Raw genomic sequence first — 122788 nt, 5'->3', positions numbered from 1 at the left:
GCAGCCCTAGTGGGGAGCAAAGGGCACGTTCTGGCTCTCCCTCCCCCATGGGCAGCACAGCTGAAGTGGACCCCGTCGGTGGAGGAGGTGCAGGCTTGGGGCTCCTTGCTCTTCCCCTAGGGCCTCCACACCCCAGTGGGCAGGACCCAGCACAGTAAGGTAGAATAGGGCCGGGCAGGGCAGTTTGGTATTGCCACAAGCCCTGCACTGCCATGGAGGGGCACCCCTTGCCTACCCAGCGGAGTTGTGCCCCCTGCTGCTGCTGGGTGGGCAGGAGGTGCCTCGCCTCAATCGCAGTGTCAGGCTCATGGCAGTGGCACCTTGCTTCCCTGTCTGGCCCTGCCACACCGGGTCCCACCCACTGAGCCACAGAGGCACTAGGGGGAGGGCAGCAGGGTGGGGAGCCCCAGAACACATCTCTGTGTCACCGGGGGATGCTCCTGGACATCCCTGACCAGTCTTGCCTGACCTAGAGTGTGGTTTCTTCATGCCATGCTGCTAACTGCAGCCCCCATATCCATTAACATAACAAAAGGCTTAGTCTGGCTGTCTGCGTGTCTGTCTGTATGTCTCTCCATAATGCTTCTAGCCAGCTGTGCATATGCCCCCGAGAGGGCAGGCGGCAATTGGCTGGGCAGCACATGCTGCGTGGGCCCAAGTTTGCACAACTGCTGGGGCATTTTGGCATTGGGGTATGTGCCTCAGCCATCCGAGCAGCCAGGAGGCCCCCTGTCTGAGGGCCAGTGGGGTATCATGGTGGCTGCCTGTCCTGAATGCTCCCCAGACAACCGACAGGGATGGGGTGACGGAGGGCAGGGAGGGAGGGGAAGGGAGGCAGGTAGACACAGGCCAGGTGGACCCAAAACAGCTGTGGGTGGAAGGAGGGGAGTGGGGCCAGACCTGAAGGGGTGGGGAGGGGTGGGAATGGGACCACACTGAAGTGGTGGGAGGGAGGAGGGGAGATGGGCTACTGTCTGGGGTGGCCCAACAAGGATTTCTAGCTATAATCCTAGCCCAAAATCCAGTTCCTTATTCAGGTCCACATATTTAGCACAGCGTCTCGGGTGCTGGTTGTTGTCAGCCTGGGCCGGCCAAACTCTGCTTTGGGCCAGGCAAGTCTCTGGTCAGAGATGTCCAGGACAGTCCCCCAGTGCCACAGAGGTGTGGTCTGGGGTAGCCCAAGAAGGATTTCTGGGTATAATCCCAGCCCAAATTCCAGTTCCTTATTCGGGCCCATACACTTAGCATAGTGGCTGGGGTGCTGTCTGTTGGCAGCCTGGCACGTCCAAACTGCACTTTGGGCTAGGAAAGTCTCTGGTCACAGATGTCCAGGACAGTCCCCTGGTGGCACAGCTGTATTCTGATGAGCGGCCCAAGCAGAATTTCTAGCCATAATCCCAGCCCAAAAGCTAGTTCCTTATTCAAACCATTATACTTAGTATAGTGGGCATGGGGGGGCAGCCTGGCACGGCCGAACTGTGCTTTGGGCTGGGCAGGACTGTGGTCAGGATTCTTTGGGACAGTCCCCCAGTGACATCGCCATGAAATTTGGGGTGGCCCAAGAAGTATTTTTCCCCATAATCCCATCCTAATCTGACCTCCATTTAGGACTCTACTTTATGTGGGATATTATTTTATATATTAATTAGTACATATGCATAGGTAATGAAATTCTCTCTTTAGGATGTGGAGGTCATTAATAACAAGTTTTTATTGGGTCTAGATTAGCTTTGAAAAAGGAACTGGGAATAAGGATCCAACTTTGGCCTCATGACAAGACAATGAGGCCCCAGTCCACTGGCTTGAGCTGCTCAGGGAACACTTAGCTGAGCAAGACTTTCATGTAAAGCTGCATGCAGGGACCTTGTCTCAAATGTTTCCAGTTGCACTGGGATAGAAGCCCCTGCCATCCCACTGCACTGGCACGTCTGCTGTGGTCAAGCAGACTTCATCTGGAGCACAGAGATAGGGCAACACAGGATGCCTGCCGTTCCACTGCACTATGCTGGCCTGGAGGGCTGAACAGGAGCTGGGCCAGGAGTTATATTTATTCCCATTATGTATGGAAAGCTCTGTGCTTCGGAGGGAGATACCTTGTTGCAGGCAAGGGAGCCACTTTGCTGCATGGCCTGTTTCACTTCGTAGACTAACCAAAGTTGAGAGAGACAGGGACACATCCGATGAAGTGGGCTAGGGCTCGACCTCAGGCTTCTCTCTCTCTCATTCATTTACACCAATGGTTCTCAATCTTTTTGGACTCGAGTCACCTCTCCAGAACTTTTGTGATTGAGTGGTATTCCAGTTCATCAACTAATGTGTATATTATGGTGCTGATCTGCTTGCAGAGGGGCCAAATGATGGGGATGGGGGATCTTTCAGGCAGGGACAAGCTAGAACCTCATCCAGACAGCCCCATCACTCTGGTTGAGAAGTGCTGGTCTATACAGTGCAAATCTACCCTTGCCTTCTACATGACTTCAGACTAACACAGCTGACTACATCTCTGCTCATGGTGGCGGGAGCCATACTCAGTATTGGGAGCGCTGGTGTTCAGCTCCAGGGCACAGGGAGAGTGACTGGGACATGCAGCTCTGCCAGTCTTGGCAAGACGCAGCCAGCTGTGCATAGCAGCATTTGTTTGGAATGGCTGGGAGAGGAGAGCTTTGCATCTACTAAGGGGGCAGCAGGGCACAAGGCAGCTGTCCCTGCTGGTATCTAGCCAGCATAGTGGTTTCTGTGCTGGTGGTGCTCAAACTTCCAGGTCTGCCAAGCAGATCCAGTGCAGGTTCAGTCTGCCAGATCTGGCCATACACCCACTCTGCCCAGGTGCTGGCCCAATCCATCCTGTGCTAAATGCAGCAAGATCTGGATAGGTTGCAGGAGTGGGCTAACATAAAGAGGATGCGTTTCAATACTGACAAGTGCAGGGTGCTGCACTTAGGCAGTAGAAACCAGCAGCACACTTATAGAATGGGAAACTCCCTTGAGAGCACAGAGGCAGAAAGGGATCTTGGAGTCATGACTGACTCCAAGATGAGCATGGGCCGACAGTGCAAGGTCATGGTTGGCAGGGCTAACCGGACCTTGTCATGAGTCCACAGGTGCATCTCAAGTAGAGCCAGGGAGGTGATCCTCCCCCTCTATGCGACGCTGGTCAGGCCACAGCTGGAGTACTGTGTCCAGTTCTGTGCGCCCCATTTCAGGAGGGATGTGGACAACATTGAAAGGGTCCAGAGGAGGGCCACCCGCATGATCCGGGGACTACAGGACAGACCCTACAATGAAAGACTGTGGGACCTAAACCTGTTCAGCCTTCACAAGAAAAGGGGGGACCTGGTGACTGTCTATAAACTCAATAGGGGGGACCAGAAGGGTTTGGGGGAGACACCATTTCCCCTAGTGCCCCCTGGCAGGACAAGGAATAATGGACACAAATTATTAGAGAGTAGGTTTAGATTAGACATCCACAAGAACTACTTCACAGTCAGGGCAGCTAGGAGCTGGAACCAACTTCCTAGGGAAGTGGTGCTGGCTCCTACCCTGGGGATCTTTAAGAGGAGGCTTGATGCCTACCTGGCTGGACTCATTTGAGTCCAGTTTTTCTCCCGCCCAGGCTGGGGGTCGGACTTGGAAGATCTACAAGGTCCCTTCCGACCCGACTTCTATGATTCTATGAAATCTGGCTCTGCACTGCACAGACCCTGTGCATAGGGTCATGTCATCTGACCTGTAGGGCTTCCCTCGGCTCTGAAAATTAGGCACCAGGAGAATGGCAATTATTGCTGCCACAGCTCTCCAAATGTTAAGACCTGTGGGGAGCCCCTTGGCCTGGATGACACAGCTTCATGGGCTGGATCTGGCCCGGTGGGGGCAAAGTTTAAACACTGCTGCTTTGTACCTTCCTGCCAAGGGAGGCTTGCCAAGCTCAGAGTGTCATGTCTCAGCCCCGGTGCACCCTGTTCTCTATTTCCTCCTCACACTGGATCCATGGGTGATTCTAGCTTTACTGGGCACCAAGGGACTTGTGACACCCAGCTGACCAAGGCTGAGGGAGTGCAGGCTGTTGGGGTTGTCAAGCCACCACCCTGGGCACATCTGTCCAAACAAAGGCACTTAAGCCTGGAGCCCCAAACCCCATGTTGCTTCTGGACACCTGTGACACACATGTCCAAGGTAGTGCATGGCCCAGCATGATCGCTCCAGGCAGACAAGGCTAAGCCCCTTGGAAGGGGTTCAAATGCATCAGGGCTGCAACCCTCATGCCTTCCCAGCTCCCTTCTCAGCCCCGCCACCATTTCATGCACTCCTGGCCTCCTCTCTGAAGAGCACTCACAGTGTGTTGTCCCCTCCCCTGTCCTTCCTGGCAGGGCTCAGCCTAGTCCATATCCCACACAAAGCATAGGCGTTGGGCCCTTGGTACTTAACTGGGCAAGTTGCGGGGAGGGGACCACGCTGGGTTCTTCCTATCCCAATTCCTGCCGGAAGCTGCTGTGTCCCTCTGATAACACAATTTGGGGGTGGGGGCTGCAACGGGCTGCCTGATAAGTGCCAGGAGCCACGTCACTCTGAGTGTTAGCACTGCCTGTCTGCCCCAGTGCCATGCTGCAGGGAACACCCAGGGCACTGGTTCCTTGGTGAGGAGGACGGCAGAGAGGATGATGGCTTTAAACTGTGCATCTGGGCTACAGCTGCCTCCCATCTGGCTGAGCTGCTGCATCCAGCTGCTCCTGATTCCCCAGGGACCATGGCTGGTGCAAGCCTTCAATCTGTGCTCCAGCCAGCCCACTGTGTACACGGGGCCTGACCGCAGCTACTTTGGCTTCTCTATGGATTTCCTCCAGGCCAGCGATGGCAGGTGGGTGATGGGGCAGGGCTGAGCCCATCTCTACCCTGTCCCTGTACCCCTAGGACACAATTGAGGCCTGGGGCACTCTGAGGGTGAGTAGGGGTGGGCGAGGGCAATTCTTGTAGCTTTGGAAGCCCAGGAGAGGAGTGGTGAGGCTGGCAGGTGGCATCTGCTGTGCACAGCCCCAGGTTAGCTCACCCAAGGATGTGCCATGGATCTGGGTGTGTCTAGGGCATCCAGGTGCCCTGTCATTGGGGTCCACTGTCCCCCACAGGACTGCTTGGTATGCAGAGGGCCCTGCTGCCTGTGCAGCCTGCGGGTTGCTAGTTACATCATCACCCCTGTGCCAGGAGTGTGCCCAGCACCAGTGCCCGCAGCCTAGATTAACCCTTTCTACGAGAGTGCTAGGGCTCAGGCTATGTGCTGCCCATAGTGGGGTCTGAGCAGCCCACTCCCTTTGGAGTTGCTAGGAGTAGCTTTCTGGGCTGCTTCTGCCTCTGTGACACCTGCAATCCTGAGAGGGGACCTGCCGTGCCAACACTTGTTGGGCTGCTCCCACACAGCCCTTGCTGTAGTGGAGATCCCGGTCCTCTAAGGAAGTGGTGCTCAACCTCTTTTCTACCAGGACCTATTTGTAAACATAGATGGCCAGTCCCAATCCAGTGCCCCTCACTCCCAACCTGCAGCCCCACAGGCTCCAGCCCCACAGTATTTGGGGCAGGGGGTGGGTGTGTGGGGTAGAAGGGGGGGTGTATGGGACATGGGGGTGGGGGGTGCCAAGCAGCCCCTCACAAGCTGGAACTCTGCCAGCCTGCAAGGGAAAAGCTATGGTTTCCCACCTTTTTCTGCTTTAAAGGACGATCGATTTTTAAAGTTTGCTCATGACCCTTTCATATATTCTTGCAACCCACTTTTGGGTTGCAACCCTTGGGTTGAGAAACACTGCTCTAGGGCAACCATGAGTTCTTGTTAGGGACCCAGGGCATTCTAGGGCTGCCCTCTTCCGCCAGTCCCAAAATGCCAGGCAGTGCTGCAATAGGCAGCTGCTGGGTCCCACGGCTGCATTGCAGCATGGGGCGAAGAGGCTCTGAGTCGTTCCAATACCAGGCACTTCCTCACAGTCTGGGAATGAAGGAGCAGAGGCCTGGGCAGGGAGTGGAAGGCAATGGGCAGCAAAAAGCAGCTAGGACAGCTGGGCGGGCAGGATTCTCTGGACCAGGAGCCCTCCAGAGTCCCCAGACCCTAGATCAGGGTCTGTTCCACCGCCCCTGGAGGCTCTGCCCAACCCCCGTTCAGCCGCCTGCATGTGATGCTGTGGGGGCCCAGTGGCAGGGGTGTATGCCTGGCCCTGACATGGGTGACTCTCTGTGCCCACAGCATGAATATAGTGGTGGGAGCCCCAATGGCCAACACCTCACAACCTGGTGTGATCGAGCCTGGAGCCGTGTTCTTGTGCCCCTGGGCACCCCGTGGGAAGCTGTGTCGCGAAATACCATTTGATAGCGAAGGTGAGCACCTGCTGGGCTGCGGAGAGAGCTGAACTTCCTGCCTCCAGCCTGCCCCAGGGCAGTTGGTGATAAACTGGGGGGGATAGGGGTGGGTGTAGGGAGGGGCAGAGACATCCCTCCCAGTGTGGAGCAGAATTGGTGCTGGCATGTGTGTTGGGAGGGGCAAGATTGCCAGATTTCCCACAAAGCAGGTGCCAGCTTTTGGCCAGGCTGTGGGGACAGGGTGCATCCCCAGTTAGGTTTGGCTGAGGTGGGTCAGGGGTCCCTAGTGCCACCCTGGCAGCTTCAGCCCGGCCCTCTAATTGAGCTTCTGCTCTCCCCAGGGGATCAGATGGTGCCCAGGCATTACCTCAAGCTGGAGACCTATAAATCACACCAGTGGTTCGGGGCATCTGTGAGCACCTGGAAGAGCAACGTGGTGGTGGGTCCCATGGACAATACAGATCCTTGGGCAGCACAGTCCCTCTGGAAGGAGCCAGCAGAGTTGGCCTGGACTGGGAGACTAAAGGGCCCCCATGGTGGGAGATGGAGGAAGGGGAGACCCTATGTCCAGGTGCTGGCTGCTTGCGGCCACTAGGGAGCCAGCCCATGGCGTTGTGATGGGAGAGGAGGGGGCGGCTGGCTCACTCGGTTACAGCCCTTCTCCCCTTGGCTGTCAGCAGGGAACAGAGTCCCACCAGGCACCCTGGCCTGCAGTCACTCTGTGGCTGCTCACCAAATAAATAGCACGTTGGTGCTGAGGGTTGGATAGCCCCTGGCAGGGAGATGCAAGGGAAGCGTGGATGTCGGTGCCTTGTTCCAAAGGGAGCTGGGGAAGTCTGGGGCAGAGACGGACCAGCAGCCAGCAGTTCCAGCATCACCTGCTGATGGGCCTGGCCAGCATGGCACCGTGCTCTCAGCAAGGTGTCGGACAGCAGTGGCTCCCAGCAGTCGATGGGGGGTGGGGGCGAGGAGGTCCCTGAGCGTTAGCTGGAGCTTCTCCACACCCTGCAGGCCTGCGCCCCCCTGCAGCACTGGAACGTCTTTGAACACTCGGCACAGGCCACCAAGACACCTGTTGGCACCTGCTTCATCGCCTTCAGCAACCTGAGCCACTTTGTTGAGTATTCGCCCTGCCGGTCTTACCAGATGGATGCAGTGTATGCTCAGACTGGCAACTGTGAGTGAGGGATTCCCCAGAGCCAGTTGCTGAGACCACCCCTCACCCTGGGGCCCTTTTCCATGAAGAGAAGGGGTGTGACACAGGGACTCTGAGTGTGCACAGGCTATATCCTCAGGTACCTGAGGAGCAATGGATGTCCCTGCATTGCCCTCAGCTGTGTGCTGCTGCAGGCTCCTGCTTTCACCACTGTCTGGCTGGGAGTAGCTTATCTGCCCCCATCACTACCAACACTCATGCCCAGGCCCTCAGAACCCCCGGGGAAGTGGCATCACCCTGGGGAAAATGAAGCACAAAGAAGCCGGGCCCAGCCTCCACTGCTCAGTGCCCAGCATGCCCGTCTCCCTCCACTGCAGTTGCCAAACTCTCCCAGGGAGAGGAGGCTGAGCCAGGCAACAACCAAGCCCCAGCCTGGTGCCAGGTGCAGCTCAGTCTGGGCGCTCTCTATAGTTGCCATTACAGGGGGCTGGATCTTGGGGGCTGGGAAACCCAGGGATCCTCCTCTACCTGTTTTACACCTCACTTCCTAATAACTTTGGGTGTCTATACACATGCTTTGGGGCTGGGGGCAGGGGGGCAGACAGGTGCTTTAATTAGAGCATCTCCTAGAGCCACTCTAATTAAAAGTGCCTGCAGCCTCACATGTATTCAGCATGTCATGCTTCAAAATGGTGGCAGGCTCATATGACAAGCTTTAGTTAAAGCGCCCCGCCACCATTATGAATCATGTGGACACTGAATAGATGTGACATGAAGGCTGCTGGAGCATGCACCCACAGATTCAGTTAACCTAATGCTAATTGGCACACATCTGAGCAGACATCCAGCACGTGTATAGGTGTCCTTTGTGCCTGTGAGGAGCTGAGTACCTAGTGTATCCTGCTGTGCCAGGACTTCAGGGACTGTTGACCTGGTGCTTAGCGGGAGCTGGGCCTTTCCTCCTCAGCCCATGTGGACGTGGTCAAACCAGAATTGTGGCCAGACAGGTGGGGCTGGTGCCCAGCCTGCAAGCATGCAGGTTGGGGCATAGACCCATGTTACGCTTAGCTCCCCAGAGGTCTGGGTGCAGCCAGATGGACATGAGAGGCACCAGGTCAGAGTAGATGCTGTCCTGCACTTGCTTTGTCAGACCTGATCACAGTCCACATGCTGGGGCCCGGCCTAGCATCTCCTACTGCCCCACAGAAGACCAGAGGGCTGGCTAGTTAGGATGCAGCTCAGCCCTGTGCTGCAGGAGCTTGTCCCCAAGGCCTTGCAGGGACATACAGAAGGACTGTCCACCCCTTCCTGGGTCAGCTGGGGCCTCCCCAGCCTGGAAATAACAGCTTGGATTCTGCTGTCAGGTCACAGCTGAGGTCTGGCTTGGAATGTGGAACCCAAAACCCACCGCTCTTCAGCCCCCACAGCATCCCCTAGCTCCTACCCTGCCTAGCTCCAACGTTTCCTCATGCCCCTCTCCACAGACAATGACAAGCGGTACTGTGAGGTTGGCTTCAGCTTCGCCATCACCAGTGTGAGTGGGGCCATGGTGGGAGCCATTGCAATGTGGGACTGTGTGTGCTTGTGGGTGCCTGGGTCTATGGGGAGGCAGTGGTGTGTACACCTTTGAGTGGGTGGGGGTGCACACACTCCTAGAGGTGTGTGTATGTTTGCTCTGGAGGTACGCATGCAGGCCATGGGTATGTGTGTCCATGAGGGGGGTTATGCTCAGAGGCTGGTGCTTGGGGGAGGCAGTGTTCATGTATGTGCCCAGGGATGCATGTGTGTGGACATGCATGTGCATGCCTATAATAGGGATGTGTACCCAGGCGTGTGCATGTTCCCAGAGGGCTATATGTTCCCTTGCAGACTGGCACACTGGTGCTGGGGGCCCCAGGAGGATACTACTTTGATGGTGAGTGTCCTCTGCTCCTCCCCAGGCCAGGCCTGGGCTCTGTTGCTCTGGGAGGGGCCGAGCCACGTGAGTTCCTGGGGCTCCTGGCAGGGCAGGACCCAGTGTCCTCCTGGCATGATTCATCTCCCTGCAGTGCCACCCAGAGAGGGGTGACACGTGCACCAGCCATCCTGCCCACCTCTCCCCTCCTTGTGTCCTGCCCCTACCTACTATGCAGCTGGAGGCACTGCTGCTGCCCAGGCCAGGGGATACTTGGGAGCAGGCTCTGACAAGGAGCCCCAGCCAGTGTTGATCCAACTTCCATGACATCCAGGCCCCCAGCTCAGTGGGGCAGGACCTCCCAGAGCCTTGGTCATGGCCCTGGGAGCAAGGAGGTGCCCGCGGCTCATGCCTCCCTGCAGCTGGGAAATGCTAGTGGAACCAGCCAGTAGAACCAGAGATCCCATGCCCTCACCAGGCATGGGCCCAGCAGGGCCTGAGTGACCCTGAGTCCACTGTGCATGGGGTGGGGGAAAGGAAGGGGACATTAACCCTTTAACTTTGTCTTGCCACCTCCCCCTCCCAATCACTTTCTCACTTGAGGATACTGGATGTGCTCTCAGGAATGATCTTCACAGTCAGTTTGTCTGCACTCAAGTCCTACCCCGCAGCCAAGGAGGAGCAGGTGACAGAGGAGGTGCTCCATATCTATGAAGACTCATACAGGGGTGAGTGGGCACTGGACAGCACTTCTGCCCACTCTACCCCCAGCTGGTCTTTAACTTCATGCCTTCCTCACCACTGAGGAACTGGGGCACAGAGCAGAGCAGTGTTTGCACAAGGGCACCCACAAGTCACTGGCAGAGTCCAAGCTCCCAGCCCCTTTGCTCTAACCCATCAGGCCCCACATAACTTCCAGAGCCAGGAAGAGACCCCAGGAGTCCTGGCGCTCTCCTGCCCTAACTGCTAGTTCTTCCCTGTCCCTACCCCTTGTCATCTCTCCTCCATGGGCTGACAGCTCTGCCCATTTCATGCAGTAGATGGGGGTTTGTGGGGGTGAGCTAGTTAACCCAAAGTCCCTCTCTCCCTTTCAGGGTACTCAGTAGCTGTGGGGGAGTTTGACGAGGATCCCAGGACAGCAGGTATGGTAATTTGCCGTGCGCGCTAGGGTGCCTCATTTTCTTCTCCCTAGGAGCTCTGGTGTTCAACAGATTGCCCCATGCTGCACTGGGCTCCCTTCCCCTGGGGCTGCCAGCTGGGGTCCTCAAACCATGATACTGTGGGGATGTCTCACTCCCTGCCAACAGCTGGCAGGCATTTCCCCACTGTCCTGCCCCCTACTAGTCTCTGTGCACCACAGCTCTCAGTGAAGCTGGTCACAGAGGCTCCCTCTAAGTGAGCTGGCAATTCACGGGCAAATGGGACCTGTGGCCCCAGTGCTGCTCTCCTGTCTCGCACCTGACTCACCGGAGAGCCTGGGCTTAGCCATCCCCCAGGAGTTTCTCCCACTGTGCCTCTGTCTCTGACCTGGGGGTTGGCTCTGCAGGACCTGCCTGACCTGGGCACCACACCCATGAGATTACCAGCTGCCCAGTTTGGTGTGTAGGCCAAAGGTGCCCAAATCTCCCTAGATCCAGGGCATGGGCAGTGCCCCCTTTGAGGACCATTGCAGAGCTGGCCATTGCAGAGCCAGCCAAGGCCAGGCAGTGCCCCTTTCTCATGCCCCTCTGGTCCCTCTAGGAACCCCCCAGTTCTTGCAGGGGGTCCCATAATGAGCCTAGTTAGTGGTGACAGGGAGCAAGTGCAGTTGGGGTCCTAGGCTTGGGGCAGGGTCCTGGGCCATTCACACAGGGCTTGTGTGTTTCCTTTGCAGAGTATGTGGTGGGCGTCCCCAACAAATACATCACCAAAGGTGGAGTGAGTATTGTCCCAACCTCCATGTCACTGACCAGGCCGGCGGCCTGGTTTTCTTGCCCAGTCCAGGGTCCTGAAGCTGTTCTGGGACAGGCCTAGGCACTGGGGGCTGCTCTCATTCTGCCTGGTCCTGCTGTAATTCCCTCTCTACCCTGCAGAGGCACTGTGGGGCTCAAGTGGGGTAGCAGCTTCTCCCTAAGGTGCCAAGGCCTGAAGACCCAGTGCCCTCAGGCAGGAGGATGGTGTGGGGCCCTGGGCCCTGCTCTTCCGTAGGGGAATCTATGTAGAGGGCAGGTCCCTTCTACCCTGGGGTAGGAACTGCCTTCTGTCCCCCCTAGCTGTTTTGTTTCTCCCCATGACAGGTTGAGATCTTGAGCACCCGCAAGAAGCTGCAGCTGCTGCAGAATATCCAGAGCGAGCAGGTACCAGCCCTCAGCACCGTCCCACTCCCTGCTCCCCGCCAGAAGGGCTCCTGCTTCCTCAGTACAACCCTCTGGCACCAGCCCCTGCTTCCCCGCCCTGCACTGTAACAACCTGCCACATCACCCACTCTGTCCCCAAGTAGGACCCCAGCCTTGATCCCTGCTGGATGATCCCCACTGCACTGCCCCACACACTTGCCTCTTGCCCCTAAGTTATCAGTCTCTGAGAAACATAGCAGAGGTTATGGGGTCAGGTTGAGAGGCACTGGCAGGGCTCTGAGGAGAACCCAGGGCTGGGGAAGCAGAGGATCTGGGTCAGGATTTTAGGAGCCCTGCATGCAATGTCCTCCTTCAAGACAAGCACTCCTAGGACTGGGGATCCGGGGTGTGGCCCAGCCCAGTGCTCACTCTCACCTTGTGTCTTCCAGATTGCTTCTTACTTTGGGCACACAGTGGCTGTTGCGGATGTCAATGGAGATGGGTGAGGGCATTTCCCCCTTCCAGGGCCAGCTGAGGTCTTGGCAACAGTGTTGGGGCAGGTTGGTGGGGAGGTGCCTTCCCCGAGTCTTGCAGGCTGACCTGAGGGTGTCCAGAGTGACCTGCATTGCACTGCCAGAGGTGGATGCAGGAACTTTTGGGGTGACAGGTTTCTGTCTGTTCTGGTGAGCGAGCACCTTGAGGAGCCCTGCGCCCAGCACTGCTTGTCTGTGGTGCCCCCAACAAGGCCCAGCTCAGCCCCTGGAGCCTCTGCTTCATGCCCTTCAGCCTCATTCAGAGCTGTGCACACAGGGAGGGAGCCCTGCCAGATCCCCCATCTCCCGGCCCCACAAGCCGCACAAATCCCAGTGCACAGTCTAGACACCTTGCAGCTGGTGATGGATCCATGGCACAACCTGGCCTGCCCCACGATGGGTGGAGGCACTGGGCAGCGCTGCTTACCCTCCTGCCCCGAAGATACTCTGATGCTCCCAGCTCTCCTGTTGCTTTTGGGCTTGGCAGGCTCCTTTTGATTCCTCGTGTTGGGTTTGTGCTGCCACCTGGTGCCTACTGCAGCTGGTACAGCCTGGCATGAGGCAGGCTGTGGGCTCTGGCTCCAGCAGGGGCAAAGGGCAGTGAGAGGCAGGAGAGGGACAGAGCTGTATGCTGCAGGGGCACCACCACCCACCCCATTGATGGTGGTCCAATGACCACTGATTGCTCCCCCAGTTGCCCCAGGGGAAGGAGCAAACTGAGGAGGGGCCTGGCCTCCCTCTCAGGGCAAAGGGCTGCAGGCTGCCCTCATGCTACCTGGGCCAAGGGGATGGGGTGGAGGTCATTCAGGAGAGCTGTGCGTGGCAGCTGCTGCTCTTTATGAAGCACAGGTAGGTGAGCTCCCTCCCCACCTGTCCGTAGCTGGGGACAAGCAGACAGGAGACAGCTCTGCGTGGCTCCCAGAGCACTCAGCCCAGAGGAGCCAGAAGAACCCCAGGTTGTGACAGTGTCCTGCAGCCTCAGTGCGGACAGCAGCAGAGGCAGGGAGCCAGGGCACCCTCTGCTTGGCCCAGGGGAGCAGTGAACATGGGCACTTCAGAGACTTGCACCCCTGGCCCCATTGTCCCTATCTCTGCCCCCCGTCTGGGGTCGCTGTAACCCTGCCTAGGCCCTGTGGGCCAGCCCTGCTGTTTTGACCCCACTATCAAGCAGGCCATGACTCTGGGGCTGGGGCTTTGCCCTTGTGTGAGCTGTCCCTGTCTCGCAGGAAAGACGATATCCTGGTGGGGGCCCCACTGTACATGGAGCGCCGCTCTGACCGGAAGCTGTATGAGGTGGGACGTGTCTACCTGTACCTGCAGCTGGGACGTCCCTACAGCAACCCCTGGCAGAAGCTGACGGGCACCGATGTGTACGGTCGCTTTGGCACTGCCATTGCACCACTTGGGGACCTGGACCAGGATGGCTACATGGGTAATGCCAGCCATGCCTCACCCAGTTGGCACACAGGGCCTGGGCACACATTCTCTTCCCAGGGTCTCAGCCCATCCCTGCTCCATGGCTGAGGCCTGTGTAGCTAGCACAAGGGAGGGGCTGAGGTAGGGGTGTTGTGTGTGCACTGTGGCAGGGGATGGGCACTGTGGGTTGACATGGAAACCTGCCCATGGGACATGAGGCTGGTGGGGCTGGAGGTTGGGCAGAGCAGAAGGGACAGATGAGCATGACAGCAGTCCCTGGCTGGGTTGGGATGAGTCCAGCCCTGGAGTAAGCGAGCTTATGTGTGCCTTGGCAGGGGCACATGGGCCTGCCCTGGGCTGGAGCTGCTGCTTCTGCTGCCACCTTCACCCTTCCCTTGGCCTGGGCACAGCACAGTCCCAGTCACTGCACCCATGTGTGTGAGATCCTTACACAGGTGAGCAGAGGCACAGGTGGCCCAGTCTGTGCCCTGCCCCCAATGCTGGGCTCACAGGTCCCTCTGCTTTGTTCACTCAGATGTGGCAGTGGGAGCCCCATTTGCTGGCAAGGGTGGAAGTGGCCGTGTGTTCATCTACAGTGGGCACAGTGAGGGGCTTCAGACACCTGCCTCCCAGGTCCTGGACAGCCCCTTCTCTGGGCGTGCCAGTTTTGGCTTTTCTGTGCGTGGAGCCACTGACATTGATGCCAATGGGTACCCAGGTATGGAGATCACGACAGTCCAGAGGGACTGACTCTTACAGCCCACACCCCCTACATCAGGACACCGCAAACTGAGAGCAGGGGGAAGCCTGGCTGTGACCACAACCAGGTGGGACGGTGGGAGGGTGACAAGGGCTCAGCCCCAGCAGTATTGCAGGTCATCAAGGCCCCTGTGCTTGGCACTGCCCCTTGCCCTGTCTAGCACTGGCCCTGTTTGTTGCACAGACAGGCTTCTAGGGCACAGTTGACCACATTGTCCTTGCTAGACAGCACCTGCCTCTGCCCATGGCTGCTGCTGCCAGTACACCCTAGATCTCATGCCTGGAGTCTGTATTGACCCCATTATGACCCTTGGCTTGTGTCCACAGACATGCTGGTTGGGGCGTTTGGTGCTGGCAAGGTGGCTGTGTACAGGTGAGTACTCAGGGTGACCATGTGCCAGACCAGGATGTCACTCCAGGGCACTGTGTGCCCTTTAGAGATGTATCCTGGAGTCTGCCTTCCCACAGGAGGATCAAGCCTTTAAAGCTCCCACTGTGGGGCTGGCAGGGCAGGTGGCACAATTCACAGGGCAGGCAGCACAGTGCACAGGACAGGCTCTCTCCAGGCACCAGCTGCTCCCTCACTGCATTCTTAGCCCCAGGTTCTCCAGTCCCATGGGGAGGGACTGGCACAGGCTACAGGCCTCCAGTCCCCTCTCACCACTTCCTCCCTGTGGCATCAGGATCCTGCCATGCTTACCTGTCTCCCCAGCCCAGCAGCCCCTTTGTGTCAGTGTCATGAGGATAACAGCCTACTACTGCTGGAAGCCCTTGGGGCTTCTCCTTGCTGCAGAGCACAGGGCCTGCAGGGTTTGAGCCCAGGTGTGGCTCCTCCCCATCCCTGACTGGATTGGGTTGAGTCCAGCCCTGGAGTAAGTGAGCTCAGATGCATCTTGGCAGAGGCACATGGGCCTGCCCTGGGGTGGAGCTGCTACCTCCTCCCTATCAGCACTGCATTTGAAGGCCTGGATCCTTGACTTCCCTCCAGCCTTTGCCTGGGTCTGATTGTTCCTGATGGTGTCCACAGGGCTCAGCCTGTGGTGATGGCCGAGACCCAGCTCTCCATGCCAGATATGTTGAACCCTGAGGAGAAGACCTGCACCATGCCCGACTCCAAGACTCCTGCCAGCTGGTGAGCAAACTGGGGTGCAGTATGCTTTTGGGTGGCATAGTGCTCTTGTGGATGGGCAACCATGGGGTGTGGTGCCTGTAGGGGGAAAGGCGTTGTGGGTTGGGGATGGAGATGCTGCAGAGGCCATGATGAGGGCCTGGGGCAGGGGCAGGGGCCTGAGCCAGGGCTGACATGGCTTGACTGAGAGCCCAGAAGCATGCAAGTGCCTGGGTCTACCTAGCAAGCTGCTGTCCCCACCCCTCAGTGGCCTGGCAGACCCCTAACCCTTCTTGGGGGGGTTGTTATTTCTGCCATTGCAGCTTCTCCATTGAGATATGCGTGAGCATGTTGGGGAAAAGCATCCCAGAGGAGATCAGTGAGTGCAGGCGACCGCGTGCATGAGCCCCTGGGGAGCTGGCTTCCTAGGGCAGGCAGCAATGACCAGCTGCAGCCTGGGGCAGGGCCAAGGTTATCTGTAAAGTGCTGGTTCCAGTGGGCAAGTGGACATGAAGCTGTATTGTACCTCTGCTATCTCTGAGGCTGGAGTCTAGGTCTGTATATCTGCTAGCTGCACTTTTTGGAGCTGCTCCAGGATGTAGTCATGCCTCTGATGGGAGATAGGCCTTGAAGGGGCTGGCAGACCTGGGTACTTCACCAGTCCTCTCTGGGTCACTGGTTTAAATCCTGCTGTGCTCAGCAGTGGCTGCCCGGTGGCTCTGTAGCTGCTTTTCAGAGGCTTGTGTTGGCCTGGTGGGCTGATCCCCAAGCCATGACACCTGGCTCTCATGGTCTCCCTTCCCACCAGACCTAAGGGCTGAGCAGGCCATGGAGATGATTTCATAGATTTCATAGACATTAGGGCTGGAAGGGACCTCGGAAGATCATAGAGTCCAGCCCCCCGCCCAAAGGGCAGGAAGTCAGCTGGGGTCATAGGATCCCAGCAAGATAAGCAGCCAATTTCAGTCACTTCCAGTGGACCCCTCGCAGCCAGTGCTGGAATAAGGGAGGCTCCCCTGTTTGTGGCCTAGTCTCTCATCTCCTAGGCCATGGGAGTGATTGGAGGGTGAAGGCAATACTCAGTGCACTTGCTTTCTTGACCTAACCCAGCCAGGTCAAGCTACTCTCAGTTTGATGTTCAGCATGACAGGAGATGGGCTGGGAGAAGAAACAGGTCCCACGGCTAAAGTGTGCCAGCTCCGTGCAGCCATTGAGCACTGGGAACTGTGACTACCCTATGCTTCCACTTGCCCCAGAACTGAATGCCAACCTGCAGCTGGATCGGATGAAGCAGAAATCTGGGAAACGGATCTTCTTGCTCAAGCCACAAGAGTCCACATTGACCCTGAAGCTGTCAAAGGAGGGACCTCCCTTCTGCCATAGCTTCTCAGCCTATCTGCGGGTATGGAGGGGTTAGAGGCAGGGTGCACCACAGCTGTGGTCTGTAGGAAAGCTATTGGGACACTGGAGAAGAGCGGGGTGAAGCCCATGGCCCTGGCAGCCTCTGGTTGTGTGCAGATAGGGTGGCCTCAAATCCATGTGGGAAATCAATGAAGCCCTTGGCTGGAGTGGTGCTTCAGAGGGCTTTGTCCCTAGGGAGAAGGAGCTCCCTTGATGCCTTCACGTGATTGAGATCTCTCAGAAGAGAATGAAGCTGAGGTGGTCTCTTAGGCACAGATCTGGGGTTGGCAATGTCTGGGCAGCAGAGTGAGGCAGGGAGACTCTCTTCAGCATTTTTCATCTCTCCTCCTCCACCCCCTAAGGATGAGGCTGATTTCAAGGACAAGCTAAGCCCCATAGTTGTGAGCATCAATCTGACCCTGGCCATCCCATTGGACACCGAGGACTTGGGACTTGTGCTTTACGGAGACACCCTGGTTCAGAAACAGGTAGGCTGGCTTCCTGCCTCTCCTATCTGCCTGGGGAGCTGCAAAACTGTCCAAGCAGTGGGGCTGAGGCACTGCATGAACACTGCACCCAGCCTGTGGAGGAGACCAGGCCAAGCTGCCAAGAGAGCAGCCCCAGCCCATTTCACAGAGTTGGGATTTGCCTCTGGAATCTGGTTTTCACTGTAGGAGAGGCCTGTGGCTGCCATCTCGGCTCCAGAACAATTGTCTTCAATGCAGCCGGTGCCCTTTCACCCAGACCCACAGACCTCCTGCCCTCCCAGTATTGAGCTCCCTTCTTGTGCTAGTGCCCTCCATCTTAACCTGTAGCCTGTTGCTATCCAAACCAGGTTCCCTCCTGACCACTGTACTGATTTTTCTGACTCCCAACCTACTTCCAACCTTTCCTGGCTATGCCTGGGGTTGGTCTGGAGCAGAGAAAGGCCAGTCCTGTTGCAACACACCATTTACTAAAATTCATCTTTGCCTTGTGTCTTTCCCTGACTGCAGACGCGCATCGTGTTGGACTGTGGTGAAGACAACGTATGCATCCCTGACTTGAGGCTCTCAGCCTACACGTAAGCACCACAGCAGAGCTGTGTGGGACTTGTGGCTCAGACCCTTCTGACTGGGGATGAGGTTAGGATGAACCCACTGTCCTTCATGGGTCAGGAAGACTTCCTTTCAGGGCATGTTGCTAAAGTCAGTTCTTTGAAGGTGGTTTATTTATGCCTTGTCTGAAGCCCCCAACATTAGCTTTTGTCAGCAGCAGAATACAGGACTAGCTGGGGAGCTCTAGGAATCAAGACAGCTTGGTTCCGATTGACCATTACCCATTGTCACATGATTTTTATTGGCTAACACACATTGTAGACACTTCTGTTGGCCATTTCCTGCTGTTGTACAGTTCCAATTGGATAGCCCCAAATATAGGTGATTCCTGTGGCCAAAACGCATCGTTATATGGTTTCTATTGGCTAGCACACACTGTAGAAGATTTTTGTTGGCCAGTTCCAAGATTTCGTCTTCCTAAGGATGGGGCCTTGGCTCTATCTGCTGTTATAATTGTGCCTCTCTTTCAGGCATCTGGATTACCTGCTCATTGGTGCCGAGAACATGGTTCACATTAAGGTTGATGCTGCCAATGAAGGGGAAGGTGCTTTTGAGGCAGAGCTGCAGGTGCAACTCCCACCCAGTGCCCACTATCAGAGAGCTATCAGCAACATCCAGGTACAGAGGGGCCTGCCAGGGCCCTCCACTCTCTGGGGGCTCGAGGGCATTGGCCATGCCAGAATCTTCCCATGTGCAAGAAAGGCTTTCCCATAGGATCCAGGAGACACCCTCCCTGACCTGACCCTACAGCGGGAAGAAAGGGGCTCCTTCAGAGCTCCCTCCACTGACACTTCTCTGCAGCAGGATTTGCAGTCCTTCCCCATGCCTCAGTCACCTGCCCCAGATAGGCTTTGCCATTGAACTGTCTCCTCTGTGTCATCATCATCAGAATTTGAACCCTAATCTTCAGCTGTTGCTTGGGCTGTAGGGGATTTCTCTACACCCTGGTAGGCTGCTAGGCTCCTATTGGCCCCCCCCACACACACACATTGCACAGCCTGAACAGGGTTGGAGGACCTAGGGGAATGGTTCCCATATCTGTGGATCCAGGCACCTCTCACACTGTGACACCATCTATCCAGAGGGAAGCATCACTCTCCCTGTTCCAGCCTGCCCCCACAGCTCCTCCTTGTGATAACTTCCTGTCTCCAAACCCATCCCACTGCAGGGCATGGAGAAGCTGATCTGTAACCCCAAGAAGAAGAATGAGACCCATGTGGTGATCTGCGAGCTGGGGAATCCCATGAAGACTGGCACCAAGGTATGGGGCATCTCTGCTGCATGCCAGACAGTGCCTATCTCTTTCTCCTGCTGCCTTTGCCTGAGGCAGGCTGCTAAAGCCCTCAAGTGGCATGTCCCTTGGCCAGGACAGGACTGGATGATAATCCACTGTCCCTCTGATAATCTCCAGGAGCCTTGGGCTGCTGACTGGTCACTGCAGTTCTCAGTGATGGTGCCCTGGGCTTCTGCACATGTGCTGGCCACTTTCCCAGCTCATCCCAGCACTCACACCACTGAGACTGTTCCTGCTTTGGGGCAGAACTTGTCCATGGGAGTTCAGCAGTGTCTGTGGGTGCACCCTGTCTCTTCTTATGGTGTCTGTGGTATCTGTGCTCTTGGCTATAGTCACAGGGGCAGGGTCCTTGTGTACTTGCTTTCTGGATCAGAAGTGCTACATGGCAACACTGAGACCTGTGGCCTCTGCAGTCTGGGGCATGGTGCATGGTACATACATGCTCTCCCCTCTCTCTACAGGTCACTGTGGACATAGCACTCAGTGTTGCCAACCTGGAGAATGCAGGTGACACTATCACGTTCCCATTGCAGTTGAGGAGGTAAGGCAGCAAACACCCTTCTCCTCTCCCTGCCAGTGTGCGCAGAGGCCTGGTGATGACTCTGACCATGTCCCCCTGTGGTGGGCATCCATCACTGGGCTGCACAGTGTCAGCCTGGACAGAGCCTGTGAGCCCTTCAGGCTTCTTGGGAGTTTTGGAATGAATTGCTCTTCTCCCCCTGCCCTTTGGGGAGCAGGCCCCAGGTGTCCCAGCACTGAGGGGCTGGTTTGCTATCACCCCTTGGGCACTTACTTGAAGTCACCTGCAGAAGCACCTGACGAAGATCCTTGCCACAGTCCTGATCCAATCCCAGCGCTGGGCCTCAGGCAAATAGGAACAAATTAACCCTTGCAGGCCCCTGGGAGATGGCTAGTTACTATGCTGCTGACAAAGTGACTGTGACACCCAGGAGATCAGTGGTGGAGACAGGAATGGAACCCAGGAGTGCTGCACCCCACTCTCACCACCCATACCCATTGTCCCCACCCTGCTTCCTGCCGGTGATACTCATGCCCACTCACCCTGAGCCAATGCTCCATGTGAGACTCACCCAGCATTTTCCCCTCCCTCTTGTGCTGCAGCAAAAACAGCCAGAATCCCAACAGCAATGTGGCGGTGGTGCAGGTCCCCATCAAAGTGGCTGCCCAGATGGAGCTGAGAGGGTGAGGGGCTCCTGGGGGAACTAAGGGGAGATGGGTAGAGTGGATCCTGGGGGAGACAGGTACTTCTTGTGAAGGGTGAGGTGGAGTTGCTCAGTGGCCTAGACTGAAGCTGGGGCTGGCCTAGAACCTGGTGCCAGCCCAACAGTATTGGCCATGTAATGCTGCAGTGCTACTCTGGGCCTAGTGGCACTGGGTTCATAGCCATGCAGCATCCCTTCAAAGGATGCATGTGGATGGCAGTGTCAGGTCATGAGGCAGTGGCAAACCCTGCAGGGCCTGATACCAGCTTGCCCTACTTCTAGGGGCCAGCGAAGGGACAGCTCCACCATGGGGAGGGCACTGGGAGTGGAGGTGGGGGCAGTCCAATGCTGGTAAGACAGGCATGAGCCTTTCTGCCCTTGGGTCCCCTAGAAATTCCCTCCCTGCAACCATGGTGGTGCCACTGGAGGGCTGGATGCAACCAGAGAAGAGCCACCGGCTGGAGGACTATGGCCCCAAGGTGGAGCATGTCTACCAGGTAGGGACCTGGCAGTGTGGAGGGGTGGGTGTGTGCGGCAAGGGACACAGTGGAGCCAAAGACCTTTAGACCAGTGGTCCTCGACCTTTTTAGTACCGGGACCCATTTGTGAACATTGATGGCCAGTCCTGACCCAGAACCCCTCACTCCCAACCTGTTGTCCCCCAGCCCCCTGATGGACGCTGCCAGTCTGCAAGGGAAAAGCCACGGTTTCCCACATTTTTTCTCCTTTAAAGGAGAATTCATTTTTAAACTTTGTTGATCCATTTTTAAAGTTTGTTCATGACCCTTTCATATATTCTTGCAATCCACTTTTGGGTCACAACCCACAGGTTGAGAAACACTGCTCTAGACTGGTCTCCAGTACCATCCACTTTTCAGGAACGCTGTCACTTCCATCTGGCACCAAGCTATAACCCCAGCCAGGGCCTGGCCAGAATGGGGAGTACAAGGGCCTGGGAGATGTGCTGGGTCCCCTCCCCAGAGGGTACAGGGTATGCTCAGCCCCAAGCCCCAGGGGCCTCTGCATGCAGCTAAACTACAGACCAACATGGGGATTGAGCTGGGTGAGCAGGGCAGCCTGGTGAGCAGCAGGTGGAGCCAGGGGCTGCACTGGCCTCCCAGGGTCCCATATGGCTGACTTGAGGGCTGCATGGGCTGCAGGGATGTGTAAGTATTAGGGAGCTGCCAGCAAGCCGTTTCTGCCCTGCAAGCTCAGAGTCTGGGCTGTGTGGCACCCAAGGTAGCCAGGCACCAGGTGGGCAGAGCCACGCCATGTGGTGTCATGGTCCCTCACACCTGTCTGCTGGGGGGACTCTTCTGCACCCATGCCCACTTCTCCATGCTGTGCTCCAGCACTGTGGGGTAAGGACTTTGGTGTTCCTTTGCAGATGTGGCACTGGCACTGACCTCTGATCCACTTGGATGCAAAGCAGTAAAACCCCTGTCTACTCTGCTGCCTCCCTCAAAGGGTATCAGGAGAAGGCCCATCCCATGAGAGTTATACGGCCAGACTGGCTAGGAGGGTCATGACTCAGATGCTTGCCCACAGCACCAAGTGCCAGGCCCCCAGTCCGCAGTATAGCACACAGCAGGCTGCCAACTCCATCCCTTGCCCTCCCTACATGACTGGCCTGCTGCCCCCTGCTTTACACCTTTTCCTTTCCTCCCCCAAGCTACATAACAAGGGCCCCGGGACAGTGAGCGGGGTGGCCCTTCAGGTGGACTTCCTCAGCCAGTTCCAAAGTGACTTTTTTCTGTACCTCGCGGGCCACAGTACTGAGGGGAAGATCAACTGCTCTGACTCCAGAGACATCAACCCTCTTGGGGTAAGAGTGGAGATGTGCGTGAGGAGGCCACTGCTTCTGGGGCAGGGGAAGGGAGGGGAGACCACAGTTCCCTGAGGGTGTGGAAAGGGTGCCTGCAGCCCTCTGGTCACAGGGCCCCAGCTCTGGCTCTTCCAGGGCCCTCCACCTCTCTGTAGATCTGGGCTTCAACTGCACAAGTGCTGAGCTCTGTGACTGACACTTGGTTCCACACTGACTGGAGGACATGGGCAGCCCCAGAGTGAGGGGATGGTGGGAGCAGCAAAGGAAACCCCCCTCTCAGCCTTTGGAACAGCATTGGCTGTCTCAGACTGTTTGTGCTAGCAAGTACTCACAGGCACAGCGAGTCTCACTCCCTCTCCCCTGAACATGGCACAACCCAAGTCATTGCCTGAGCCACCAGCTTGGGGCTCTACTGAGCTCTTGTCCTACAAGACAGCCAGGACAGAGCCCACTGTCATGCTCCTGGGTCTATCCCAGGCCTGCAGAGGTGCTGCAAAGGGTGCAGGCTGGAACAGGACAACCCAAGGGACCAGATTCTGGCCATAATCAGTGCTGTAAATCCAGAGGGGGAATCCTGGACCACACTGGAGTCACCCCAGAGAGTGAGACCAAGATCTGTCATTGTCCATCCACTCATGTCAAAGCTCTGTCCCAGGGTCCCTTGTCAAACAGGGCAGGGGGTACAAAGTCTTGGAGTAATGATTTCCCCCACCCCACCCATACACACACAACTGATGGGTGCAGGGATAAGAAGCCTATGTTGCATCCCTCTTATTCCAGCTGGAGATCCAAAGACCCACGGTCTCCCCCAGCCACAATGAGAGTCGCCGGCCAGCCCACATGCGAGAGAGACGGGAAGCAGATGAGGAAGGCCCACCTGCTCTCCGGGAGCCCCTCCTGCTGGTAAGTGAGGGCTGCTCTGAGCACGCTGTACTGAGAAAACTGGTCCTACTGATACCAGCTGTGCTGTGGGGCTACCCTGAGACAGCCAGGGAGAATGGGAGGAACAGGAAGCTGCTGCTGGCAGGGGGATCCCGACCTAGGCAGGTCAGGGGGATATACGGGAGCTGTGGGCATGGGGCAGTCAGAGAAGCAGAAAGGTCCTGAATGCAAGGTGGGGGAGGGAGCTGTGCAGACCACGTGGGTGGAATGGACGGTACATCCAGGTAAGGTTCTGTGTTTGTGCACCTCCAGGGCCTCCTAGCCTCCCTGAGCCTCAGCTCCAGCCCCTGGGGCAGGGCTACCCATTACACTCTCCTTCTACCCATTCCAGAGCTGAGCATCCAGAGGGGATGAACTCACCCCCCCTTCCCCCACTCCAGCCTACTGCCCCCAGGTTCTGGGTCCAGCCATGCTGCTGGCAGGAGATGGGGAGCATCTGGGATGTACTGGACTGGACTAGAGCGAAGTGGTGACTAACTCTATCTCTGCAGAACTGTAGCAGCCAGCCCTGTGTGACTATCACTTGCTATGTGGAGAGCTTGGAGAAGGACCAGAGAGCCATGGTGACTGTGCATGCCATCCTGTGGATGGAGAGTTTCATGAAGGTAGATTGGTCCCAGCACAGAGCCCTCATGGAAGCAGGGTCCTATGCCCTCCTCTTGTCCCTCCTAGGGGCAGCGGGGCCCCTTGCAGCCTGCTTTTGTCCTACAGCCCTCCTTGCATGATTGAGGTTCCTCCTGCCCCTCTTCTTCCCCAGGAGAGAGCAGGGCCCCAAGGAACCAGATTCCATCCATGGTCATGGTGCTGTAAATCTAGAGGGATCTCCTGGATCACACTGGAGTTGCCCCAAAGTGAGGGATGTGGGAACAGGACCTGCTGTCATCCATGAGCTGGGACACCAGTGGCTCTGTCTCAGGGCTCCAATACCTTGTGTTGGGAAGGGCCCTGCCTACCCACCTAGGAACAGCACAGGGCCGCATCCTCAGTGTGTGCTGCCATGATGGACACGTACATTCATGGCACTGACTTGACAGTCTCCTAGGGGCACAGGCTGACCTCTGGGGTAATGGAGGCTCAAGGAATGGCCCACTTTTCAGAGATGCTGAGCATCCATTTCAAATCAGTCACAGGCCTGGGAACCCAGGTTGTGGTCCCCCCAGCAAGGCAGGCCATTTGGGACTGCTGTGCCAAGGGAGTAAGTCTCCTTATATCAGGAGACCTCCTGTCCAGCCAAGTGTGTGCACGAAACAGCAGGACTTGTTCTTCACAGCCAGGGGCCACAGCCTGCTGCCTCAGAGCCTTTGCCCCAACACCAGAGCAGAGGCAATTTCTGGGGGGTGGGCTACAGGACCTGGTGCTGCTGGGACTTCCCAGGACCAGCAGTGAGAATGGGGGACAGTCACTACCTCACATACACAGCTGAGGCAGCACAGGATGTGGTGCATCTTTGGCACTATGCTCCTGCCAGTGTCCGACTGGCCTCTCAGGCTGCCCTCACAGGCTTCTCTCAACACAGCGTCCCCATGACCAGTTCATCATCCAGTCCCGGGCTTGGTACAATGTCTCTGCGATGCCATACCGGATCCAACCTGAAGTCTTGCCAAGTGGAAGTGCCACAGTACGTCCCTGGATCTTTAAAGGAGGAGGGGGCCAAGTAGAACCCTTCCAAGTTAGTGGTCTGGGCTGGTGTTAGGGTTAGGATCGGGCATGGGTTAGAGGAGGGTTAAGTCAGTTGGGATGAAGGCTAGGGGTTTAGGCTAGGTTTGAAATTAGGGTCATGGGCTAAGGCTAGCATTTGTGTGGGGAAAGGGCTAGACTTGGGGTGGGAGCTGAACTGTGTTTCAGGTAAAGACTGCATTGGGCTTAGCATTTGGGTTAGGGTGGGGTAGGTTGGGGCTTTGCTGCAGTCTGAGGGTGGGAAGAAAGAGCTGCACATGGCCCCATGATCTGTGCTGGGGGGTGGCCTGGTGGAGCACCAGCGGAGTGGTCCTGCTCAGGGGAGTCTGGCTGCCTTGGCTTGGTTCTGTTAGACCAGATTCCAGGGCTGGTGCTGACCCTGAAACCACGAGCTGTGGTGCTTCTTGCTTAGGACTTGTCCCTGACACTCACAAGACCAAGACCAGCAGTGGAGGCCATTTCCCATTGGTCCCCATTGGTCACATACAAGAGCTTGTTCCAAAGCTTAGGGAGAGGGAGCTCCTGCACCTACATTGGGGGCTGGCAGTGACATTGGGCGGTGTGGGTGGAAGCATGGTTTGGGAGGGCACCAGGAGCTGGCAGAAATTTGGTGCCTCCTGGCTAGGGCACCAGGGGCTGGCAGGGACTGAAGCCAGCCTCTGTGCTGGACCTACAGTCCTGCTCTGGTGGCCTGTCTTGCACTGGCCAGTGCTCCCTGGGCCCCTGGGGGAGGCTGTGACACAAAGTGAGGGGTACTGCAGGGTCACAGGGTTAGTGCTAAGCTGATGTGGGTAATGCACTTGGGATGGAGACTTTGAGCCCCTTGTGGGCCTGGCTGGTGTGGGGGATCCCAGCCCATCATGCCATTGGGGTCATTTGGGATCAGCTCTGGGTTCAGCAGGCCCCATAGTGCCCACCTTAGACCCTGCTGTTGGCCCAGGCACTAATCTGTCTTCCCTCTCCAGGCTGACACACAGTTGCTGCGGGTGAGTCCCGATGGCAAGAAGGAGATCCCCACCTGGTGGATAGTGCTGGCTGTGTTGGCGGGGCTGCTGCTCTTAGCTATTTTTATCTTTGTCATGTGGAAGGTGAGGCCTCAGCCACCAGCATGTCACCTACACTCAAGGGCCCTGCTGGGACAGGATGATTATGGGGAGAGCAGTCTAGCCCAGGTCTGGCAGTGGGGGCACAGTTGCTGGGGAGACAAGTCTGGTGTGTGGCATGATCTCCTGTGGAACTGACCCCAACTAGCTCAGTGAGGGCCCAGAGTAGGGATGACTCCTGGCCCAGGCCACCCTGGGGGTGTGCAGTCTGGGGATGTCAGAGACCTGTTAATAACCATTCTGTGCTCTACTGCAGATGGGCTTTTTCAAGAGGAAGCGGCCACTCCTGAATGAAGAGGACCTAACGAGTGACAAGGACGGGGCATCCCAGGCAGAGTAGGGCCAGTAGAGAACACCTGGACTGACATGTCTCCCAGTGGAGCCCAGTCCCCTCTCCTGTGCTCCTGTCCCTGCTTGGTCTCTCCCCAGCCCTTGCCCAGGGCTCCACCCTGAGCAGACAGGAGCAGAGCTGCTGCCTCCTCCAGACAGACTGGTCCTGTCCTACCTGTGCCCCACATCCCCCCTTTGGCACACAGAGTCCCACCTCTCCCCCGCAAGAGGTATCTCCTTTCCCAGACTAAGTTAATGTCCTCACAGGGTCCTGCCACACAGAGATCTTCTCTTCCAGTGGCCCTGCTCTGCTTGGATTGGTCTTCCAATCAGGGGCCAGGATCAGGGGCCCAGGTCCCTTCCTGTGTCTCAGTGGCCCACTTGGTGTGCAGTATCCCAGTACCAAACTAGTACAGCTGGAGCAGACAGAGACACAACATTGCAGAGCCCATGTCTTAGCCCCAGGAAACACTGTCCACTGTTGGATAAAGGGGCAGAGGAGCCGAAATGGATGCTGCCCAAACCCACTCTGTAGTTGGGGCTGGGGGCTGGTGTGTCCCTGTTGATTTTCACCCCAAGAAGAGGCTGATCAGTCCTCCAGGCAAGTGCCAATGGCTACTGAGGCACCAGGCATGGAGGGCACAGCCTTGCACCCAGCTGTACCCTCTGGGAGATGGGGAGATGCTTCTCCCACTCTGAGCACAGTGCACCCACTCCAAACCCTGAGCTCCTCCTGCTTCCTGCTCTGCAATAAACCTCTTTCCAGCATCCTCTTGTGGGCAGTGTCCTCCTTTCCTACCTTGGGTGGGAGAGAGCCAGGTATTGTGACCCTCACTTGGCAGGGAAGGTTCCCAGTATCCAGCTGGAGACACTGCCACTGGCTTCTCCTCAGCCCTTCAGTGTGATGGGACTAAGATTCCCAGCTCATGCTCAGGCCTATAAAAGGGTTGGACCATTCTCCAGCTCTGACATTGGCCCTTTTCTGAGGTGTGATTGCTGATCTGTGCTGTAGGGCAGTGACCCTGCTGTTCCTTTGCCCTAAGCATGCTGGTGAGTCTGGACCCTTACTCTGGGCTGCTCCCTCAGGACTCCAGGATGGAAACTCTGGCAGAGGCTGCTCTCCATGCTGTTGGCATTCAGGGCTGCAGCGGGCCAGGGAGCCTTTTTGGGGCTGTGAGGCTGCTCAGCTGGATCTACTCAATAGTGAATGGGGGTGACAGCCCCTGAAGGCCCAGGAAGTTTAAAGGAAAAGGCTAAGCCCAAGACATGGCCATGGTTTGCCATGGGTCTAGACTCCCATCTGTTTCCAGAGACTGCACCTGAGTGCAGGCCCTTAGCTCAAGCAGACACGAGTCCTGGGGTGCAGTTCCCTGTGAGCATGCTCACCTCTGTGCTCAGGAGTCCAAATTTCCAACACGTGGCTGAGCATCCGCACCTGCTACTATCTAATATCCGTCCTGGGGCTCAAAGGTGCCATGGGAAATCAGGCCCCAGGGGACAACATTATGCACCCAACTGAGGCATCCTGAATTAGAGGATGGTAAAAATGGGCCTCTCACTTTTGTCACATGCAACATCTTATCAGGTAACGTGGCAGGGAGCTGGGAAGGGAATAACAGTGGGTTTTAAATGCTGGGATTGAGGGGCATTGGCAGAGCTGTGTGGGTGAAGAGAAAAGGGCTAGAAGGCTGGGAATGGTACGGGTCAGGACTGGTGCTATTAGTGCTGCATTGACATCTGGCCCCAAATGTTTCCTCCATATCCAGACATCAGGGGCAATTTGCAAAATGGATCAGGCTGAAAGTCAAGGGAGATCTCCCCTTGTGCCATTAGTGACCTCAAAGTTGTGGTCATAGTGAAAGAGCGCATTGCTGGCTCTGTGCCATCCCTACTTCCATCACCTTGGATTATAGGACAGAGGTCAGGGACTGGCAAGGAGGCAACTGCTGGGAGATGACAACAGAGGCAGGTTATTTTTCTTCAAACATCTCCACATGGAAGGGGGCTGTTAACTTGGCCTTAACTTTCCCTTCTTGCCAGAGTGCAGTGGCTCAGATTGATCTGTGCTGAGTGATACAGCCAGGGCAGGGTACCAGCTCACAGCCCCCTTAGCTGTGTACAAGTGGGTCTGCAGTGTACAGTGCAAAGTGGGTCTCCCGGGTGCCCTGAGTGGAGATGCCAGCCATCATTGTATTTGAAGTGTGGACAGAGCCTCCGCAGTTGTCACATAGAAGCTGGCAGAAGCTTGGGGCTGATACGTGGCTTTCCATTGGAATTACACAACAGGGAACCCCTACAGCAAAAATATCCCCACGATGTCCCAGGGGTGCCTCCCTTCTGCAGCCCCTAGCACGTGGATCCCTACTGTAGGGCTGGGTCAGCGGAAGGTGACCCAAGTAGCTGTGAATCTGTAGCATCCCCAGGTTCTCTCCCAGACCCTGCCGAATTAGCAAGGGGGGGTAGTCTGCCCTCAGCACTTGTCAGTCAGGGCACGTCACAGGCAGCGCAGGTCCTAGGCAGCAGCACCAGGAAACTTCACAGGGTCCTGTTAATATTCACCAGGCAGCTTCTATAAAAGTTAGCGCATGGTTTAACCAGGTCACTTCAAAGCGTAGGGCACAGCACTGGGCTGGGGCTGACAAGCAGTAAACAGGGTGTCTCCCTTTCAGCAAGAGGACATGTGTAGAGATGTAGACCTGTGTCCACATATTCATCAGTGGGAGCACGTTAATGTTTGTGTATTACATGCACACGCATTGGTAGAGGTGTGTTATTTGTGTGCACGTGGATTATTGGGAGGCAGTCCAATAGAGTGCGCGTGCGTGCATGTGCATCTGTGTGCACATGCATTACTGGATGATGTGGTTTTAGAGTGCCTGTGGGCTCATGCATTAATGGGCACTTGGGTATTAAGGTATATAATGTGTGTCCGCAGATTAGAGGGAGGTGTGGTTCAGCATGGGTATAGATATACCAGTATTAGTGGAGAGCGTAGCATTAATGTGTGCCCCTAGGAATGCCTTAGCTGCAGTGTGGGATTTGTGTGTGTTGGACTGTGTGTGCATGTTAGCATCAAGTTGTGGCATTGTGTATGAGCACACCTGTGTATTGATATATGGTCTGTTATTAGCATCTATGTATATGTGAGCATGTGTGCATACACTGGTGGCAATTATGGCATTAGTGTGTGCATGTAGTGGTGGGAGGGGTGGCACTAGTGCGTGTGTGTGTGCATGCGTACGTGGGAGCTGCAGTGTTTGTGTATGCCAGGGTGTACATGCAGCAGGCATGGGGCTGTGTGTGGTCTTGCTTGGAGTTAACTCTCCCTTCCCCCACCTCTCCGTCAGGCAACTGTCTTTGAGGGAGCTGCTGGCCCTGGCAGGTGCAAACGCAGATGATTTCCTTGGCAGGGAAAAGGCCCCCGTGCTGCTCTGACCCGCAGTCCCTCAGCCAGACAATGGGGTGGAGGGAGCAGCAGATGGCTGGTGGGCGCCTCCAAGAAGACATCCCACTGTCAGCTAACCACCGCTCAGCTCTGCTGGGAGCTGTACCGGGAGCCCTAGTAGAGCCAAGGTGCCTGCAGCCCTGTGCCATGTCAACACCACCGGGCTTCTAGATGAGGCGAGGAAGGTGGCATTGGTCAGCGCCCGTCTGTTTAGAGCCCCAGGCGGCTGTGGCCAGCACCACGCCACCGCCACCCTGGTGGCGACCAGGCCTAACCCCCGCAGGCCTCACCCGGCTCGGGCCAGCCGGGGAGCCTGCCCTGGGCTCGGGCTTGTCCCTTCTCAGGCTCCACGTGGGGGTAGGGCCTGTCCGGGGCAGAGGGCCCTGGCGGGAAGCGGCCGCTTGCCGCCGCGCACTGGGGGGCTGTCCCTCAGCACTGAGGGAGGGGGCAGCTGCGGTGACAAAGAGCGGGGTGCAGCCCGAAGGCCAGTCCCCGCCGCCGCCTCGGGGCAGGGACTGAGGCCCAGGCGGCCTGCGAGGGGGGGCTGCGGGGGCGGCCATGCCGGGGAGCTCCTGCAGATGGAGCCCGGCCCCCGGCTCTGCCTCCCGCAGGGGAGGGGGCTCGTGCGGCGGGGAACAATCGCCGCGTAACCGGATCCCACAGCCGCGGCGCGGGGAGGCGGCGGCGCGGGAGGGAGCGGGGCGGGCATGGCCGGGTAGGGCGGGGCCGGGCCGGGCCGGGGGCAGCGGGCAGCGGCCGCCAGCACCATGGCAGCCCGGCGGTGCTGCTGCAGCCGCCTTCTCCTGCTCCTGCTGCTCTTCCCTGGCGGCTTCGGGCCGGCGCTGGGCAAGTCTCCGGGGGACCCTCCCAGCCCGCAGGGTGAGCCAGCGGGGCGCGGGCCTTTGTCTGCGGCGGGGGCGCGGCCCCGCGTGTGTGTGTGTGTGCATGTGTGTGTGTGTGCGTGCGTGCGTGTCTGGGGGTGCGGATCCCCCCGTCCCCGCCTTGTTTCTCTCCGGGGCTGCGGCACCATTGTCTGCTGCTGGCCGAGGCGCCCAGGGGCCGAATCGGGTCCCCCACCACCACCCCGGGGGGGACGTGATCCCGGTGGCTCCGCCCGGCATCTGTCCGTCTGCCCCTTCCCCCGGGCGCCCGCCTTGTCTGAGCGTCTGTCTGCCCCCTCTCCTCCCCCACACCCCGAGGCCATCCCCACCCCTCCGTCTGTCCACCCTCCCTTGCCCCGGAGTGTCTGTCCGCCTGCAGGCACACCCCTCCGGCTCCGTCCCCCCACCCCCGCTGCAGGCAGCGTGTGACCCAGCTCTGGATCCCAGCCATTTTCCTTGTGGGTTGAAGCGTGGGGTGGCAGGTGGTGCCCTGCCCGGTGTCCAGCCCTGGCTGAGCCCTGGCAGAGCGGGGTGGGACCCCCCAGGTTCAGGGGATCCAGTGCAGGAGCCCCGCGGCTGGCTGTCCTGCCCCGGTGTGGGTTCTGGAGGCTGGAACAAAGGTGGTTGTGGTCACAGGACATGGGGAGTCACCTCCCAGCTGCGTACAGGCCCCTCTGGCTGTTCCCCGCCAGGCCTGGTCCAAGTGACTGCCAGGCTGGCTCCCCTCAGCTCGGTGCTTTGCGTGGAAGACATGCCACAGGGTGGCGAGGAAGGGCTTGGGGCATGCAGTGCATGGTGTGCCCGGGACCTGTGCTTAGGCAACGGGCAGGTGGGCTTGGCTTGAGAGTGCCGCTTGGACCCTGGTGGAGCCTGGCCACCTGCTAAGCCCTGTAGGGGCAGAGAGCCAGAGCTCCATGGCGCCAAGGGTATGACCAGCTTGTCTTGGCTCTGCTCAGTCAGGGATGGAGGGTCCCTGCATTTCGGGTGTGCTGAGCAAGGTGGGCAAGGGAGTTGGTTCATGGCCTGTCCCCTCACATGTCAAGGTTGGAGGCCTGTGACACGGGCTGGGGTTTGTCAGGCCCCATCACAGCACGTCTGCTGCCTCCTATGAGCCACGTGCCCCTGAACTGGGCAGAGGTCTCTGTGGGGAGGGGGCAAAGGTAGCTCTGACTTGAGCCATGTCCCCATGTTCCCCCTGGGCTGTCTGCTCCTATGATCCAGGCACCCAAGACAGGCCAGTGGTGGGCCAGGAGAAGGCAGAGGTTTTGCCATGGTGTTGCTGGGTTTTGGATCAAGCCCACAGCCCAGATCTACAGGGCTTGGATCACCCCATCCCCAGTCGCCATGGCAGTAGGTGACACAGCTCCTTCCTGCACGCAGCACCAGTGGAACAGAGGCTCTGGGGGTGCCTGGTGTTTCTGCAAGAAGGGTGCTGAGTCTCCGGTGTAGAGCTGGCTGGTCCTGGGAGGAGTCCTGGGAACAAGAGAGAGTGCCAGGACGTGGCGAGCCCAGTGGGGACAGTACTGTGCCATCCTAGGCTCTGTGGTTATGGAGGGCTCTGCTAATGTGGAGGGCCTTCCCCAGCTGTATTTTTGCTTCTGTTTATCCATTCAGCATCTCCCCACTGACCTGAGGATGCCCCCTGTCTCATGTGATCTGTGTTTAGGCTGAGAAGAAGATAGCAGCCAGGCTTCCCTTGCCCTCACCCACCCTTTATGATCAGCCCAGGAGGCTGGTTATGTCTGGGGAGTGGGAGGCACAGGGTTGGTTATGGGATTCTCGTGTGTGGTGGGCTATAATGCTAGTTTGGCCACTGCAGCCAGCTTAGGGCCTGGCTCTGAGCAGTCACAGCCTGCTGCTGGTTCTGTGCTCCAAGCGTGGTAATACTAGGGGCTTCCCTTCCTGAGTGGAAAGGCAGGATGCAAGCTCCCTGGCCCTGACAGCAAGCCCTGCTGTCTCTTTCAACCCCTCACAGTGCAGGGGGCTCTTCTGCACTTTGCCCATCACTCCGTTGGGGCCTCTCATTCATCCTTTGATTGATGGGGGCCTGGCCTCACCCACAAAACCTGCTTGTTTCCCCGACGTGTAATCCAGTGACTGTCTCCTCCCATCTGCCCCGCTTCGCTTCCCTGGCAGAGAGTGCTGCAGTGTGCTCGCTGCACAGGCTGAGTGGGGGCTGCAGGGAGGGAATGAAATGGCCTGGTGCAGGCTCCTCTGGGCATGGAGGCAGGGCTTACTGACATCCTGGTCTAGTAGTTAGTGCAGGGGCCTGGCTGTGGGGTGGATGGGATCAGGAGAACCCAGCTCTGTCCCTGGCTCTTTGCAGCCCATGGCGCACTGTTCTCTGCACCTCGGTATTCCCATCTGTGAAACATCCTGCCTGCAGGATTAGCGTGAAGCTCTGTGGTTGCAAGGCACTTTGAGCTACATGGACTGGTCAATGCTGGTTAAAGCCACAGTATTCATGGGACTGGAAATGTCAGTCATGTTGTGTTTTGGAGCTTGCTCCTGCTATGGGGGTGTAACCTCTGCCAGCCTGCTGTGCTGAGGCAGCTGGGTCCAGGCAGTTCCCCTGTAGGCTGACTTGGTGTGGGGACATGGATGTGCCCAGAAGTGTGTGTGAGAACTCAGTCCCTGGATTCATGGTGGGGGTTGGATCTAGGAAACCACTCCAGGGTGGTGAGGCATGACTCCCTGGGGCCTGATGGGGCTGGGGGGCAGGGTGATGATAGCTATTAGCGCCCTTCTGCTACTAGTTTAGGGCTTTTGATTTATATTGGTAGCATTTAAGATGCTGCTGAGAGGGTAAGGCCCAGCGTGGGGCAGCAAAAAGGTAAGGCAGGGTCACTGGGGTTCTTCAGAGGACCCTGCCCAGGGCTAAGGCAGCAGGGGGTTGGGCATCTCTCTCCATGTCTCCTCACTTACTCCCCATGTTAGATGCCTCCTGGAAAATGCCCGTGCATCTCCACCTGGCATCTGTGAGCAAAGTGGAGCCTGTTGATGGGAGGCCTGGATTTATTGGCACAGATTATGTCCAGCAGAGGGGTTGCCATCTGCAGCCTCCTGGTGAGAGGGCTGGGGGGGAAGCTTGATTTCTTTGTAGAGAGATGGCTCTGCTGAGCTTGGGCCACCCGCTCCTTCGGGGAGGAGTCGGGAAAACCAGGCTCTACCGGGAATTCTCCCTCGGTTGCCATGGTGCCTGACACCGGCTTCCTAGAATAATTCTTCTCCCCGCCCCCAGCTCTGAGTCCCAGCGCGAGGCCATGGCGGGTGTAAAGTCAGGGCATTGAGCAGAAGCAACAGAGGTTATTTCTAGTACCTCTGACTCTGATCGGTGTGGGGGGGGGGAGGGACATCCAGTCTCTACAGAGACCCCCAATGCATTTCCCCCCTCTACCCCCAAGATGTCTGAGAAGGCTCAAAGATCGCTAACGGGCTGTGGAGCCTTTGTCCCTGAAGTCTCAGGTCCAAATGAAACCCAGATCAGCAGTGGGGATGGGCTGTTCCCATGCAGGGACTGCATGTGGTGAATTTGCTGCGTCTCGGCACACTTCCCATTAGACCTGCATTCTCAGCGCCCAACTTCATTGTTGGGGTTGGTACAAATTCTTCCAGTCATGGCAGAGCAGCTTAGGACAGGGAGGCCCTGGTCGTCTTGTGCCGGTAGAGGGGTCCCCTTGGATCCCTGGTGGTGACTCCTCCTTTTTCTCAGGTGTTTGGGGCCAGTAACCATTTACTAGTAACCTGTTGCTGCTGAGGAGGCCAAGATGCTTGCCCCCAGCATGGGGTAGCTGTAGAGCAGCTCTGCCCTTGGCACTGCCCTATGCCAGTCCATAGACTCTGAAGCCTGAGGGGACCATTAGACTGTCCAGTGTGTTCTCCTGAGTAGCACCAGCCACTGTATTTCATCCAGTTACCCCTGTACTAAGCCTAGTAACTTGTGTGTGGCTGTAGTGTCTTCCTGAGGGACAGTCAGTCTGGGTCTGAGGACATTGAGATGGAGGCTCCCCCCACTCTCTGGGGGTTGGTCCCAGCGTTAATCCTCCTTCCTGTTAAAGACGTGTGCTCCATTTCCAGTTTGAATTTGTCTGGCTTCTGCTTTCAGCCCTTGGTTCTTGTTCTGCCTTTCTCACTAGGATAAAGAGCCCTTTAGTGCCGGGTATGTCATCCCCATGGAGGTACTTACACACTGTAATTAAGTCATGGCTCAATCTTCCTTTCGATAAACTAAACAGATTGAGCTCTTGAAGCCTCTCACTGCAAGGCACGTTCTCCAGCTTGTGGATCATTTTGGCGGCTCTTTGCTGCACCGTTTCCTCCTTGACACCATCCTTTTTAAAATGTGGTGTTAGAGCAAAGGGCTGTAGTCCAGTATCAGTCTCACCAGTGCCTCCCCTCCCTGCTCAACTTACTCCTCTCCTGCTTATACAGCCAACGGCATGTTAGCCCTTCTTGCCACAGCATTGCTCCGAGTGCTCCTGTTGACTTGTTTGTCCTCTTCCACCCCAGCATTTTGCTCAGTTGTGGGTCTCCCTTGGATCCAGAGCAGCAGAACATGCCCCCAGCTGTAAGTGCTTGAAAGAGTTTGATTCACTCCTGGAGATAGTATCGGGGTGGTTGAAGCTGTGACTGTCTTCTCGTTCTGATCTGAGTACAGTGGGGATTCCCAGCCCCCAGCAAGGGCAGTACAACCTGGCTACAGTCAGAAAGGCAGTCATCTCAGTCTGTCCTGGTCTCTGGCTCCAATACCCAGAGAATGCGCTCAAACTGGGTATTGGCTGAGTATAGCTACACATGCTTCCCTACAGTCCTGCTTGTACACCTCCACCCTGACCCCACAGCCCCTCTACTATCCTAGCCCTGGCTTCTCCCACATAGTTCTGTATATGGCTTTTGTTCCCTGCATTGCTCCAGCCTTGGGCTCTCCCTTAGAGCTCTACCACACACCTCTCTCCTGTTCTGCTGTGACGTGCTTCTTCTAGCTGGGCTGTGCAGAGGTGTGGGTTGAAGTCAGTGCTCTCAATTGCTTCTTGCCTAGCCCTGCAGGGCAGCAGTATCTCACCTTGCCCCTCCATGTTACAGAAGGTGCTGGATGGTGCTCATGGCCCCAGGCACAGATACCCATTGTAGCGTAGGGCCATTCTGGTGGGGGTCTTTTGGCTTGTGTCCACCATCTCCAGCTGTGTGTGTGTGAGAGGGGATAGGGACCTCCTTCCCCAGCCTTACAGGCACCAACACATGTGGTGCCCCTGAATTAGCAGCTCTTTGCCAAGCAGGTCTCTTGGCAGGGGTGTGCTCCTAGGAGCACAGAAGAGCCACGGGCCCAGCAATTGGTTTGTCTGGACACTCTGCCTTCCCCATGGCCCCCAGGTGCGGGCTCCATTTTGGGGCCCAGGGGGTGTTCCAAGCCCTGCTCAGTTCTCAGGGCAGAAAGCATTGGCCATCCTTTGGGGTGACTCTGGGACCCCTCTGGAACAGGAGGCCAGGCTCTGCTTTCCCTTGTGCCACATTTCCTTTTCAATTGTGTGACAGGGGCAATGCCCAGGCCTGCTGGGTTGTGGGGCCAGGTGGGTGGGTGCTCCGGAGGGAGTACTGGTATGGAAAGGTCTGTTAGGTCTCCAGACCAGGGCTGCCTGGAACCCCACACCAAGGTGCAGAGCCTGACACAAACAGACGAGTTGTTCAAGCCTTAAGAAGGGAGACTGGGGATTCAGGGAGCTTCATTGTATTGAACCAGATCCTTGACTGAATTTGAACTCCCACCTGCCATTCTGGTGAAGCCAGAGATGTATGCCATGATTCCTCCCTTCATGCTGGGTGTTAGCAGCCGTGCCCTGCCCCAGAAGTAACTGCATTATTGAATGTGGGGCTGGGAGTCAGGATCTGGGTTCTATTCCTGGCCCTGCCACTGACTTCCCATGTGACCCTGGATGAGTCACTTCCCTTCTTTGTTTCTTGGTTTCCCTCCTTGTATACTGAGGAGGTTTCTTCACCACAGTACAGTGCTCTGGGATCTGGGGCTGGAGAGTTCAGTGCCTGGGGCTGGCTTCCAGAAGAATAAGGCACCCTGGGGGCACTTGGAGGAAAATTGTGCCCTGAGGCGTTGCCAGGCCCTGGTTCCCATCTGTGCTAGCGCTGCTCCTTGTAGGACTGCCCTTCTCCCACCTTTTGTCTGTCTTAGCTCATTGCACTGTAGGCGCTGTGGGGCAGGGGCTACTTCCCTGTACCTGATGGGACATACTGGAGTGACTATACAAGTGACTGAGGAACAGGCTTAGCTAAGGGGCTGACCTGGAGTCTCTCAAAACACCCCCACATTTCACTTTTAGGGGTTAAAGGGAAGAGGTGCTGCCTGGGGATGGGAAACTGGGATTCGGAGCATCTGAAGAAACAGAAGCACAGTGTGAGTGTGCAGTGAGGGAGTCCTGACCCCAGACCTCTGCTCTCATCACAAAGCCCCAACAGGACTGGGGCTTATTTGCAGCTGGGAATCACTTCCTGGCTTACTCTTGCACTCCTCCTATGCTGTATGGATGTGGGAGGGATGTCTGTTTTTGGGTCCTGGCTCCTTGCATATCTCTGATCCCATGTGGGCCCTGTGATGATCCTGGGAATCTGTGCTTTGTCCTTAGGCTGCAGGGGGGTGCTCTGTCCTTTCAGAGGATCCGCTTAGCCTCTGAGTGGGCGTCGGGTACAAAACGGAGGAAGAGTCTACCCCTGCCCCACACAGTCAGATTGGTTGATGTTTTAGGCCTAAGATGCTCTTAAGGACTATGTGCCCCTGGTGGGGAGGGTGCTGCAAGGGATACTGGCATTCCCACAGCTGGGATGTGCAGCCTCTTCCTGTGCTCGGACATCTTCCTCTGCAAATGGACCTGGTCCTTGGCTCCTGGCAGACATAGTCCTGGTGCTGCAGGGCTTGGGGCCAGCTGGCTCCTAAGGGTTCTACTTGGCCATGTGAAATGGATTTATGGGGCCCTGGTCTTTCAGGAAGGGGAACAGGGCCTACTGCTAACAGTGGGGGCTTCTGGGAATCAGGACTCCCAGTCCCTCTTTCTGCTGTGGTTCTGGTGGAGTATGGAAATGGGAGGCACTGTTCCAGGGATATGTACTTACCTTCCCTGAATTTTCTTTTGTGCTACCTGGTCCATAGGCTACTGAGACCAGTTGTGAAGCAAAGGGTGGTGAGTTAGGGACATTAGAGCTCAGGCTGTGCCCTGGGATTTGCAGGCTGGAGCTGCATGCATGTCAGGGGGGTTGTACTGTGCCCACGGGGTAAGGTCTCTGAGCTTCTACGGTTTTACCTTTTAGGAGGGGTGGGGCATCAGTGTGTGAGTAGAGCATCCAGGAGGTGATAGAAACAGCTGGTAGTGACCAGTCCCCTGCCCCATCCCTTTCCCAGCAGCAATGGGTTTTTCCTAGCAGGAGCAAGCTGGGCTGAGCAGCCAGGAAGAGCCTTTGTCCTTAAAGAGAGCAGAAGCAGGATGAGGAAACTCCCAGCTTGAGTTACTGGCGGATGTGGGGAGCATGGGCAGGACTTCCTTCTGCAGAGTGGTGGCTCCTTGTCATGGTCAAATCAGTGGGCAGTTTGAGGGGGGCCCGGGCCGGGTCATGGGCTATGATCCAGGTCTGTAACCAACATGCTGGCCTCATGCCTAATTAATGATTAACTTGCTAGGAAGTTGCCCCTGATACAGGTACAGGAACGGGGGTTGACTCTTGGGATTGGTGCCTGCAAAAGGGAAAGTGGGGATCCATGGTTCTGGGGTGTGGGAACTGCGATCTGGTGACCCAGTGCTCAGGAGATGTCCCTGCTTCCTCCTGAGAGCTGACAGCAAGATCAACTTCTGACACCGCTGGTGGAGCCCAGTCCATGGGAGTTGACAGACTGTGCCAGCTGCTGGCAGCCCCCAGACAGCTGCTGCAGTGCCTGAGCATGGTATGTAGCTGCAGGACATTCCTCCAAGTGGGGACATTCCAGCTCTGCTCGTGGTCTGGGAGAGGGTCTCCTGCCTTGTCTACGTGATGTGTCCTGGCTACTCCTGGTATGCATGGGGGCAGGGGAGCTTCTGGCACCCCCTCGGGTGTGGCTGTCCCCAGGGCCTGGCCAACTGTGGCATGCCCCTGTTGCAGGCTGCCTAAAATTCCTGTCATTGTTGAACCAACCATCCCATCTGGGTAACATCTGGACCCAGACTCCACAGGGAAGCCCAGGCTTCTAGGGGGAGGAGGGGACAGATTCTGAGCTCACTGCCTTTGCTGTCCTTTTGCTGCTACGTGTCAGAGCTGGGACAGTAGGAGGAGGCACTGACTCATGGCACCCCTGTGTTCCCAGGCTTTGCTGACTAGAGGCAGCATCCAGAATCCAGGCCAGGTGAGCACAGAGCCCTGTCACTGCTCTTCCCAGCACGTCTTGTCTCTGCTGAAAAGTCTTTGAATTGCCACCTGGCTGTGCAGACCCCCTGCCTGGCTCATGGTCTGTACCCTGCAAAGGCCCTGTACCAGCTTTAATCTGAGGTGCTGGCTGAGGAATCTAGGGGTTTCTTGGACCTGTGCAGGGACCTGTCTGCAGCGTCAAGCTTAGGCAGCTTCTGAGAGTGATTCTGAGCCTTTTTCCTTCACGTGCACCAAACTGGCAGGGAACCATAAAGGCAGGCTGAGCTGATCTCAGCACCAAGCACCAGACACAAACCCAACTTTGCAAACTGGCTGCTGAGCAGAGGCCTGGCAACGTGCTTTGCTCTGGGAGCTGGGAACTCTCTGAGGTGTCTTTGTGAGCTGGGCTCATTGCTGTGTTCACAAGCAATTGCTTACTTTCAGTTAAAGATGCCTCTGCAGTTTGTGCACCTGCTCACAATAGCATCGCACTGCTGTTAGCCCACCCTGCTCTGGCCACTGGGCTCCTCTCCCTTCCTAGATCCAAGAATAGAAGCAGGAGTCCTGACTTTTGCTTCCATTCCTTCCCTGCTGTAACTCTCTAGACCTTGTCCTCCTCCCAGGTGACCTGTCCAGTCAACCACAGCATTGCTTCCCTCCACTGGAACCAGGACCCACAAAAGACAGCATGAGGGAATGACTGTGAAACTGGAACTGACCCGCCTAATACTTTTCTACAGCTTCATGCTCTTATCCTTGCCAAGGCCACATGCACGCTCCTCACCACATCCCTCAGGGGCATGCAGGCCATTGGACACACCCACTTCTAGCATCTTAGTGTCCTAGTCTTGCCGATGGTCTGCCGAAGGTCAGCAATGGTAGGTGGTCAGTCTTGCGACACTTTTGTCCTGACACTGGTCAGAATGGACTGTACAGGCCCTAGAGGAAAAGTGAGGGACTAAATGGTGGGGTGGAAGCCCTCCCATCTCAACAGCTTGCTAGTACTAGGAGTGGCCTCTCCCTAACTTCAGCTGCTTCTACAGTGAATTCAAAGCCAGACTCAGCCTTGCACTACCTAGGATCTAAACCCATGCCCAGCCTGGGGTGTCTACTAGCTCAGGGGATGTACTAGTGGAAAGGTAGTCACGCCTATCTCAGGAAGGCTTGCTGCCTGTCTCCAGTTCTCCTAGGTGATCTTGCATCCCTTGGAGTATCTTCTCTTCCCCCAAAAGCACTCTGAGACCAGGCTGTCGATTAGTGTCTTTCCAGTGGGAGTGCCATGACTCGAGGTTGTTGCCGTGTTGAGATTACACTGGGCAGATTTCGGGTGTGTCTGCATTGCTGAGTTTTGTCTGCATGTCACCAGGCTGCTGCATGACTGTGATGCATTGCTGCCTGCTTGCTGGTCTCAGCACAGCAGGCTCATGCAGCATTCTATCACAGAGATGCACTGGAGTGTCAGGATGCAGCAGCCTGTCATGGGTTGATCCTTGCAGTCCTAGCTGGTGATAACCCTGGAGCATTGTCTTCATGCATCACCCATCACAGCTTGAACTGCATCCCTTCAGACAGAGTCCCTTGGGGCTGAGCCAGGCACAAGAGAGGTACTCATGGGGTCGGGAAGAGCATTGTCTCATCAGTGGTGATGTTTCTTCACAGCCTCAGTGGGGTGGATTGTAGCGCAAGTTGGCATTAAGATGTCTGTGGGTGGCTGTTGCCTATGTGCTTTAGCCCTGTGTACTCACAGAACAGCTTTGGGAATTGAATGGCTCCTGTCCCCTTGGTGGCCAAGAAGATTTTGAGCTGAGGCAGATGGGGCACTGGGAGTGCTGTGCTGGGATGTTGGTGCTCTGCTGGTCCATGCCTCCAGAGCCTATAATCCAGCATTCCCTTGCCCCTCCTCTCCCCGAGACTGGGAGCTGGGGGAGGCGGGTGTCAATTGATGCTGTGCTTGGGGGTGTGATGGAAGGCTCCTGGTTTGTCAGTTGCTGGCTGGGATAGATGCCAAGGTGCCAGGCTCAGATCCAGAATCAGGGACTTGTTAACCTCCCTGGTGCTGTGAAAGCAGGTGCCAAGGGGAGCAGAGAGCCCCTCCTTTTTGGGGATCTTGCCACCCACAGCATTCCGGGAATTCCCTTGTGGCTGGCTTGCCGAGACTTGCTGAGGGACGCCCACTGGTCCTTTCCAGTGTCTCTTGCTTGAGTTCTCTTGGTGCATCTTGGTGGGGGGAATGCAGTCATGAAAATAACCAGCCTGGGGCTAGCCAGGCTCTCCAAAGCACTTTGCAAATAGCAGTTAATTCAGCCTAAACCTCTCCCTGTGTGGGCCAGTATGATCCTGCGTTTGAAGATGGGGAAACTGAGGCAGTGTCAGAGCAGTGACTTGCTCAAGCTTGCCAAGTAAATCAGCAGCAGCTTAGCCTTCACTCCTTACCTACTGATGTGAGCCCAGCATGCAGAAAAGAGTGCTCTGGTGGTTAGAAGCCTGGAGTCCTGCCCCCACCTCCCTCCACCTTGCTCCCTCCAGCACCCACTAGCCAACCCTCCTGCCTTTGGGGTCAAAAGAGGAATGGAGTTTGGGAGAGGGGTTACTGGGGGGTTCTGTGTTGCATCCTGTCTCAGACTGTTCAGCCCAGAGTCAGTATTGGATTTACCACCCCAGAGCAGTGACAGGGGTGGGCAGCAGCTCTGTGCTGCAGGAGTTGCTCCTAGGCCTCCTTCCAGGTAGGACTGGCTGGGTTTGTACAGGCTGGGCCCTGGGGGGAGGCAGCAGGAGTCTGCATGGGAGACAAGTGACTGTCAGCAGCAGACAGGTTTGGCTTCAGTATCTTCAGTAAATACAACATCTGGGTGGCTGGCACGGATTTAAGCCTTCCAGAAATAACCCTGCATCTCAGCTGAGGAGTGGCCAGAGCCAGGGCTACAGCCAGGGCACAGGGATGTTCCCCACAGGGACCCTGCTTCCCTTGTGCGTCCCTGGGATGTGCCCAGAGTGGGCGTGAGGCCTGTCCGCAGTGCGGGGTGGAGCTGAATCCCAGGGGGTGGGAGCTGCACAGCGAGGAGCACTTGGGGGTGGGAGCTCCCAAAGCCCCAGTTCCACAGACCTGCCTGGGCCTGGCAGCCCCTGAACCAGGAGGCATTAAGTGGGCACCAAGGCTGAACCCAGGTTCCTGGCTGAGCCCTGGCAAAGACTGAGCAAACCCAGCCAAGCCCCACTGGGCTGGGGGTGTCTCCGGGGAGCGATGGGGGAGGGCTTGTAGCTGTGCTGGGGCCTGGCCTGCACTTGGCCGGTCCGCGCTTGGCTTCCCCCATGTGGGAACCTGTTGCTCCCCCACAGCTGCCATGGTAACCCCCTAGCAACAGTGCCTGGCCCCGGAAACTGCTTTCTGCTTAATCCAAGCGGATGTAAAGCAGGGGGGAGGCATGTACCAGGCCCAGGCCTGAGCTGAGCACTGCTTTCCACCACTGTTGAGGGAAAGCCATGCTTCTCTTGTGGGGGGGAGGATGAATGAGGTCGTTGCCAGGGCGACAGGAACTCTCCTCTCCAAAACGGAGAGCCCAGGCCAGCCGCCTGAGGCAAGGGGCTCCCGCACAGCTTGTCTCTGGGGAGAGTGAGTACGCGTGTGCATGTGTGTGTGTGTGTGTGTGTGTGTGTGTGTGTACATGCTCACTCCTGTGTGGGGTGGGGCAGAGGAGTGTTGGCTTTTGTGCTGGGAGGCTGGCTGTGCCCACCCCTGGAGACGGTAACCCACAGACAGCTCTGTACAGGCTCCCAGGGGAGCAGAGCTGGAGCTACTGGGGCTGCATTTGAATGTGCAGCGCCTGTGTTGCTAGCCAGCCCCCTTTGCAGTGTGCTAGTCCAGCCAGCCTTCCCCAGCTCAGTTCACCTGCCTTGGCCCAACCTGCGGCTCCTTGGCCTTTGCAGTCCCAACATTTTCCCCTGCCCATGCCCACAGCTCTGCTTACACCTCTCTGTCCCAACCCTTATGCTGTTCCCATTCAGTGGCCTTCCCCATAGGTCTGCTGAACTTCCTTGGTCCTGACCTACAGTACTGGGATTACTTCCCCCCACCCCCCATTTCTCCCAGCTCTGCTCGTGCCCCCCAGTTGTGGCCCAGAGAAAACCAGCAGCTGTACTACAGTTTTTGATCAGTTTGGTGCTAATATAGGCTAGTGGTGGGGTTGAGAACCACCGAAGTTGCCTCATATGTGACCAGATCAGCTCTAAACCCAGGCTGTGGCAGTAAGGGAACCTTTGGTTTGAAAAAGGGATCCAGGCCCTGTTCACTCTGGCTCCATTTGCTCTGGCTAGCACTACAGCCAGAGGGGAGGCATGCAGCACCACAGGGAAGGTTGCTTCACGCTCCTGAAGTGTGTCTGTAGTGCTTTTGCTGATTGGTGCAGTGTCTAGAGAAACCCTTAGGGTCTGGATGAACCCTGCAGGCCTAGAATAGCCAAGCCCAATCCCGCTCTGGCTGTGTCTGGGGTAGCCCCAGTGGAAAATAGGCAAGCCGTGCTGTCTTTAAATATGCGGCAATCCCCTCCTATGGGATCCTGCCACCTGGCTTTGCAGCTGTTGCTCAGAGGGCCACGTTCCCAAGTACGTTTGTAAAAGCTTTGGCTCCAGTGACTTGCTTGGCTTTTCTGAAGGCCCTTGCAATGGCCCTCACTAGTGGTAGTTGGGAGCTAGTCGGCAGTGATCAGCACCCCAGCTCTGTTAGGAGAAGGACACCCGCACTCCTGGAGTCATCCCTAGAGATCCATTGACATCACGTGGGTCTGGGTTTGCTGCATGTGTCTGATACAGGGCATCAGTGCCTCTGGGGTGTAGGGTGATGGTCAGCCCAGGAATGTGGAGAATAGGGCTGATTTGGCCCCAAATCTTGCTTCTCTGGAGAGCAGACAGGATCTGGGTTTTTCAAGTTTTATCTTGCAGCCATACCCTGCCTCTCTGGCCCTGCACCCCTTACTTGTGAAGGAGGTACTAAGTGAGTCCTGCTGTGGTCAAGTAGTTTCAGGGAAGCCCTGGACAGTTTTCATAGGATGGTCTCCACAGTAAAATACCCTTGCAGTTGACACCAAGAGCCTCTTACTAGAGAAAAAAAACCTATAGACATTATGCTGTCCCCTCATCTGCAGAAGCAGGGGCTGCAAGAGGTGTGCAGTTGCTTCAGTGGTGGGCCTGGCATCTCTTGCTAGTGCTGAGTTTATGTAGGTCCCCAAGCCATCCCCACCCCAAACCATCTGTTCACTGCCCTTGCCTCCAATGGGGGTGGGATGCTGCAAGAAGACAGTGCTGACCCTGGGGCAAGCAATGAAAGGGGCCACTGGCCAGATCAAGGCTGAGGTTCTGACATTAGCAGATCCTCCTTGTCTGTATGTTGTGCTGAGCCCAACTTCCTTGCATGTGGGAGTAGCTTATGTCCAGTTCTTAGCAGCCCAGCCTGACCGAGTCATCTTTTGGGGCCCTGGTACTCCTATCCAGGCTATGCAGGTCCACTGTGGGGGGCTGCTGGGGGAGAAGGGAGTCCCCCCTCAGGAGACATAGGAGTGGCTGTCATTCCAATTGCAAAGACCCTGGAGTGATATGGGTGGAGGACGGCAGCTTATGGTAGTGCAATGGAACGAGGCAGCTGCAGTGGCTCTGATCCAGCTGCACACGCCATCACTCGGAGGCCCCTTCCTCTCCCTTCAAGGGAGCTGAGATCCAGAGCCAGTTCCTCCTTCCAGAGACTCTTTTGCTTCTGTTGGAGAGGAGACAGTTGGAAATACCAGTGCTTCAGGATCCTCCCATTAGTAGGAGGTGGAGAGGAGGGAAATTTTTGCTCTTAAAAATACTGTGGCAGGTCCCAGATCTGTAGCTGCCAGGGAGTACTGGGAGCTTGCACTGACCTTTGACCAGACCCCTCTGACCTGTCTGCTCTTCAAAGAGGAGAGGATCTCCAACCTCTTTGACACATGTTTGTTGGCTCGTGACTTGATGGTCCTGGAACAGTTACTTCTGGCCTCAGTGCCCTCAGGCCTTTCCCCAAGTAATGTTGACAACTCATGATATTTGGTGGTGTTTATTTTAAATCCCCTAGATCCTGGAGACATAGGATTAGGTGGAGAGCTAAGCTCTCATTTTCATTTTTATGAAAAGTTTCTCACCTTCCTGTTTGCAGTAGAGGTGCACCGATACATCAGTCCCATATTGGATCAGCACTAATTTGAAGAAAATTGAGAGTATCGACAGTCAGCTTTTTTTGTTGGACATGGCCAGTAATGTGGCTGATAAATGCTGCATGCATGCACACAACCACAGTGCAACATGCAGATGGCCAGGAGCACAGCCCAGCAGTGTGGAAAACAGCTGGGTCTGGCTGGTAAATCTGGGCGAGGGGGACAGATCAAGACCCCTGCAGTGAAGGCGGGAGTGGGGCAGGCACTGGTGCAGGGGTAGGAGCAGGTGCTGCCCAGCTGGGGCAAAGCAGGGCATGGACTGAGCCATGGCTTGCCCAGGGGGGTGCAGGGAGGGAGGGGGCGGCTCCTGCCGCTGCATGCACCCCAGGAGGGCAGGGGGGCATGTGCCCCCAGACCTGTGGGGCAAGGGCAGGCTGCCACTGCAGGTTGGGGCCAGGACTATGCCAGGCTTTTCCCAGCGGGGGTGCTGAGCCAGGCTGTGCTCAGGGTAGATAGTGCTGATGCTGGAAGTGGGGGTTGTGTGGGCAGCAGCCACCCGAAAATTGGCTGTAGCCCTGCTCCCAACACTGCCCACCCCAAGCTCAGACCGGCTCAGCCCCCATGGGGAAGAGCCCAATGCTGCCCTAGCCCCAACCCGCAGTGGCAGCCCACCCTTGCCCCATGTCGAGGGGGCACATTACTGCATGCCATCCTGGGGTACGTGCAGTGGTGGGAGCTGCCCCCCCTCCTTCCTGTGCCCCCTTCCTGTGCCCCCGGACAAGCCACAGCTCTGTCCCATGCCCTGCCCTGCCCCAGCTGGGCAGCACCTGCTCCAGCACTAGCCCTACTCCCTCCCTCACTGCGGGGGCCGATGATCTGCTCCCCGCATACCCCTTCCCTCACAACACATTTACCAGCTGGACACCACTCTCCATGCTGCGTGGCTGCATATCAGAATTGGGTCAGTATCCACCAATATGTCTCATTTAAAATTTGCTATCAGTATTGGCCCAAAAAACCTCTATCAGTACACCCTTAGTTTGCAGGGAAAAGCTGGAAGATGTAAGCCCTGATGGCTCAAAAAGCCAGTAAAAGGACCCCAGATTCCTGGTTTTTTTCAAATATGGTGATTTTTAAGGTCTGATTCATGATTTTTTGGGTTGGCAATATTGACACTTGGATGAAATGCATGGCTATTAGCACCAAGGCTGCATGTACAAAACTCACTGCTTTTTATACCCAGCCCTTCCCCTGGGCACTGAGTCTTCCCTGAGCCTGGCCATGGTACAGCACTGATCTCTACCCATGCAGAGGTCTTTGGGATAGAAATGCCAGCTAGGCACAGTGGAAGAGAGAGTCTCAGCTCTGAGCAGTGTTTAATAACAGCAGCAAGTCAGTTGGGGAGATGGGACTGGAAGCCAAGTTTCCTGACTTCCCATCCCCTGGATGTGCTGCCTTTCCTCAGGCCAAGGTGGGTGTTTGCACATGGACGTCTCCCAGGGTCTGTGTTGCCTCACCAGGGGAACTGCCTCTGCACAGAAGCAGAAGCTGGGCCTGAAGATGGCTGAAGCTAGGACTTTACTGTATACTGGGCCCAGATCCTGGGTGCCAAGGACAACTCTAGGCTCACTGCAGTGAGGTCTGTGGAGGTTCCTTATGTGGGGCTGGCCTTGCAGGCTGTCGAGGGCAAGGGGTCTCCTGGCCTGTTCCATGGTGCTCCCCTGCCTTCTCCCAGTTGGTACTGGTCTGTGGACTGGGGCTGGGGGAGGTCAGGACAGCCCTTGAAATGGAGGCAATAGGGCTCAGTGGGCTGCCCATGGGAGTGGGGTGCAGTAGCACTGAGACACTGGCCCAGCTCCCCTCTCAACCTTCTTTCCCTTCCCCCCACAGAGGTGCTGATCAAAGTGCAGGTGTATGAGAGTGGTGACCTCTCCCCCCTGGCCCAGGCGGCCGTGGAGATTTATGGGAACCGGACCTCGCTGGCCTCAGGCTCCACAGACCATGAGGGCATCGGTGTGCTGCCCATCAGCTACCGCTTGGGGACCTGGATCCTAGTCACTGCCGCCAAGCGGAGCTACGTCACCAACTCTGTGCCCTGGCGTGTCGACAAGCTGCCATGTGAGTGACTGCCCAATGCCACTTTCTTTACATATTCTCTGGAGTGGGGATGGGCCCTGTCCAGGGTGGAGGTTTGGAGACATTTCTTTACAAGGCTGCAGGGATTAAGGAGCTTGAGGATGCTCCCTTACTTGGCTGGAGGGATCTGGAGAGTTTACAGGTATTCCATCTTTGAGTGATGATCCTCTTTGAACTTGGGCTAAGGGTTGAGTTTGGAGGTGGTTGGCTGGAGTAGACTGGGAGATACCCTCTTTCTTGGTCAGTGGTCCTATGGAGTTTGGGGATGCTCCCCTACTTGGCTATGCAGGGTCTGGTGTACTGTGGAGTTAGGGGGCATTTCCCTGTTGGGATGGGTTTGAGGATGCTGCCTTTTCGGGCTGGCTCTTGGCTGATGAGCCATAGTTCTCTGTCTCTTGGGGTAGGTGGCTAGGAGCAGCCCATTTCACCAAAGCCACTAGATGTACACCTTGCTGGGGTCGTTTGACCCCAGTACTCTTTCCTGCCATGGCAGGGGGTCGGACTAGATGATCTACTCCGGTCCCTTTCGACCCTGGAAACTATGAAGCTATGAAACTATGAGAGAGAAAGGGAGCTGGAGTCCCAGCCCAGCTTTCCACTGCTGGGAGTGTTGGACCAGGCCAGTAGCATAACTAGGGTGGGCACTAGTGGTATGGCAACAGCTGGAAGTCGCTGCTGTCCCTGTGTGTGACAGCTTCCCTGGGTGCCTGGCTGCGTTGTTCTGCGCCAGATGGCTAGAGCAGTGAGTGCTGGGCCTTAGGTTAGTGAGGGGGCTAGAAGGAGGCTTTGAAGACGAAGTGTTATGAGGGGCAGAATCAATCCCCCCTGCTGGGGCACAGAGGGGCAGAGAGAATCCTTCCCAGTGTGAGACTGGAGGATCTGGGGAAGGGAGAGGGACAGAGGTAGTCTGTAGGGATCTCAGGGGAAGCGACAGACAGCCCCTGTTGGCATAGGGCATAAGGGTGCTGTGTGGCCAGGGGAGGGTCTGTGGGGGGGTGTTGTAATTTCCTTTCCTGATCCCTGCTGCCATTCCCAGTGGGTTCTCTGTCCTCTCCTGTCCTGCTCATCTGACACAGGGCCATGCAGTTCTGCCATCTGATGACCAAATGTCAGGGATGCCCAGCCCCTCCTATCTACATCTCCCTCATGGGGATTCATTTCCCCAGTCCCCTTCCTAGTGTGTGGGACGGCTTGGCAGGTTGGCATTTACCTGGGCCTTGTGCCAAGCAGCAGCTGCCTGCAGGCCCCTTGCATCAACCAAGCTAAAGTACAGGGTGGCTTCATGGAGCGCAGATGGAAGGGTCGATACCGGTGACCTTCCTGCAGGCAATGGACCCATGAGAGTATCAGTGGCCTCTAGGGAGCTGGGCCTCCACCTTCCTCTCTGTGTAGGCTGCAGGTCTGGGATAGGCTGGCAAGGAAGAGGCAGGGGCAGAGCCAGTGCATATTGGGGGCAGGGGGGTGACTCGTATCCCTGACATGAGTGTGAGGGGAGCTGTGGGGGTGTGTGTATTTGATGCAAGGCTGATGTGTTTGTATTGAATGTGTTTAAGGGGGTGTGTGCAGGAGGCAGGAGGGGCATGTGGGGAAGGAAAGGGATGCAGTTGGGGTCTGAGTGGCTTAGGAGGAGCGTGAGGCAGGCATGGCGGGGGAATTGATTGGCCTTGTGGCAGTGTATGTGAGCTCTGGGGGAGGACCGCTCCCGGTCCTGAAAGCAGTGGCGGTGCCTAGGCAGGTTGTCCCAATTTGAAGGAGCTGCATGTCAGCCCTGCAGGTGCGGGGGAAGGCAGGAGTGCTGGTGCCTCAGCCTGGGTCTGCATTGCTGTGATATGTTGATTTAACAGGGAGCTCAATGACTGTGTGTGAGGCCTGTGTTAAAACGAAGCCTCAACAGTACCCAACAGCCCCATGCATTTGACTTCTTTTCAGGCTGCCTTGGCAGAGCTGAGGTGTCTGGCAGTCAGGGGTTGCCATGTGTGAGCACAGAGGGGGACATGTGTGGCAGGATGGGAAAGGGCTTTCTCTGTCTCTCAAGCACTGCCTCCATGCTCCAGCATGCCGCCCCTCCCCCATTCCCAACTGGCACCCCCATCTCACTTCAGAGAGTTACTCTGTCCAGGGCAGAGGGGCTGTGTTTGTCCCATAAACTGGGAGTAGGCAGGGCTGGGTGCTGGGGGTGAGTGCAGTGTCTAGGCATGCAGTTGCTCCCTGGAGACGTGGGGGCCTCTGGCCCTGCTGCTTGCAGCCAGCACCATCTGTTCAACACCCTCCCTACACCCCACAGTGTGCTCCCAGTTGCTGTGCTATTTATATGGCCTCTGCAGATACCATCTCCCCACAAAGCTGCTGCGCATGGGGGCTATTTTGAGGAGAGGCTGCAGGAACAGCTGGAGAAGTCTGATGGCAGGGAGATGGGAGGGGAGGAGAGGCCACTCCAAGAGAGCATCCCTTGCCTGCTACTCCCAGCCCCTGCCCAGACCTCAGGGATTGCTCTCCCCTGGGTGCTTCCCCCTCCAGGAAGGCCCCATGGGTCTCGCTTCCCACCCTGTGCAGGGGTAACTTGCCTTCTTTAACCCTTGTATCTTACCTGTGTAGGCATTTCAGTCCCTTAGGTAGGGAGCACTCCTTGCTTCAGGGCAGTAGAGTCTGAGAGCAGGCTGGGTGTGGCTGGCCAGGTCTTTTCCTTGAAAAATGGTAGCAACTCCTTGGAAGCCTGACTGAGCAAGGATGTGGTGCATGTAAATCAGGACACAAAGGCACAGACTGTGCTCCTTTGACAGGAGGGGGTCTTGCCCTCCTGCCCATGGGAGCCCTTTGGGGCTGCCATGTGTGCCTGAGTGTCAGATCAGAGATGCTGGGGTTGGCTCTTCCCCTACAGGGCCAGTGGGAAGGTGGCAGGGAGGATCCTGTGTGGAGAACACTGTCACAAACAAACCCCAAATGGGGCTTCCCTATATTGGGGCTGGCTGAGGAGTCAAGCCAAGGTGGGCATGGCTGTGCATGTGTGTGTTCAAGGTGTGTATATATCTGTATGTGTCTCTGTGCATGTGCTCTTGGGGGGTGGGTGGCAAGGGAGTGCTGCACATTTCTGGTGCCAAGCTACAAGAAGCAGTGACTTGCTACAGCTATCACCTCATCTTCACCTTCTGCCATGCCCCTGTGCCAGGCTCCCACCCATGACTGTTTTTAGGTGGTCAGAGGCTCAGACTGCATTTGCCTTGGTTTAATGGTGGCACTCAGCTGCCCTGTTCTGCATCTTGGCTTCTGGAAGGCTGCTTCCCTCTCTTCGTCTCTGCTCGCTGCCTGCCCAAGCCTTTGTTCAGCTGCTGCTCTCACTGAGCATGCTCTGTTCCCCTGGGATACAGAGTAGTGCTGACACCCAAGGGCCCTCAAGGGCCAGGGTGGGGTTTTCAGCCCAGCAGAGCAGGCGGGTTGGGTGCAGCCAGGCATGGGCGGATCTAGGATTCTCAAAAGTGGGGTGCAGGTAGAGTGGTACGTGATCCTGCAACACAACACAGATTTTTCTCCAAATAAAAGGAAACTTGAAGCTGCACTAATGTGTCCGGGGCCGTATAATTCAGTTTGTGATCCCAGCAAAAAGAAATCTGCCTGAGTCTGTGGGGGGGTTGACTGCCAGCTCCAGGGTTGGGCAGACATCTGGTGCAAGGGGTGTACAGCTGTTACCCCCCAGCCTGGCCATGGACAGAATTGCTCCCTGTACTCCCCTACAAGTCCCTCAGACACTCCACCACGGCCCCAAAGTGCCCCTCACTGCCCTCTGTGCTTTGCCCCTGCTATCTCAAATGCTCCCTGGCTCCACTCTGTCCCCCATTATCCTATGTATCCCCCATTCTCAACCCCAACACTTTGTGCTCCAAACCCACCATCCCCCTGCATCTCATTGCCCCCATGAATCCACTGCATCATGCCTCAGCCCCCTGACTCCTCACCAGACCTATCACACCCTGCTGAGTCTCCATAGACCCCACCACCTCCCTGATTCCCAGACACATTTGCCCCTCATACCTCCCCCCCTTTAACACCTCAGCCCCTTCTCACCCTCTACCACATAGACTTACCTCCCCACAAAAGCCCATAGGTGCCTGTGGCCCCCACTCCAGCCCCTTATGCCCCCTGGGAGCCCCTTTAACTCAAAACCCCTCCCAAACAGTTCCCCCCACCCCTCATGGCTCCCAACTATGAGGCATGTGGGGGCAGAGCTGTAACTGCCCCCTCCCTGCTCCCCGCTCCTACAGTATGCCTATAGCTGGCTTCTACTGCCCTCCACCCTCAGCATAGAGCAACAAACAGTTGGGGCTGGAAAAGGACTCCCTTCAGCTGTTGGTAGTGCCTCTACCCCACAGAGACCGACCCCTTTCATCCACCCACACCCAGGTTTAGGCCACTCTGATTGCACCATTTATTCAGTCTCTGTCATCTGCTGGAATAAATAATATCCCAGGACAGGGTCACTTCAGTAATTTATGTCTTCACCTCATTGTTTCAACTCCCTCCTCCTCTCTGCCTGCTGCACTACTGAACAGCTCAGCTTACTTTTAGCCATACATCTCCCCTCCCTGGTTCTGATTTGTTGTAGGTTTGATTCCTGTAGGAAGAAAGCCACCCAGTCCAGGTTCCTAGGTAGGTAGCCCCACACCTTTATTGGATTTGTTGGGAGATGCACAGAGAAATGTGACCAGGTACAGATAAGAGACGGGGTCATTGATAATTGTAGAAGAAAGGCTAGCTTCATTAGAGGAAAATCACGGGTTATTAACATCTATGGAGTGAAGAGATTAGCAGAAATCAGGTAGGTAATATTTAGTCAATTGACTCCCTTCGCTCCCCCTAAATATAAATGTAGTTGTTCCTGCCCAGCAGTTTGTTTTAAAGTTTAAGTGGAACAGGAATCAAAGGTGGGTGCAGCAGGAATCAAAGTGGGATCCAACCCCCACCTGTGGATATGCCCCTGTAACCATGTCATGTTTGCACCCAGTATGACTGGAAGAGGCTGGGGCTGGGAGCCCACAGCCAGTACTCCTGCACTGCTCCCTACGGTACCCCTGCAGAGGCGGGGGAAGGGGAGGAGGGCTGGAGTAACCAGGTCTCCTCCTAGCTGGTACTCAGTCCCCCCACCCTGCAGTGCCCCCTCTTAGAGGAGGCAGGGAATGGAGCAGCTAGCAGGACTTTGCTATTTGACTGTTCCTTGCTCCTGCCTCTGACTGTTCAGCTGGTCTGCATTCTCAGTGTCAGGTGCTGGGATTTTTAGCACGATCCTACCATGTGTCTCTTTGAGTGAGTACCCTGGCTTTCTCCATGCTGCACACATCCCAGCCCAACAGTATAGCTCTGCTACCATAGCTGGAGGCCTGACTTCTCTGTGCTGCAGCTGCTCTGCCTCAGCACCCTCTGCCTGCCACTCATGGGCTCTTGACATCTCTCCTCCTCTGCAGTGTATGCCTCTGTGAGCCTGTATCTGCTCCCGGAGCGACCCGCCACCCTCATCCTCTATGAGGACTTGGTGCAGATCTTGCTGGGATCACCAGGTAAGAGGTTTGAGTCAGGAGGCAGCCTGGGTTAGTGTTTAGAGCAAGTACCTGGGAGTCAGGACTCCTGGGTTCTATTTTTGGGTCTGGCCTCAATCTTCTGTATTACCCAGGGCAAAGTCCCTTTCCCAGTGGAGATAATGCTGCCTGTTTCCCCAATGGTTCATTGAGGAAAGGTGCTGCCCAGCCCCAGGTATTGTCTGACCCCTTTACCTCAGGGGTTGGGCTGTGCCTGCATGTGCCCAGGCATAGTGGAAATAGATGTGCTGGGGTATGGGGCTTTGGGGCTTGGGATGGGTCATTTTAAGCACCCAGAAGTCTGTCAAGTGTGCATGAGAGCAGCGGCGAGTGTCACAGGCTGGGCATAGGGCTGGGTGTGTGGCCCTGGTCATGTGCTATGGGGATGGGGGCAGGGAGAAGTGACTGTGGGACTCTGGCTGTGGGCACTGGGGTGGTAGTGGGTGCACAGCCTTGCCTAAGTGCTGGAGCAGGTGCTGTGACAATTTGGAGGAGAGCGGCAGCAGAGCAGCCTGGTACACTGGGTACTGGATTCCCCTGCTCTGTCGATCTGGGAATACAGCTGGGCAGCCTGACACTAATTCTAGCCACAAAGCTGGTGAGATGCCCCAAGCACATTAGTGGCCCATATGCTGCCTCTTCAAAGGCTGGCTCTGTGCCAGCTGCCAGCACTGCCTTTAACCTGGCCCAGGCAGCAGCACTAGGGGGCTGGAGGGAGGAGGGCTCAATGGTTTGGCCTCACACATACCACAGGCTGCAAGGACCTGTGTCTCAGAGAATGCCAGACCCCTTTTCCTACTTCAGCCTCTGCAGTTGCTCAGTGTCAGCGATGGATGCTTGTTGTGTCTGCACAAAAATCACCCCCTTAGATTGCTGCAGAGAACCTGCTTGTGCTGGGGTGTGCCCGATCCAGAGCTGTAAGGAGAGGCCAGGACAGATTGATAGTAGGATTCCTTCAGGGACAGTGGGGGAGTTTGTGTTCCCTTCCTGTTTTACCCTCTGCCCACTGAGGTGAGGGCATCCACAGAGGAAGGGCTTGTCCTCTTGGCATGGCAGGCTCCTGCCCTCTGATCTGCTCTGCTTATGGGGACATGGGTGCTGAGGGAGCTGACAGGGCTGGGATCAAGCCCTTGGCCCTTCAGGCCAGTCTTGGCCATTGCCCTGGAAACAAGCTGTCTTTAGTTATTTGTGTTTCTAACCCCTCAGCCCTTGGGGGTCCCACAGCAGAGCCTAGCAGAGCCAGTGTTGGGTGGGGGGGTCATCTATGGGACACTACAGTGCCAGGCAGTGGCCACCCTTTGGTGGAGGCCAGTGGGTAACATCTGTTGTTGTTGTCAGGGGTCAAGAGCCAACCATGGGTGCAGTTCCAGCGCAAGGCAGCTCGCCTGCCCCGCAGCTCCACATACAGCCAGCTTTCTGCATCACTGACCACGGCTAGTGGGGAGCATGACATGAAAGGCTTCCCATCCTTCATCGGGGCTGAGAACAACGGCAACGGTATGGATGGCCTGGTGGGATGGGATGCAGTGAGGAGCCTTGGGGAGAATGGGGTGGGTGGAGGGGAAACTTGGGGAGAATGAAAAAAGAAGTCATGGAGTTCTGGGGCAGTGCAGAGCAGAATTCTCCCCTTGCTGACGGGATGCCTCCCCTCCCAGCCAACAGCACCTGGCTGGAGCTGGCCCCCATCGCCGCCATCAGCGTCCACCTCTTCACGGGCAATGGCACCGAAGTCCAGCTGTCTGGCCCCGTTCACCTATCCATCCCACTGCCTTCTGACACCAGTGCCATGACAGCCACCAGTGTGCCAGCTTGGAGGTTTGACACCAAGAGTGGTAAGGGCCTCAAGAATTCCTGGATGAGCAGGATCTCCTCTTCAAGGGGATGGGTGGTGGTGGAGGTCAGTGCCTGGCTGGATGCTCTGAGGGTCAGCTTGAGGGGAGGTAGGCCTGGCTACCAATGGCATCCTGTGAATCCCACCTCCCCAGGCCCTGTGGGTTGAAGACGTGTTGGGGGATCTTCCTGCTCCTATTTGACTTTGTTGCCAGCATGGGAGCACTGGGGTGGGAAGCTGTGATCAAAGACCTGTGTCTGGAGGAAGTTGCAATGCCAGCTGTGGGGATAGAGAAGGCAGTTTTAAAAGGATGGTGCAGGATTTTATCTTCCAGAGGGAGACAGGCAACAGTGTTCTCTGGGATGTGAGGTTAAAGCAGAAGGATTACGTGGCCACATCTGGTGCCTGCAGAGAAGCAACTCATGGGGTTAAAGGGATGAGAGGCTGGGAATGTCTCACACCATCTCCCCTCCCTCCCCATGCCAGGTGCTGCAGCTCTCAGCTCTGTGCTTGAGATGGAGCTCACTGCTGCAGAAATTGGTCCCTTTCTGCCTCCCCACTTTCCCTGGGCTACAGGGCACCTTGCCTGGCAGTGCTATAAAACTGCCTAAGTGGTAATAAAACACCATTAGCAGGGCCCCGGTGGCTTTAGACATGTAGGATAATGGCAGCCCTTGGGGAATGGTTGTGATTTTGCTGTGGAGGGGAGTGGGGAAGACCTGTTCCTTTCTCTTCTGCGATGCAGCCAGCACACACCAGCCCCTGTGCTGGCTCTCGTTTGCCAGAACATGGGGAGCCTGGGCCCTAGCCCACCTCCTGCCCTGCAAACAGGGGGATTGAAGGGGAAAAGCTTTCCCTACCAGGCTGGGGGGATCCAGCCAGGTGTTGGCAGGTGTGTTTGGCTGTAGAAGAGATCTGCAGAGGATGACTGTGCTGGATCACGGGGCATTGGCAGAGCCATAGGTGACTGGAAGGGGGTGCACGGGGGTGCGTGTGCCCCCCTCTGTGGAGCTGGTGCCCCCCCGACAGCCAACACTCATGCTGTTGGTAGGGCTGGTGCCCCCCCATGACAGGGTCAATGGCTTCTGCGGATGCCCTGCCAGATTCAGGAGGCACCACTCATGGGCAGAGCTGAGGGGGCATCCAGAACTGGCACAGTGTGGAGGGCTCTGGGGTCTCAACTGAGCTTGGAGGAGTCAAGGCTGGAGTAGCAGGGGGCTGCAGGATGGGACTGAGGAGCCCTGGCAGAGTTGGTATGCGGGAAGGGCATGGCAGCATGTTGCTGGGACATCAACAGGGCTGGCAAAGCAGGGGAGACTGCTGATGACATTGCATGCAGAAAGACAAGAGAAGCTGCATTTCTAAGGCAGGGGATTTATTTTTTCCATTGCCTGCCAAGCACACAGAGATACCTCACTCCTGTCCTTCCCCACAAGGAGGAGTCTCCTACCCCCTTTGCTCAAAGCTTGCAAAAGAGGAGTGGGCAAGGGGAAGGCTTTTGAGACCTGTGGTGAGTGTAGGTCTGAGAAGCCCCAAAGGAAAGGAGCAAGCACCCCTGGAAATACCCATGGCAGGAAATCCTCTGCTTCACTAGCTCAGTTATGATTGCAATGCACTTCTGTGGGGAACCAGTGTCACAGCAGCAAGGGGTTTGATCCTGGCACCCCAGGGCAGGAGCCAGGCAGAAAAGACTACTTCCCTGCCCCTCCAATTTAGTACTGTTTTTTAGTGGGTAGGACAGGGACCATTCTGAGAAGCAAGACACTGTGCGAGAAGGACTGCAGACAGGAGATGGGATTTGGGGGTGCAGGGAGACTGGAAAGGGATAGTAAGGGATCTGAACCAATGAGATGGTGCCCTGGTGATGCTGGACCAGAGGGGTGGGTGGGCTGCTAGTACAGTCTGCATCTCGAGGACAGGGGTGAGATGCTGACTCTCTGCCCTGTCTATTCCTCCTAGGCCTGTGGATCCGTAATGGGACGGGGCTGATCAGGAAGGAAGGCCGTCAGCTGTACTGGACATTTGTCTCTCCTCAGTTGGGTTACTGGGCAGCAGCACTGCCCTCCCCAACCACAGGTGAGGCAGTCCTTTCCTACTCCCTTTCCTCATACTGCTGTCCCCAGTGCCTTCCCTGCAGAGGAAGGTTAGAAAGGAGCTGGCTTGCCATCGACAATGCAGGTCTTGGCACATGGGGTATGAGCAAAGCTAGCCAGGGAGATGGAGCCAGGTTAGGAGGGAGCACATACTTCCAGCTGCAGCTGCCCAAATCTACTCCAGCTGACAAGCAAAATCCAGCCTGGGTTTTTTACACTGGTGAGCTGTCAGGCTGGGCTAGTCCTCAGAGCACCCAAGGGCTTCCCACATCTTCTGGTGGATTCCCCCCCACACCCTAGAATGGAGCTTGATGGAGCCTTCTTGTCAATCTCCACTGCCTCTGTGCAAACATCATTGCAGGAGAGACCCCTCTACAGCTGCCCTGCACTAGGGAAGGGGCTTCTCTTAAGGTCTGCACTTGGGGCTCTTTGGGGCAGGCAGGCCCAGTGGCTTCAAGCATTTAGCAAGAGCTCTGTGCCAGCTGCCGAGCCTGCCTGGTTTCTGTCTGCCAGAAGCCTGGCCTATTCAGCCCATGAGGAGGAGGCTGCAAGGAGGTGACATGGAGGGAGGGAGGGAGGGGGGACAGATGGCTGGGGTGGGGGACAGGAAGGAGAGTTCAGTGAGGGGGTGACAGGAAAGCACTGGATAAAGCAAAGCCAGAGGAAGTGTCTGTTCTGTTGCTGCATGTCCGGTGCCATTAGCTGTTCAGCTAGCAGTGAGGCTGTCCAGTTCGCTCCAGCTCCAGGCACTGCTCTGTGCCCCAGGCAGGGGTGGGCATGGAGGAGGGAAGTCACCAGCTGGGCACGCTGGTGGGAGAGAGAGCCATCTGGCAGCTCCTCCCTACAGCTGGGTAGGTTGTGCTAGGGCAATTCACATGCCAGCACCCCCCAAACTGTTTTTGGTTTCACCCCCACTTCTGTCAAGCCTGTGCTTCCACCTGAACATGCTGCTGCCCACTAGTGTTGTGTTCTTGTCTTAAAAACCACCCCTCTGTCCTGTTGATGGGGGTAGGCGCATGCCAGTGTGGGAGGGCAGCAGGCAGGACTTCTGGGATTCCTTTCTGGAGAGGGGCTGCTGTTTCTTCCTTCACCTGTTAAGTAGGAGAACAGTGCTTTGCTGCCCCCCTCACTGGTCTCAGTGGGGAGGTGGTCTGAGGCCCCCATCAAGCAGACAGATGAAAAATTCTCTCCTTACATCCCAAGCACAGCAGGACAAGCTCCTCTGAGGTGTTTGTGTTGCTTCTGCCAAGAGGGCCTGGCTGAGGTTAGGGCCCTGTCATGCCCAGTGGTGCCACAGAAGGAGAGGCAGCTTGCTGGGTGCCAACTTGTCCCTGTTGGTAGCTTCTGTCTCGGGCTGGCCAGGGGCTGGGCTGCATGAGCCACATATATGCAAGAAGGGCCAGGAGTCAAGGGTCCCGTGCCTGTGTCTGAGTGCTGGTGCCTCCCTTCCCAGGGCTGGTGGCAATGTCTGCAGGGATGAAGGATATTACCACGTACCACACCATCTTCTTGCTCACTATCCTGGGTGCGCTGGCTCTGCTGGTCTTGATTCTGCTCTGTCTGCTCATCTACTATTGCAGGTGAGGCTTCTCCCCATCCCTCCCTGCTTCCTGTGTGAGCTAGGCTTCGGTGTGTGCTGCTATTTAACAGTGCAGGGGTAAAAGGCCCTTGCACTGGTGCTGACAGACTATGGGCCACAGGGTGGTGGTATAGGAAGGAGGTACAGGGGGGTGGGACAGAGAGATGAGTCTGGTTGGTGGGTCAGTTTTACTTGTCAATGCAGAGCCAGGGTTCACCATGGAGCCTGCACCAGAGGCTGGTGAGAGGCATGGTAGCAACCTTGGGGTATTATGTGGCTGGCACTCCAACAGAGGATAGTACCAGTCTCCAGACCCCTCACATGGCTGGGCACTGCTAGGAGGCTGTGGCTGTCTAGATTTTGTGAGCCAGAGCCCAAGTGTTCAGTGGAAACTAGCTGGTCCCCAACTACCAGGTCTCTTTGAGGGCCTGAGCGTGGGGCTTAGCTCCCAACCTGTCATCCCTTATGACATGTGTTTCTCCAGAATCAGCATCTCTGCTTGTTCTGGATGTATTTCCTAGCTCCCTCCTTTGTGCTATGAACTCCCAGAGGGGTGTGGAGCCTGGACAGGGACACCCCAAGGGCCTGCAGCCATCTGCTGTAGTGATGACCTCGTGGCATCTTGCTGGTTGTTCCTTAATACAGGTAGCTCATTCTGCTTTGGTAGAGGAGCCCCCTTGGGGTGGTGCCAGGCCATGAGCTAGTGTCCAAATGGGGCAGGGACTGTGATGGTATTCCTGTGTGTGCATCCCCAGGAGGAGGTGCTTGAAGCCCCGGCAACAGCACCGGAAACTGCAGTTATCTGGGACCCTGGATGCCTCCAAGAAAGACCAGGCCACCTCAATGTCTCAGATCAACCTGATCTGCACTGGCCACATGGAGACAACATCATCCAATGGGGACACAGACATGCACACACCCATCCTCAAATCTGCCTTCTCCACCTCCCGTGAGTTCGAGAGCTCCCGCGAGGAGTTCTTCAAGCAGGTGTCCAGCCAGAAGCTGCGGCATGTCAACAAGGCCTCCACGGACACCCTTAGCCACCGAGGCGCCCCCAAAGAGGACTACCAGAGGCCTGGGGAGGGCTTCTCATTGAAGGCAGCCCGCTCTATGGATGTGCCAGGTGCCCTGGAGCCCCCGCCACTAGATGAGTACAAACGCAGCTTCTCTCACCAGCGCATGGAGGACAAGAGCACAGAGACACAGAGGAAGCACTCACGAAATGAAAGCAAGCCCTATCTGCAGGAGCCGCCCTCGCCCCCACCCCTGCCGCCCCCCTTCGACCACTATGTTGGGCACAAGGGAGAGCCCAAACCCCCCGAGTTCATGATGTCGCAGTCTGTTGATCACCTAGCCAGACCCACCTCCCTGACCCAGCCGGGGCAGCTCATCTTCTGTGGCTCCATTGACCACATGAAGGACAACATGTATAGGAATGTCATGCCCACTTTGGTCATCCCAGCCCATTACATGCGCCTGGCATCAGATTATCCAGGGCCGGACCAGGCTGGGTCCGGCCCAGCGGAGAACCAGGCTGAAATGGAAGGGCTGCCAGTGCAGGCAGGGATGGCCATGCCCCACCAGTTTGGACCCCAAGACCAGCAGCGGCAGCTCCTTCAGCAGCAGCTGCAGCTGCAGCACCAGCAGTACCAGCAGATGCAGCAGGCGGGGCAGCTGGGGGAGGACTCAGAGGGCAAGGGCTGGGGGACTCACTCATCCTCTGTCAGTGGCTCTGTCACCATCCCGGTCCTGTTCAATGAGTCTACCATGGCCCAGCTGAATGGGGAGCTGCAGGCGCTGACAGAGAAGAAGCTGCTGGAGCTGGGCGTGAAGCCACACCCACGTGCCTGGTTCGTGTCACTGGACGGGCGTTCCTCCCAGGTGCGGCACTCCTACATCGACCTGCAGACCAGCGAGAAGAGCCGCAGCAATGATGCCAGCCTGGACTCGGGTGTGGATGTCAATGAGGCCAAGCCCCACAAGCGGCCCAAGGAGGAGCGGGAGCGCCCCACAGCCCCTGCCCCAGCCCTCGCCCCAGCCCCAGCCCAAGCCCCAGCCCCTGCCAGTGTGGCCTACTCCAAGCTGGTCTTCACTGATGACACGGAGCAGAGCAGTAGTGAGAGTCGCACAGCCATCTGCTCCCCCGAGGACAACTCGCTAACACCACTGCTGGACGAGAACGCCGACCACCGGGCTGCCACCATCCCCCGCCGGGGCTGCAGCCGGGGCAACAGCTCCCGCAGCAGCAACAGCGAGCTGCGCCGGGACTCCATGACCAGCCCTGAGGACGACATGAATGACCCGTCGGAGGCGGGGGATGAGCAGGGGGACAAGAAGAGCCCCTGGCAGAAGCGCGAGGAACGGCCACTGATGGTCTTCAATGTGAAGTAAGCAGCAGGGGGGCTCGGCGCCCCACCCTCTCTGCCCCCCCTGCTCCCCAGCAGTGCCTGCCTCAGCTCAGCCAGTTTGGCAGGTGGGTAGGTGAGCTCCCTGCTCTGGGTACAGGAGGTGGCAGGGCCAGATGCACACTCCTGTGGGGAAGCCCCAGGAGACTGGAGGACTCCACTCCCCCAAGGGGATCACTGGAACCCTGTGATCAGGAGGTGACAAGACACCTGGACCCCATGGACCGCACAGACCTGCCCCACCCCACCAGATTTCATCTCCTCCTGGGTTGAGCTGCATCTGGGACCCAGGGGAAGGAAGGGACCTGCCCTGGAAGGCAGACAGCGGAGAGTCACAGACCCCGGCCCATCCTGCGTCTGCTCCATCCTGGGACCTGCTGTCTGAGGCAGAGGAGGGGCAAGGCAGCCGCCTGGCCAGGAGCTCCAAGAAAGGGGGGACTACAAGGACCAGATAGCACCTGTTTAATCCACTGCCTTTAATGCCAGGCCTGGTCTCAGCTGCTGCCCCCCTCTCCCCTTCCAGGCAAGGAGATTGGGCTGGGGTGGGGGGACTGAGCGAGGCCATGTTCCTCCTGCCAGCCTGAGCCAATGCTGGAGTGAAGGTTCTTGCCAGGCGGGGTGGGGGCAGAGCTTGCAGTGCCCCTGAAGCAGAGAAGGACAGCTGGGTGCCTGGAACTGGCTCTCCTGAAGCACACTGTAGGGTGGTTGGTGCCACCACATGCTGCCTGCCTGCCCATTCGCCACTACCACCACAGGAGGTGCCGTGCGCTGTCTGCCAACCCTGCCTGCAGGACAGGCCTGCGTGTAGCTACTCCTTCACTGAGCCAGAGCAAGAAACTGGGGCCAGGGTGCTCCCCCCTCATGCCCCCCCTGCATGGATAGGACAGTGCCTGCTTGTGTTCGTGGGGTGGGGGGAATCCGTCATCACCTTCCTCCCTGAGATGGGGCTGTATGGTGGCAGTCCCAGCCTTTTCCTGGACACTCTCTCACTCCACTCACCTGGCCCTGCCAGATGGGTTTCGAGGCCTGGGCCCCTAATGAGTGCCTGGCCAGTACCTGTAGATAGGGGAGGTGTTCTGAGGGGAGCCAGAGTCTTTCCAGGCTGTCGGGTGTCTCTAATCATACTGCCAAACCTCTGTAGCATGAGGACCAGGAATCTCCTCCAGTCCTTCCTCTGCCCTTGGAGTGCCCCCCCCCCCCCCCAACCAAAAAAAAAAAAAATGGTGCCTGTGCTGTTCTGGTCCTATCCCTCTCCAAGTGCCTTCCTGCCCCTTGCTCCCCCCCCCCCATGGGGGGATGTCACAGCTGGGAAGTGTGTGCAGGAACAGGCTGCAGGCTAAATCCGCCTTCCTGCCTAAGCTGCTTTCCCTCGGCCAGGCAGCTCCCTCCAGCCAGGCTGGCACAGCTTGGCAATGTTTCCCCCCAATCCTCCCCTGCACCCACCCCTGCCAAAGCCAAGCAGGTTCTAGCATGGAGCCAGGGCAGGTGGGGGCCACTGCTGGAAAAGGACTGAGGGTGGACCATGCGCTGGCTGGGGGGTCGGGGGCAGTGTGCAGGGAGCTGCTGGATCTGTGCCACAAGGGCTTAACATCTAATAGGGAGTAAACCAGACTGTGTATGTGTTGCGTGTGTGAGTGTGTGTGTGTGTGCGCATGCGTGTGTGTGTGTGGTGCATCCCACAGTGCTCTGCAGCAGAGAGGCTTCCCCAACCACAGCCTAGGAGTTGGGGGGTGGGGAGGCTGTTTCCCTGCTGCCTGGTGTTGGGGGAACCTGGGCAACATTGTTTGGGAAGATTTGGGTGGGGGGCACTGCAGGCAATGTCTCTCCATAAGAAGGCCACCAGGAACAAGTGGAGTGGGGCAGGTGGGGGGCGCTGTTGCTAGGGGTGACATGTCATGGAGAGAGAAATGGGTTCCTAAAAGAATAATCCACATACCCATGGCTTTACCTTTAACTTTAGTGTCTTTCTGCCCTAAGTAGGCTGTCCCAGGGGGCCTCTTCCAGCCCTCATGACTCTTTGCCCCTGCTAGCAGCATGGCAGGGCCTGATCAGCTCCCACACCTCCTCTGTGCCTGCTCAAGCAGTGGGGACCAAGGGAGGCCCACATGCTGGTCCTTCAGTGGTGGAGGAAAGGTAGGCAGCTGAACACCCTCCATGTGAAACATCGAGGACCAGGGGCTCTTCCTGCATTATTGGGAAGATCTTGCCTTAAATGCTGTATTGACCAGGGTGAGCGGCACCTCTGCTTTGCCCGAGGTGGGGGTGAGGGGCACTAGGTATGTCAAGGGGGCCATTCCCCTGCAGGGCTAGGCCAAACCAGGAAAGGCTCTGCTCTGGGAATAGTCCTAGAGCAGCCCAGTGAGGGACCCACGTGTCAGTCTGGGAGGCAGGCGTGCCCTGCAGTTCCCATCCAAGCTGCTCCAGGCCAGCTATGCTCAGGCTTTGCTGGGCCCCCTCCTTTTTCCAACAGCACACGCTGATGTAGCCACATGTGAAAATACACCCTATGCAGCATGAGGCCCTTGCCACATGCCAGGCCTGCAGGGCTACATCCCCCACACCACTGGGCCAGATGCTCCCCCCCTCCCCCAGCCTTCGTCTTAGAAACAGCAGCAGCCAGCAGGACTGGTGGGGTTGGGGATGCTGAAGCTCCTTTGGTGCTATTTGGTTCCAGCACCATGAGGTTCTTGCGAGCACCAAGGCCCCTCTCCAGCCCCTCCTCTCCCCCCCCCTCCCTGTTTGCTTGGATTTTACTCCTGTTTCTAATGTTTTATACGTGGCAAGAAAAAAGAACTGAATGCCAGGTCTGTGCATGTACTAGGGTAACCCTCCTTGGGGTGGGAGCGGTGGGACAGGGGGACTAGAGGGGAACTAGCTTGACCCCTGCTGGCTCTGCTAGCCACCACCTGAGTGCAAAAACCATCCTCCCTGTGCCCCTTGGGAAGGATGAGGGATCCAGCGAGAGCTCTGGTCTACACTGGCCTGATTGCTCCTTCTTGTTCTTTAGAATGGTATTAATATATAAACCCCCCTTCAAAGCAACACCCGTGTCTGGCCTCTATTTTACTCCAGTTCAGGAGATGACGCCCTTCCTTCTCATCTGCTACCCCATGGTTGTGCTAATGCAAGCCCCTCACCACACCAGGGCCTGCTCTTAGCCCAATCCCTGGGCAGTGCCTGACACACTGAGTGGGGCAGGGAGTTGAGAGCAATGCTGACAGGGGCAGGCTCCAACTGGTAGTGGGCTTGTAACAGCATAGTCAAGACCCAACTCTTCCAGCAGCTCCCAATACAACACTGCTAAGGTCACATGACTGCACATAGCAGGGACCCGTGGTGTGCTTGCAAGTAGGGGTAGAGGCATATTGCACTGCTTCCAGGCTAATCATCCCTGTCCCCCTGGTACTAGTAGGGTGAAAGCTGCTCCCCTGAGGCAGGTAGGTGCCAAAAACAGGGCTGGCAGACAAGGGAGGGCTAATGCCCTGCTTGTAATCCAATTCAAACAAAGCAAAGCTAGGCTAAAAGTAATACCTGGAGTCTTAGCTGGAGGAAGCACAGGGCAGTTGCAGCCTGGCAGAGTGGATGGCACTGCTAACAACTGGATTAGAGGGAGGAGCCACTGAGGTTCAGGACCCCCTGCTGTGCCCAAACTTTCTGTAGCAAGCACCTCTCCTTACCCACCATGCCTCCCCCAGAATACACCCAAAAACGCATACAACCAGTGCCCCACTGCACTAGCTGCCCTCAGCTCCAGAGCAGAGCAAAAGCTCCAGGGCTTTTTTCTTTTTAAAGTGGGGAGGGGAATGGTCGAGGCCCATTCCCACAGCTGCTTCAGCTCTTCCTCAGAACAGGATGGAGAGAGGAACTGGGAAGCAGCAAGTAGCACAGCTCCTAGAGCCCTATGGGCTCTGCCAGAGGGGGTGATAGTGCATGGCCCTGCAAGAGGAGAGCAGGGACAAAAGCCCTCCACACATAAGCTTCCTACAAATCCTTTATTGGCTCTCCCACACACACGCACACACACACAGGCATCCACCCCAATGCAGCTCCAGCAAAAAGAAACCCATCCTCTTGCCAGCTGGGCACAGACTTGGCCTCACCTCATGGAATGGGAAGAGTCAAGCAGCAGAAGTGGAGAGCTACTGAGAGCAAGGGCACTGGCCAACTTGCTGCTCTCCACCCTCATGGTAAGTGCTACAGCGCAGCAGCAGGAACCCCCTGCTGAAATGCCTCTGCAGCAGCAGGAACCCAGGTACTGGGAGGGGAGGCCCTGCCCCAACCCCTACAGCAGTAGCTGCCTCTGCCTTTTGATGGAAGGCATCTTAGGTCAGCCTGCCTCAGCCTCTCCTGGCTTGCCCCAACGCGAGGGTGGGTGTCTGGTGGTCCACACCTTACACAAAATACTGACTCAGGTGACTCATATACTCTTCCTTAGCACGGCAGGAGGTTGCTTTCAAGGTCCCCTTCCAAAGGAGAATCTAAGACTGCCCCTGCCCCCGTTTTCCTTGTGCCAAGCTCATGGTACAGATGCTCAGTTTGTTCTGAGGATAGAGAGCAAGTCTGAAAAGGCAGGAAGGAGCCAAGGTGGTGGGGACTGAAGATACCTATGGAGTTGTATTGAAGCTGTTGATGGAAAATCCCTGTTGCAGCGCAGGCCGTACTCAAGACCTCTCAGAGAGAGTCAACAGCTGGTCACTCCAAGGCTGTAGGGTAGCTAGGCTTCCTAGCACAGCAGAGTGCACTGCAGGAAGCCAGCTGTACATGGGCAGGAAGAATACTTCCACCTCCTGGCCTCCAGCTGGCACACAGCAGGGGAAGAAAGTGTTTAGAAGGGCCCCTCCTGGGGGGAGGTGGGTGGGCAGCAGCAGTAGAGGGCAGCAGGACAGAACTGCGAGGCTTGCACCAACAGTGCAAGACTCTTGCTGTCAGTGCTGAACACACAAAACTTGGGCTCCAGGGTGGGGAAAGGACCGCAGCTAAGGGATGGTGGTGATAAGGCAGCTCAGGCCAGTAAGCAAAAGGCCCTTCATTCTGGGCAGTGCCTGCTGTTTCAGGTAGGGCAGACAGGCAGAAGTGGGAGGGTGGCATAAGCCATGCCTGTTACACCCTCTCTTTCTCCCTCCCCTGCAAGGAATGAGCAAGAGCCATGGGGGGGAAGGTCACAGCACTCCCCATGCTCAACAGGGAGGAAACAGAGGAACCAGGAGACACCCATGAGCAAGACAGAGACAGAGACAGTAGAGGCAGAGTAACAAGCCTCATGGGATGAGGAAAGCCCCCCTCAAAGCATCAACTCTGAAAAGCAGAGCCCACAAGTGTGTGTGGTGGTGGGGGGGGGGTCCCCAGGGAGCCCCAAGAGGCACTTCACAGCAATTTCTGCTTCTTTGGGCTGCCAGCAGAGAAGATGCTGCCATCCCAGCGGTGGGGCCCAAACCACCTGCAGCTAAGGCCCTTTCCGGTGCAGTGGTACCCATGGGGGCAGCAGTGGCGCTTGTCATCACAGCAGATACCCTATGGAGAGACAGGATAGATCAGTATGTGATCAGTCATCCCCCACCACACCCTCTGCCTCCACCCCACAATAAAGCAGCAGTTCCCACTGTGCTTTAATGGTGGTGCCTCCCACCCCATAATGCCCAGCAGGCATGGAGGGGTGAAGGGGAGAGAAGGAAACAGTCCAGGGCACAGCTCACAGAGCAGGGGCCAGGCACCTAAAACCATATGTTGTGAACAGCTCTTTTCTATGTGGGCACCAAGCCAACCCCCACCTCCCCCTGTCCAGAGCAGCCACCCCAAAAGGCAGCAGGGCTCCTTTGCCCTGTCTGCTACCAACCTTCTTGTAGGGGCAGCAAGCCCAGGCACCCGTGGATGCCCTGCAGCAGGTCTGGTTGTCATGGCAGAAGTGCGTGCTATCACAGGCCACATCGTTGCTGGGCTTGGGGCTGGCTGGCAGCAGCACAGCTGAGGGGCCCAGGCCCTCAGGCAGTGCTGCCTGCTGCTTCTCACAAGTCTGCGCCAGCAAGTTGCAGGTGTAGCCCGCGGGACAGCAGTGCTGCTCATCCTTGCAGCACACGGCCTGGGTGATGGAGGAGGGGCGCAGTTGGTGCCTTCATGAGGCACCAGAGAGAGCAGCCTAACGAACATGCTCACCACAAGACATCCAAGAAGAGGACCCCCCCCACCCAAAGTCCTGGCTCCTGCCTCACTCCATTCCAAGCCACTAAACCTCTCCCCGATCTGGGAACAGCATCCAGGAATCCCAGGGTCCCAGCTCCCGCTTTAGGCTACTGGAATCCCCTTCCTTTCCCAAAATGGGGTTGGAGGCAGTGGGTGCCAGGACTCCTGTGTTCTGGTTCCAGAGACAAGACTCCCAGCACACACGGATGGAGGGGGAATATCAAGGTACCTTCTCACTACTAATCCCAATCCTCAGTCCCAGCCACTGACTGCCCCCACCTGTCCACTCATCCCTGTTCCGTGCACTGACAGAGGCAAGGGAAGAGGCTACTTGGAAGGGGGTGCCTGGCAGACTACCTAAAGGGCCCTTGAATGCCCAGAAGGGAGCTGCCAGAACAGCGCCCCCACCCTGTACTCACATTCGGCAGCTGGCAGCAGGCCCAGGCACCTGACAGTTTCTTGCAGCAGGTCTGCCCATCTTCACAGCTGAACGTTGCATTGCACTGCACATTCTGGACCTGGGGGGCACTGGTCACATGCACCCTCACTGCAGACATCCTCAATGGTTTGCTCAGGCACTTGCCATGTTCCAGGTCACAGATGTGGCCTGCAGAACAGCAGTGCAAGCCATCCGAGCAGCACACAGCCTGGGCAGGGAGAGGAAGGGGGAAGGCTCGCTGTGTGGCACCAACCAGGTCCCACACCTCCTCCTCTAGCTGGACCCTAACCTGCAACTGTACTGTATTGTCGCCTGGCTGGGCACTTCAGGGAAAGGACAGCAACCTGCCATCTGCCAGCAGGTCTGATCCAGGCCACAGCTGATGCATTGCCACAGACCCACAGCGTGGAGCTCCCAACCTCACACACCTGAGGCAGGGGACAGCAAGCCCACTGTCCCTCTGGTCCTGGCACCCTGCAGCAGGTATCTCCATCTGGACAGGAGTGTTGGTTGTCACATTTCACATTTTGGTCTGCAGAGGTCACACTCAGCAGGGCTGGGGTCTTCTCCAGCCAGGGAATGCTGGTGCTGCCTTGCAGGCAGCTACTTCCCGTTGAGTCACACTTGGAGCCCTTGGGGCAGCAGTGGATGAGATCTGGGCAGCACGTGGCCTGGGCAGGAAAGAAGCACAGGCCCCCAGTATGAGGCTCCTCAGCCTTTGTTCTCCAAGAACATCCCTGTCACCATCATCTGCCACCCCCGCTTCCCGGTCCTCTGCTTGTGCCCCTCCTTCTTAACCTGCAGCCTTGCAGTCATAGTCCCAAGCTTACCCCACAGCTTGGCTCCCAACTTGACCTACAGCCCCTGTGACCAGCCCCAGAGGGGAAATGGAAGGGGAAATGGCAGAGTCATGATGAGCCCTTGCACTCTTCCTAGTGACATGGACACGCCTCTTCCCCCAAAGTGGACAACGGGAACAAAGACTGCATGCTGGCTCCAGGGCCCACCACAGCCAAGCCCCACTTGACAGCCACTTCGCAGCTTCCTGGAGAGCCCTGGAGCAAGCAGACTCACCCCAGCTGCACTCCTCACCTCTGGAACAGGGCAGCAGCCCCAGGCCCCTGCCACCACCCTGCAGCAGGTGTTTTCATTTGGACAGGACATTTCATCATCACATTTCACATTTTGGCTTGCAGAGGTCACTCTCACCAGAGCCAGGGTCTTCTCCAGCCAGGGGATGCTGATACCACCCTGCTCACAGCTGCCTCCCTCTGGGCTGCACTTGTAGCCTTTAGGGCAGCAGTGCACGTGGTCCTGGCAGCACGTGGCCTGAGCAGGGAGAGGGGAAGATGTCCAGCACAAGGCTCCTCACAGCCCTGCCCAGGGAGTTTTCACCACACCACACCAGCACTGCACCATGCAGAGTCACTGGGTCCCCCAAAGCCCCCTCAAGGTTACCCAGTTCTTCCAGTAAGATATCCTGGCCTTCCTCCATGCTAACAATGCCCCCCAAACTTCTGCTATTAGGAATGTCACTGGTACACTACTCCTATTTGTATCAAAGTCCATCAACAACCAGTCTCTCAAGACTGGCCCCTGAGAAGTGCCACTGGGAGCCTTGCTCCAGCCCAACAGTATCCCTCCTTTCCCCCTTTCCCCTTCAGCCAGCCCACTCTCTGCCTCCCCAGCCTCACACTAATTCCCATCTTCACCAATCATTTCCCATATGACAGTGTGTCTTGCCCTGGCAGGATAGATCCCCTGGCATTTCCTTTTTCTAAAAACCTGGCTACCAGGACAGTCACATCAGTTAACATGCAGTACACACACTTTGTTTTCCATTACCTTACTCTCCCATTCAAAACAGGTTCTAGGGCCTTGCATGCAACTTCAGACCATTAGGCCTGTGGCTGCCCAGATCACTTTCCCTCCTGCTTCCTCTCAAATAAAAAGGACATGTGCTGATCTCGAGTCATAGGGCGCCAACCCTGACTTGAGCGATTTAGTAAGACTCCTTGCTCCTGGACATGAACTCTCATGTCAGAGCTCCAAGATGGAGTGGATGTGTTCTCCCTAACTGGGGCAAGTTAAGCTCAGTGTACTTTGCTTTCACTTGACCTGTGGAATATCTATGTCCCCACAGTCCTCCCCATTAGCCATCCAGCTTTTGCTCCCTTGCTCAGAAGCAAAGGGCTGATCTGGGTACAGGTTCCTACCTCATCCTCACCCCACTTCCTCCACTCCAAGCCATTTTTTGGTTTTCCTGGCCATAGTCAGGCTTCCTCCTGTGTGACACATGCTCACCACACACCTGTGGCAGAGGGCAGCAGCCCCAGGCCCCTGTCAACAGCCTGCAGCAGGTATTTCCATCTGGACAGGACATCTGGTCATCGCATTTCACCTCTTGGCTTGTGGAAGTCACTCTCACTTGTGCTGGGGTCTTCTTCAACCATGAGATGGTGGCACCACCCTTCCGGCAGCTGCCCTGCCCTGGGTCACACATGTACCCCTTGGGGCAACAGTGGATGTGGTCTGAGCAGCACACAGCCTGGGAAAAGTGGGGGTGGGGGATTCTGGTCATACACGGAGGCCATGAGTAGCCATGGGGGCAGGAGAGCTCTAGACAGGACTCAGGCCTGCAGAAGGCAACACAATGCCTCAGGGACCCACACGACTAGCCTGTCAGGTACCTCTGCGAAGGGACAGCAGCCCCAGGCCCCTGTCAACAGCCTGCAGCAGGTATTTCCATCTGGACAGGACGTCTGGTCATCGCATTTCACCTCTTGGCTTGTGGAAGTCACTCTCACTTGTGCTGGGGTCTTCTTCAACCACGAGATGGTGGCACCACCATCCTGGCAGATGCCCTGCCCTGGGTCACACGTGAACCCCTTGGGGCAACAGTGGATGTGGTCTGAGCAGCACACAGCCTGGGAAAAGTGGGGGTGGGGGATTCTGGTCATACACGGAGGCCATGAGTAGCCATGGGGGCAGGAGAGCTCTAGACAGGACTCAGGCCTGCAGAAGGCAGCACAATGCCTCAGGGACCCACACGACTAGCCTGTCAGGTACCTCTGTGAAGGGACAGCAGCCCCAGGCCCCTGTCAACAGCCTGCAGCAGGTATTTCCATCTGGACAGGACGTCTGGTCATTGCATTTCACCTCTTGGCTTGTGGAAGTCACTCTCACTTGTGCTGGGGTCTTCTTCAACCATGAGATGGTGGCACCACCCTTCTGGCAGCTGCCCTGCCCTGGGTCACACATGGACCCCTTGGGGCAACAGTGGACATGGTCTGGGCAGCACACAGCCTGGGAAAAGTGGGGGTGAAGGATTCCAGTTAGCAGGTATACATGGGGGACAATGAGGGCAGGAAAGCTCCAGACAGGAGTTAGGCCTGCACAAAGCAGCGCAGTGCCACAGGGACCCATATGACCAACCCATCAGGTACCTCCGAATAGGCACAGCAGCCCCAGGCCCCAGTGCTCAGTTGGCAACAGGAGTTCCCATCTGGGCAACTTGTAAAGTCATCACATTTCACATTCTGAGCTGGAAAGCAAGACAAATAGCTGGAGCCAGGTATGGGAGCCCCACCTTCCTCAACACACATATAGCCACACAGTTCCATAGGGGACTACAGAGGTGTACTTTGCCTTGGACAGCTTTGTGAAGTGTGTCACACTGAGGGAAGGGTCCTGTTATGGAGACACCCACCAAGCTAACTGAGGAATACTGTGCCTGCGGACTAGTGCCATCCCAAGGCCATGTTGGCAATAGCAAGGGAAGGCAAAGTAGGAACACCAGTACAGCAGAGGGGAGGGTTCCCCCTACCCTGATGCCTTGAAGCAGTCCCAGGAGATGCAAGGTGAAAACAAAGCCAGCCCCCCCTTCCTGCATTACCTGAGCTGGAGACTGCTGGAAGCCTCGTGAGTGGCTGCATCTGGCCCAGTGCAGAAGTGCATTTAGAGCGCTGCAGGTCACAGGTCGTGCCCTGAGGGCAGCAGTGCAGGTGGTCACTGCAGCAAACAGCCTGCACCCCAGGAGAGAACCCACAGGCCATAAGACTCCTCACACGCCAAGGGCTCCCAAAACCAGAGCCACAGACTCCATTCCCCAGCAGCCACATGCATGGGGTGAGGTTTGGGACCAGCCATGAGCTCAGCTTCCAGCATCAGAAGAGCAAGACCCAGCCCCAGGGTTCACCCTCTAGCCTACCTGACAGGCCCAAAACCCAGTAAGTAGCAGCCACTTCCACTTTCTGGGCTGGAACAGCTGAGGGAAGGCAGCCAACTCAGAGCCTCATATTTTGGAGGACAGTGATGTCTGCACAAAGGGACCTCGGCAAATCCACAGGCTGTGAGGGACCTTCAGTATCCCCAGATTTTGGATGGGGCACAAGTGTCACAGCATTCCCCCCCACAGCATGCATCCCATCATGGGGATTCTGGCTGGCATCTGAAGTCTCCACATCACAAAATTTGGTGCCTGTGGCTTAGTTTAAAAGAGCTGTCCCTTCCTGGAGGGCCTGAAGCAGCCCAGGGCAGATATAGTACAGAGAGGAAGCAGCAGCAGCCAGGAACATAGTGCTGCCATTCACCCAAAACACAGGTCTCGTTTGGTGTAGTTGTGGCCTCTGGGCAGTGCCCATGCCTGCTCCATGGCACCACACAAGGTAACCCCATAAGATTCCCAGACCCATCCTTTCCATAGGAAGATACCACCCTGCCCCAGGTGGTGGCTGTGCAGTGCATGGCACCACTGCTAGGCGGCATCAGTGCACTATAGGCCCTGGCTTCAACCTGCCCACCTCTCTCCAGGGACAGAGCGTGCCAAGACCAGGTATTGCCTGGCAGTGCTTAGGCACCGCCATGCCATGCAGGTGGAGGATGGGGAAGAAATGGATCTTCTTAAAGGAGCAATGCATGATCTCAGTGGGTCCACTGGACAAACACAGAGCTCAAGTCTCAGGAGATGCCTGGCTGCCACACTGAGGGTAGGGGGGGAAATAGGCAGATCAGAGTACTTCAGGGCAGAAGAGAGGTGTCATGTCATACCCTCCCCCAGGTCTCTTGCAAGGGCCTCACTCACATTCTGCAGAGGACAGCAGCCATACTGGTTAGTTGGCAGCTGGCAACATGTGGCACCATCTGGGCACATCGACTTCTGGTCTGGGCAGGTGATCTTGTCAGCCAACACTGGGAGAGGAGGAGATGTGAAGTGAGGGGAGCTGAGAACACAGACCATCAACCCCTGGCTGTCCCAGCTGCAGCCCTGCTGCCTCATATAGCACCTCCAGCTCCCAAGACCAGGTGTGAGCAGGGTTGGAGCAGCCTTGGGGTGCCACACTGTTGAGAGGAACTCCCAGACTAGCCCTGTGCTACAGCAAACACCTCCCAGGAGCCAACAGCCCTCCCCAAGCTTCACTTGCTGCTTCTCCACCTCAAAAGGGGTTGAATAAGGCCAGAGGCCTCCACAGACATGGGGAGGTGGGGAAGTGTGGTTGCTGCTTAGCTCCACCCAGGCAGGAACAATTACCACATCTGCCTGCAGCTGGGGGCCAGGGAGGCTGGAAGGTCCCAGCTGGAATTTGGTCAAGGTCCCATTTCACTATTGCCCAAGCAACCCCCTAAATGATTCTTTTCCATAATGATGGGCGAGAACAGCCCTGGGGTCTCTGCAGGGGCACAGCATGTAGCACAGAGGCCACAGAATCCTCTTGGGATAAGGCAGATTGGACCCTCCTACAGGCCAGACACCAGATCCCATGCCAAGTACAGGGGGGCCCAGACTCCCCGCCTGGCCCTTGAAAGCCCACCCAAAGGGCAGCAGCAACCCAAGGGGACATCTCCTCCATACCTACTGCCCCTGGCCCTGGCATCCGTTTCCTGGCTGGGAATTTCATGCGCATGGGGTGGTCCCCATCAGCTGACAGGCACCGGGAGTGAGCCAGGTCACAAGTAGTGGCATGAGGACAGCAGTGCACCTTGTCCACACAGCAGGAGGCCTGTTAGAGAAGGGGTTATTAGCACCAGAGCAAAGGGGAGCCAGGTCCCTTCCTCTGCAGCTCCATCCTTGGGGAATCCAGAGACCTGCTCCCAGACAACCACAGGAGCTCAGCCAGGTGCCCTGAGACAGCTTCACCCCCTTTGCTCAAGTGGGACCTCCCCCCAGCCTGGCTGTACTTCCAGTGCTTCTGTGGGCTCCTGAGGTCAATCCTGCTCTACAGCCCCTTGCTATCCCTGCCCTGGGCACCCCACGTCAGTTTTGCCAGTGCTCCTCAAGCCCATCCCACAATACCCTACATTTCTACCCCGGGCTTCCCCCTCCCCAGAGGTGCTGGTGCCTCTCAATCTTCTGCTGCTGCCCCACCCAAATTCTCCTCTTGGTGCTCCCTACCTCTGGCATAGGGCAGCACCCCCAGGTGCCATTAACAGTTGCACAGCATGTGGAATCATCAGGACACTGTGATTCACCGTCAGGACACTGGACAGCAGCCAGGTCACGAGGATCTGAGAAGAGCAAGGTCAGAGTCTGGCACAAGAGCACCACTGTGCCAGGGGGAGGGAGGAGGGAGGGGAAGGGTTGGAAATCTGTTTCAGCATGGCTCTAGCCCTGACTGCTTGCTGCCTCACGCAGGCCATGTGGAAGGGGCAACAAGGGCAAAATGGCAGCCTGAACCACAGATCAGCGTGCTCCAGTTGGCAGCCAGGTGCATGGTTCTCCTCCAGAGGGAGATGTGGAACATATTCCCACCCCTGCCAGTCCCACAGCTGGAGAAACCTCCACTTCCAGTGCCCACAAGAGGCTAGGTACATGGAAGGACTAGGCTAAATACGGGCACATGACAGATGAGTGCAACAGCCACTGTACAGGTGATGTGAAGAAACACACTTGGTGGAGACCCTGGTATCAAGCAGCCCAGTGATATTTGGTTACATTCAGGATACAGGGTTAGAGGCAGAGGCCAGCAATGCCAATGGCAACCCAGTTGGCCACATAGCTTCCTGGCTAACTGGGGAGCCAGAAGAGCCATGGGCCCTCACCAGCTCAATACCTGGAAGCGTGAAGCAAGATTTGCTGTCAGCACTGCAGTGGGAGCCTTGGGGGCAGCAGTGATGCCCATCAGCACAGGAGACGGCCTGCAGGAAGAGAAGGGTGGAGAGGGCATTGCCATCAGGTCTGGATATGGCAGAGAGAAAAGTCAACATCTTGCAGGAGTAGCCAAATGCCAGCCCCTCCCTTCCATGACCGGGATGAGATGGGGCTGGGGACTCTAGCCCACACAGCTCTCCAGGTGCATCTGCATCATCTTCCACCTTAACAGGTAGGAAACAGCCACAGTGAGTGGGTCTGCATCCAGGGCAGAGGAGGGAGAATAGGACTCAGGAGTCCTAGCTCTCAGATGGAGCACACTGCATCCCTCACACAAAAGCAGATGCTTCTCTCTCTTGCTGGAGAAAGATGAGGTACACTGGCAGAACCTATCCTTTAGGACTGCCTCTTCATGCCCATGCTCAGCCCACCTAAGGGCAGGGCTGGCACCGAACAGCCCAATCCAGCCCAGCCATCTCCCCCATGGGGTGATGGATACAACTACTTGTGCCCCAAGAACAAAGCAGGCAGGAAACCTATGTGATCCTCCCCTGCCCCAAGGCATTCACCTCTGACAAAGGGCAGCAGGAAAAGGAGCCAGCCGAGGTGCGCAGGCAGGTGTACTCTGCAGGGCACTGGGTACCATCAGGACATGTTGTTCTGGAGGGCTCAGTCACAATCCCCGTCTGGATCATAGGCAGGGACTTCAGGAAGACCTAGTGAAGAAGGGGGAAGGTGGCTGAGGATTGGCTGCTGGGAGCCCTAAAGCTGCAGACAGGGCCTCCCACCTACCCACACTGGCTCTAGGTCACAGTACAAAGCAAGGAGCCGAAAGGCTGCCTTGGGCTGACCCTCCAAGAAGTTCACCAGACCCCATCTCCTCCTGCGGGGGCACAAGAAACAGATTCTCACCCCATAGGGAGAGGCACTGTACAGGAAGAGCTCCCAGCCCAGGAGGGAGGGCGGGAGGAGATTGCTCACATGCAGAATCTTCCCCTAAGACACAGTCTGCTGCTTGCATGGCAAGCACAGCAGAGGGCCTTGGTTGCAGAACTGGTTCCTTTTGGCCACTGTGCAGGGCCCCAGTGAAACTGGACTCCCTTCAGAGGTCACTAGAGAACAGGCCTGGGGGCTGAGGCCGGTCCAGGAAGTGAGATCTCCTCCCTGCATGGGGAAGCAGCTGCCAGCATGTGATGGGGAAGGCTAACCGCAGCTTCCCAGCTGGTCACTGAATCACAGTCAGGCCCTGGTAGCAGGGGTTGGGCTGGAAAGGAGTGCTGGCTGTGGCAATGCCCAGCCTTGGCCCCTGAGCCACCCCCAGGCAGACCTGCCTGCCCCTCACCTACAGGCTCTGCCGTCTCCAGGACTGGTCCCCTCCAGACTTCCCCAGCCTTCCAGGCACAAAGCTGGCTGCCTCCCGAGTGCCCACCCCAAAGCACTCAGCCTCGAGGGCAGCTCAGGCCCCATGGGTCCCCACTCAATACACAGGGACTGGGCAGAGCTCTGTTGATCTCGATCTTGTTTCATACAAGCCTCCAGTGTAAGGGGCATTCAGCTCCTGGTCAGACCACAACCTCTCTGGAGTGGACTCTATGCTCAGCCCTTGCTTAGCACCCCCTTGTTCCCCCACCCTGCAGCACCCACACCAACTGCCCTCCTATACCACAGCCTTGTGGGGAGCTCAGCCCTCAGCGCAGCCCATCCCCTACAGAGGGTTTCTCTGATGCCCCTTCAACTGTGCTGACACCATGAGAGGAAACAGGCACTCACCAGAGACAGCGGGCAGCAGGCATAGCCATCCCCACCTGGCTCCTGGCAGCAGGCTGAGAATCCTTCACAGACCCGTCCATCAGGGCACCGCAGCGAGGCCACAGCGCCAGCCAGCACCAGCCACAGTGGCACAAGGGTCCACATCCTTGGGTAGGGCATCTGCAAGAGACCAGCCAGCAGCCATTCAGTGCTCACCTGCAGGCAGCAGCCTCGCCCCTGCAGTCGCGCAGGGGACCTGCCTTTCACGCTGGGCAACCAGTCAGATGCAGGGCTAAACAGGAGCCCAGTGGGCCTGCACTTGCAGCACGGGGCAGGGCCTCACCTGCCCTCCCAACCCCTGCCCTTGGAGGGGCTCTATCCTAGTGGCTTGGCCCAACAGGGATGGGGGGGTGGAGATGGGAAGGGAGAGGGTCAGGATCTTTGCTATGCATGGATGCTTTACTTGGTTCCCTTACTTACAGGGAGGGGAAACCCTCATGTTGCTTTCTATTTGCCTTCCTCAGCCCTCCACAGCTAGTAGCTATCTGCCCCTCCCACTCTAGGGCTGTCCCCATGCTGAGTGTTGCCGGCACCAGCTCCTGCTGCCAGGCAGAGGGGCAACAGCTGTCATGCAGTGATGTGGTGAACATCTGGATGTGCCAGCAGAGGCCAGCAAGTGGCAGGGGAGCTGCAACTCAGCTCTGGTATTGGCCTCAGCTCCTCCCTCCCAGCTCTCCACTGCCATAGCTAGGAGCCTGCAGCACTACAGCTGCCCCAGTTCAGATGCTCCCCCAGATCCAGCCCACAATGTACTGCCAGGTGCCAAGACACCCCAAAGGCCCAGGGCATCCACCGCCTGTGACCTGCTGTTGAGAGACGCAGAGGCAAAGCAGAGTGCTATGGGAGGGCAAGTGGAGGATCTAGGCCCTCCAGACAGCCACAGCTCACACCTCTCCCTCCCCTCCTCACCAAGGCAGCCAAGCTACCCAAGCAGCAAAGTCCAACCTGATAAGGCCTCCTCCCTCCCCCTTCCCACAATAAAAAAAACTCAGGTCCAGTAGGGCCTGGACACAGCCTAGCAACAGGAACAGGAACAAAAGTCATTTATTAGGACACAGTAGCATGGGGAAACAGCCAGACTTGACATAGGGTCCGCCCTGCCCCCTTACTCCATGGCTTCCCAGCCAGATCCACAAGTGGGAGGAGCACAGCCTCTGGGTTAGGACACAGAGCTGGGCACCAGGACCCTGGATCCCATATGTGGTGCCATCAGCTTTTTCCCTCCCCGCAGGGACCAGAAACCCCACACCTGAAACACAGGCAGACAGAAAGGGACAGGGCATCCTGGGTGGGCTCCTGAGCTTGGTGTGATAACTTCAGAGGCACCATCTGCCATCTCCTTCCTGTGAACAGGGCCCATTGCTGTTCACTCCCCCCCCCCCCAACACATGCTCTCTCCAGCTGAGCCACCTTCTGCAGGCAACCAAGGCAGGGGGGCAGCTCATGGCCTCCAGGGCAGGCAGCTCTTTCACACAGGCATGTGGCTTCTGCCATGTGCTGAAGGAGGAGCAGACAGGCACCCCTGCTGCACCCCCAGGTGAGCTTTCTCGACAGCTCTGCCTGCTCTGGGCCACAAACACCCAAAACACCTACAGCATCAGCCCCTGCTGCACAGCTCAGGGAGCACCAAGAAGCTGCAGAGAGGAGTGTGCATGATGGGTGTACATCAGCCTTGTGCGCAGGGCAAGCCTTGAGAGCTGAGCTTGTGGGATGGCTCCAGGCTCCCCACAGCCCTGCAGCAGTCCAAGAAGCTGGGCAGTCAGGCTCCGTGTCACAGGGAGATCCCTAGCACCTGCGCCTCGATGGCAGGCAGGGGGCTACCCCAGCTTCCTCTGCCCTCCAAGAGGAGGAGCACTGGGACTCTGGGATTCTCCCCTCCATCAGCCTCACCTCCTCTCCTTGGGAGAAGGACAGGAGCTGTTGAGACAAGGGCTGCCAAGCTCCTTCTTCTCTCAGTGGCTCCAGAAACCCAATTCCCACTGAAGTGAACGGGACCACAGCATCCTTCCTGTCCAGGCAGGTTTTCAAATATCAGCGCAGTCCATTCTCAATGCCACAGGCCTCGCTGGGGGACTGAAGACGAGTCACTGCCCTGTCCATAAGGTGGAGACCACAGCACTGAGCCACTGCCCTAGGAGGGGCATGGAGCTGGTTTCCCAGTGTCCATACAGACTATGGACAGACCAGAAGCTGCACTGTTCCCAAGCCTGGCACAGTCCTCTGGCCTCCTCCTTCCTACAAGGGCTAGAGTGACCACTACCCACTGTACCAACAAGATGCTGCCTGGCCTGAAAAACCACACCCTGGTGCTCCAGAGCCCCTAGAGGGAAAGCCACAGGAGATGTCCAGCTCACACAGACAGGGCAAAAGGACCTGCAGAGCCCCTCTGCCCTGCTGGGAAGGGAGAGAAGGTAGGGAGATGGACAAGCTATCTCTGAGCCTCAGAAATGACAGCAGGCCAGCTCCACAGGAAAAAGAGCAGCTCCCACAGCTCCCCAGGCAAGCCAGCCCCAGCACAAACAGCACAGCAAGGCATCTGCACACACAGCACTCCTCCTAAAGCAGCTGAGCACTGAGAAGAGGAAGGAGCGGCGTGCAGTCAAAATGCTGAACTGGTATCAGGAGACCTGGGTTCCAGGCCCCTCTCTGCCACAGACTCCCAGCACGACCATGGGGCTGTCGCTTCATCCTGCCGAGATTTAAGACCTCCATACCTGACCTCCAGGGGACAAATAAAGCAAGTATCTTAACTCTGGCAAAGCATATTAATGCTGGCAAAGCATACTTGATACCACTCTCCCTGGGGCTGGGAAGTGCTGAGGGTTAGCTGCACCAGGGATCTGATTTTCCCATCAGATGAAGCACCAGTGTTCTTGAGCTGGATATAGAAAGAGAAGGGAGCGCTCCCAAGCCTTCAGGTCTGCAAGCACACAGCATGTCCAGAAAGTCAGCTGCATGGAAGACTCCGTAACCGGGACTGCTGCATCTGGCAACAGAGTCCTGTGAATGTGGCCCTGTGCAGGCCATCCAGGGAGCCTGACCCTGGGCCTGGCCAAGTCTGGGAGACAGCAGAGCCAAAGGAGAGCAGGCAAGATGTACCTCTTCCCCCTGCTACCCTCCTAATCTCTCTCTTTGGTATCTTGCAAGCTCGAGCCACCAGACACAACATCTACAACCACAGCTTGCCAGATAACATCGTTTTGTGGTGCAAGAACCCAGCATAGGGTGTTTATCTTGCCCACTGCATCTCAGCTGACAAGGCCAGACTCTACCAAAAGGGAGGTTACTGTCATCCAAAAGCCCACAGCGTGTGGGACAGGGAGGGGTAAGGGGGGTGGGCTGTGGCCTTACTAGCCAAAGGCAGCCCTGTGGCCCCTCTGCCCCCACCAGCATATGCAAGGAGCAGTCTCTTACCCAGGGCCAGACATCTCAGGCACCAGCCTTTTCTAGCACTCACCCAAGGAAACTAAGCTAACAAGAGGGGCTTGGTCCCTCACTGGGGAAGCACAGGGAGGTATCTCCCATAGATGCCAGGGACCTGTAGGCAAGGAACTGCTCCCGCTTCCCCAACCAACCAACCTTCCTTTCATAACCCCTTGCAAGTCACAGCGCCCCCGAGGCCTGCTTCCTCCCGGCTAAGGGACTTGTCCAGGATCCTGCACTACCAGAGCCACTCTGGGCTGACAGACAGGAGAGATGGGTCAGAAAAGAAATCTAAGGAGCTGGGAGATGCATCAGGTTACATCATGAAGTTACTTCTCCCCCAGCTCACCACTGAGGCCATCTCCAGGCCTCAGAAATGAGGTCTTATTACAGCCATCACCAGAAACCAGCCTCAGACCTGCATCCCTGCACCCTCCAGCCGCAGGAGGGACCCCTATTTTATACAAGAAGCAGTCAAGGCCCAATAAGTGGCTGCAAGTCAGCAACAGACCCAGGAAGAGAGGTTCAGACTAGTGGATGGCACTGGCTCATGCCAAACTGCAGAGTCGATCCTGGCTGTCTGTAACAACCTCCTGCCCCGTAAGTGCTCTGAACCACAGGATCCTCCTTGGAAAACCAGTTCCACCAACTGTAACCAGGAAGGAGCCATCGCTGTACCTGGCTGGGACCACAGCTCCTGGAGTCCATGTCTGCTCCATTTCTACCCCCACCAGTTAATCCAGGCCAGACTCCTTCCCACCCCTCACCTCAGCTCAGCTCCCCACCTGACAAAGGGATAATGCCTCCATCCGGGGCTACACCCACCTCTCTGCATAAGCACTGCCAGAAATGCCTTCAAAAGACAGTTCAGTTCATGCCTAGGCACAGTGGACAGTGGTCATCTTATTATTCCTTGCATCTTTCTAGTCCATAGAAACATGTGGGCTCCAGAGCAGCTCCCCCAGCACCCATTTCACCCCCTCACAAACACTGCAAAGCCCTGTGAGAACCCCTCTCACCCCAACCAGCCTCTCACTATTGAGAAGTGACTTGTCATCACTCTCACAAGCCACAAGCTAGAGTGGCATGCAACTTTGGACAAGTGTCAAGTCACCAGCTTTTATGGCAAACAACATGCGTGAGACCCAGAATCATGGCTGTACCCCACGTGCACAAGAACAATGTGCATGTGGGTGGGTGCAACGGTGCGTGCAGTGGGGCGGGGAAAGAGGACTGGCAAACCCCAGCACTTCTCACTTGATTCATGTGGCCAGTTTCTAATAATCATTTCTGAAAGCCAAGTGGGAAATGAAACTCAACCTAACTGGGAAAATAAAACTGAACAGACTAAGGTCAGAGACCAAGGGCTTATCTATCCAAGGAAACAGCCCAGAGGGCAATAATGCACAAATTCCACCTGTGGATGTTCTTATGCAGCGATAAGGAACTAGTGCTCTTTACACCCCCTATTTACTCTGCAACAGGTATTGCAGACTAGTTTCCCCCAAGGACAAGTCCAATATAAAGAAGCATGCCCAAGCCAGGCAGGGCCCATTAAGGGTGGAAAAGCCTCCTTCTCATAAGATGCTGACCCCTGCTGTGGCTGACAGCATTTCATCTTCTAGTATAGGGCTGAGGAGCTGGTTAGACCATTGTTACAATCCTACATAGCTCACAATCATGAGGTTGTATTTCAGCTGGGTTGGGTCCAGCAACCCTGTTGCAACAGTATCTCCACAATATTTGTTTCCAGTGTAGACAAGAATCAAGAAGCAAAGTGGGGTGGGAAACAAAGCCAGCCCTGTTTTGCTGCACCTTCAAGCTCTTAATTTCCTTCTCATCCAACACGTTGTTATGCCAAGCAGCAAGGGGAGGCTCTCAGACAGCAGTGCCCAAGAGATGCATACAATAAAGGCTCTGGGGAGACCGGCTCCAGGCAAAGAATTCCATAAATTTGTAGAGTCTGGTCAGAACAAACATATGCTGGTTGGCTGATCCCACAAACCCAGCGCGAGCACCCAGTTAGCTGAAGCAGGACTGTTTACTATTCCAGCCATAAATGCAGAGGCAGCTGCTGTTTTCATAGCCAGGTCAAAGCAAAATTACAGAAGCTCCAGACTCAGATACTCGCTACCGAGGGGAATTCGCTCTCAGAAATTAGTAACCCACACAACCTGCCAGGCTCGTTCCAGCACTAGGTTAAAACCATCCTTCCTTGCCTCTCTAAGACTGAGGTACCAACCCCAGCACCAGTGAGGAGAGAGGGCTTATTTGCTTCTGCCTTCGCTACTAATAAGAGGTGCATTCTCAGCAAGATGATCAGCATCAGATCTTAGGGCAGGCAAAACTCTTTGAGTAGCTTTGAGTGCGGCAAACCAAGGAAACGCCACATCCAGGAACACACGGGACAGGAAATACAGCATGGGCCTCACCTGCCTACACTGCAGTAAAAGAAAAACTGCCTATGCCCAGTTTCCACGAGAACTGAATGAGCTTAGGTACACTGACATCTTGCTAAAAAGTCACCTGCTTTGGCATTGAAAACAGCCTCAAACACTGAAGGGACGCAGTTCCCCACAGAAGGGTCTAGCACAAGGATATCTCCCTCTGAAGAGTGTTACTTGGTCACAGACACCCCAGGATTCTGCTTCTGGGAAGGGCCCGATTTAGCGTGCTTGGCTACAGCAGCCAACATCTGCCTAAGGAAAAAATGTCAGGCTAACTCATTCATCCAAGCAGCACCACTAAAGTTTAATCACATGAACCTGGCTCTTTGTTCTTTCACACACATCATGGGATACTTCACAGACATGGGAATGAATTACTTCCTTGGTAATGGGCAGGGAAGAGCCAAGTCCTCAACCCATGCAGCACTTGCATGCACTTTATGCAGGGAAGGAAGGAAGGAAGGAAGGAAGAACAGGGGCAGCCATGTTCTCCCTGTTGTGCACGCAGTCCCATGTGTTCATGACAAGACCAGTTTCTACCTCACGTATTAACTCAAGCAGAAGCAGAGTGAAGCACGGGCCTAGCCGGGCATATGGCAACAGACCCATCACTGTCAGCACAGAACAATGTCAGACACCTGAAATCAACACTTTGCATACCCGTCTCTCATCTCTGGTGCCAGCTGCACTCAACTCCATCCACTCACAGCAACAAGGGGAACTCAGGCTGCTGCTGGGTGCCTGCCCTGCCCAGCACGGGACAGGCTGAGCAGTCAGCCGGGTTGCTGGGGCAAAGCAGCCAGAGAAGCAAGGAGGCGAGATGCAGAGCACAAGGGAGGCCCCTTGAGAAGGGAGAACTCCTAGTGAGGTGGCAGGCCTGGGAAGCAAAGGAGAAAGGAGGGTCCTTCCAGGGGCCCAACCCCACAAACCTGGGGGAGGAGGGCAGAGTGTGAGCCCCCCTGCCCTGCCCTGCCCACCCGCTATCACAGCAACTTCACCCAGAGCTGTGCCCCTCTCCCAGCTGGCAGCGGGGGAGCTGCACCCCTCAGGACAGTCCTCTCTGCCCTCGGCCTGTGCAACTTGAGAAGGTGGGCAAGGATGGGGTGGGGGGACAGAAAGGGCACCCCCAGCCCTGACACTCAACAGATTGATTTTTTTTAGTTTTTAAAGGAAATTTGTTTGTGTCCTAACGCGAATCAGCCAAACCCATTCCAAATCTGCCAGTCATTCAAGAGCCGCATTCAAGTCTCCTCCACCCCTGCCCGGGGCTTCCCATGTTTCCAAATCCTTTGGCGGACATCCTACGCGCAGGCCCGAGCCTGAAAGCCTGGGGTTCGGATGCCCCCGAGCCTGGCCTGCCCTCGGCCAGACGGCCACGGGAGCAAGCCAGGGGGACTCTCCCCGTGCCCTGAAGTCGGGGTGGAGCCAGGGTCTCGCCGCTGGAAATGGCAGCGGGAGGCTAAGTAAGCATGACCTCGGCCAGGGTGGGTGCCACCCCCTGCCACATTCGTGGCCCCCAGCCAGGAGGAAACCCAGCTTGGCGGTCAGGGTATTTCCCCTGCCAGGCGGAGCCCCGCTCAGCGCAGCGCAGCGCAGCGCAGCGCAGGAGGCCCGGAGAAAGCACCGACACCCCGCACCAGCCTGGCACCACCCCGTGCGGCGCGGCGCGGCCTGGCCTGGCCTGGCCTGGCCTGGCAGCACCCGCCCCGCCCGCGCGGTACCTGCGGCGGCGGCCCAGACCCGGCTCTCCGCCCGGCAGCAGCACAAGAGCCGAAGACACTGCCAGACGCCAGCCCCAGCCGCTCCCCCGGATTGGCCCACGGGCCCTGCCTACCTCTCCCCCATTGGTCGCTGCTCCAAGTGGGGCGGAGACACCCTGCCTTGCCTTTCCCGGGAATCCCCGGTCAGGTGATGACGGAGTCACATGACACATGGTTCCCCTCCCTAGCACCGCCGCCCGGCCGGGAGCTTGCAACACGTGCGATGAGATTCTCTGTGCTCAGGGGCGGAGCGGGCAGCCTTCCTCGGGGGCCGGGCTGGGGGGGACCCGCGAGGGGATCCAGTCCAGCCCCTGCTCTGGCTGGGTCATCCTTAGCCCAGCCCCCAGCAGAGATCCGGCTCGCAGGGGCCCGCAGACACGGCAAGTGTCCCCCAAGCCACCCGCCCCTGTGCTCAGCTGTTATATGCGACATTGGCCCTGAGTCCCTGCATGAAGAGGCATCTGGTTGCCTTGGGGGTTGATGCCCTTCTTAAGGGTGGATGGCTCATGTGCTTATCAATTAGGAGCTGCTAAGAAAAGATAGCCCTTCTGCACCACAAAGGGCTTGGAGTGGGTGTATTCTCTCTTCTGTGGCTGTCCTACTTCTCTTGCTGACTGCGTTAGCCCGGCACTGTTTCCCAACAGAGTAGGATGGATGGATGGAAGGGAGGCTACAGCATCTGCAGGCTGAGCTGTCAACTGCATAGAGGCACCTACGCAGCATATGGGTGACATTAGGCTCCAGTGTCGCTGGCTCTTGTGAATTCACTGCATGTAACATGTTTTTGGCCCGTTGTGGCAGGAGCCAAAAACTCCCAGTTTCATCTGATCTAAGGGTAACAAAATGAGCCTTCCTCACTCCCCCTGGTCTGTGCCTCACCACACTAAGCCTTGACTCCAGAGGTCACAAGCCCTACTCCAGATGTTTCCCTGCTCCTATTCCTATGTTCTACCCAGCTTTTAGTATTCACATGGTCTCCTCCTGCCTTCTTGTGGGGGTTGCTATCATTCACCCATTTTACAGCTAAAGGTAAGAGCTCAGAGTCTCTTGCAGAGACAGAGCCCAGGAGACTTACCTAATAGAGCCAAGCCAAATGACCTGGTGCAGAGTTACCCACCAATGGTCCATGCAGTGCCCTGTCTTAACAGTTGGTACCTCCCCTGCCTCATTTTAAAGGCCCATATTTTCCAAAGTGTTGAACATGTTGGGTGTTGAGCTCTTGGGCTGGATCCAGAGGTGCAGGCACATGTGGTTTGTGGTGCTGCAAACCACTTTGCAGTGCCACAAATTACATGACTTGCACATTAATCAGCTCTCTGTGCTGCTAGTTTGCAACACAGGGCAAAATTTGTTCCCAGGATTTCCCAGTAGCAAACCTCCACTCTAAAAAAAAGCAGTGCAAACCGTGCCAAAGTGGCATGGGGGACTGGGGGTGAAGGGGGAGACTGGGGGTGCAGGGGGGGCGGCAGGCTGCAGGGGCGCCCACTGAAGGCAGCTGTGTGCACTGTGGAGAGCCGGTGCTGAGGCACCAGCAAGCCACTCCCTAGTTGCCTGGGGTGTAGAGTGCACTAGGACTGGCTCTCCTCCTGCAGCACGTGAAGCAACAAGACACATGGGCCAGGGCATGTACTGGGGCACAAAGTAGAGATGTTGAGGAGTTCGTGAACCCTTGTGGAGCTATTCCCAAAGACACAGAGTCACTGTCAATCTCAAAATTTATTCAGCATGCTGGGCACTCTGAGTGAACTCAGAGGCCCCGAATAAAACTGTTAGAGGCGATTTATAGTTTACAGACAAGATGCGCGCGCAGGTGGGAATTTTCCACTGTGAAGGAAAACAAGATGTTTGGTCAGTGTGGGAAAACTCTTAATTGTTTCAAAACTGGTTTTTGGCTGCGTGTTAACTAATGGGGGGGCGGGGGGCTGTATCTCTGCTTCAGACTTCAAGGTGACGAGGCCTGTGTCTTAGCCTGTCCTTGAAGCACTGAGCCTGCTACACTATTATTTATGATTTTGTTAGTAAATTTCTACAATTCCCCCCTTTGATCCTGGCCTTTAAAGGCCGGGATCACTTTCTACTACATTTGGCACATATTGTCTATTGATTGTTGGACTTCTGCAGCCGAAGGGTAGGTACACGGTGAGGTTTTGTTGGGGTAAATACTGCAGGTTTCACGTGTGTGTGATGGATCCACGAATTCCTTTCGGCGATTTTGATTGCGGAGTGGGTGGTTAGTAGGACTTGGTATGGTCCTTCCCACATTGGCTTTAGGCAATTTTTCCGTCGTGGAACACGGACCCATACATAGTCACCGGGATTAAAGGGGTGTATCTCGCAATCAAAGGGTACAGGTTGCTGAACGGCAGCACGGCGCTGTAAAGAAGTAAGCTGCTTCTGCAAAGAAATCACATAATGGGTTAAATTCTCATCCCCCGCTAGCAATCCTGTATTTGGAGGAAGGAAACCATGGGTAATGTGGGGGGTGGATGACTAAATAAAAGCTCATAGGGAGATATCTTAACATCAGCTCTAGGCACGTTTGGCATAGCAAACAGTGCAAGGGGCAATGCCTCGGGCCACTTAAGCTGAGTTTCCGAACACACTTTGCCTAGAAGGGTTTTTAGAGTCCGATTTGCCCTTTCCACCTCTCCAGATGACTAAGGGTGATAAGGGGTGTGAAGCTGCCTAATGATTCCCAACACTGTGTAAATTGTTTGTAAGACCTGGGACGTGAAGTGATCTTCTTGATCTGAGTCAATGACTTGAGGTATGTTAAACTGCGGAATAATGTCCTTTAGAAGTGTATGAGCGACTTGCTGATGAGAGGTATGGGAGGCAGGAAACGCCTCCACCCAATGGGTGAGCTGATCCCGCACTACTAAGGCATATCTGTATCCTCAGCACTGGGGAAGTTCGATGAAGTCTATTTGCAGTCTCACAAATGGGCCGGCAGTGTGGAGAGGCAGTAAGGAAGGCCAACCGCACCTTGGCATGCATCCACAGATGCATCTCGAGCAGGTCCAAGGAGGCGATCCTCCCCCTCTATGTGACACTGGTCAGGCCGCAGCTGGAGTACTGCGTCCAGTTCTGGGCGCCACACTTCAAGAGGGATGTCGACAGCATGGAGAGGGTCCAGAGGAGGGCCACTTGCATGATCAGGACAGGCTACGGGACCTGAACCTGTTCAGCCTCCAAAAGAGAAGGCTGAGGGGGGATCTTGTGGCCTGTTATAAACTAGTCAGGGGGGATCAGCAGGCATTGGGGGAGTCACTGTTTCCCCGAGCGCCGCCAGGAGTGACCAGGAATAACGGTCACAAGCTGGCAGAGGGTAGGTTTAGGTTAGATATCAGGAGGCGCTACTTCACAGTCAGGGCGGCTAGGGTCTGGAACCAACTTCCAAGAGAAGTGGTGCTGGCCCCTACCCTGGGGTGTTTAAGAGGAGGTTAGATGAACATCTTGCCAGGGTCATTTGACCCCAGTATTCTTTCCTGCCGTGGCAGGGGGTCGGACTAGATGATCTGCTCAGGTCCCTTCCGACCCTAGAAACTATGAAACTATGAAATGGTTGATATGTCCAAGGTCGGCCCCCAGGTGGGGGTTTTCTCTCTGGGCCAGAGTTGAACGCTGGGCAAGTGGAGCAGACGCTGGTCACTTGTTTAGCCACTGCATGGATCCCAGGGGCAAACCAAACTCGGAGAATGGTTTCAACTATGGCAGTTGCCTCATAATGACCTTGCCTATGGACTATTTGGCACAGGGGCCACTGTAATGTTTTAGGCAAGATGGGGCGGTCATCGCTAGTGTACCACAGTCTATCTTTTGAATAAGCCCCATAGAGACGTTTCCAGTCTTCTTCTTCTCCTTTGCACGCTTGCTCATATCCTTCCAAGGCTCTGGGTGTCTCTCACACAGGAGCAAGGGCGTTGAGATTTAGGGGTTGCTGAGCAGTAGCTTTGGCAGCAGCATCCGCCCGCTCATTTCCTTTAGCCTCAGGCATGCTCCCGCCAGTGTGTGCGGCGACATGTATTACGGCTATCTGTCTGGGTTTCTGGATGGCTTCCAGGAGCTCAGAAACCTGAGTGGAGTTCACAATCTTTGCTCCAGAAGAAGTAATGAAGCCTCGCTGTTTCCATAATTGCCCGGTGGAGTGGCAAATTCCAAACGCATACCAACTGTCAGTGTATACGTTTAAAGTCATCTTGGTTGCCAGTTTACATGCATGAGTTAAAGCAATCAGTTCAGCTGCTTGTGCACTTAGCCGGGGAGATAAGGGCTTTGCTTCAACGATGTTGAAGTCAGTGATGACCGCATACCCAGTCCGACGAACTCCAGCTTCTATGTAGGAGGACCCATCTACATAGAAGACTAAGTCAGGATTGTTCAGGGGCACATCAGTGAGGTTGTCTCAGGGCTTTTCCATCATATGAACGACGGTGCAGCAGTCGTGATGTGGCTCTCCATCCTCGGGATGAGGCAAAAGCGAGGCCGGGTTGAGGCTAGTACAGCATGAGATGCGCGCGCTTTCAGCAGTTAGCAGAGTCACTTCATACTGGGCTAAACGCTGGTGAGAGAAGGCTGGAGTCTTTTCTTTAGTCATTAGGGCTTCAACTTCATGAGGAACCCTGACTTCGAGGGGGTACCCCATGACTAGCTCTTTCGATCGCTCAACAAGCAGTGCTGCCACTGCAATGGCATGCAGACAGCTGACTACCCCTTTTGCCACTGGATCTAAGGTGGCCGAATAATAAGCGATTGGGCGTAACTGAGGTCCCAGTTTCTGGGTTAGGACTCTTGAAGCTACTCCCCGTCTCTCGTGGACAAATAACACAAATGGCTTCTCGTAGTTGGGGAGTCCTAGAGCAGAGGCTTGTGATAGCTGGTGTTTAACTTGGTGAAAAGCATGGTCTAACTCGGGGGGCCATTGAACCACTTCAGGTTCTCCCTTCCGAGTGATCTCTACCAGAGGCTTAACCATCTCTCCGTAAGCAGGGATCCACGGCTGGCAAAATCCAGCCGCTCCTAAAAAGGCTCGCATATGCCTCTTAGTGGTGGGCTTTGGCAGGTCTTTTATAGCCTTTACCCTTTCATCAGACAATTCCCGCAGTCTCTCTGAGATCACATGCCCCAGGTATGTAACCTTCTTTTGGCAATATTGTAATTTTCCTGGAGATACTTTATGTCCTCTTTCAGCTAATCCTTCTAATAGTCTTAAAGTGTCCGTCCGGCAGCTTACCTGAGTCCATGATGTTAGTAGTAGGTCATCTACATACTGTACAAGCACTGTATCCGAGGTAAGTATGATACCTTGTAAGTCTCTCATCAGGATTTGGCTGAAGATAGTAGGACTCTTGGTGTATCCTTGGGGAAGTCGTGTCTAGGTTAAATGTTGTTTTCTCTTCCAAGTGAAGGCAAAATGTATTGAGACTGGGCTGCAACTGGGTTTGAAAAGAAGGCAGCACACAAATCAATTACTGTGAATCGAGTGGCCCACCACGGGATGGAGGTAACAATAGTGGCAGGGTTAGGAACTACGGCAGCTCTGGGAATCACATAATCATTTATAGTACGTAACTCTTGCACAAAACGATAAACAGGCTTGCCATCCTTTCCTGACTGGTAACACGGGAGTATTGCAAGGAGACTGACACTCCACTAAAATCTCTTTCCTGATGTATTCATCTATAAGGGGCTGTAAACCTTCTTCTGCTTCTTTATTCAGCGGGTATTGAGGCACGCAAGGCAGGACTCCCCTCTTGGTTTGAATAACAACCGGAGTGGCAGACTTCAGCAGTCCTACGTTGGTGGCCTCTCAGCCCCACAATGTGGCTGGCAATCGTTGTAGTTTCACCAGTAAATTTCTCTTTTCCCCACCCCCGAGGCCAATGCCCCGGCAAAATAAGGCAGTTTGTCAATTGGTAATTCTAAAGTTATTCCCTCCAGACTATAGTGTAGAGTGGCCCTCAGCTTACACAGTAAGTCCCATCTGAATAAATTCATAGGAGCATGGGCAGACAACAAAAAGGAGTGTTCACACGACAAGGGTCCCTCTTGGACTCGAGTAGGGGCACTTCTGCTAGTTTTGAACAATCCCCCCCGACTCCCATCACATTCTCAGTTCCTTCCTCAATTAGACCTGCACGCTCAGGAGTTTAGATAACATAGACATAGTAGCGCCGGTGTCAATTAAACAATCATAGCGTTGTTCTCCTACCTGAATTGAGGCAACAGGGTCGCTCTTATTGCAATTTATAGTTACTGCAGGGCAGACTGGGTGAGGGTGGTCAGTTGGGTCATTGAGTCCTTCTTTCCTGTGAGTAGTTTTTGACACCAGCTCCTGGCGTCACCGGTCCGGAGGGGGCCCCCGTTCTGAGATGGCTCCGATGTTCATCCCCTTCCTCTGGGGACACTCTCGTTTGAAGTGTCCAGGTTGTTTACAGTAGTAACATACTTCACTGGCCCTTTGAACTGTGGACCACCCCTCGCCCTGGTTTCTCTGACCTAATCCCCTTTGTTGAAACCCCCCCTGGCCCCTTCCCCTGTTCCGTCCTCTTCCTGACATGCTGTGCACAGTTCCCTCAACCATTGCAGCTACTAGCTTAAAATCTTCCTTTCTCTCCTTCTTTCTTTCCCTCTCCTTTCTCCCATCAAACACATAGCTTGCTATGTTTCTTATCTCTAACATACTCTTTCCTTCCCACCCTGGAGTATACCTGCAGAAATGCTCCTTGATATCGGGAGCACTCTGGTTTACAAAGGCTGATACCAGCAAAGGCACATGCTCTGGTTTATCTACCTCAAGACGAACGTATGTCTTGGCTGCCTTACATAAACAGGTAAAGAAGGCATCCGGATGCTCCTCGGGTCCCTGTCTGCATGCATGGAATTTCCCCCAATTCACGGGCTTTTTACTCGCTTCATCAAAGCCTGCTAGTAAGTCATTCCGGGCTTCCCTCAGGGATGCCCTTCCCCCGGGGGTGTTGTAATCCTAATTACATTCATTAGAAGGCCAAGGATCTCTGTTTGCTGCTGAGGCAATAGCCCTGGCACAGTTTAAAACTTTAGCCTGCTCGTCTGGGGTCAGCAGGGTATCCATGAGTTCCTGCATGTCTGACTAAGAAGGGTCTAAGTATGGACTATGCGCTGAATAGTCCGTCCTACTTCATCAGGTTTTCCCGAAAAGAGAGGGTTTGTTGTTGCAAAGTGAGGAGGTCCCCTCGGGTGAAAGGCACATGAATTAGAGTAGGGTGAACCTGGAAGCTGCCCCCGCCATCCACAAACGGGACTGGGTAGGTTCGCAAAGGAGCCTGAACCACCGCGTTCGGGTGTTCCTTCCCCTGGCTGGATGGAAATGTCTCCCCCACAGGACCCTGGCTCCGGGTCCAGACCGAAGAAAAGCTTCTGGAGGCAGGGAGTCCAGAGCTCGGAGCTGGTGCTGACGCCACGGGAGCTGCAGCGCTCTCGTCAGGGGGCAGGGGTTGACCGGGGACAGGGAGAGGCTCAGGTCCGTCTTCAGACTCTACAGAGACTGAAATCGGAGGATCACAAGGAGGTGGAGTGGTAGAGTAAAGAACTGGTTTGGGGGCTTTTTCGGCCAATTCAGCCCACAGGTACCAATAATCCATCTGTTGAGTTTTAAAGCTACCAATTCCATTCGAAGGAATGCCAAACGAGACCGATCAAATGAGCCAAATTTCGGCCACCTTTTATCCGGAGCACCTTGTTGAGTTAAGACAGGCCACTCCTGTGTACACAAAATACAAGCGCACTTCCTTTCCATGCCAGACTGCACCGGCAGATTCCCTTCTCCCCAAACCTGGAGAAGCCTCCCTAAAGGAGATCCCGGTGGGATGTTTGAAGCCGATTGTCCCATTGTTAGAAATATTGTTAGAAATGCATAATGAATAGAGTGTTGTTAGAACTGCACAGTTTGCATCTCGTACCTGATAAGCAGAAACACTACCAAGGACCTTTTATGCTAAGAATCACTCCCTTTTTCTCTCCCCCTGACTTTCACATGCAGATTACAGAAGCTGGAATTCAACTGACTGTGTCCTTGAAAGGGGGCGGGATTTCAACTCTTGGTAACCTAGAGAGCTTTCTGAGCGTGCGTAATTAGCTGATGCATATATGCCTATCCGCCCCGCATACTTAAGTAGTTAGTTATAATATACATGCGACGGATGAAGTGACGTAATCACATGTATGTTTGTATGAACCGGAAATGAGTTGTAAGAGTTCCTGTTTCTGCACACGTGCCCAGGAGAGAAGACATAAAAGCCAGCTAAGAATTTCCTCAGGGGGCGGAGTAATCTGAGATTTTTCTGTCTCTGCTCTGACCCTATTTGCAAATACACCTTTTGTGCTGCTAATAGTGTGTGCCTGAGAATTATTATTTGCGAGCCTCCAAAAGAAACGAACCGCAATATTTTGCAAGACCATCCTCCCGAGACTTAAGCACTCTGGTCTATAAATTCCTGGGAACAGCTACCCCTCACGGCGGGCCCCACTTACCCGACGCCCGGACCAAGCCCTCCGAATGGTGACAAACTCACCTATGCCAGCTGGGAGGGTTGGTCCAAACGACGAGCAGCCGGGTCAGCACACAAGGGTCCCCATCTGGGTCGCCAAAATTGTTGAGGAGTTCATGACCCCTTGCAGAGCTATTCCCAAAGACACAGAGTTGCTGTCAATCTCAAAATTTATTCAGCATGCTGGGCACTCTGAGTGAACTCAGAGGCCCCAAATAAAACTGTTAGAGGCGATTTATAGTTTACAGACAAGATGCGCGCGCAGGTGGGAATTTTCCACTGCGAAGGAAAACAAGATGTTAGGTCAGTGTGGGAAAACTCTTTAATTGTTTCAAAACTGTTTTTTGGCTGCGTGTTAACTAATGCGGGGGGGGCTGTATCTCTGCTTCAGACTTCAAGGCGACGAGGCCTGTGTCTTATCAGCCTGTCCTTGAAGCACTGAGCCTGCTACACTATTATTTATGATTTTGTTAGTAAATTTCTACAGAGACACACATTTGTGCCACTACTGTTTGTGCTGCTCTAAAGGCACACCTCTGCTCATGTGGGCATGGCCTTGGAGAGCAGGTACTCAGTTTCCTTCAAAACAAGCTTGAACTGAAAACACTTTCTATTTTCAAAGCTACTCAACCCCTGCCCCAGCACCAAATACTGGAAGCATCAGTCATGCTGATGCTGCACAGACTGCAAGGGCTGTGAGAAAGCAGAAGTGGAGGAAACTGTAGGAGGTGCTGGGCTGGGTTTGCTGTCCTGTAGCTCTTTACTAAGGGTTGCACTGGGAATGCAGAGATTTGGCACCTGTGCTTTGGTGCCACACAAACCTTCCCGGGGCCTGGCCCTGGTGAGGGGAGGGCAGCTTTCTGGCTGGCTGTAACAGGAATCATCCTCCTATGCACCTAACAGAGTTTTATGGAAGGCAATTGTTTACTCTGTGATTTTCCTGCAAGGGCTACTCCACGTAGATTGCATGATACTAGGATTTGAGGGAGTCCATGCAGCTAGTGTGATGTGGGGTGGGAGGGGTCACTTGTAACTACCTGGGAGTGGGTCTGGGGGTGACATGTTAATAGCAGAATATGGAATGGGCTGCATTTCTCAGCCCCCTCTTGTTCTTTCTTGCCCCCATCCAGCCCTAGAGCCTGAACCTAGCTATGGCCTCACAGTGCCCCTCCCAACTCACAGCTGCCGAGTTTCTCCACTCCAGATTGCACACAGCACTTGCCCCATTGCCCTGGCTGGGGATGCAATCAGATCTTCCGTTCTGCTGTACTGCCCTTCCTGTTCCCTGGGCAGAGGGGTTTCCGGGGTATTTTTGCATGTACTGTCACTCACCCTTAACAGGGCTCCCCACTCCTGCCTTGTGCACAGGGCAGTGAGCCCCTCCTGCATGGTCTCTGGGGCACAGAAGAAGTGCCTAGCACCCTTCTCCCACAACTGAGTTCAGGAAAACTCTGTCCCTTCTTCCCGCGAGGGCTATGAAGACGGCAGAGGCCATCCCTCTTGCAGCACAGCCACCTGCCCCACCTGTACTCTCAGCACTCCCTGCTGGCTCACCAGCATTGCTGCCCCCACAACCCTCAGCACTGCTGGCAAGTCTTACCCAGCTCCTGAGGCTTCTTGGTGGAGGGAAAGGGGAAAACTGCAGCAATCAGAGCCCTACCAGGGATCTCCCATAGGACTGCATGTGTTTGCAGTCTTCCCCCTTCATCTGCCTCCATCTCCTCTGGGCTGAGCTGTGCGTGGGACCCTGGATTATATGATTTCCCAGTGAGAAAACAACCTTCAAACACCTGAAAAGCTCAGAGAGAAAAGCAGGGGGCAATCCTCCACCCACTCCATTACTTTCCAGATGCCTAAAGCCCTGCCTAGGTTAACAGCCAGAAATACAGTTGCTGCTTCTTGGTACAGGGCAGCCCAGGTTTGCTGGGTTTCAAACCATAAGCCCCATGTGGGTACTAGTGTATTTTGGTGGGCTCCAAAAAAGAAAGGACCAACTTCCACACTGTGGAAGGGGACACCTTTCCTCTCTTTTTATGTGTGCCTTCTTCACTTCTTTAAAGAGCCCCCTATTCTGTAAAAAAAAAGTGAATGCACCCTTGGCTGTTGGTGAGCTGATCAGGGTGGGAATGTCATCTCTAGACATGGTGCTGGGGAGACTAATCATAGTACACAACATCCATCCTAAAAAGAAGCTGAGAAGCGAGAGAAGGTGCAGAAAAGAATCACACACCAGATAAGTTGTTGTACATAGCTTCATAGTTTCATAGTTGGTAGGATCGGAAGGGACCTGAGCAGATCATCAAGTCTGACCTCCTGCCATGGCAGAAAAGAGTACTGGGGTCAAACAACCCCAGCAAGGTGTTCATCTAACCTCCTCTTAAAGACCCCCAGGGTAGGAGCCAGCACCACTTCTCTTGGAAGTTTGTTCCAGATCCTAGCCGCCCTGACAGTCAAGTAGTGTATCCTGATATCTAGCCTGACTCTACCCTCTGCCAGCTTGTGACTGTTATTCCTGGTCACTTCTGGCAGTGCTCAGGGGAACAGGGACTCCCCCAATGCCTGCTGGTCCCCTCTGACTAGTTTGTAACAGACCACGAGATCCCCCCTTCAGTCTTCTCTTGTGGAGGCTGAACAGGTTCAGGTCCCGTAGCCTCTCCTCATAGGGCCTGCCCTGCTGCCCCCTGATCATGCGAGTGACCTCCTCTGGACCCTCTCCATGCTGTCCACATCCCTCCTGAAGCACGGTGCCCAGAACTGGACGCAGTACTCCAGCTGCAGCCTGACCAGTGCCGCATAGAGGGGGAGGATCACCTCCCTGGACCTGCTTGAGATGCATGTGTGGATGTATGACAAGGTGCGGTTGGCAGTGAGAAACCGTCAGAGCCTGGTCTGTTTAGCTTATCAAAATGATTGAGGGGAGACTTCATTACAGCGTGCAGATGTCCTTGCAGGGAGAAAATGCTTAACAGCCTCTTAAATCTAGCAGAGAAAAGCAGAACCGAACCTCTGGCTGAAAGCAGAAATCTTGCAAATTCAAACAGGAAGTAAAAGTTGAAATCGGTAGCAGTGATCAAGGGTGATAAACCTGTGGAACAAACTGCTACAGGAAGCAATGTTTTCTGTATTCTTCAGATCACGGCTGGGACCTTCATGGAAGAGATGCCTTTATCATGGTGAAATTTCCTGGCGCTGAGTCACCTGATGACCTGATGGTTTCCTTTGGCCTTAAACTCCAGGGCTATGAATAAGCAATACCAGTGTGTCAGGGACTTAGCACGGGTTGGAACAGGGGAAACCCTGCCTGAGGTCTGTTCATCCTGCAGTAGTTGGCAGATAATAGCGGTGTGCAAATGTAAAGCCTGTTTGTTGGCTGTTCTCTTGGACGGAATTGGTCCAATTGTTTCACAGGTCAGGTAGAAAAATCAGATGGGCCATCACTAGCCCCAGTAAACAGGGCCTGTAGAACGATACCACCTTGGTATCAACCTGGGTAGTATCTACCTTGGTACTGGTGTCTTTATGAACTGTGTGTGTGACTCCGCTTATCTGCTCAGTTTGTAATGCTGCCCATGGAAAGCAAAAGATAAATTCTCCCCAGGGTCAGGGGTGGAGAGGGAGGGCCAGGAGGGCTGAGAGATGTGGCTAGGAATGTAGGGAATGGCTGGCAAGAGCTGAATGAAAATTGGTTCATGGATGAAGAGCCCTGGGGAGACAAAGGATGATCCAGTGACTGAATGGGAGCTTTTATCAACCAGGAGCCCAGGGAAGCTCTGAACACTGCAATGTTCAAACAGACCCTGCCTAAAGAGACTGTTTTTAATGGTGCTGCTGTCTAGGACTGGGACACGCGTACAGAGTCCCTGGGCCTGCCTTCTCACGGGAGTCTCAGCTCACTTGGGCCTGTTGTGGGACACCTTGGGGTAGTGCAAAAAAACACTCTAAAACATCTCCAGGCATTGAGGTCCCTGCCCCAATAAACTTCTCAGTATCACTTCCCCAGAGAGGCAGGCAGGGGCAGGCACTCACGGAGAGAAACCCCTGAGCGGCTGAGACTGGTTTGGGGAGCAGCTGCCCCCAGCTGCTGACAGAAGAAGAATGCAGCGATTTTGTAACATCGCACGTTTTCTTCTGGGCTGTTGGCAGGGCTGCGTCAGGCCTCTCTTAATCAAACGCTCCAAAATCGCAGTCACTAGCACTACTTTGCTCAACCATGACAGGCAGCAGGTTTCAAGACAATCCCACCAAGCCCATGGCTTTTAGCAGAGTTGGACTCTAAGCAGAAAGCAGGGCTCGGCCTCCAGTGTAGCAGAGCTGGCGCTTCACTGTGACAATAGGAGCCTGTCTGGGTCCGGCCCTAGCAGGGAGGGTTGTGAGCCCTGCTTCTCCTTTCGCCTTGCCCTCTAGCCTGCATGGCAGCGCCACACCCTTTCCAAGGGGCTTCTGGGGGGTACAACTCCATGCAGCTGCCTCCCAATGGACCCGGGGGTGCCTGTCTCTCACCACAGACAAAGCATAAACATTTCAGCAGAAGCTTTTTCTCATGAAATAAAATTGATTCACTGCAAACCTGCCCCCTGCCCCCAACACACACACACACACACGCACGCTCCACGCAAGGTGGGGGTTGTCCTCGGGGAATGCGGTCCCCGAAAGATGGACCCTGGCAAGGCAGACTGTGCTGTGGACCCCTGGAGATGCAGCACAGGACAGGAACAGGCTTTGGGTGGGTGGGGAAGGAGTGTAGGGCTATTGCGTTAGCCCTGTTCCACCTGAGAGCGCCCAGTGCTGGGCGAGGTGGAGGTCTTCCTCAAAGCCTCTTTAGGGCATCTTGGCAGAAACTGGGTGGTGGCTAAATTGTTCTGCAGCAACCCCATGATTAGGCCACATCATATTTAGCCTTGACTGTGTTCAAAAGCAGGGGCTGTGCATGTGTGGTCTAAACTAGCAGTTCTCAAACTGGCCTGGGTCTTGTGGCCCTTTCTGGGTGTTACCCTGCTGCAGATCCCTACTGATTCCTGTGAAGGACATTAAAAAAATGCAACACTTTATGTCACAACAGCAATGTTGGAACTTCTCCAGCTGCCTGAGAGATACTGGAGAATTGGCCTACATTTTTCTTTCTTTTTCTTTCTTATATACCAGTATTTCCCCTTTTTCATCTAGTGGGCTCTTCCCTCTTCTCACACACCTGTGGCAAGTTTGCTGCTTACTTCCAGTTTAAAAAACCCATCCCCCAGTTTAAGAAACGCTGGTCTAAACCAGTCCTCCCAGCACATTTGCACCCAGGCATGATTTCTCATGGGATTTTATTAACCATGGTCCCACTGTTCCACAAAGTAGGACATTAAACCAAACTACAAAGCAGCAGGGGACAGGGCAGAGGACCATTGCCATAGCTACCATCTGTCTGGAGTTCAATGTAAATATACTAATGGCTGTGCTTAGCTCATGCAAGTTTTGGAACAGGGCACCACCCAGGGCAGTAGCCTGAACCCAGAGGCTCACAGCCTGGGAAGTGTTGGGGTCTAGTCTCCCAACAGGCATACTTCAGATGGCTGACTGCTCCTGCAGGAAGCTCTCTGCCCCCGGGAGGTTTCTCTCGGGCTCAGTGGCAAGAGCAGCCTCCCGAAGCACAGTCATGTGCTCTTCCGCTGCAGAAAGCGATCGGTCAATCCAGTCCATGCCGCTAGTCAGGTGACAGGCATTCCTGGTCACCAAGACGAGATGGCTGACAGAGAGCAGGAGGGCCGTTGTCCTGCAAAAAGAATGGCCTGGCTTTTACTGATGGCAATGGCCATGGGTGACTGGTGCCACCTTAATCAGAGGGGGCACATGCCCCCCCCCCCCCCCGCGACCAGTCAGCGACCAGGGAGGGGGGAATCTAGCCAACCAGGGTGAGCGGTCCCCAATTGCACCGACCGGGAAGCAGCCACAGTGCTCCCGGAAGTTGCCATGGCACTCCAGAAGTGGCCACGGTGCTCCCACTCCCCAGACAGTGCTCGCAGGGGGCCACTGGCACTCCTGCCTGCACCCCTGTCCATTGCCTAAGTGGGGTGTGCGGCCTGTCAGGGGGTGCACCAGCACTCTCAGGGGGTGCACGTGTACCTCCGTGTACCCCCTACACATTGCAACAGGCAACAGCATTACCCTTTTCCTGCACAGGAAGGCAGGGAGTGGGCAAGTGGTGTGAGGCGTGCATGCATCTTGGGAGTCTGCTGCCAAGCTCCCTACACACAGACCCAGCTGGGCTGCAGTGGAGAGTACCCAGTGGAAGATAAAGGCCTGGCACGGGTTACCTCCACGTGAGCATGAGAAAGCAGCTCCCTGGGAGCAGCTCTGGCTCCAGGCTCAGAGGGTTTCCATCCCAGCCCTCCACATATATCCATGGCTCAATATGTCTCCCAGGAAGGAAGCTCCTTTCCCAGCTATCACAAGAGTGATTTTACCTTGCATCCAGAAGCTTGGGATCCAGTGGAGGGTACATTGACCTCACAACATCATCAACCCTAGGGGGAAAGAGAGAGGTTTTCATGTTTTTCACTGTTTCCTTTGCAAGGTCTCTGTTAGGTGGTTGGGTTTATTTCATTTCCCCCACCATGGACATGTTTCAAAGTTAAGCACATAGCCTATTTGATGCAAACACCTGCAATGCATTAAGGCACCAATCAGCAAAGGGCTTAGGGTGAGAACTGGAAAAGTTCTCAACATCTACAATTGGGACAGAGTTTCCAGCAGATCCCAGCTCATATTGGGCATGTAAATGGAAGAGGCCTCATGAGCAAAAATGCCCCACACCAAGCAGATCCCACTAAGAATGAGGGGTGGTGATTTAAAAAAAAAAAAGATCTAAGTGGTTTAGGAACAAGTCCTGCTGGAGAGCAGTAGGGGTCTGAAACTTAGAATCGTGTAAACATCCTCAGCTAAGCATTTTTTAAAAATCCAGTCACTTACAGTCCAGGCCTAGATGGACCCGAGCTGTTTTAAGCATGAAGCCTCAGGTGTGGGTGCTGGGCTCTTGGGAATCAGAACCTGAGCTTGTTTTAACAATTTGTGTCTCTCTCAGACAGCATTAGCTTCCCACTTGCTGGCTGAAATCCAAAGTGTTGATTTTGATCTTTAAATCCTTGCATCATTTCAGCCCCAGCTGTGTGCCAGGAAGAAAATGTCACCCAGTGCTGCCAGTTCTTGTGTTTTCTTCTTAAAGCCCCAGCACCTGGAGTCACATGAGATTAGCCATTTCCATTGAAATCAAGTATATTTTTAAGAAGTTGCGGCTGCAGAGAAGGTCCTGAAAACATGCCCTCTACAGCCACAAAGACCAAGGAGGCAAATCAAAGCACCTTGGGGGGCCGGACCTGATGATCTGTTTAGGTCCCTTCTGACCCTAAGTACTATGATACTTGATGTTTATTATTTATTACAATCTCATAATTTTTAAACCATCCTTAGGAACTTGGGGGTCTAGTATGTTTTCTGAATGCCTGTGGTAGATAATGCTGTGAAGCACAGTTCATCCACATTGTTAATTAGGAGCACTGGCTAAGATTCAGCATTTTTGGGGATAGCATCTTCATCTGAACTGCAAGCCGAGCTCCCCCTCTACCTATTAGTTTACTGACTCAAGCTCACCAGAAACCCTCTCCTCTCACCTGGGGCTAATTCGCTTAGCAACCACAATGATGTCATTCAGGCTGGTTGGAGACTTCATTCTGGCTCCAGAACCCATCGTCATCGCTACAAGCTTTTCTGTCAAAGTGTGGCAAATCTACGTACAGAGGAGGAGAGGACAAGTGACCGATTCAGGCTCGAAGACAAAGGCTCATGGTGGAAATGAGACTGCGGCTGTGATTCTAGGTAAACCGTCGGCCTGTTGTTTAGTTATAGTGGAGGTAAATCAACCCCCTCTTCTCATTCACACCTACTGATTTACTCTAGCATGTGGGTCTGTGGGAGGAGTGAGATAAGAATCGTACCACAAACTTATGTCATAGCAGCAATTGCATACTCAGTAGTGGCAACAACGGATACACTCACAGATGTGTAACGTGGCAGTCTGTCTTTTTAAGAGGGAACAGTCAACCCTGTTGAGAAAGCTCAGCTATGCAGCCTTTGGATAAGTAAGGAGTGCCCCACTGGGAACTTTAAACCCTCCCAGAAGAGTGATCACAGGAGAGTATCAAGCAAGCAAGTTAGCTAGCTGTGAGGGGAGGGTCAGAGCAAAAGGGGCTCCATTTCTCATGTCTAGGACAGGGCAAAAGGATTTGGTTTGATTTGATTTATCTAAGGCTGTGCTTTGCTTGGGAGGACTGGCTGAGGAGCTCTTGCAGAAGCCAGCAGGCAAAGCAACCTGCTGAAAGGTGCTTTGTTTTCCTAGTATAAAAGTTCTGGAGAGGATGAGTTACCTTCAGGATAGCGATGCAGTGAGAAACCAGGCCCCTGGGGAGAAAGAGAACAGCAGTAACTAAGAAAGATGTCTGGCTTGTCATAGCCTTTTCTTCATTCCATCCTGTGGTGGAGACTTAATCAAATATGTATTTACCATGGGATCTACTCACCAGAAATCACTTCAGACATTAGTCATTTTTTCTCATTATGTTACTTCAAAATCCAGCCCTGAGAGGCCCAGCTGAAAATAAGGCGTATACCTTTAACAGGGCTGGGAAACAACCAGGGGAACAACTTCTTTACCTATAGTAGTAGCACTCTGTCTCCCCCTGGAAAGCTACAAAAATTGAGACTGAACTGCTCTTTGTGGTAAAAGTTTGATCTCAATCAGAAGTTGTGGGCTTCCTGCTGGAACCACTGTCTAAAGGTCTCAGGGCTGTGCTGTGCAGGAGATTAGATAAGGGGGCTGTCTCATCTGCGCTTGAAATGAACAAATCTGATGGCTTATTTAATGGCCAATTGCTAGAATCTGTGATCCTAAAATCCTTTGTTAGTCATATATGGGGTGTGTCTATTAGAGTGACTTCCACCAAGAGCTTGTACATAAAACGTTAGCACATTGCAAATACAGGACAGTGGAGTCAGAAGCAAGACCTCATGGTTTTGCACTGTACCAGGGAATGAGTAACTGTTGTCAGAGTCCAGTTGTATTTGTAGGTGCAAATTAAATTTCCACTTCCTAACCTCACATGCCTCTGGTGTACATAGTTTTCAGCTATGTATAGTTAAGCCTTCCTCAGAGGCTCTGGGTTTTGGCTGCAACCAAGGCTGGAGACTTTGAGTAGGGTGTAGCAGTGCTTCTGTTGGGACTTAAAGCCAGAGGTTCCTAGCTAAAGGGTCTTGCCCTTCTGCTCAGGGCCAGACCAAATGCCATATTTGGGCCAGCAAGGAATTTTACCCCATGGTCAGGTTGGTATGGGGTATAGGGGTTTTGGTCTTCCTCTGTAGCGGGGGCATGGCCCTCCACCTGGGATCTCTTGAGCATATATTAACAACTTTTTACAGAACAGGGCGCTGACTGCTATTGTCTGCGTACTTTACCTGTGGCAGGTTAGGATGTTACATGTTCTGTTATGTTACGGTCAATGATAGTTTTATGAAATGTTTAAATTTTGGATTTTTATGGGATGGTTTTCATAGGGATGATCCTGCCTTAGGCAGGGGTTTGGACTAGACAACTTCTGGAGGTCCCTTCCAGCCCTGCTTCTCTGATTCTATAACATATAGCTGCTACCATGTTGTGCAACATGCACAAAAGCAGTCCCACAGACCAGCCTGCACCAGGGTTCTTCCTTCAGGAAATTAGGATACAAAATATTGTTGTGTTGGTCACACAACATCACATTGAACTGAAAATAATGTGTTGTTCCATGAGAAACTAGATGCTTTGCTATTCAGTTTAAGTGCAAAGAAACAATAATATAACTATTGGAATGTGCACTATTTGCTAGATTATATGCTAAACACAACAAACTAGGCAAAAAATAATCAAAAGATAGCACGTCATTAGTCCTGTAGTCATTATAGTTAAACAAAATCTAGCCTTCCTAAGCCTCTTGACAGTGCCTCCATTACTTCACTGTCAGTCACTTCCACACCAAAGTTAATATTACCACATCCAAATTAAAGTTTTTTAGCGTGAACTAAAAACAGTCTGCAGAGCTGTGAAATAGAAGAGAGATGTTACTAAGAATGGTTAACAGACAGCAAAATTGCAGAAGAAAGGATAGTTTGATTAGTGGAATATCAAGACAGTTAAACAAAGGATAGAGGGTCATTAACATCTGTTGAGTGGAGAGAGATTGCATCACTGTATCTCCTCCTGGATCTGCCCCAGTGCCCACCCAAACAGCTGGCAGTTTAATTCAACAGGACAGCCAAAGAGAGGAAGAGAGACTTGTTCCAAGTCATCCAGTAGCCCGGTGGCGTAGCTATACATAGAAAAAGCACTACCCCCTGAGGCCAGACCAATACCTGACCCCCCTGCCAGCCTCACTGCTGACTAAGGTGGCTCCAGGTAAGCACATGCATGCTCTCAATGCAGTGCCTGGGCTCCCAAACTTAGAGCACAGTGCTGTGGACAAGGACACGGGCAGCAGAGTCAGGGAGAGATTTCTAAAGAACATGTGGGAAGGAACATTGCATGTCTTACGAGGCATCTTCAATCCAGTCCTCGTTCTCCAAAATGGCCTCGATGTGTGGGTTTGTTATTACAACATCATCCAGCTCCAGCTCTGAGGGCTCGGACTGTGTCTCCATGGCACCAATAAGGTCAACAATAGGCCTGGAAGGACAGGGAAGGTTTGATGGAGGGGAAGTAGTTGGGATAGAAATAGCAAAAGGGAAATTTTTTCTAAAATGCATACGGGGTGAGAGTGCCTCCTCAAGACGCAGCTAGGCCCCCCCAGTAGGATATTTCAGAGCAGGGAAGTCAAAAGCACCCCACCCCTTGTGGACCACATCCTAGACCACAGGGCTTCTTGTGGTCAGATCCAGTCTCAGCAGTGGCAGGGCAAGTGGCAACTGCAGGGCGTTAAGCACAGCCATTGCTCACTCCCTGCCACCAATATGTGTCAAGAATAGAGCTCTGTGGCCTGGATTTTGGTGTCACGACTCTGTCCACTTGCCCCACCGCCAAAATTCCTGGCCCCTCTACCTGCTCCATAGGCCACATGACATGGTCCCATGGGCCACATCCAGCCCAGGAACACCCAATGGGAACCAATCAAGTAACTCCCTAAGTATGTTTAAAAATCTTGGACTTAAGTGACTGAGTCTCACTGATTCAAAGTGAGTTGGATGTCTAAATGACTTGAAAAATGCAATCCTAAATGTCTAAGTCACTTTGAAAATAGGAATTAGGCTCCTAAGTCATGCTTGTACTTGGAGAAGTTGTCACCAAGCATGTTCTGCCAGAATCCTTTATTTTCAGTGGTTATGGCCAAGATGTTCAGAAAAGTGACTAGTGACTAAGGGTGCTGGACTTCCTGGGTGCTTTGCCCAAAATACGTCCCAGGGTCCTGCGTGTCAGAGGGGTGCCCCTCCTGATATACATGATGTCCTAACGTATGAGGGTGTGAAGAATCTGGACCTCCGAGCTCTGTGTTTAATTCTCTATTTGAAACGTTTGAGGCACTGTCATCGAAACCTTCTGGCTTCCCTCCCCACTGGTATCTTGTTCAATAAAACCATAGAGTTATTGAGTCTTCTTTGGCTGAACTGCTGATGTTGTAACAAACCACGAGGGATGTGATAGGGCTAAGCAGCGGACTTACACTCCTTCTCCCAAGGTGCATTTAATGCCACCTCTGAACTCTCCAGACAAGATCTCTCAGAAATGCCCAACCTGCAAATATTCCCTCGGGCACTTGTCACTTCCGTTCTCTTCTCTTCTATCTCAGGTTTTGGACCAGAGCCCCATGCTCCGATCTCTGATGCTTTGAGTTGTGTGTTAGATGCTATGACTAATGTTCCTCACATCCCGTTTGATCTTCTCATTCTCTAGAACCATATTGCATCTCCACTGGGGGGAAAAAGGAAATGCAGAGAAGCCACATAGCCTGGGGTTTCAAGGAAGCCTAAATGAGTTAGGTGCCTTCATCCTAGTGATTTTCAGTGTAAAGTTATTATGCCAGTTTACCTTTGCCCCAGTAAAAAGGGCCCTTATAAAAGGGTGTGCTCCCCTCCCCACACAGTGAAGCTCTTTCACCTACTACTCTACACTAGCAAGGTGTTGTGTTTCAACCCTACTGGGTGTGGTGAAAGCAGTGCCACTTCCTAATGTAGGTATTGCTCCTGGCTGTATTTCTGCCTTAGCTCTTTGGCCATTTCATTTTCAGCCATCTGCCATGAACAGATTCTCATCTGCCACGTTGGATCACAGCCTTCAGAAAGCAATGACTTGACAGTCATGTCTATACGAAGTCCCTGCCAAGGTCAAGTAGAGGGCACACAGGGGGCCTGAGCACATGGTTCAGCATTGCAACCAGGCTTCTTGTTTCAGGGAAGCCTGAGAGCAGGACAGGGGCACACACGCAGGCCCTTTGCTCTGCCTAACTGCTGGGGTCTGGTCCAGGGGTGAGGGGAAAGGGCTTGTTTTTTCACAGTGGTGCTGTGCTCAGTGGGGAAGCAGTATAGACTTGACCCCAATGACTCAGGCAGGCTTGAAAGACTGACCCGAATTGTTCCTCATGGTCTCTATAGGAGCTCTCCAGACTCATTTCTACCAGCACCTGGGTGGCGCTCACACACTCCTCCCTTTACCCCATTCCCTCCCCTAATTCTTTCTCTCCTCTCTAGCAGTGATCTGCCAGAGGAGAAGGGGCTGGATACTCACTTTGTGTCATAATGGTGCAGGAGGTCCTTGGGCCGGCAGTACCGCTGTCTACACACCACCACCAATGCCACAAATGAAGCCAGGAAAATAGTAGCAAGCACGCCGATGGCAACGATGACAACAGTCTCCATGGCTTCTCAGCAGCACCGCAGGCTGCAGTCAGAGGTGCATTTCCATCCCACAGGTCAGTTTAGAAAAATAATGCTTAAGCTGGAATGCAGTTATACAGAGTGAAAGCCCAAACAGTGAATGTGAGAAAAAATTACAGCCCAGGACATGATCAGGGAAACTTTGCAGAAACAAATGCAAAAAGTATGGAGTGGGGGGAGAAGGACTTTTTTGTTTGACTTTTCAAGCCTTGATTATATATATATATAAAAAAAAAAAGACGAAAGTGAAAAAGTACACCCCTCTCTCCACCCTCCCCCACCCACACAATTCCCATATACCCAGAAACTGAAACCCCTCCCTTCTCCCCTATACCGCTCATGTGGTTACACAGTTACGACTAGGTATCCATCTTCCACTTTGCAGAGTGCCCCCTTGATGGCCCAGCACAACACAAAATGGTCCACAGAAGAGAGGGGAAGGGGACAGAAAGCACTCAGGGGGAAATAAAAAGGAAAATCAGTTCACAAGCAGGTTGGAGAATACCGTTCCATAATTTCTTCCCAGTTTCAAAATGTGAGATTTCTAGCTTCAGGATTTCATAGGCTCCATCTTGGGTTATGTACAAGCAGGGGAAGGAGGGGCCCTGCCACACGTTTCCCATTTCAAATTCCAAACTTCAAAGAAACAACAAAATTTGAAACATTTAGGCAGCTCTGATGAGCCAGGCTGAAGTGCACAGACAGACAGGAGCATCTGCCCAGGAGCTGAACCTTACCGAATAGCAGCAAGCCCAGAAACACACAAATAGTACAGTTGTTTCCCCATCACAAAGATTTATTGCTTATGTTAGAAGTTGCACCTAGAGACCTCAGGCAAAATCAGAGCCTCAACGTGGTAGGTGCTGTACAGACCCTGTGAGATGATCCCTGTTGCAAAGACCATATTATCTTAATAGACAAGACAGAATATAGAGAGGGGCGGGGAAAAAAAGGATAGTGACCTGCTCAAGGCCACTCAACAGGACAGCAGCAGCGCTGGGTGCGGGGTCTCTTGTCTCATGGGAAAATACTCTACCCACTAGACATCACTGCTTGTCATAAATAATAAATGGGTGCAGGTACCAATCAAGCATTTGGATGTCTATTACCTCTTCAAAATATTAGTGATTTAAAGAGTTACAGAGCCAGGAAAATCAGCCTTACCATTCCAAAGCAAGTCATTGATACACATGCATTTATACAAGACTGATACCATAACCTTAACTCTGTCCAGCATCATTGGGATCCTGTACTGTTCCCAAAGCACTGCAGCCTGTTATCTATGTAGGACAGTTGTATGTTCAAAGGAATGACTAAGCCCTGCTCTACTTTTAGGATGCCTTGTGGTATTGTTGTTGTTGTTGTTATTATTTGTAGGGCAGTTGTGCTTAGGAACGCCAGTCATGGGCCACAGCTCTTCTGCGCTCGGTGCTGTACAAACACAACACAAAACACAGGTTCCTGCCACGCAGAGTTTGCAGTCTAAGACAGGGGTACTCAACCCCTGGCTTGCAGGCCAGATATTGTCTGTGGAGCTGTATTATCTGGCCCCCAAGGCTCCCCACAAGCCCAGAAGTTTGGCAATGGAAGAGTAGTGGCTGCTCATAGGCCAGAGAGCGTGCTAGATTGAGCACCGGGCCCTGATCCCAACATGTAGGGCCCAATGTGACTATGCAGAACCAGGCAGAAGGAGAATGGGGCCAATCCAGGTGCACACAGACCGGGCAGAAGTGGCCATGGACCAGCCCCGCACCACACATCCAGCTCACGGGACCCAAAGCTTGAGCACCGCTGGCCTAAGATAAGAGAGCACAGGTGGATGGAGCAGACGGACAGGAACACAAGGAAACTTTGAGATAGCATTGGGAAGCAGGGCTCTCAGCACAGTGACAGTCTCATGGTGTCAAATCTTTTTGAGTCATCATGGAAAAGATGTGCTTTAAAGAGGGCTCTGAGGAAGAATAATGCATTACATGCATGGTTGTTTATGGGCAGCTCCCCCCAAGCATAGGGGGCAGCAGGAAAGGGGGAGGTCTTTGTGTGAAGATCTAACAAGTGAATGATGCTAGTGATCCACTTGTTAGATCACATTAGGTTTGAGCAGATGTGGGGAGCTAATGTTTCAGTAGCAAATGATAGATGCTGGGGCAGGTCATGGAGACTCCTAACAGAGAAGACCAGCAGTTCACATCTGAGGTGAGAGAGAAGGGGGTGCCTGTGGACGGTGCAGAGGGGGGCATGAGCCAGTCCAGATAATCTGCTGGAACGGCATGGGAGTGAGCAGGAAGTGCTGCATGTATCAAAGCTGGAGAGAATCACAGAATCATAAAAAAACAAAAGGGTTGGAAGGGACCTTATCCAGTCCAACCCCCTACTCCAAACAGGACCATTCCCAATCATATCATCCCAGCCAAGGCTTTGTCTGTCAGGACACTACAGCAACTGAGATGACAGATGGTGAGAGCCAGGGTGACAGTTTTCGCTGGTGGAAGGAGAGGAAAGGCTGAATCATTAGCCATTTGTGCAGGAAGACTCTGTGAAATCAGACATAGCCAGGGTGTCACCACCTAGAGGCAGAGGTGCAAGTCAAAGAGGATGCACGTTAAGGGCCTGAGTGACAGGCAGAGTGGTCGTGGGCAGCTGGTGGAGTGATCCAGAGCTCTGTTTTAGTCACATGCTGGCTATAGACCCACGTGGAGCTGTCCAAGTCAGGCTGAGAGTTTGGTCTAGATGGAAGGAGACAGGTCTGGAGCAGAGAGGTAGGTCTGTGATTCACCAGCACAAAGAGGGTAGCTGCATGTGTGTGCTGGCAGATGAGATGAGGCTTACAGGAAGAGGAGAGGGGGAGCCCTGCGGGACTCAAGAAAGTGCTGCAGGGGGGGATGCTGAGGAGGAGCGTGGAGAGGAAGCACAGGAACCAGTAGAGGCCGGAGCCATTAAAGGAGAAGATCTCTTGAGGAGACGAGCATGGTCAAGAGCGTGGACACTGGTTGATCGGCCAAGGAGGATGAGCTAGGAACCGGGATTCTGAGCGTGGGCTGGGGAGTGGGGCACAAGCCAAGGGCAGGTCCCTGCTCAGAGCACAGGACACCCAGAACCAGGCCAGACCCACAAGCACAGAGATGCCCAAACCAGGTGGCACAGGGACCCAGGGGATGCCCAGGCCTAGCCCATGTCCAAGGTGCACTGGGACCCAAAGTGCACGGGGCATTCAAACTGCGCAGCGACGCAGCAACCCCATCCGGGCCCATAGCACACCATGCTCCTTCAGGTGCTGTACCGGGAGTGTAGCCAAAGCACAGGGAGCCTGGCTTGAAACCTCCGTGCCTCAGAGCAGAGCAGGTTCCCATGGCAGTCAAACAGGTCTGCCCTGCGTCATGCAGCTCTGCAGGAAGGGGCAAGAGGAAGGCACGCTGGGACCCCCAGCTCCTCCGTCAAGCCATTTAAAGAGAAATAAAGCTGTGGTCCTTCCTACCTGCCTGCCAGAGAGCACTCTCAGCGCATGAGCAGCCAGGATTGCCGTGCTGGTCCTGGATTGGGGACGCCCAGCAAACACTCGGAGCTCTGCACGACCTTTATCCCCACCTACAGCAAACACCCTGGGCTGGGCACTCCCCGGGGAGCTGCAGCTCTGTCGTAGGCAAGTCACGGGGAGTGATTCTTCCACACGCTGTCTCACCGGTGCCCAGTCTGCGGCACCACATTTCAAGAGAGACATGCCCATGCTAGAAAGAGTCCGGAGGAGAGGAACACAACTAATTAGGGGCCCGGGGAACACAATATGAGGAGAGATTGGAAGAACTAGGTTTATTTAGTATGGAAAAGTGAAGACGGACAGGAGATGTGAAAACAGAAAGGGTTGTCAGGAAGAGGAGGGCAATAAACTATTCTGTGTCCATAGGGGACAGGGCAAGAAGAAATGAATTTGAAATGGAGCAAGGGAAAAGTAAAGTGGATGTTAGGGAGAACTTTCTGACTGCAGGTGGGCAAGCACTGGCACAGACTGGGTAGAGGCTGGAAGCTTTTAAGGGTGGGTTAGACAGACGCTCGGCTGGCATAGTTGAGGCAAGGCTGATACTGCCCTGAGCAGGGGGGTTGGATAGGATGTGCTCCTGAGGCCTCTTTCAGCTCTGGTTTCTGTAATTTAAGATTCTCCACTCCTCCCCCAAATCTGCCATCTTTGCTGAAAGGAGCCAGGCCTGTGTGTGGGGGAAGGGGCTGCTCAGAGAGGAAACGCAGCACTTTATCTGTCTGCAAGAGCCTTCCTCTGTTTAGTGAGGCCCATCTCTGGGAAGGGCGCGAAGCCTGCTTGCTCTTCACTTACAGGACCCATTTTCGCCCTATGGCACTGATGCCCAGTCCGGGGCACCACATTTCAAGAGAGACATGACTGTTGCCCTATGGCACTGCCCGTTCTTGTTACCAGTCTCTCTGTGCTTGGAATTTTGTTTAAACCCCGACAGCTGGAGAAGCCTCTATGAATGCAAGGAGGTCTGTGGGTTGTGGGAAAGATCTTGAAAAAATGATGCCCGAAAAACTCATAACTTTGCTGAACACTGAAATCTGTGGACTTCACACAGATAACGGTTTCACAGCTCATTACAATTTGCCTGTTCCTTGTGCTAACCTCTCTCTGTGCTCCCCAGATTATAAAGAACCTCTTCTGTGTCAAATGGTCTTATTCTTTTATGTAACAAGGTGGAGTTATTTCAGTTGCTCTTTACTTGGGCTGTAGTTATTTCTGATAAAAACTCTTTGTCCCACAGGCTAAACCCCCTCTTCCCAGTCTTCAAGGGATGTAATGGAGTGAAACCAAAGTCATGGCATTTAGCTTCAGCTATACCTGCTTCTTTCCCAGATTTGAGGAGGTATTTTGTACCCTCAGGCTTGTCTAGCATCTCTCCCAGCTATACAGTTGGTCCAGTGAAAGATATCACCAAGCAAAATCTTGCTTCCAGCACCAGCAGCTAACAATTCCCTCCCCCACACCAGTTCTTTTAAAAATCTCATGATTTTTAAGCCAGTCTCATGATTCCCTAAGGTTTGGCTCATGATTTTCACCTCCTGTGACTGGTAATGCTGCCTTGCTTCCTCCAGAGCACAGCCCTGCAATGTCAGTGAGCTCCTCCGGGGACTAGTAGTCCAGCCACAGTGGTGTTTCAGTAAGAGCAGCAATCCACACTAGCTTTTCTGTAGCAAAGTTAGTTCCCATTTCTGCATTTGCATTTGCTTCAAACTTTCACTTGTGGGTCTGTAATTTCCCAGACTACGTTGTTTCCGCTGAAGCATTAAAAAATTTAGTTAACATTTCATATATTCATTATTATTTTTACTTTAAAAAAGAATCAGAGAAAGCATTTCAGAAGTGGCACTTGGCCCTGTACTTGCTATGCAAGCTGATGGAAAAGTGGCATAGCAGAGACAACCCTCTTTAGAGGCAGATTTGAACACAAAAGCCAGATCTGGAATGAAAAACTGCAGAGCTCCTTCAAGCCCCACACAATCCTTCTATTTTTCCTTAATAGTCTGGCGATTAAGGTCAGAGGGGGCTACTCACATGAGTGAAGTTAAATCTACAAACCATTAAAGGCAACATTTGCCACAGTCACATTCTGGAGCGTAACAGCCTGGTGGGTCCAGTGGAGAGGGGTCTCTGCCAGGACCCAGGAAAGCTGTTTTTTCTCTTGGCTCTATTTCACAGTCTTAGACCAGTCACCTCCCCCTTGCTGTGCTCTGCTTTCCCTCCTCTTCTTTGTCTATTTACCACAGGGATGATATTCTCCCTTGCTATGTATTTGTACAGCACCTAACACAACTAGGCTCTGATCTCAATAGAGTATCTACACAGTGCTATAACATAACCCATAATGAGAGTGCTCAGCCTTAGTATTTTATGCCCCAGGTGCTGAAATAAGTAACTTTTAACTTTTCCCAAACATAATTTTCTGCATAGATTCATACTGCATTGCCTAGGAATGTGCACTTGAACTGTAATCCACATTACTGTACAATGGGAGGAATATTATGGCACTGCCGCTGCAGAAGGAACTTGCACTATTCCCTGACTCACATGAACGCTGTCTCATAATATGCATCAGTGTAGTTTTAGGGTGTCTAAATCCACTTTTATGATATTCCCTTTAAGACTGTACAACAATCGTATTGATATGTTTTTTGCCTGCAGTCCTGATAAAAAGCTAAAGAGAATAATTCAGGACAGTATGTTTCTTTCAGACCTGAGCCTGCAAGCACAAGGGGGGTTATTCACGTGCATAAATTTACTCCTGGGTTTCCAAGATTGGACCCCAGCCACTAAACAAATTGAAACTACGTTACACATTTGAATTATCTAGTTATCCTCCACCAACAAACCCAGCAATCAACCATACTGGTGTTTTGTTGTAGCCAATTTCCTAGAAGCAAATCCATAGTGTAACTGCAGTGGTTTATATAAGCATCTGGCCCACCAACACTGTTCTCCCCTTGTGATTTGAAAGGATCTCTAACATTGTAAGTTTACACAATGCCTTCGGCATAATTCAGTTTAATTCTAGATATAAACCCACTTCCTCATCAACAAAATGCAATTGCCTAAGCCTGGAGAAAATTCTATCAGTAATACCTTGCCATAAAGTTATGCTAGCAGAGACCTAGAGGAATAAAAGTGCCTAGAAAGAAAAGAAAGGAAAAAGAGAAATCAGCCTCGCCTTTTTGCAACTGGAATCGATCACTTATTGCTGAGGAATTTTGATTTCACCATGGCTTCTCAAGCAACTCAGAGGAGGAAAAAAAGCAGTCTGCAAAACAAAAATCTGCCCTTTGAATAGCTGATTTTTTTTAATAGGATTAAATACAGATCTGGAATGTCGTCCCTGTTCCCAAACTGTTCACAGAGTGAGAAACACGGCTTAGTGTTAGCTGTTTGTTTTCTGAATCGGTTTCTTCTTTAAAAGGCTGAATCTAAGTTGTAAAGTTTCTTAAAGTATTGTCTCCCAGACAGCCCCAGAACGAACAATTCAGAGCAGCTACCAGACTGAGCCTTCCCCTGTAGAAGAAAAAAAAGTTGGAGACTACTCTCCATCCTAGATCATTTTACAGTTACCTGCAAATATTGTGGGTTAGACAAAAGGGTCCAATGTGCCAGCGTTTGTTCTTCAAGTTTCTCTCCCTTCAAACAAAATGGACTCCCAGATCCTTAGGCTGAGAGCTGCCTAGCCCATTATCCTCACGGTGTGCTCTGGCTTGTAAGCATTCCTAGCTGGTGTGCTTATGTGTGTTAGGAGTAAAACTGAACAGACTCCAACCTGACAGAGCAATGATTAGTATGTGGGCTGAGAGTGCTGTTGGTCAGCTGCTTTCTCTCCATAGGGACACACTGGGATACAGCCCCAGACAGCGGCAGAGGCATGAGAAATTAGTCGACATGGCTAGACAAGCAGGAAAATCCCAGTCAAACAAGAAAAGGCACTTCAGAGTCCCATACTTGAATTGAGCATCTATCTAGCCCCCCCCAGTACTGTAGCACTTTTTGCAACTATCTAGTTGGTCTAATAAAAGATATCACCTCCCCAAGACTTCTGATTACTTTTGCCTGCAGACCAACCCAGCTCCAATCTGAATCTCTGCTTTAAGAGAGCTTACCTTCTGAACACCTCTCTGAGGCTAGACAGTGTTTTTACCCTCGTTTTACAGATGGAGAAGTGAGGCCCAGAAAAAACAAGCAATTTTCCCACCTTTGTTGCTTATACACACGAACTTCAAACCTTGCCTAGGGACCGGATAATACTAATAGTGGTATTCAGTGGATGACAGCAAGGTACAACTCACTGGCTATGACTGATAGTGACATGAATGGGGCCCCCAAGAGCTTGGGCTCCTCTAGATCGGGGTGGGCAATTATTTTGGGTGGAGGGCCACTTACTGAGCTTTGGCAAGCCATTGAGGGCCACATGACAGGTAGTCAGGGGCAGATAAATATTAATTGTCTTAATTTTTTTGGGGGGGGAGGCCCTGTGGGCCGGATAGAATGGCTTGGCGGGCTGCATTTAGCCCCTGGGCTGCATTTTGCTCACCGCTGCTCTAGATGCACTGCAAAAGTTGCTGAACCCAGCATTTGAACTGTAGTACTCTGGGTGATGCAGCCCTGGGGAAGGACTGCATTGTTGTTCCCGATAAGACGGTACAGGTCCCTGGGGAAACCAAAGTCATAGCCATCCTCACTCCCTATGGACCACTTCCTGCCTTATATACTGTTTCTCTCAGCAGCAGACTCCAGGCCCAAGTCTCAGTGCTTGCATTTGCTCCAGGAAACATGAGATCACGGAAACACCACCCTGAAGAAGATCAGGACTCTCTTTAGCCTTGCAAAAACTCCTCTTCAACACTGGCCAGCACATAAATGACGTTTCCTCCAGACAGCAGACGGTTAGAGGTTGGCTTACAATGAACAACGAAGGTTTCCGTTCCTTTTGAAATGTTTTGAGCTGGATCTTAGTAAGGGTTTAGAGGCCTAATACAGAATGAGGTGGAATTAAATTGCTTAAATCCAATATTACAAACCAAGCCACACCCTTCTCAGCTGCCACCTCAGCCTGGGTTTGCCTTAACTTGCTAGATGCTTCTGTGTTCGATCTTAAAGCTCCCCAGGGAGCTCTGTGCATGCCCAGAGCTGCCCTCAACTAAGCAGTTTAGCACTTTGTTCTGCCTAAGCCCGACTAGCATCCCACCGCTAGCCAACAACACTGGCTAAGTCCTCTGTGGGGCCCGGTCTAGTACACTAGTTCATAGCAGACACAACACATATGGGCAGGATGGTGAAAAAGCCATTTTCTTTTTGAAATAGGGCTACAGGAGGTTGTGCCATTACCCACTTTATATATACTAGACGAGTGGCAGGAACACTCTTCCAGAAAGAGGGAGGCCTGGGCTAGATCTAGGCCCTCCTCAGCCTGAGGGGGTTAATCATATCCCAGAAGAGCGCCCTAGCCAGTATACTGGGGTGTAGGTTGTAGCTCTGTTGGTCAAGGACATAGGTAGACAAGGTTCTTTGGGTGAATCTAATCTCTTTTATTAGACCAACTGAAATAGTTGGAAAAAATGTTTAGCAAGCTTTCGGGTTTAAAAACCCTTCGTTTGGCTGAGGAAGCCTCTGCATCTGGTGTGTGGTCTTGGTTTAATAACAGATATCAGATTCACCCAAAGGACCTTGTCTGCCTAACCAGTCCACTCTTCAGGGACAGGGGCACCATCCATCCCTCTTGTTGAAGCTGAGCAAAGAACCAAAGATTAATTGGGCTGGGAAGGATGAGGAATGATAAACTCATGACTGGCCATAATGTAGCAATGAGCTGCTGCAGCTGGGCATTGGGCAAAAATGTATTTTCTTTGCCTTAGCTGCCATTTGCTGTCATTGGTCTTTGAGGAAGCTTGACTGGATACTCCCAGGGTAGCTGTTCTGTACTGATATTCCAATGATGGGTTTGCATCCCTTTATCATGCCTCCTTTTAGCTGGCTGCTCGCTACGGTAGAACAGTTTTGATCTTTTCTGTCTCTTATCACATGGAAGCTTTGCTCCTCAACTTGCTTTTCATTTGTCTCTACGTCTCTTCTCTTTCCTTCATGAGGTAGAACGACCAGGATTACCCAGAGTATCCTTAGCAAAGCTTATAATGAAGATAGGAACTTTGGAGCAGGAACTGAACGTACCAGAGTATGTTGTGCGGGGGGAGGGATTAGAAAAAGATAATGAGAAACTCACTTGGAGTAGGGAATCACCAACTCTGTAGCATCCAGCATTTTGTCAGGTGTGTATTGCAAGTATTACACAACCCTCCCGGCTTGATAGCATGGGATTTGCATAACTGTCTGTACAACCAGGATCATTTCATGTCACCCACCAATTTTGCCACCTAGCTGTCCAATCCCCTCGTCCAAATCATTAATTATGATAATGAAGATGCAGTAGTACCTGTTTCGTATGGAGAATGCAGCACATGCTCCCCAATCCATGCACTAAGATTGCATTTCTGGGGATTTTTAAAGTATATCTGTTAACTAGTCTGTGTGTTAGAATTAATTAAACATGGGACTTCTGCATATTTTCTTCAGTTTCTTACCTATTTTCTTACCCACTTTTACCAAAAAAAAAAAAAAAAGACTAATTTAATAGATTTCATAGACATCAGGGCTGGAAGGGACCTCGGGAGATCATCGAGTCCAGCCCCCTGCCCAAAGGGCAGGAAGTCAGCTAGGGTCATAGGATCCCAGCAAGATAAGCATCCAATTTACTCTTGAAGGTGTTCAATGTAGGTGCTTGAACCACCTCCGCTGGCAGACTGTTCCAGACCTTGGGGGCTCGGACAGTAAAGAAATTCTTCCTTATGTCCAGCCTGAAACGGTCTTGCAGGAGTTTGTGACCATTCGACCTCGTCATCCCTTGGGGCGCTCTGGTGAACAGACGTTCCCGCAGATCCTGGTGTTCACCTCTGATAAACTTATAGGTGGCCGTCAGATCACCCCTGAGCCTACGCTTTTCCAGGCTAAAGAGTCCCATGGCTCTCAGCCTGTCATCGTAAGGTCTGTTTTCCTGACCTCTGATCATGCGCGTGGCTCTCCTCTGGACTCTCTCAAGCTTCTCCACATCCTTTTTGAATTGTGGAGCCCAAAACTGGACGCAGTACTCCAGCTGCGGCCTCACCAAGGCCGAGTACAAGGGGAGAATGACGTCCCGGGATTTGCTCGAGAAGCATCTATGGATGCAAGCCAGCGTTTTGGTCGCTTTACTGGCCGCAGCATCGCATTGCAGGCTCATGTTCATCTTGTGGTCAATGATGACCCCCAAGTCTCTTTCTTCTGTAGTGCTATCCAACGTAGCACTGCTGAGCCTATAAGGATGCTGCAGGTTTTTCCTCCCAAGGTGGAGAACCTTGCATTTTTCGGTGTTAAACACCATCAGGTTCTCGTCCGCCCATTTGCTGAGCTTGTCCAGGTCAGCCTGGATCACCCGCCTATCTTCTGGCGTGCGTGCTTTGCCCCAAAGTTTGGTGCCATCGGCGAACTTGGCCAGTCCACTCCTGACTCCAATGTCCACATCATTAATGAAGATGTTGAACAGGATGGGTCCCAGGACAGAGCCTTGAGGGACCCCACTGGTCACAGGGCACCACGATGACTGACTGCCATCAATCACAACCCTCTGGGTCCGACCACGGAGCCAATTTCCCAGCCAGCGGATCGTGGTGGAGCCAAGGCCACAACTGGCCGGTTTGGCCAAGAGGTGATCATGGGATACCAGATCAAAAGCTTTTTTGAAGTCAAGATATATGACATCAATCTCTTCTCCCTCATCCAGGTGATAGGTCACCTGGTCATAGAAGGAAATGAGATTGGTCAAACAAGACCTACCCGCAACAAACCCATGCTGGCTGTCCCTTAGGATGTTAGCCTGGGCCAGTCCATCAAGGATGGCCTCCTTAATAAACTTTTCTAAGATCTTCCCCAGGATAGAAGTCAGGCTAATGGGCCTGTAGTTAGCCGGATCCACTCTCCTCCCTTTCTTGAAGATCGGCACCACATTGGCCTTCTTCCAGTCTTCGGGCACTACACCAGAGCGCCAGGAGTTTTCAAAGATCCGTGCCAGGGGCTGGGCTATGACGCTTGCCAGCTCCTTGAGTACCCTGGGGTGCAGGTTGTCAGGGCCGGCTGACTTGAAGGTATCCAGCTTCTCAAGGTGTTCCTTCACGAGGTCAGCATTTATGGAGGGTAGGGGATCCCCATCACCCGGATCTCCCTGTCCCATAGCAGGCATGGGCGTCCCATGGGACTGATGAAAGACTGATGCAAAGTACCTATTTAATAGGTTGGCTTTTTCCTGGGCGTCAGGTGTCAGTTGCCCCATCTGGTTTAGCAGGGGTCCAACGTTGCCCTTGCTTTTCCTCCGGCTCCCCACATATCTGAAAAAGGACTTTTTGTTGTCCTTGATGCTTGAAGCTGGTTGGAGTTCAGTTGCAGCCTTGGCTTTCCTGGTTTGGATCCTTTCACATTTCCGTGCAGTTAAAATTCATTTAATGCTTGTGACAAACATGCCTTATAATAACAAACTGAATTGTAGTTAAGCAGTTATGATCAATTTCCCCACTTCCCCCATCATATTAATGATTTCCTTTAATACTAATGGCTGCCATGGTCCATGATTCACAACGCCCAGTGAACATGAAGATGTGTGCACCCTTGGTAAAGATGGCCCCTATCTCATTGGTAGACAGGTGCCAATAGTAAAAAGAACTAAAATCTTTCAGTATTCCCATTGGGTTTGTAGGGAAGATGGCCGCTATTTCCAAAAAGCCGTGTCATGTGAAACTCCCTTCTCTGGTGTTTTCTTACCTTCGCATTGGGCTGAAAGTTCCCAGGGGCAGCGACTTGGGGCTACCCATGGAGGACTGCCAACCCTTGATGGCCCTCTATGCACAAAGAAACCCACTTGGACAAGGATGACTACTGCTCCAGGCCAATTAGTTTTCCTAGGCTGAACTCCAGCAGGGTAATAACCAAGCAGCATGTCAGCCGGTGCCTTTTGTCACTTGATGAGGGAGCCACTTGGCAAAGGAGGCTGGAGGTTATAACAGAAAAGGTCTCTCCCCAGCCATTTGTGGGTGTGGGGTGTTGCTCAATAATGGGAGTTGTGAAGTGTTCAGAGACCTACTGTGCTGTGAAGAAGAGTGCCTAGCATGCCCTCTGGTTGCCATTCTGTCTTCAGCTCCTTATTCCACACGAGTAATACGAACAAACCACAGCCAGATCCCAAGTCACCAGGTCCAGTAATTATGCAAAGCCCAAGCTTAAAAGCAACTCTGGCTACTGAGACAGAGAACCGTTTTCCAACTGCCCTCTGCAACACTAGAAGCCAAAGAGATTGTTGCCTTCCCTCCTCCCTTTTTTGTTCATAAGGCTGCTCTCTGGGCCTCCATTAATGTCTTCGTGAACAGCCAGCAGGCCTGCCTGCCAAACTTATGAATTTCGGTTCCTTGCCCCGTTTCATAGTTTCATAGTAGCTAGAGTCGGAAGGGACCTAGGAAGATCATCTAGTCCGACCCCCTGCCTTGGCAGGAAAGAGCACCGGGGTCAGATGACCCCGGCAAGGTGCTCATCTAACTTCCTTTTAAAAATCCCCAGGCTAGGAGCCTGCACCACTTCCCCTGGAAGCCGGTTCCAGGCCCTAGCTGCCCTGACTGTGAAGTAGCGCCTCCTAATATCTAATCTAAACCTACCCTCTGCCAGCTTGTGACCATTATTCCTGGTCACTCCTGGCAGCGCATGGGGGAACAGGGACTCCCCCAATACCTGCTGATCCCCCCTGACCAGTTTGTAGCAGGCCACAAGGTCCCCCCTTAGCCTTCTCTTATGGAGGCTAAACAGGTTCAGGTCCCGTAGCCTCTCCTCATAAGGCTTGCCCTGCTGACCCCTGATCATACGAGTGGCCCTCCTCTGGACTCTTTCCATATCGTCCACGTCCCTCTTGAAGTGTGGCGCCCAGAACTGGACGCGGTACTCCAGCTGCGGCCTGACCAGTGCCGCATAGAGGGGGAGGATCACCTCCCTGGACCTGCTCGAGATGCATCTGTGGATGCATGACAGGGTACGGTTGGCCTTCTTGACTGCCTCCCCACACTGCCGGCCCATGTTCATCGTGGAGTCAGTGACGACTCCAAGATCCTTTTTCATCTCCGTGCTGGCAAGAGGGGAGTTCCCCAACCTGTAAGTGTGGTGCCGGTTCTTCCTCCCCATGTGCAACACCTTGCACTTATCAGTGTTAAACCCCATCCTATTCTCATCCACCCACCATTGCAACCTGTCAAGGTCAGCTTGCAGCCTATTGCACCCTTCTAGTGCACCCACATCCCCCCCCATCTTAGTGTCATCAGCAAACTTGAACAGGGTGCTTTCTACCCCCTCATCCAAGTCACTGATGAAGATGTTGAACAGTGCGGGCCCGAGGACCGAGCCCTGCGGAACCCCACTGCCCACGTCCTTCCAGGTCGAGAAGAACCCATCCACTACCACCCTCTGGGTGCGGCTCTCTAACCAGTTGGCGACCCATTTGACCGTGTGGGCATCGACACCACAGTCTCCCAGCTTTTTGATGAGGACAGGGTGAGAGACAGTATCGAAAGCCTTCCGGAAGTCCAGAAAGACTACATCCACAGCAACCCCTGCGTCTAATGATTTGGTGACCTGATCGTAAAAGGCCACCAGGTTGGTCTGACAAGACCTGCCACTGATGAACCCATGTTGGTTGCCCCTGAGCATGCATTCCCCTGCAAGGCCCTCGTGGATGTGTGCCAGGATAATTTTTTCAAAGAGCTTACCCGGGATTGAGGTAAGACTAACTGGCCTGTAATTTCCCGGGTCCTCTTTTTTTCCCTTTTTGAAGATAGGGACCACATTGGCCCTCTTCCAGTCCTCCGGCACCTCACCAGAGCACCACGAGTGCTCATAGAGCCGCGCCAGGGGTCCTGCAATGACCTCGGCCAGTTCCTGTAGAACCCTAGGGTGAAGATCGTCCGGACCAGCGGACTTGAACACGTCCAGCCTCTCCAGAAGTACCCTAACTAACTCCTCGCTAACCCCTGGCCCAGGCGTGTCTCTCCCGGGGCCCGAGGGGGGCCCAGCAGGGAGGTGGCTGAACTGGTCCCTACTTAGGAAGACAGAGGCAAAGAAATCGTTAAATATGTTAGTTTTGTCATCTGGCATGACGACTAAGTTGCCCATCGTGTCCTGCAGGGGCCCCACATTACCCGGGACCCTCTTTTTACCCCCTATGTATTTGAAGAAGGACTTCTTATTGTCCTTAATCCGGGAAGCTAGTCCTATCTCCATCTCTGCCTTGGCCTTCCTGACTGCCCCCCTACATCCTCGGGCGACTGTAACATAGTCCTTCTTGGTGATGACCCCATCCCTCCATTGGGTGTATGCCTCCCTTTTAGCAAGGAGACATTCCCGGATGCTCCTAGTGAGCCATGGGGGTTTATGTGCCCTCCTGCTCCCTTTGACCCTTGTTGGGATTACCTCCCTTTGGGCATGGAGGATCGTCTCCTTAAGGAGCAACCACTCACCTTGGACATCTGGCTCCCTTCCCCTCTGGGTCCTCAGCGCTTCCCCAACGATCCTCCTTAGCTTGTTGAAGTCAGCCCTCCTAAAGTCTAGGGCTGTTGCCTTGCTGCAGCCCTTTGCCACCTTACGCTGGATGGTGAATTCCAGCAAGCGATGATCACTGTCTCCCAGGTGGCCCATCACCCGCAGCCCCCTCACCAGGTCATCACCCGTGGCCAGCACCAGGTCCAACAAGGCGTCTCCCCTGGTGGGGCTGTGCACCTCCTGGGTTAGATGGAGGTCCTGCACTCTGGCTAAGAACCGACGTGAGCGATCAGACTTGGCTGACTGCTCCTCCCAGCAGATGTCTGGGAAGTTCAGGTCCCCCATAACCACATCCTTAGCCCTCAGTGCCTCTGTGAGCTGACCTAAGAATTCCTGGTCGAGCTCTTCTCCCTGGTTGGGAGGTCTATAGTAGACTCCCACCGTGAAGTCTCTATCCCCTGGACTGCCTTTTACTCTAACCCAGAGCACCTCAGAGTGCCCCCCCTCTACCCCCTAAATGAAGAACTCCCTTGTCTCACAGTTGGTCTTTGCCTTCTTCACCTTTCCGACCTTCCTTCCTCCAAAGGAGTTGAACTGAATTACACTCTGCTTTCACAATCCAGGGAGGGTAAAAGGTTAGTGCAGTGCAACAGCTGCTCGCTCAGCTTTGCACAGCCTGGGCCAAGGCGTGTGCTTCAGAGCTCACTTTAGCTGGGCTCCGGGGCTCCCCCACCCGGAGGGCCAGAGCACAGGATAATTGTGGAGGTGGCTCACAGCAAATATATGCGCCTGGTCTCATTCTTGCCACCAGGTGGCACAATGGGATGCCAAACATCTAGTCCCACCTATCTCCCCTTCCCCCTCTTCCTCCTGCTTTCCTACCTATTATATTCTAACCTCCCCACTTCATACTCTGCTCTGTGCTATCCTTTCACTGCACCTGATGAAATGAAACTGGGTTCATGAAAGCTTGTGCTCTCCCTGCATGTATCCTATATAGTTAGCTTATAAAGGTGCATGTCTACCCTGCCTTCTGCCTGACTGCAGATTAAGACTGCTAACTACCTCTGTAAACAGATTGTCAGCCGCCTGGCACAGGTTTCCAATAAAGCAGCCTCTCCCTAGGCTGTAGGGTACTTCCTCAAGCGCAGCTTGCCTTTCTGCCCATTGCTGCAGCTAGCAAGAAGGCAGAGAAGCCCTGCTGTGCAGGATAGGGTCCTACGGCTGGGTAGGACCTACTCCCTTCCCCACCCCGCCCCAGAAAGACCTCAGAGGGTCTTGTTCTTGTTTCACCAGCAGTTCTGGGCTGCTGCAGGAGTCACTGCATGACATTTCCCAGCTTGTCTACACAGGAGTTCAGAGTAAATTTCCCAAAAGGTCTCTCCCCTCTCTGCCTGCATCTGTCTAATGCAGGGGCAGGCAACCCCCCAGCACAGGTGCTAGTGTGGCACATGAAAGCATTTTGCTTGGCGCATACACCTTGGGGAGGATGGTGGGGAAAGGGCCAGGGCTACGCTGCCACAACAAGGAGCGGGCCCCTTGCAGCTCCCCCACCATCTGCCCCAGCATGCCAACATCCTAAAAGTTGAGGTTGCACGTGTTTTTGGCACTGCCCAAAAATCTTGCCAACCTTGAATCTAACAAGAACCCTTGTTCTGGATGAGCTCATTCCACACCAGCCCATCTCAGGGCCTGATTGCCCCCCTCAACACACACACTTTTGTTATTGCTAATACCCCCGCACAATGAGTGGAAAGCACTCACAACAGGAGCAGCCTGTGGCAAACAGATGGGGACAAAGCACAGTACAGGGTACTGCCAGACTCTCTGTAGGCAGTGTTTTGGTGGTATGCGCCAATTTTGGCTGCAGAGGATGCAGCCCTCTGCAACGCTGCCCGTGGAAGGTGGTTGATATACTGAAGAAAGGGGCCTGCTCTGATGGAGAAGGAAGAAAGGCTATTCTTGGAAATTGCATCCTGACACACTCGGCCCCAGGTTGCCCCTGCTGCCTGGTAAGTCCATGCTTCTATGGGCTGGGTGCTCCCCACACCCACCTGCTCAGACCTTGCTACTTACTTTTGACCAGCTATGTTTTACCAAGAGGAACCTTGCTGTGTTCATTGCATGGAGCTGACCAGGATGTTTGGTCCCAGCCTCTGCTGAGATGGGTAGAGA

General features: G+C 54.6%; 4 protein-coding genes across 7 annotated transcripts; 2 read left to right on the top strand and 2 right to left on the bottom strand.

Moving 5' to 3' along the window:
• Nucleotides 1-4605: 4605 nt before the first annotated feature.
• ITGA2B (integrin subunit alpha 2b) lies at nucleotides 4606-27171 on the top strand. The gene is made up of 30 exons (XM_090044286.1): nucleotides 4606-4855; nucleotides 6224-6354; nucleotides 6678-6775; nucleotides 7348-7513; nucleotides 8977-9026; nucleotides 9362-9407; nucleotides 10010-10114; nucleotides 10481-10528; nucleotides 11260-11303; nucleotides 11663-11722; nucleotides 12151-12203; nucleotides 13461-13666; nucleotides 14186-14368; nucleotides 14737-14782; nucleotides 15437-15541; nucleotides 15841-15896; nucleotides 16774-16919; nucleotides 17281-17406; nucleotides 17914-17981; nucleotides 18486-18633; nucleotides 19184-19276; nucleotides 19771-19850; nucleotides 20432-20512; nucleotides 20924-21029; nucleotides 22205-22357; nucleotides 23138-23260; nucleotides 23791-23904; nucleotides 24816-24917; nucleotides 25942-26064; nucleotides 26336-27171. The coding sequence occupies exons 1-30, from the start codon at nucleotides 4656-4658 to the stop codon at nucleotides 26417-26419; spliced, it is 3144 nt and encodes a 1047-aa protein (XP_089900412.1). The 5' UTR covers nucleotides 4606-4655; the 3' UTR covers nucleotides 26420-27171.
• Nucleotides 27172-30563: 3392 nt separating this feature from the next.
• On the top strand, nucleotides 30564-62070 carry FAM171A2 (family with sequence similarity 171 member A2). The gene is made up of 8 exons (XM_090044285.1): nucleotides 30564-30733; nucleotides 47163-47390; nucleotides 52862-52954; nucleotides 54311-54469; nucleotides 54628-54804; nucleotides 56763-56879; nucleotides 58350-58476; nucleotides 59231-62070. Exons 1-8 carry the CDS (start codon nucleotides 30622-30624, stop codon nucleotides 60864-60866), a joined length of 2649 nt encoding a protein of 882 aa, XP_089900411.1. The 5' UTR covers nucleotides 30564-30621; the 3' UTR covers nucleotides 60867-62070.
• Nucleotides 62071-64857: 2787 nt separating this feature from the next.
• On the bottom strand, nucleotides 64858-84104 carry GRN (granulin precursor). Of its 3 annotated transcripts, none has more exons than XM_090044282.1 (17): nucleotides 83984-84104; nucleotides 76354-76512; nucleotides 75153-75299; nucleotides 74546-74630; nucleotides 73888-74000; nucleotides 73348-73495; nucleotides 72580-72686; nucleotides 71392-71521; nucleotides 70943-71040; nucleotides 70566-70802; nucleotides 70187-70423; nucleotides 69808-70044; nucleotides 68589-68825; nucleotides 67925-68167; nucleotides 67477-67704; nucleotides 66714-66956; nucleotides 64858-66391 (listed from the first exon to the last, which is right to left on the bottom strand). In XM_090044282.1, the coding sequence occupies exons 2-17, from the start codon at nucleotides 76510-76512 to the stop codon at nucleotides 66245-66247; spliced, it is 2796 nt and encodes a 931-aa protein (XP_089900408.1). In that variant the 5' UTR covers nucleotides 83984-84104; the 3' UTR covers nucleotides 64858-66244. The 3 variants fall into 3 exon arrangements, with proteins under 3 accessions (XP_089900408.1, XP_089900409.1, XP_089900410.1); XM_090044283.1 differs by having other exon boundaries at nucleotides 68706-68825; XM_090044284.1 differs by lacking the exon at nucleotides 68589-68825.
• An 8470-nt stretch (nucleotides 84105-92574) lies between these two features.
• Nucleotides 92575-112762, bottom strand: TMEM98 (transmembrane protein 98). 2 transcript variants are annotated; one of them, XM_090044280.1, is made up of 7 exons: nucleotides 112583-112762; nucleotides 105332-105541; nucleotides 103148-103279; nucleotides 100953-100986; nucleotides 100200-100315; nucleotides 98997-99056; nucleotides 92575-98305 (listed from the first exon to the last, which is right to left on the bottom strand). In XM_090044280.1, exons 2-7 carry the CDS (start codon nucleotides 105460-105462, stop codon nucleotides 98098-98100), a joined length of 681 nt encoding a protein of 226 aa, XP_089900406.1. In that variant the 5' UTR covers nucleotides 105463-105541; nucleotides 112583-112762; the 3' UTR covers nucleotides 92575-98097. The 2 variants fall into 2 exon arrangements, with proteins under 2 accessions (XP_089900406.1, XP_089900407.1); XM_090044281.1 differs by lacking the exon at nucleotides 112583-112762 and adding an exon at nucleotides 108956-112518.
• Between the last annotated feature and the right edge of the window lie 10026 nt (nucleotides 112763-122788).

This window comes from Crocodylus siamensis, chromosome 4 (assembly GCF_052110815.1).
Source record: "Crocodylus siamensis isolate JL-2025a chromosome 4, ASM5211081v1, whole genome shotgun sequence".
Classification (NCBI taxonomy): domain Eukaryota; kingdom Metazoa; phylum Chordata; order Crocodylia; family Crocodylidae; genus Crocodylus; species Crocodylus siamensis.
The sequence above is the reverse complement of the archived record's forward strand: the minus strand, read 5'-3'. Positions and strand labels throughout refer to the sequence as shown.

Bases quoted from the DNA above. Each gene is read 5' to 3' on its own strand.
- ITGA2B (XM_090044286.1), top strand. From the start codon at position 4,656: ATGATGGCTTTAAACTGTGCATCTGGGCTACAGCTGCCTCCCATCTGG. The intron at 16,920-17,280 runs GTATGGAGGGGT...CCACCCCCTAAG, and splicing joins GCTTCTCAGCCTATCTGCGG to GATGAGGCTGATTTCAAGGA. The intron at 18,634-19,183 runs GTACAGAGGGGC...ATCCCACTGCAG, and splicing joins GAGCTATCAGCAACATCCAG to GGCATGGAGAAGCTGATCTG.
- FAM171A2 (XM_090044285.1), top strand. From the start codon at position 30,622: ATGGCAGCCCGGCGGTGCTGCTGCAGCCGCCTTCTCCTGCTCCTGCTG. The intron at 47,391-52,861 runs GTGAGTGACTGC...CCTCCTCTGCAG, and splicing joins GCGTGTCGACAAGCTGCCAT to TGTATGCCTCTGTGAGCCTG. The intron at 56,880-58,349 runs GTGAGGCAGTCC...CTCCCTTCCCAG, and splicing joins ACTGCCCTCCCCAACCACAG to GGCTGGTGGCAATGTCTGCA.
- GRN (XM_090044282.1), bottom strand. From the start codon at position 76,512: ATGCCCTACCCAAGGATGTGGACCCTTGTGCCACTGTGGCTGGTGCTG. The intron at 70,045-70,186 runs GTACCTGACAGG...CACTTTTCCCAG, and splicing joins GCTGCTGTCCCTTCGCAGAG to GCTGTGTGCTGCTCAGACCA. The intron at 66,957-67,476 runs GTGAGTACAGGG...TCCATCACCCAG, and splicing joins CCTGCTGCCAGCTGCCGAAT to GCCGTGTGCTGCAAGGATGA.
- TMEM98 (XM_090044280.1), bottom strand. From the start codon at position 105,462: ATGGAGACTGTTGTCATCGTTGCCATCGGCGTGCTTGCTACTATTTTC. The intron at 100,316-100,952 runs GTAACTCATCCT...CTCTGTACGTAG, and splicing joins ACTGCATCGCTATCCTGAAG to ATTTGCCACACTTTGACAGA. The intron at 98,306-98,996 runs GTAAAATCACTC...TTCTTTTTGCAG, and splicing joins CCCAAGCTTCTGGATGCAAG to GACAACGGCCCTCCTGCTCT.